Source organism: Amphiura filiformis, chromosome 5, assembly GCF_039555335.1.
Source record: "Amphiura filiformis chromosome 5, Afil_fr2py, whole genome shotgun sequence".
Lineage (NCBI taxonomy): Eukaryota > Metazoa > Echinodermata > Ophiuroidea > Amphilepidida > Amphiuridae > Amphiura > Amphiura filiformis.
The window spans coordinates 59,497,921-59,639,011 of NC_092632.1; the positions used below are offsets into that span (position 1 = coordinate 59,497,921).

General features: G+C 39.4%; 4 protein-coding genes and 1 long non-coding RNA gene across 5 annotated transcripts in view; 3 read left to right on the top strand and 2 right to left on the bottom strand.

Moving 5' to 3' along the window:
- LOC140153453 (uncharacterized) overlaps positions 1-2,346 on the top strand; it is a 6,857-nt gene extending 4,511 nt beyond the window's left edge. The window contains exon 4 of the long non-coding RNA XR_011859110.1: positions 1-2,346. This exon is cut by the window's left edge and continues 487 nt beyond it. This is a non-coding gene — a long non-coding RNA (uncharacterized lncRNA).
- A 17,160-nt stretch (positions 2,347-19,506) lies between these two features.
- LOC140153457 (uncharacterized) lies at positions 19,507-53,161 on the bottom strand. Its single transcript, XM_072176214.1, has 13 exons — positions 52,990-53,161; positions 46,509-46,597; positions 46,232-46,292; positions 45,139-45,213; positions 32,889-32,950; positions 30,304-31,089; positions 26,354-26,641; positions 25,460-25,592; positions 24,930-25,024; positions 22,990-23,059; positions 22,320-22,371; positions 20,036-20,060; positions 19,507-19,591 (listed from the first exon to the last, which is right to left on the bottom strand). Exons 1-13 carry the CDS (start codon positions 53,050-53,052, stop codon positions 19,525-19,527), a joined length of 1,866 nt encoding a protein of 621 aa, XP_072032315.1. The 5' UTR covers positions 53,053-53,161; the 3' UTR covers positions 19,507-19,524.
- LOC140153460 (uncharacterized) lies at positions 37,570-41,297 on the top strand. The gene is made up of 3 exons (XM_072176217.1): positions 37,570-38,367; positions 39,111-39,287; positions 39,901-41,297. The coding sequence occupies exons 1-3, from the start codon at positions 38,172-38,174 to the stop codon at positions 40,137-40,139; spliced, it is 612 nt and encodes a 203-aa protein (XP_072032318.1). The 5' UTR covers positions 37,570-38,171; the 3' UTR covers positions 40,140-41,297.
- Positions 53,162-53,380: 219 nt separating the features above from the next.
- LOC140153454 (coiled-coil domain-containing protein 170-like) lies at positions 53,381-85,376 on the top strand. The gene is made up of 11 exons (XM_072176211.1): positions 53,381-53,669; positions 58,485-58,555; positions 58,915-58,975; positions 60,620-60,736; positions 61,891-62,280; positions 70,825-71,010; positions 79,252-79,569; positions 81,764-81,964; positions 82,690-82,926; positions 83,652-83,831; positions 84,406-85,376. Exons 1-11 carry the CDS (start codon positions 53,478-53,480, stop codon positions 84,925-84,927), a joined length of 2,475 nt encoding a protein of 824 aa, XP_072032312.1. The 5' UTR covers positions 53,381-53,477; the 3' UTR covers positions 84,928-85,376.
- An 8,857-nt stretch (positions 85,377-94,233) lies between these two features.
- Positions 94,234-116,122, bottom strand: LOC140153456 (E3 ubiquitin-protein ligase TRIM9-like). The gene is made up of 11 exons (XM_072176212.1): positions 115,510-116,122; positions 108,857-108,952; positions 106,677-106,910; positions 105,798-105,820; positions 104,524-104,645; positions 103,245-103,429; positions 102,337-102,475; positions 98,367-98,545; positions 97,204-97,384; positions 96,264-96,460; positions 94,234-94,812 (listed from the first exon to the last, which is right to left on the bottom strand). The coding sequence occupies exons 1-11, from the start codon at positions 115,855-115,857 to the stop codon at positions 94,357-94,359; spliced, it is 2,160 nt and encodes a 719-aa protein (XP_072032313.1). The 5' UTR covers positions 115,858-116,122; the 3' UTR covers positions 94,234-94,356.
- Between the last annotated feature and the right edge of the window lie 24,969 nt (positions 116,123-141,091).

Here is a 141,091-nt window from a genome sequence, read left to right on the forward strand (position 1 = left end):
TTCAAATTCAAAGTACATTTGAATGCGGGCTGATTCACATTTATCTTTGTGCACCACTGTAGTGTCCTGATCTGGCAGAGCTTTCAGATTTGGCCTTGCACTGTGGGTGGTAACTACTAGTTTGTGTTTTGGAGATCTGTAAAAGTTTGCAAGTTTCCTTCACAATATTTGACAAGCGGATTGTTTGTTTGAATTGAACCCTTTAGAATGAAATGAACAGGATATTAAGTTATTTTTAATCATCAAGCATTAACATTCTTTGTTATGCACTAGCATACGTTACCATATTGAGAAAAGGAGCAACAGATCAATGTACATGTTTTGAGGCCATTGCAGTTTGGTCGAGTTCACATTGTTTCTCGTTGTTTTTTTGGGTCAAAAGTGGACTTTCATCCCTGCTACAAACATATGTTGCATATCAGTTTTAAGACTGATTTCAATGTTTGAAGTCACAGTTTCTGCATGTTTTAATTTAGGCCTGTTTTTGGTACTTTTTGCACAATTTCATGTGCATTTTCAAAAATTTTAAGGAAGTGCAGTCTCATGCCTGATGTACAGTCATGGTGCAAAGTGATTTTAGGTACTACGATAAAATTACGGTATGATATATGTTAATTGAAATTCAGATAAGTACTACTACTGTGGTATAAATGGTGTGTTTTTGCTGAAAGTACAGCAACATTTTAGATGTTTTTTTTATATAATTTGGTGACATTTCAAATTGACATCCAAATAAGTGATTTGCACGAGAAACAAAATTTTATCTGAGCAGGTTTTGCTTTTATATAGATTACATGTACATGTAGGTTAACATAGCAAGCCATGTCGTTTAATGTTTTATATATTGGAGACAATGTGTATGAAAGGTTTGGGTATTCATCTCAATATTTGTGACGCAACAGGTTCAAAGTTCTTACTCCTAGTGTCTTATAATATAACATGTTGTAAATCACCTTGAGCATACTTTTGACTTTCTTTTATGCAGATTGAGTTCAAAAATACTCTATGGGAAGTTCTTGCAACAGGTGGTGGTTTATACTGGAAGACAGATAAATAGACTATATAGTTTGCGTCTGATGTAATCTGTCAATCAAACTGGAGCACAGTTTGTTTACAGGTGTCGTGATGATAGAGTTGCGCCTTATTGTTAATTTTACACCTTCAAACATACAAACCATCTCAAAAGTTAGATATTTACATGGTAGTTGGAAACTTTATTTCACGAATTTAAGGCACCAAGTCAACAATGCCTAGAAAAGTTGCTTTTTGCCTTATAAAAGTGAACAATTTTTCACCATTTTGTGCTATTCCTTTTCTCTGATCGGCACCAAATAAAATGACTTTCCTTTTACGCGCTATTAACCAATCAAGGATCGGATGGAATTTGATTGACAGTGACGCAAACTAGTCTTCTTATCTCTGTCTTCAATTATAGGATTCATTTTATTCACTGGATGATGTTCATCCTCATATAGATGACAAAGTGAAATGTATTACCGTATTGTATATTTTTTTGCTACAGAACTACAAATTGTCTCCAAAAGTGATACCAATCCATTTGGGGTAATGTTATAACATGGTGTACAAATGAAATACTTGATAATGTAAATGTGCGGTTATGTGCTGGATGAGTTAAATAAGCAGAGCATTCCCTTGCTCAGATTGATGCGAGCGTCCTATTAATAAGCAATATATGCAGAGCTTTGTGTTCCCTTCAAGAACATAGATCTGCATCAACAAACGTAATGAGATAAGCAGTCTGTTGGGATTGTCAAACGATCAAATTGGCCAACCAGAACCAAACTTCTGTGTTTACACTGTACCAACTCTCAAAGTGTAAAAACAAACTGAAGTTGCTTTGAGCGTCTAAAATTCAGTCGTGCCCGGAACTTGTGTGCGTACAATGTATACATGCTTACATCAGTTACATGTTGAATTCGTTATTTTGTAGGAAATGGCTAAACATTTACCAAGTTTTATTTTGACATTATTAACAAAAAAATCAGCAAATCCTGATGTTGAGTGGCATTGACTAACTGACATTTCTTTTATGTAAATTTTAGCTTGATTTTGATTCGGTCATGCTGTATATGCACCACATTTGTTCAACACCGTTTAACAACTTACGTTGGCGCGTAGTGGATGCATCGTCGAATCCCTAAAATTCAAAGAGTGCAATCCCACATACCTAAAAATGTGCTTTACAAATGTATTCTATAATAATTATAAATATATTTTTAGGTAATAATATATTGCATGTATGTGTATACACGTGTGATTGATATGGGTATAGTGTATTATGTAAATATTATTAATGGTGCAATAACAATATTCCATCAGGAAAATATTATTAAACTAGTGTGATTATTTTACCCAAATAAAGTATGAACTATGAAGTATTCAAAACAAAAAATTGCATCAATTTTTCCCAGCTCCATTGATATCTCATTAATTTCCAAATTTTCCATGGACTTTTTTGATGCACTGAAATTATAGGAATTAGCATTTTAGTTCAAAAATCAATATAAGGGCTGCAGTGTTCGTTATCAAAAGTGTGTTTTTCCCGACTTGTACCATTCTTTTCATAGAACTCATACTCTGGAGACATGCATTCAACACGCACATTGTTCACCTTTACAACACTCCTGCTCTCCATCTGTTGCAGCAATGCATACCGGGAGAACTGAATCTTATGCCCCATCCACCACTAAACACCGTGGTGGAACAATTATCAACATCAATAATTGTAATGGTGATCAAGTACCTCTGATTACCAAACCAATGCCTCATAAACATGACAATATATCTGATGATTCAGCAATGCATTCCGGGATAACTGATACCAATAATAGCAAAAAAACTTTTGGATTGAACCTGAAACGCAAGGTACCAGAACTACAGGCTCTTATTGACAGTGAGCAACCAGACATCATAATAGGCACGGAAACGTGGCGTAACCCTGACATCCAAAATTGTGAAATCTTTCCGGCAAACTACCAAGTTTTCCGTAAGATCGACCGCCATGATGGCTATGGTGGTGTTTTAATTGCAATCAAAAACATGCCTGCTCAGCTTTTGGATGATCTCGCTGTTGATGCTGACCTTGTTATGGATAAAACTTGAGTTGGGTAAAAACTGTTGTTTATATGTGCACTTATTATAACTCTGACATGTCTATGTACTTCATTCCAGCTATAGTATGCTCGCCTGCTCATTCTGGCTGAGTGGTGATTTTAACATGAAGGACATAAACTGGAGTAATCACCCTGTCAAGCCTGGTGGCTCTTTTCAAAGTCAATTGTTCTTACTTCCTTCAATTTTGATAATATGTACCAATTACCACCTAACCCAAACTGTGAGGGTTCCAAGTCGTGGTAAGAGCACGCTTGATATATTTCTGACCACAAACCCCACTCTTGTCAATCAGATAGACACCCTTCCTGGCTTGAGTGACCTCGAGGTTGTTAAAGTCATTTGTGATGTTAAACCCCTCAAAAAGAGTCAGCCCAGATGTAAGATCTTCAAGTATTCTAAGGGCGACCTCTCATTGTTGTGTCAAGACCTTGAAACTTTTAGGAAATCCCTTATTCAAAATTTGCATAAAAACTCTGTCCAACTAAATTGGACCCTGTTGACAGAAAAATTACAGATCTGATGGTTAATTATATACCAACCGAACTGTCGTCAAGTAGATACAATTTGCCTTGGTATAATAATAGACGCAAACGTATGAAACGTAAACTTCAAAGACGTTACTACAATAAACAAAATAAATCAAACTTAGAAGAGGATGAAACTGCTTTTAGAACATACAGAACAAACTATAAGAAAGAACTCAGACACGCTCAAGGGGATTACATAAACAATACTATGTCTGATAACATTCACCAAAACTCCAAACAATTCTGGAAAATTGTAAAATCTAAAAGAATTGACAATGGAGGCATCCCACCTCTTATTCATGGCAACACTACAACTGACAACAGTCAGTTGAAGGCAGATCTTACATGATTACTTCAAGTCAGTGTACACACAGGAGGACATTACAAACAACCCAACTGAAGCTGTGGGATGCCATACCCTGAGATGCAGCCCCAGAGGGGGCGAAAAAGCTTCTCACAGACCTGCAACCAAACAAGTCCCCAGGACCTGATAAACTTCCTGCTAGAATACTGAAAGAGTGCACCGAGCAATATTAGCTCCCATTCTGGCAGCCATTTTCAACTAGACTGGCCCCAGTCTCGGTTCAGTTCCATCTCTGGATAATGTAACAATAAATAATTACATAATGCCCTATTCCTGTAACCCCCCCCCCCTTAGTTTTCTCAATGCCAAAAACCCATTCCTCTTCATCCACAAATCGACGCCACTGATTACACACACAGTCAGTGCAGCAATATAGAAACATACTCGTATTATTAGTGAACGCGAAAGTACATTGAGCGCTGAATCCTCGACTGGTCCAATCTGTTTCAGATCTCCTTCCCAATATTCGTTCAACGAAGCCCGGTGATTCTGATGTCAATTACGAAAGCCCTGCCCCAGTTTCAATTCAAATATGGTAGCACAAAGCTATGCCGCGGGATGTGACTTAAGATCGGATGGGACACTTGTCAACAACTGAGAGGTATTGAGCTCAAGTGGCACGCGTCTGATAGACCCATGGTACGCGCAATAATAAAAGGCAACCACTGGACTCGAACTTAGGTCTATCTCCATATTGCGTGTACATGTATTATCGCGTGCTATTTGCAAATGTTTGCACATTATTTAGCTAGGGAAGCCTTTTCAAATATCCCCGCGCTGCCAAGCTGCGTTGATTGGTCGGATACAATATCGTTATTTTAGTCGCTTACACAAACGTTAATGTAGTGAAAACATGGACGTGGTATATAGAAAGATTGCGTGACTCCAAATCCGTAGAAGTGAACTCCCAGCATTTTGTGGGAACTGGAAGGCAAATTGCTTACAGACTGGGAGGGTCCATGTATTGGGTTGATTTTTAATGCTATGTAATCTACATTACCAGTCGTTCTCCATGGACCCGAGGGAGGGTCTATTTTCAATCAGAGCTTGGACATATGCCAACTCCCTACTGACTGGCTCATGTTGCACATCACACCAATTTTTAAAAAAGGTAACACAAATTTACCAAGTAATTACAGACCAATTGCATTGACCTCAATATGCTGTAAGATCTTGGAACACATTCTTACCAGTAATAATATCATGTCTCACTTAGACCATCACAATATTCTTGCTGAAGCCCAACATGGCTTTAGAAAAATAAGGGCCTGTGACACTCAACTTGTCACTACAATCATTGACAATGCAAAATCTTTTGAAAAAATTAAGCAAGTCGATGCTGTTTTACTAGACTTTTCAAAAGCGTTCAACCGCGTTCCACATACTCGTCTGCTTAGGAAAATTCATCACTATGGTATAAGAGGGAAGGAACTTGGTTGAATAAATACTTTCCTAACCAAAAGAAAGCAACATGTAAAACTTTCCTCAACCGCTGATGTCACATCGAGCGTGCCACAAGGCACCGTCATTGGTCCTCTGTGTTTCCTGATTTATATAAATAACTTGCCAGACTGTGTCTCAAATGGCACCAAGATCCGCCTATTTGCGGATGATGCTCTCATATATCGGGAAATTAACTCTGATCAAGATATGCAGTTCTGAGTGACTTGGATGCCTTAACCAAATGGAGCTCTGATTGGTTGATGTCTTTTAACACAGAAAAGTGTTACACAATGCATTTTACATACAAAAAGTTACCTTCAATCACCCCTTAGCTATGTAAAAATGTTCTTCAAGTGAAGTAACATCAATTCATCCTTATCTTGGCATCACCTTTAGTAGCGACCTTAAATGGAATTTTCACATTAGCAAAGTTACAAAAGGATACAAAAAATTTTAAGTGTTATTTGTCGTAACTTCAAATCTTGTACCCGGACGTGAAATAAAGACTGTATTTGTCCCTTGTTCAACCTAAATTGTAATATGGTACCACCGCATGGTACCCTAGCACCAAAGAAGCTAAATAGCAGCTCGACATGGTCCAACGATCAGCTGCAAGGATGTGTCTCGGACTACTCACATGAGTCCAGTGTCAGCGTGTCAGATATAATTTCATCCCTGCATTGAACTTATCTTGAGACCAGACGTATCATCGTTAGACTTGCCATGATGTACAAAATCAATGGTGGATTAGTGGGTGTTGATTGGGAACCCCACCTAGCCCGACCTACGCGACAACTAAACGCACCCATCCTTCTTAATTTCAATGACCGAGAACCAGAACGACCATCTACTCCGACAGCTTCTTTCCTTGGACCGTAAAGCACTGGAACGACCTCACCACATCTTCGACACCGCAAATTCAAAAAATTTTTAAATCAAGGCTCCGCGACCTCTTTGACGACACTGACTCTACCTCAAGCGGGATCCCGTTTAGTTGGAGTAACCAACCAGAACCAGAAACACTTCTTTGCAGGGGGGGTAAACCGTTGAAAATACCGTAGATGGTCAAAAAAGTTTTATCGGTTTAACAGAGATCCAACTGAGGCCATACAAAAGTATATTTCAAAATAAACATTTCCTGAATTACATTTGTGCACATACCACATCCACTTTTTATACATTGCATGCACTGCAGGCAACACTCACATAAAAGCTGAGCTCATTCATATTCCCCTTTCTGCATTCAGCACACAATTTAAAAACATTTAAAAGTCAAAATTGGGCATAAAAGTGCGTCAAGCATATTATAGAAAAGCACATGTTTTGTCAGATTACTGTTCAGCATCTCTTGTTCTGACTCTGTGACGCTGATGCCACCCTTTGATGCTTGCGGGCTCACAGCCAAATTCAGCTGCCCTTGCTTGGTAGGTGGGGCTGTCCCTGTCCAAGCCAGCATCAAAGTCTGATATCAACGCAGTCACCATCCATGGCTTGAAAAAAAACGTTTTTCTTTGCCGATGATGCAGAATCAGTGGGTGCTGCTGCAGAAGAAGCTGCAGGGATAGACAACTCCTTCCTCAAAGACACAGTCTTCCGAGGATTGAGTTGAGCCCCTATCCTCTGCAGAAACTCCTTCTGCCTCATATGAACATAACGTGAAATTATAAGATGAAATAAGAAAAGTTGATCATCATGAGAAGGTAAAGTGGAAATTGATGGTACAGGATTTGGAATCTCAATGTCATCCAAATTAATAGAAACAGAATCAGCAAATAAGACAGAAAGGTCACAAAGATCATCAGAATCACAACAGATGTGAGATGACTGATAATCATGTACAGTCATTACATCCCACATCTGCTGCAAATAATAATTTGAATGTAATGATTCTTGAATAACTTTGGTAACATCCCTACGAAATAAGTGAACATGCTTCTCAATGTAGAGCTTCTGCGCAACGCTTTCAAGACAACAAAAAAATTCAAACAAAGAATCATTTATATACGTAAGCCCACCCCGATCAATTCGTTCCATATGATTCAAGCTAGTTGGATATTTTGTTGCGTGTATCAAGTCTGAATATCGAATTGTAAATGATTTCAATTGATTTTCTGCTTTGGCAAACCTAGAATCAGTAATTGACTTTAAACATTGCTCCCTACATTTATGCACAACCCACCCACCCACATTTCGTATGGTACCACACAAAACATGGTTATTTATAAGACCATCAAAATCGGGTACAAGCTCGTGAAGAATATTTACATCAGATGGAGTTTCGTCATGTGAAGCTGAAATTGAAACAAGAAAATTGAAACACTCTCTAACAGAGAGCCACAGAGCAGAGCGGGAATGACAGCAGGAAAACAAGTTGATGCGCTAAACAGAGACCTTCCTCCAACGATCAACGGTTTCTGGAAGACTCATAAACGCAACCAATGGTAACTCAAATTTTGATTTAATGGATATAGTACGATCCATGTAATCAATACAATATGAAAAAAAATCATAAACGGCAGAGGGCTGTGCAACGCAATCAACCTCCTCAAAGAAAGAATTCATACTCGGTGTATTAAATGTGTTGTTGACTACAGAGTGAATTATTGTGCTGAGATTTATTTCACGACGAAGAGGAGGTGGTTCTGCAAAGTTTGAAGATGAAGCCTGAGAGGTAGGCTGAGAAGAAGACGAAGGACTGATGTTATGAGAATCCAACTGAGATGAACATCGTTTTGATATCAAGGGAACATGTAGATCATCAACCGATGATACATGGGAAGAATAGAATGAACAAACTTCATCAGGCACACGAGGAAATGAGAGGGAAAATCCAGGAAGAACCTGCAAGCCATCCAAGGATGTAGCACGTGACAATGCAACATAGAATTGACCGGGTGCGAAGCAATCCCGTAGATTGACTTGCAAATTCGGAATAGACATCCCCTGTGCTCTGTGGACAGTGAGGGCAAATCCCAACTGAAGGGGTAGCTGCTTCCTAGTGGCTAAAAGTAAACCACTTGCAGCAAACATAGGGAAATCACACTTTCTTACACAATATATAGAACCATCTTCAAATGAAACTACCGGACCAGCCGGGGTAATTTTGGTAACTGTGCCAGACAGACCATTGACAAGAGTATTTGAAATATGAAACATGTTTTTACAAGTACAACTGGAGCACCTGCCTTCAGAATTAAATTGGCAGGTGCACTGCAAGTTTTCAGAACAGACTTATCCCTCCCCGAATCACATGATTTGTAAGTAGTTTCCCTCCCCTCCATTTCCCTAACTTTTAATGTATTATATACTTCTACATCATGTTTGTGGCAATATAAACGTACCCTGGACCAGCCAGGGGACGGGACAAAGAATTTAATAACGATAATGAAGATTGACTGAGGATGCCATATCTGGCATCCTCAAGCATATCAGTAAATCAGGTTCAGATTGTCTATGTACATTCATAAGTTCTACAAAAATATCTACAGATGATAAAAATACAGATGATTTGAATAAATAATCACTACTTACTGGAGGCAACTGAAAAAAATCCCCACATACAACAAGCTGAATCCCCCCAAATGGACTAGAATTATTTCGGACCCGCCGACAAATAAATTCAACCTTTTCAAAAATAGAGATATCCATCATGGATATCTCGTCAATAACAAGTACCTCCAAGTCTTGCAGCTTCTTGCATAACACCTCCTGCGTAACTTACATTTTTAATAACTGATAAGACGACAATCTACCTGAACCAATGCCAAAAAATGAATGAAATGTGGTTCCACCCAATGGTAGTGCTGCCTTTCCTGTTGTAGCTGTAATCCCCACTCCCTGATACCCATGTTTCTGTTGATGCTGTTTAATTATTTGCTGCAAAGAAAAGTCTTGCGGTGCCAGCCCGCCAGAAAAAAAACACTATAATTATTGCACAATTGTAGAATCCTATGCTGCTCCTCATTGAGTTGATTTGCCATTACAATATACTAATTTTACAAGATTTTAATATAAATTAACTCTATTTGATAATTTGATTAAATCAATGAAAATACCCTATGTATTATATTGTTTTTATACAATTTCCACAAAATTATACAATTTTAATTTAGAAGTACTTTCTTGCAATTAATTTGAATATTTATAAATTTATGATTTACATCTATCAAGTTCGCTATTTATAGGTTTACCACTTTTCCACTGGATGGTTTTAAATCTTCTTGGATTATAAAATTACAATTACAATTATGAAATTAGTGACAGCAACTTAATTGTACAATATTTTTAAATTTAAGCAAATATACAAAATGTTTAAATATATACAAATTCCACTTAAATACAATTGCCAATGTGTATTTATTTCTCCAAAACAATACAATTAAGAAATATTGATAAAATATGCACCAAGTCAAATTATTACTTTACACAAAACCAATATAAAAGTTATTACTTATGAAAATTAATGATTTATTACAAAACTGTAGAAACACTAAACAGATTCAATTTTTTTTTCTCAAAATTTTATAGACTGTATAAACACTTATGTCAATAATTTATTGTATTATATACAACGATTAAATTTAATCAATAAAACTGGTGATTTATTGTGGTTAATATATTTGGAATCGATATATAAAAATGTATATACAAACTTCAATAATAAGATAGTTCCCAGTTCAAAATCAAACTTAATTTGGTACACTTTATTTTTATGCACTGTTTTTTATGATAAGTTATTTAAATTTTTGATTACGGTAATTGATTTTGATTGTTATAACTAAGAAAGGTTATTAATCAGATAATATACAGACACTACTTCTAAAGATTTCACTAATAATTTTGTTACAATTTGATGGATCCAATCACGATGCAATCTACTGACTAAGTAAGACTTAGTCTTTTCTTAAATGTTTGGATTACCTTAATTCATACCTAGAATAAGGAAATATTACTTGAAAATATACTTAATAATTCAAATTGAATGAAAATGTATTGTTTCCTTAGTATACACTAATATTTAATGTGCTAATCAAATGTTGACACAAGAGTAGGGAAAGAAAACCCTACAAAGGTGAATAATAAATCCAGCTGTCACAACTATTAGACTATAAAATTTCAGGTGCTGTGGGAAATGAATTGGGAAAATATAGTTATAATAATGAAATGTTTATAAATTGAAGGATACAAACCTGCAGATGAAAAATAAATTAAATACAAAATACAAAATAAAGGTGAAGCTGATAAATGACAAGTATTTTCACTGAATAACAAATTTTTAAGCAAATAGGACAAAGAAGATGAGCCTAATCTAAAGATCTATAAATAGATCAATTTTCATTAAAATTAAAAGTTTAAAATATAATTTGAGGATTTGATTTGTTGTAATTACGAGTGACCAGTTGAGTAAATCAAATTTATTTCTGCTAATTTATGAGTTTGAAATATCTAATTATTGCCTTCTGAGTCCTAAATGCACTAACAGAAGAATTTGAACTTTTAACAAATACTAACCTTTAAAAAGAGGAAACGTCACCATTAACAACATGGTCCGTACTCCGTACACTGAAAATAAATAGAGTATTATTTATGGTTAAGTACAAGTTCTTCAATCACACCTCAATACAATGTTTATTACAACTTAAATATGAATTATCCCAGTCAAATCAATGAAAATAAGGGGTTAACTCACCGCTAATTGCAAATAAAGTCAGCTCTCAAATTGCATGAATCCAAAATGGCGCCGATGGCTGGGGAAGCAGTGGCATAGCTGCTGGGGGAGGGGGGGGCAGGGGGGAAATGCCCCCCTGGCAAAATTTGCCTGTTTGGACCCCCGCCCCCTAGTGCAATTTGGGCCACGCCCCTAGCGCAAGGAAAAAGGAGAGAGAACGGAAAAAAGGGAGGAGACTAGGCGCCTATAATCATTTTTGTTTTGTTTCGTTTTTTTTGCTCTTCACTTTTTCAAACCACAGGGAAAAAAAATTGGGTCAACCTTTTCGGGCTGTTGAGGAAGGGGCGGCAAAACTTTTGTTTGGTGGATTTGGGCCCCCCTGGAAAAAAGCTCAGCTACATCACTATTGGGAAGGGGATGAAATCAGGGATTCAATATCGGGATAAGGAACTAAAATCATGTACTACGATTCAGGATGATGTGTCCTAGGTCTAGGCAATAAATGGCCATTATAATTGATAATACAATGGTTAATCAATAATAGACGGTTTATCCCACTAGTATTATCCTCCACCATCAGTGTGATTCCAGTCTCTCTTAAGTCCACATAGCATGTTACAAAGGTGGGGAGACTAAAGCATGCCGGGGAAACTTTGATTACTAACTGGTAATTGACACTGAAAAAGGTCATCAGGTCAGTGGTGGGACTGGTATATCAATCATCTCTATGACCAAAAGTGAAATAGGTCAGTATATCCCCATGCTTTATGTGGCACTTCTGCAACAGTCTAAAATTTGTGAAGGAAGGTTGTATTCATAGGTACCTCAATTTAATTATCGTAGTGGATACCTACCGCCTGCGCCGGCATCCACTACTCAAAATATTGGACCTGCCTGTCGGCTATCACACGGTAGAGGATAGGCAAAATAAAAATTCCTATCATTTATTCTCTAAATATTCATACGCGATACATGCGATCCAATCATTTTTATTTATTTGACAAACGGAAACGCTGAACGAGGTCACTAATCAGGCCCGTACGCAGGATTTCATTTGGGGGGGGTGCTGATTTTGAAAAAGTGGACTTTTTTCCTAGGGGGAGGGGGGGCAATTTTGTGAAAAGTGGACTTTAGTCCCAAAATTTGGACCTTTTTGTCCAAAAAGGGTAAAAACCTGATTTTTTTTTTTGCTCGCTACGCCGCATAAACTCCCAAACTCCCAATTTTGGGACTTTTTGTACACTTTTCCAAATTTGGGGGGGTGCGTCGCATACCCCGCACCCCCCCTGCGGACTGGCCTGTCACTAATAAACAACAGTGGACACCCACGCTGTCTACATAAATATTAGTAACCTCCGCGCGCCCCCTGTTGCCCCCCAAGTAAAGATCTGAAATTACTCAAATTTCCACTTTTACAGCAATTTTGCGACAAATTTGTTGATTTTGTGCCACCTGAAATTCACTGACACCTCTGAAAACAATTCCTGGTGCCACCACGGATACACTAATTGAACTAATCTACATTTGTATTAAATACCAAAGAATTTTTTTTCTTTCTTTTTTATTAAAGGACATTCGCTACCAGACCAAATTTGACATCTATCTAAACAGAAAATATACATTTCACGAAAATAATTTTGATAAACAATTTTACAAAATTAATTATTATAGCCATATTACTAAGAACATATACATTCTATGGTGTTAAAAAGGGTAAAAGGTGGAAAACTTTTTATCTATAATTAAACATTAGTTTTGCATTGACATTGTTTGCAAGGAAATTTTTTTGAAAGTATATTTTGTATAGGCCTATTTGTATTAGGAATCACATAGCAGCCAACGGCTGAATTGCATGACATTTACATTAAAAATAGCATTTTGAAAAATACAATACATTATAATTAAAACACTCACACATTAAAAACATAAAAAATAAATAAGAACACATTATAATTGCACTTGACTGGATTTGGAACAATATCAAAAAATGATTGGCAAGAAAAAACAAAGTCACACATTCTATTCTACAACTGCAGGGTTGTAGATAGCAGTTTCAGTGCTGGATGGAAATTTAGAGAAAATATTTCAGTGGTTTAGCTTCGACATGCCAATTTTTTTCAAGTGCTTTGCATGCATTTTAACCAAACACTTATTCGGTCGCCAAAAGGTGCTGTATTTATTTTTAACTTTTTTTCCAAAATCCAAACCCTCATGTCAAAAGAAATCTACACAACTGGTCTTGTTGAGCGTAACAGCATGTTGGATTTTCCTGTGGTAGATTTGAATTAGTGGTAAGTGCATTTATGCAGTTGCGTTGGCGGTGTACGGACAAATCACCTGTCTGCGTGTGTGTACATAGTCCTTGTGGGATTATTTTGATGTGTGCCATTTGAATCCGCAACACTGCAAACAGTGCAAAATCCAACATGGTGTTACGAATCTCTATGTATGGATTTTAGGATACTCACATTTTGTTCCACTTTTCAGCCTTTAGTAGTATATTAGTAGTATAGATTATCTGTAATAAAGAAAATATAGGGTTTAATTATTTTTCAGAACCTTATGAATATACGCGATTTATTTTCCAATCACAGATAATAACTTTGAAATATGTGGACCCAAATGTAGGTTATTGAAAAAGTGTAATCACCGCATCTTCTGACATAGCTAAAAGTACACTTTACAATGATCATGGAAATAAGAGAATAATTCTCTTATTTCCATGTTATGATTGACCGCACCTTGTGATGTGTTATGCTGAAACAAAAGATACAATTAAAATTGTGTTCTGTTTTCAAATTTAAAATGAATAAATTGCGACAAAAAATGAATGTGAAATTTGATGGTTTGAATGAGGTTAACGACTTAACTTACGGCATATGTGACAGAGATAAAGGTAAAAAAAAGAAAAAAAAACAATAAAATACATTAGCAAATAGACTTCAAAAAACTTCATAACTTTAAAACAAAGTATGCTAAACCTTTGGTGTTTTCAGTAAATGAAAGCCTATTGTATGTATAATGTAATAATTACAGTAACTCAATTTTCAAAAATGTCTCCTTTGGCCCCCATGGATCAGATCGTGTCACATATAATAATATTGCTCGTATAATGCTCGGACAACATCGTCATCATATCATTGGTAAGCTTATATTATGAGGACAATGAATATGACTCGTAACACAACATCACCACCACCAGCTTCGAAAGATGCCACTAGCTTGTCGAAAAAAATCAGGAATTGCAAAGCGTAGCCACTCCTTCATCGCCAAAAAAAATCCTGAATTTATGTCTAAAATTGGCAAAAATCAGGAATTCCTGATAAATCGGGAAAAGTGGCATCTCTGCCAGCAACCTTCTGAGTTCTGATAATGAGTTTGATGATGAGTTTGAGCGTGTATTTCTGGTCCATCATGTGACCAATAACACAATACAATTATGCACTTCACACTGACCTGTAGGGGTGCCCTGAAGTTGAGCTCTTCTGCATAAAAACATTAGCGCATTCCACGGAGTGTGCAATTTATATAATATGTAATAATCTTCTTCTCGCTCTCAACAATGTCCTGCCCTCTGCATATTATAGAGGAACTTCTTCCTCCAGGCGTCCTGTTGTCTGTCTTCTTCCTTGGATTCGTTTGGTTGACATTTGACCCTTAGCTCTTGGTCTTCTTTCTCTCGGTTTTGGAATTCTTTTTTTCCGACAACCGGCACTTCGTGGACAACAGTGTAATCTGTATGAAAATAGAGAGTAAACATTCACAGGATATCACCAGCATGTATGATGAACTTAGGGATGAAATCAAAACTTGACCGGCGGTTGAGCGCCGGTTCCGTTCGGTCGTTATTGTTCTAAACAATGAAAAACTTGGCCAAATTCTATGTGATTTGGCAATATTTGACGCTTGAGTGCTGCATGCTACAGCTTTTTGTTTAGGCTCCAAGTCTGAGTGCCGGGCTCTGCCGCCCACCACTGCCCGCCGTAGGCTAGACATCCCTGCCTAAGGCTACGCATTACAATCAGTGCAGTGGTTTACAGTGCGCTGTGCACAGGCACAAAATGCCTACACGTTCCACAAGCATCAGCACATTTTACAGGTTTTCGCTGACCACTACAGCACCACATCTTTCCATAAACCATTTAACAACATATCAGGGACTTTGCTGCTATAAGAGCGCACACCTAGACATTACACAAACACCCATCGAATGTATGTCATCGCCAATCGGCCCTTATGCTTCCGTCAATTGCAAGCCCGGCTACCAGGGACCGGCACTGTAGACACAATACCCGGGACTGTCACTCTGAAATTACCAGAAAGTACGTCCCCGGTACCCGGGACTGTACCCGGGACTGTATCCGGGATGTACAATCAGTCGTCCCGGTAGCGGGGCCATGAAAATACTTAAATTTTGGATTTGCTGATTAAAAACATTGAAAATTAATACAGCACTTTGAAACCCGGCTGGCATGGGGGGACAGTACCGGGGTTTCACCCACAATTTGTGCCCCGGTACCTGGGATAATACCGGGGCATAGCGGGATTATTACAATTGCCTTTGGTAATCTCCCCCGCTACGTCCCCGCTGTGCCCGGGTCCCTGGTAGCCGGGCTTGCAATTGACGGAAGCATTAATTAGCAGGAACCCATAGATTCCAGGATTAGAAATTTGGTGAGAATCCGAGAACCCATTCTTGTAAAGATCATGAGATTCTCTTCAACAAGTTATTTTTGTTTTTGCTGTTCAACATTTTGATAATTGTAATCGGCCAATCAGATTTACGAATTACATCTGTTGTTATTATTGTCAGAAGATTGAATCAGCCAACCAGCCTGGGGAAAGACATACATGCATGTAGCCCGAGGTACTCACACCTCCGTCACTACGATTTCCACTGCACTGGCCTTCTCCGCGTCGAGGGGAAGGAGCAACGTAGCAGGGCCATGATGTGTCGGGCTAACATGCATGATGATTAATGATGCCTGCCCATATCACATATGTATCATGCATGTATCATTTTATGATCATGATCGCCGGTACCGTACATCATTTGTACATCACTACGTACATTTACAATTATGTACGGTACTTGACATCTACAGACTACGCTGATACTCAGCAAAGTCCACTTCTGGATGTGAAGCTGAGGTGTGGGGCCATTGACTAAGTTGACTTAAAATTAAAAACTGGTTACTGATACACACCCATTGACCCGTTGACTAAGTTGACTTGTACTGATAAGCTTTATTAGTTCCAGTAACTGTAACTCGTCACACCTAGACTTCAGGTCAGTAGATGTCATGTTTATGATTATGATAAAGACTGAAGTCTTGCTGGCAGGACTACTGATATTGATAAGCTTACATCGGATGTACTGATGTACGTGAAATCAGGTAGCAAAAATCACTGACTTACCGACTGTCTGAACCAGTTACAAGAAAAGAAAAATTGAGGATATAAACTGAATCTACAAAATTACAGATTACAACCACACACGAAATGACAAATGCTCAATCGGACGGGTATCACTTCTGACTGACTGAGTCTGTATTCCATGACATGACTCGTCGATTGCAAGCATTAATATTCTCAGTTGTTTCGACGCAAATAATTTACATTCCGGTCCAATTTACTCAATAAAAGATTATTTGTATTGTTGTGTATCAGTTTTTAATTAAATCAAGAGCTATTTTACTTCTATTACTCACAAATTTATGAAAATATCCTCCGATCCCGGCAGCCGACGCTGTCTCAATCTCAATTTTTCTTCGGCACAAAATTCCACTTCCGGCAAGAAATTGTAAAAACCGCGGGTGAAAGTGCGTTAGAAATTCGAGGTCACGCAAATCACGGAAATTATTGAGAGGTCATTGGTGTGACATTGTTGTCAGAATTGAAAGGTGATAATGCGGGTCTCTGATTGGTCAACCAGCGAGTGTTGCACACCCCTTCTCTAATTAACAATGCGGAAATAAATACTAACTATGAATATTCATCATTCGGGGATGGTAATTATGCATTATCTCGTGACGCTCGATCAGATCATTTCTGACGCCACGAGATAATGCGTGATTAGTACGTGTATACAGGGATATATAAGCATTTCACGATTTGTTCAAACGCCACGGCTAAATCGATAAAGTGGCGGCGCTTTATGACTTATTCTGTCTTGGTTGTTTAAATGTCATTGAGTGAATCGGAAAGTGGTGGCGCTTCGGAAATTAAATGCATTTAGACGATTTGTTCAAACATCACAAATAAATCGGTAAAGTGGCGGCGCTTGATGATTTGTTCTGTTGTTTAATGTCATTGTTGTAATCGGAAAGAGGTGGCGCTTCGTAAATGATAATATACGGTAAAATTAACAATATTTTGTGATATTTTCCAATTCTTAATTTAATAAAACATCACAAAGAGTCAAAAAATCAGGCAAACTCACACATAATATTTGTTAAAGACGTATTTTATTTCACATGTTGTACAAATATCACAAACAATACAAGAATGCCTACTGCTCTTGGTTAGGTCATGTGGCAAACATTTGGAGCTCTGTCACTTTAACCTATTCCCAATGTCATCACTAATATTACTGTATCAACCCTAAGATGCCTACAACTTCTCAACAAGCCCCTTTAAATACACTTAAGTGCATGCTGTGTCAACCACTGCTTCCCATACGCATGTTTTTCTGCATATCACCAGCCTAGCAGAGAAGGAGTGGATTGTCATTTATAAATCTGCTTTGAGGAGTAGTATCTAGTAGGCTGAAAGACTACACATCCATATCCTAAATCACAATTTCTATACTGTATTCATAACCTCATTAATATACGCAGCAAGTGCAATCCAATCAAAAGATATTGATTGTCTGACCGCGTACTACTTGCGCTGTCATTAATAACTCACAATGACTCCTGACGCACTACAATGACTTCTGGGCGCGCGCGCGTGTGTATATGCTAAGCGTTATGGTAACGCACACGCCTATGCAATGCCTTCGCGCCTACCGTGATTGGTAGCTCTTGTTGTCGGCGCGAATGTTAAATTTGCCTGGTCAATTTTTTTGTAGGGTAGGTAATAACAATAATTAAAACTGGTTATATTTAACAGCGTTTTATGACATAAAATAACATAAAATGCCATTTTGATTTGTTCAAAATATCAGATATGATGGTAATGAATGACAATAATAACTTTGCACCATCTATTTTGAGTTCATTGTGTGAAATTGTCGGGTTTTGTTTTCGGCCTCGGTATCACAAAACCCTCCGATTTCACACAATGATCTCAAAATAGATGATGCAAAGTTAGTATTGTCTAATCAGAATTCAAGTCCATGGATTTTAAACAAATTGCCAAATGCTCTAAATTAGGGATCAGGTAAAAGGTATGCCAGATCATGGTACTATCATCGATACATGACAGGTCTTTAAGATGAAAGGTTTTGAAATTCTGCTATAAAACAATCTGAAAATTAAAAACATTAATTTCTTCATAGAACCATAAAACTGAGTGTATTGTGACTTTTTAAAATAAATTTACATTCTTTTCAAAGGAAAATGAAGAGGCATTTAAAAAAAATTATTAGAAATACAAGACTTATATAATTTGATTTCAAGTGCCTAACATGTCGCATGGATGTCAAGTTGCCATATGTCAAGTTCTAACAACCATGAACTGAACTGTCATCAGTACTACATGATCAGCAAAATTGGTGCAATGTAGGAAACTGCTGACCACATAAATGATTCTATACAATGCACCATGTGCAGTTCAGATCATTCTTAGCATAACTTACATATCAGAATAATAGTGTACACTCGCTTCCAAAATATTTGGCACATCTTTGTCTTCAATTGTTGTTAAAGGAGTATTTCGTGATCCTAGCATCCTCTTTTTATGACATTTATCAGTACATATCCACGAAAAAAGCACATTCCCAAAATTTCAGTTGATTCCGATTTTGCGTTTGCGAGTTATGCATGATTATGTGTATTACACTGCTCCATAGAAAATATGTTGTAATTTCGTTCTGGTGCACCAGAACGAAATTCAAATTTCGCGATATCTTTGCTAAACGAATTAATCTGCAAGAAATATTTTGTACATAAACATTATGTAGGCAGAGTATTCCAGTAATATAAAAATCTCAACTTTTTTTGAGAAAAGTGGGGGGATGAGGCTGTGGATCACGAAATGCCCTTTTAAGTATCATATGCATCAACATAATCTTGCTGTCTCTTGATGACACAGCAAGCAGAATCTTGGAAAACTATCAAGTTACTACCACATGGAATAAAGCAATTCTATCTTGGTAACTTTGTAACTCGGCCGAGACGACTATGAAGAATATTAAAACAAGGCACCTTTTCTTATGCTGTAAGTTATAACCAGCTATTTGTACTTACCTCAGTCATAGCTTTGCGTAAACCCTTCCATAAATCTCGACCACTGTGAAACAAAACAAAAAGACAGTATACAGTTATACATTCTTTTTTATTTATTTTTATAGTGTTAATGGTCATTACTCACAACTTTGTGATGAACCCTACACAAACACACATTGCACATCCCCCCCCCCCAAAAAAAACCCACCAAAACACACACACAATTCCTAGGTTGCCAATTACTGGTTTGTCATTAATCATCTCATTCAAATGTATATCTCAGATGTTTAGACTAGAGATGTTTAGTAAATGTGCAATGTGTGATGACCCTACACAAACACACATTGCACATTTACCCCCCAAAAAAAAAAAAAAAAAACACACACCAAATCACATACACAATTCCTAGGTTGCCAATTACTGGTTTGTCATTAATCATCTCATTCAAATGTATATCTCGGATGTTTAGACTAGAGATACAGAATATACGGAATATTACGATAATTACCTCTTGGGTGATTTACTTCCATCCTCTGAAATCAAATAAAAACAATGTAGAACATTTAATTCTATGAAGTCTTTTCAAAGCTAGCTGTAACAAAATGTCTAACAGGATGTTTTAAATGGACTTAAAATAAAAGCATTATAGTTCTATCTTTTTATGACACAAGTTTATATGCAAAAATGCTCATGCCATTTTGTTATGCTTGTTATTGAAGCATTCCTAAAGTGGTGGATATGATATGTTATATCACTCATACATAAATTCTAGGCAGTTCATTGGTTGATAGCCATTTATCATTTTTACCATCAGCCTCTCCGTGTGATAGTTTTTACCATCATAGTGCTGCGCCGTAGTGCATATGTGCCAAGCCGTGCGCTGACTCTTAGACTCGCCGATTTAGTTATGGGGTGGACACCAAAATGTTAAGTATGTCACGGCAAAACATGGTGTTATGTTGATGAAAATATGTATTCCATATCTTAAATAGTATTTTTAAGTAACAGAATTTATGTATGAGTGATATAAAACAAATATTAACTGTCTTAAATTTGTGTAATGGTCGAAATATAATCACTCGGTGAAAGATGTATTGTTCCATTCATCTTTCACCTTGTGATTATATTTCAACCATCACACTCATAGACATTAAATATTTGTATAATATACTGTAAAAACTTGATAGTTTGCATTTGTGCTTACTATCAAGTCCTTTTGAAAACATGAAATTATACCAAAGTCCTGCACTTTACCAACTGAGCTAATGGGGTTGAGACACAAATTTGCAGGTTTACTTGTTCGTATATAACTATGTGTATTGATGATTTGCTCAAAACCCTTTACACTTTTTATTGATGGGGCATTTCATGTTTAAAAGCGCTTGATAGTAAGCACATATGCTAACTATCAAGTTTTTACGGTATGCATTTAACTTTTGATACACAACTGCAAAAATTATACATCTCTGACAAACAGAGAAACTGTTTGAGACAAGTGAACAGCCCTCGAATTAACCCACGGCACCCATGGCATTTTGCCGTGGGTGCCCATCCCCACTGCCGTAATGCCCTCAAAATATGTCCTTTACCCAAGGCAGTCACATGCTGTGCCCTCTAATGGAAGTTGCCGTCGGTGCCCCAGCCCTGCCCCTTCATTAAAAAATCATCTATCTATGTTTGTGTGTGTTTTCTTCACTTTTGAGAAATTGCCTTGGTGCCCTTCTCAAATTTTCAACAGTTGCCATGATGCCCTCTTGAAATATTACAAACTTGAAACTGCCGTGCTGCCTTGCCTTTTCAGTGAAAATCCAAGGCAATTTTCAACTTGCCCTAAAAAAAGTTGCCGTGCCCCTTCAGATCCTTAATTCGAGGGCTGCAAGTGAATCGGTTTTATCACTTCAAATTGGCACTTATTCAATCTGCATATTATGCCTGAATGTGTTAATTACAGAACCAATCAGAACTACTGAAATAAAATATTAAGACTGAATACTATTTAAAAGATTGCATTTGCATTTTAAAGAAAACCTATATCAGCTATTTACAGAAAATTGAAAGTACTTGCTGGTTAAGGGATCTGGAATGAGCGTTTTGAGCGTTTCGACAGTATATTTTGTGGGACATGAGAGCACATCAGACATATCAAATTGCATTCTGAATACGTAGAATGTCTTTCTGATATCAAATAATTTTCATTTTTTGAAATACACGATATAATACAAATTTTATGACAAATTATTAAAATTTGATATTTGTCACATTTTTGATATATAACAGTCCTCAAAGTAAATTTTATAAATCTAATGATATATTATTTAAGTCTATATAGCTGGGAGGAAAAGCCGAGGATCAATTGAAAATTTTGACCTTTCATATTGAAGATATGGATTTTTTCCCCAAAAGACCTAATTTTTCTTGGTGTTTTGGGGAAAAAATCCATATCTACAATGAAAGTTCAAAATTTGCAATTGATCGTCGGCTTTTCATCCCACCTACATACACGTTAAGTATAAATCATCAGATTCATAAAGTTTACTTCGAGTACTGTTAAATATCAAAAATATCAATTTTTAATCATTTGTCATAAAATGTGTATTACATTGCGAATTTCAAAAAATCAAAATTATTTGATGTCAGAAGGACATTCTTCGTATTTATAATGCAATTTGATATGTCTGATGTGCTCTAATGTCCCACAATAAGTACTGTCCAAACGTTCATACCCCATCCCTTAAGCTAGTCAAGCAGTCAATGAGTCTCTCTCTCCCTCTCCTTCCCTCCCTCATACTCACCATCTCCTTCTGGTGACTGCACATCTCTGTAGTCAATCTCATCTTTTTTTAACTGAAATATGACGAGAAGAATCAAAGACTTTGTTATATTTTGAGCCTTAAAGCCATATTATAACATTTGCTGAGGAAGACGCCCTCACTGAATTTTTAAAATAACTTTTTTTACACGATTAAATTGTACTTTATTAAACCAATATACCCTGCAAAAACTCTAGGTGCTGTAGTTTTGTCAAAATCCGAGTTCCGGCGCTTTATTATTACGATGGAATTATTAGTCGAACGCATACACGATGTTCATAACACACAGTAGGTACACGGTCGTGCGGGACGGTGATATACACAACAAAGGGTCGTACCACAACATGACCGAAGGAGTGGTACGTATTGGCGACATGTGCACTGGTAGTAAATTCCGATTTTCTTTGCTTTGCCGTAGTTGTTCGCTCAAAAATAAAAGGGATATATCTGACAGTAAAAGCTAACATTTTATGGCAAAGAAATGCTAATCTATTTTGTTTGAAAATGTTATAATATGGCTTTAATTGATACAAACAGTAGAGTTTACAATGCTAGTAATAAAAAAAAAAATTAAAAAAAGAAATCCCGACCGACCAACCCAATTGCTAAAATTCATTTGAGGGCAAGCAAACAATTTTTTTCTTGGCCTTACCTTCAGGTAAGTACTTGGCACCAGTCCTTTGTTTCCTTCATCATCTTCTGCCATCCACCATCCATCCTCCCTGAAAATAAGTGAATCAGATGATCAAACCTTAATATATTCATATTACTGTATGTTGCAATGCCAATTATGTCTTACTTATTATCAACATACGACAGCGTTCAAGATTTGACTTACGTTTGGCGGACACACGTGTGAAAAAAGTATTTAGGGGTGAAAAGAACCAAAATTCTTGAATGTTTATATGTTTCCAAGGGTAAAATGTCATCTAGTTTCAGCTTTTGGCACTTAAAACTCCCTATCTTTTATAGATTTTGAGAAAAAATCATTTTTTGGTCCGATTTTTTCTGTTAATTGCCATTTTGGGGTGACAAAAATTTTGACTTGCAGATTTCCTGTGAGTATATGAACATGAAAACTATCAAATAGTGCCTAATTTTCTATTCTAATTGTGTAACAAGGGTACAATTGTGATATTAAAAGCATTGAATGGGATCCATATATTTCTTTATTTTTGTAGCAGGGGTAGAAACTTGAGGGTTCGGGTGACAATTGATTTAGAAAAATATACAATATTCGCATCATTTTCAATTTGAAAACGCCATATCTCCACAATGGTATGAGCTATAGGGATGCTTTAAGTGTTTATTTGCTCAGTATTTCATTAGCTAAATGGTGATATAACAAACAAGTAAGCTAGATCTACAGAAAATAAAATAACTTGCAAAATGCTACCCCACCCCTAAGGATTTTGAGGGCGTGAAAAAGTCACAGATTTTGCAAAAAAAATAAGTCCTTCAAAATTGGGAGGTTTGAGGGTAAACAAAAGACATGTTGCCCTTACCAATGCCTCCCTCTAGAGCAACATGTTTTTTGTTTAGCCCTGAGTATCCCCATTTTGAAGGACTTATTTTTTTTGCTCCAATTTTTGCTCCAATTTGGGGAATTCGGGCAGAAATATGCCTGTACAGTGCTATGGGGAAAATTTTCAAGTTGATAATTATGCATTTTTTATGTCAGATTCAGTTTCTACACAAAATTTCACCCTAGAAAATGTTCCTTTAAGTAGGATATCTTTGACTTTAAGTTTCCACCATTCTGTCCGCCAAACGCAAGTCAAAGCTTGAACGCTGTCATACAGGGAACTAATCCACCTGTAATGAGACAAGTCAGACAACTTATAACACTACCTGTGCTGTATCACACATACATGTTTTATATCTTATTAATTTAGAATCAAGTAGTAGTATTAGACAAATCAAGTAAATAAAGGAGTTACACATCCTACACAAGAACATATAAACTCAATGGGGAATGATTGCTCGCCTCTTAGATCAACCACCAATTTTTGACCTCCTGTATCCTTGTACACTACATAATATCCGTTGTGTGTATTGTATACCCCAAATGCCAGAATTAGTACCCAGTTTCAACCATCATTTATCAGTGGAAGCTGATAGTCTAATGGATAAGGCTCGCCTCTTAGATTAAGCACCAATTTCTGATCTCCCGTACTTGTGTACTTATTTAATGTGATTGCTCACCTCTTAGATTACCCACCAATTTTTGACTCCTGTACTTGCAAATCTAATTAATATCAGCCACGTGTATTGTATATTAAAAAAAAGCGCATTGTTTTATAGTGCGCTACACACAGGCACAACGCCTAGACGTTGATCATTCCACAAGCCTCAGCACACTTTACAGTATACCCCAAAGGCCTTTATTAGTGGAAGTTGGTAGTTTAATGGATAAGGTGTCCAACTAGAAAAAGTTGTGGGTTCAAATCCTATGCCTGCATATTTCCTTGCTTTTTCAGTTGGGTTGTGCACCAGCTGGGATTTCATTTTTATGTTGCATTGTTTAATTGTAACACTTTGGGTTGGTTAACTGTTCACTTTTTCCTGGTATAAAACAGTAATTACACATACCTGGTGGAAACAATAGTGAGTACATCTCCAGTCTTGAAACTCAAATCTTCTGGCTGTTCTGCTTCAAAATCACACACAGCTTCAAACTGTCTCATCTAAATCACAAAAGAAAAAAGATTTTGAGTCCGTTGTCATCAGGAGATGTCTTATTAATATAATTTGTCACTGAAATGAACCCCATATGCATGTTTTTACATTTTCTCACTCAAAGACCCCATTTGTTTCATTAAAACCTATCATTATTATGAACATATTTCTAAAGGACAGGTCTTGCTGATCTTTCTTGTTTGCACGATTCATTTTTGTAGAGATTTTATAGTAATTTCAAGTGTTACTAAAACAGGGCTCACTTTGGGAAGTGTCACCAAAAGATCCCACTTTTACAGCTTTATTAGTATCTTTCACTAATCTTTTTAGCGTCTGTCACCGAAAAAGTCATTTTTTTTATATTGTAACCTGTTACAGAAAGATCCCTAGTTTGATAGTATTTGTATTGCATTTGCATATAGGCCTATAAGTGCACCACTTACCCCATCTCCAAGTTGATCCTCATCACTAGCTTCAGATTCACCAGTATCCTCTAACACATCATCACTGTCTTCTTCCTCTTCTTCCTCCTCCTCCTCCTCCTCCTCTTCTTCATCTTCATACTCATCATCCTCCCTGTTGAAAATACAATGAAATACTTAAAGCATTAATTATGACTTCAAAACTGAAAGACACATGAAAATAGCAGGCTTTTCAAACACTACAAGTTTACAAATAATGTATTGCTTCGTGGACTCTGCCTTAATCAACACACCAGGTATTGCTGCCAAAAACATAACAATTGACTAACACTGTATGGAACCAAACTCATAAAATTCCAAATAAGCAGACAAAATTAATAAATGAATAACCAAACAATGGACGAACAAACAAATCAATAAACATTACTTCAAAATTCGCTGTCGTAGTGCACGTTAGTTACCATTGGTTACTGCTCCAAGCCTGCTTCAACACCTGTTCCGAATTTTGATATGCCATAGGCTTTGCGTTGTGATCATTTTGATCAGTGGTTCATAACAAAGAGAGCGTGATCCAGTTGACTTAGGGCTCATATTGAAATACCCTACCACGTTTTCACACAGAAAGATGGCAGGATTCCCTCGCTAAGCGCGCGCCTCAGGAAAGCTTGGTCATAAAACGGATGGATTATTATGCATCAGTGATACACCCTGCCCAGGATTTTAACAAAAGAAGGCTAGCACACGAAAGCTGCAGGATGGCGCACACCTTCCTGTGTAAGGGAATTTCAATATGAGCCCTTAGCAACGGCCATATTCTAACATGCACTATGACAGCGAATACATGGAATAAAGAGGCATGTCTTTGCACATACATTTATTAACATCAATTATTAGTAAAATTATTTGATAACTCACTCTTCTTCTGACTCCTCTTCTTCATCATCTTCCTCCTCTTCCTCTGCAGTTCTTCTTGAAGCAGCACCTTTAATAGGAGGCTTAGCTTTCACTGGGGGTTCGTCTTCTTCTGAATCTTCCTCTGTCTCCTCATCCTCATCATCTTCCTCTTCATCCTCCTCCTCATCATCATCATCTTCATCTTCACTTGGAGGATGCATTTTATCTTTCTGTGTTTGAGGTTTTGCAGCATCTTTGGAGGTAGATCTTGTTGTTGATGATATGGTGTCTTCACCACTCTTTACTCTACTGTAAGATAAATGTATTTTGACAAATTTTATATTTTTATATATCAAGCATATCTATCAAAAAATAATGCTGACAAAACTACAGCCAGGCTAAGTAAAGGGGTGACCATAGATAGTGGGTCAGGGGATTATTACAAGATGGCAAATGCAGCTGAAAATATTAAGTGTTCTCCTGATGAGAACTGAATGTATCAAGGTCTTCATGATGGGGCATCTGCCCTGCCTTCTCCAGAAGAGCCATGGGAGAGCGGTTTATTTTGTTTAGGACTTCAGAGATTTTTTTGGTTCTGCAGAGATTTTGGATGTGGGATCTCTTGCACCAAAGACTTTCACCAGTGTGACACGCTGCTCCCTAAATGAACATCAATCCATACACACACCACCTACACACATGAACATACTCAGTAACTAGACATACAAGTTTGCTGTACAAAACCATACAATAAATGCAATGGGGGAACAAATATTTGGCAATGATGGAAGAAACACTGGAATACATCAGCTATTGAACAATTAATTGTATGAGTCACAGCAACAATAAATAAATTACCACAATAAAATGTATATGCATTGTACAATAAAGTAAAATAAAATACTGCAACATACACACACCCCACACACCCCCCTCACATACACCCACACATCTCCACCCCTACTATATGTACAAAAATTATTACATGATACACTAAAAGATTCCTAATGGGGGCTGCCTGCACAGGAACACTGTCACCAAGGCACCAGGGGAGTACCAGTGCTGGTGGGTCCTGTGCAGTAGCAGTATTGGTACTGTGTAGTTACTCTGTGTGTACCAATGACAAACTAAGTTTCCCAGATTTCACTGGCTTTTTGTTTGTTTGTTTGTTTTATTTGGGGGGGGGAGTAATTGTTAAAAGCATATATTGTTCTGTTCTGTGTACCCTATATTCAGAGTGGGATTTAATGCCAACAATTCTATACAATTCATTTTCATAAATATAAAAATTGTTGCTTAAATTAAGGAGTCATTTAACATGATTATGTTTTTATAACAATACAGACAAAATTTGACATGGATGCAACAAAATATTAATAAAATTCACAAACATACTGTAAATTGTGTGTACAATTGTGCCATTAAAGGGTTAATCATTAGTTATTGCATTAACTGTTATTGAAAGTTAACAACCTTGCTACCATATTATTTTAAGAATATTAAGAACAACTTAGAAACAACATTTGAAATATGTAGACACAAAGTAAGGACTCTTAACCACATAAGATTAACAGCAAATAAAAGATGTCTAGTTAATGAAGGATCACGGGTATTGGGCTAAATCAGTTGAAATCCATACACCCACTATGGAAAACACAGGGGGTGTAGATTTCAAATGGAGCCACCCATTCAGGTAACCCTATTTAAAATTCACACTCCCTTGTGTGGGGCGATTAAGGTCATGTATGCCATAGGCATAGGGGGTGTATGGATTTTAACTGGAATACCCCGTCTCAGTCAGACATCCTTCCATGTCCCCTTAGCAGAGAATTTTGGATTGTGTGCGCAAGCATAGCAACCACTTGACAAAGAGGACACACAACCAAATTACAATCAGGGGCGGATCCAGGAATTTTCAATAGAGGGGGCGCCGAGCCACCACCGCCGCCGCGGCTCGGCGCCCACACAAAGTCAGGCGCCGCTCTACAAAAATACAGAGTCAGGCGCCGATCTGGAAAAAATAGAGGGGGCACGTGCGCCGGGTGCCCCGCTCTAAATCCGCCCCTGACAATGCACACACTGGTTTCTCGACACTTGTATGGTTTCAGCCCAACTCAGAGAATCTTGAAGGACGATAGTAGAAAATTGTTTCTTATTTACATCATTAACTTTACGTACACAAGGAGCAGTTTACAGAGTTTACCGATCAGTACATGCTTTAAGGTGTGTTATCCGGGAACTTATTCCATGTGACGCAGTCAAGCAAAGTGGGTCATTTTCAACTGAAATATATTCTACAATATTCCTATTTCAAGGATCATAACTCCAATACAATGTCAGTCGCATTTTCAGCACACTGTATCCTGTTAAATGCGCAAAAAAAAACCTAAAGAAAATAGAAAAGTTAATATTTTCATTTGTACTAATATTTACGATAAAGATATTCACAATTAATGTCTCAAATTATATGCTTGATTAAGTCACATGTACCAAAAGAAATATTAAAAGGAAAAACACTCAAAGGTGAAAGAAAATCTTGTAGAATACAAAATAAATCATAAAATAAAAGTAAATCAGTATGAAGCAGTGCAGTGCATAATACTCGCAAGTGTGTGATATTTAACATCCAATAGACATATTCTAAGGCACAATTCAGGAACCTGTCACTGTACTTGGCAAAAAGGAGCATGTATTCATTGTTCTTAAGAAAAAGTAATTCTGTACATTCTTTCCCCATCTTATATATTACAGCATGTAGAAACTTGAGTGAAGAGAGTAACACATTTAAGTGCTTACCACTCCAACTGAGATATCAATGTCCCCATTCCCCCTTTTGGAATGACCAAGTTGGTTAAGCACACTGAAGCACTACTGATTGGTCACACATAATGAGGCAGTAGAAATACAGAATTATCTCAATATACGAGAGGGTATCAAAAAGTTTGAGCAATCGTCCAGAAGTGATAGAGCTATATCAATGAAATTTTGTCAGTGCAATCACTGGTCCTTATGTACACTATGGTGCAAAAATGGTCTCATAAGTATGTTTACTTTTTTTTACAGGAGCTAGATGTCACTACCTGCCTATGTAACCGCATAACCAGCAAAATGGAGAAAATTGAGGCATGCAGCATGATTAAGTTCTATTTTAAGGGTTACAATGCCCAAAAAATCTGTGATGAAATAAAAATTCCTTTTCCAAAAAGCGACAGTGATATATCACAATCACCACCCAAGATAACTTTCATTTCATCATCAATTTTCTAGGCACTGCAACCCTTCAAAAGCAGGATCTTAATAATGCTGCTTGCCTCAATTTTCTCAATCTTGCAGTTTATGCGCAGTAACTGGGGCAGCAGGTTATTGGCATCTAGTGCAACCAGTAAAAAAAGTAAACATACCTATGAAACCATTTTTGGACCATAATGTACATAAGGACCACTGACAAAATTTCATTGATATAGCTCTTTCACTTCTGGGCGATTTCTAAAACTTTTTGATACCCCTCGTATTCCAAGAAACACAGCTTCTGATTACAGGTTACTGAAATGCACCTTTTAATACATAATATGCAAGGATCTTAACATGAAAAATATGACCCACTAACCCAAAATGAGCGTGAAGTTGCAAGTTAGTAGTTTTGAGACATCCTGGTTGCTGAGATGAAATGATGTTTTTTGTTTGATGCGCCCCCTGTACAAGCCAGTAATATGTCCTTCATGAGTGGCCAATTGTGCCCCCATTCACAAACAACATTTAGACATACTATTGACTTGTACAGGTGCATGTGAAACAAAGAACACCAATGCAGCAGCCAGGATGTCTCGAAACAACTTGCGCCTTAACACTCATTTTGTGGTAGCAGGTAATTGATTACTACATGCACACTATTAAAACAGGAAACTAGTGAAAGCAGTGCAAACCATTGTGCAGATATTAATCACAGCAGGGCACATCTACAAGTAATTCACCTCTCTGCTTTGCTATGCTGAGCTCCACTTGTACTGCCACCTTTCTTTCTGTTGGTACTGAGGGTCTTTCCTAATGGCTCATCATCATCTTCGTCATCATCTTCATCATCATCATCTTCTTCATCCGGTGGTGTTTTTGAAGTTGGTGGTTTTAATATTGGCTTACTTGGTGGTGAGTCAAACACTTTTGAATCTGCCCAGTCACTATCCTCTTCCTCCTCTTCTTCTTCATCTTCTTCCTCCTCTTCTTCTTCCTCTAATTCTGCTATTGTCATTTCTTCATCTTTACTCATATCTTTCTTTCCTTTCTTAACATGTTTACTCTCCTTATCTTTCTCTTTGACACATTTTGCTTTCAATTTCTCTTCCTTTTCCAACTTTTCTCTGTCCTTCTTCTCTCTCTTCTCTTTCTCCTTCGCTTCCTTTTCTAATCGTGCCTTTTCCTTTTTCTCTTTCTTTTCTTGTTCCTTCCTCTCCTTCTCAGACTGTTTCTTTGAGAGTTCTCCTTCAGGTGTGTCTTTGGGCGATGAATCCTTGCCAAGTTTGGACGACCTCCGAAAAAGTCCAAGCCGACCAAATTTGGATGCGGAAGCATTTTTTTTAGGATCTGGACTTGCATCTTCCTCTTCTTCATTTTTCTCTTTCTCCGGCAAGTCTGTTATATCCTCGTCTTTTTCGTCATCATCATCATCATCATCATCATCATCAAAATCAGAATCAAGTTCCTCAATTTGAGTGGTGTCTTGCTTTGATTTTGGTTCATCTCCAGACTCCTTTGCGACCTCGCTATATTTTCAAATGGATATGGCATTGAAAGTGTGAGCAAGAAAAATATAAGCAAAGATGCAATGAGAAGAGAGCAATTATAAGCCATGCACTTACATATGTGACGTGTCATGTCAAAAGGAGACACTTTTGGGCAGGTTATCAATTTTTTACATATCTTAAATATAGAGATATTTTTATTTTGCTCCACAATGCCGTTTTCACCAATCAAATCGGGCATTCCTAAGCGAAGATATTGAGTTCGTAAGTTATGGTATTATAAAATTGGAAATTGAGATATCAGCCTTTAAAAATACTATTGACAATGTTGAGAGTAGGAATTACCTTGAAAAGTATCTCCAAAAATACAAGATGCCAGTTATATTCTGGTCTGAAACTATCAGACAATATTTTTAACATTAATAACAAACCACCCCCAGGCAGATTTTTGGCTATTTCTCCATTTACGATCCTGCCCAAAAGTGTCTGCTTTTGACATGACACGGCACATATTATTGTGACTTTTATAATGTGAAAGCAGATTATTTAAATATTGTGGGAAAATATTTTGATTAGTTTTTCCTATAATATTTTGAAAAACTAAGTTTTATCTCAGAAATGTGCATCGCATCTAACATAATGTGCAGATTACTCTTCTAAACCAGGATATGAAGATGTTTACATGCTTGCAGTAAAGATATTTATCATTCAAACTACATAATACTTTCTAGCACAAGATATATTCACCAAGAAGAAGTAATGTGCAAATAGACATTATTTGTATTTTTCCATGCACATACCACAACAGATTCTACAATCATTCTAACATTTGTCTTGCAATTTTCATGCAACAAACATTCCATGACAAAGGATATATTTATTTTATACAAGTGTTTTTGAAAATAATATGCATAACTGCATATCACTATTCTTAGTATAAAAAACCTGATCAGAATAAATAATACTTTCTAGCTGCATTGTACATCTTACAGATTTTTACTGCAATAATCTCATCAACAAGAATGTATGCTTCAGAATGTATTACTACAACTACATCACTTACAATTTGGTAAATTTAAGGTTTGTGATACCAACTACAGCTTGCTGTTTAGACATCTAGCTTAAAGTTTTCTACCAAGTGTTTTGCTCTATATTGTTATGGCTTTTCTGTAACCACAGCACTTCAACAAACGTTTAAGTGATTGCATAATTGGAAAAATTATACCAAATATTCCAGCAGATCTCAAGAGATCTCAATAGTTTATGCATGTTCTTGTGGAGTTTCTAACTTAGGGTGTGATGGTCAATCAAGATGTAAGCTGAATAGGCCGCTGTGTCACATACAGCTGCATCATGAATGATGCTAATATGGTTTATGCTTTGCAATTGGTCTTGGTCTTGGTCTACTATGAATATCAAACAACAATGCCTACTAAGATCTTGTAAACTTAGGGCTCATATTGAAATTCCCTTACACAGGAAGGTGTGCGCCATCCTGCAGCTTTCCTGTGCTAGCCTTCTTTGTTAAAATCCTGGGCAGGGTGTATCACTGATGCATATAATCCATCCGTTTTATGACCGAGCTTTCCTGAGGCGCGTGCTTAGCGAGGGGAATCCTGCCTTCTTTCTGTGTGAAAACATGGTAGGGTATTTAAATATGAGCCCTTAGCATTGTGCACCACAAATCACCATCTGTTTTTCAGTAACAGTACCTCATTATACATTTACACTGTTGAGAAATATTACTCATTCCTTTGCACAATCTTTATTGTGCCAGGAATATTATCAATTGATTCAGGAGAACGACAACAGGTACTCACCGAAAATAGTCTTCTTCTACATCATCAGGTTGCATCTTTTCACTGATACGATTTAATTGTTTCTAGAAAACAGAGAAACAAGATTTAATTGTACATATATGCAGAAAAATATTTTGCACCTATTTTCTTTGTCATTAACATGGTGACCACCAGAAGACTTACTACTTTTTAACAGGGCTTTTAACAGGGCTTACAAAATAACACAGACACACCCCACACACACCCCTACACCCAGGTGTCATATGAGGGATTGACAAAAATATATGAAGGGAATATTACATCAACTTCATATTAAGTCTATATGAGTATAATATAAAGACAAGCATTTTTTCATCTCATTTGCATAATTAATTAGCATTGAACGTCAAACTTTCAAAAAAATATAGCTCCACATTGGAAAATCTTAAGTTGTTTGATTGAGGTCCATTGTCTAAATCATAATATAATGCATATTTCTGCCAAATTTGTAGTTTTGGTTCCACATTTTTTTGAAAACACATTTCCGATTAAAATATGAAATAGGAGAAAATCTACTTTAAAGTTATAACATTGAAATATGAATATTAATTAGCTAATTAGCATAATAATTATGATTAGAAATAGTTATTTTTACTGTCATATCACTTGAATTTTATATATGCAGCAATTTGTTCTGTTCCATTGATGTATTTTGACCTGTAATTATTTTTTATTAGTTGATTACTTAATTAACACTGTTTGAAAACAATAGAATACATAAGAAATCTATTGCATGTGTTAATATAGGATAAATGCTCTTTCTGACAGTTCTTCAAGCTTTGCGTCATCGGTTGAAAGTTTTTCACCCATATCTTTTGAATGCGGTGTGTGATTTATATCAAATAAAAGTAAAAGAAAGCTGAATGTTTAAGTAATATCACAAGAAAATTCCAAAAATTGCATTTTAAGCACCCAATCCCTCATATCCTCATATACCACCCGGGGGGGGGGGGGCACTGGTCATTGACAAACGTATTTTAATTCTGCACCATATCCATCTTACCTTTTAATATTCATTTGATGTTTTCACAATTTATTCAAAAGTTTAAAATTTGTTTTTTAAATAAAATCAAGATCACTTATTGTGACAAAATTCTGACAAAAATCTGATGCTTTTGACGATAATAACATGCATGTTTTTATTTATTTATTTTGTGGATAATAGGTCACTGGTCAAGTCAATCAATCCTCTTCCGTAGATATTTGTGGTTAAATAATTGTATACAACATGAAAATTAGCTTGAAAATCTTTATTTTTATCCATAATACAAGATAGAAAATTCAAATAATAGTAAAAATATTTTAAAATGAAATGAGAAACTTTGGACTTTATAAAGGAGAATTGAAACTCTTAAAATCAGAGTATACACATGCTGTACATCACCATTGAATGTTGTAGGGTTGTGTAGCATTGAATGGGCTAATGGAAAAATCATATCAAAACCTTTCTATGTGAAAAGTAACATGTTTTTTACCCAAAATAATATTCACTACACAATGAAAAGCAATAGTGACCTTGATGAACGCGAGCTGTGTGGAGTCATGCTAAAATAGATTGTATAGTCTACATAAAGTCTACGCTGGTCGTATTTCACGTAATGCTAATTATGCTGTGCCATATAGGCTGTGACTAAGACTGGCAGACCCAGCGAGTTATCGAAGGGACTAGAATTGACTTCTGATTAGGGGGTACCCATAGTTTTTTTTTTTGGTGAGACTAAATTCAGGTCTATCATAACCATTTTTAGATGACCATTAGGGAAAATGTCTATACAGTCGATTAACCCGAGAACATTTTTAATAACGTGGCGCTATTTAGTAGAGTGACTGTTGGAACAGGCAGGTTTGACAGGAAAACCCAGAAAAACTTGATCTCACGAGGGAAAGGAACAAAATGAGTGAAAAGATGGAATAAATAAAAATTCAGGCGGGTTTATGGAAGCACCTACAGCTTCAAAAAAAATAATTTTAGGGTTAAAGAATATTTTTCAAGGTAATATAAACGTGGGTATAGAATTCTGAGTTCACTAGTTCGAAATTTGGCGATTTAAAGAAAAATTTGGTCATTTTTAGCCAGTTTTCTGTTGCGTTTTGAATGGCCAAGTCTGCCGTGAATTCACTGATTCTGAAATGTTACTAAAGGTTTTGATATGATTAACAGGACCAGCTGGCTGGTCGGCAATCTTTATGGACTTAAAGAAGAGACTAAACAGAGAACTACACAGTCAAGTCTAGGGAAAACATGAAGGACATGAAACTTATGAAGGACTGGAGTCTGGGCGGACCCTAAATACGTAAATCTGTTGTGAAAAAGATACCCTTTTTCTCTAATTTCCATGTTTTTGACACCCTATTCACGATACGTACGTACGTACAGTAAAATTGTTGTAAAGCCAAAAAGGAGATTGGGTACGCCATTTTTGGAGGTCAAAAAGGTGGGGGGGGGCAATTATTGGTACACAATCCCACATTAAATACAATAAGATGACAAAAGTGTATATAAAAAATCAAATATCAAAATTTCCTACTGGTTTCCTAAGCTTTCCTAACCGCTATCTACACACAATTAAAGTTTACGGTTTGGAATATAATATTACCAACATTTGGTATGTGCAAAAGGGAGGGGGCAAGAATTTTGCCCGGGAATTTTGTATGCCACATTAAAATGGAGAATGGAAAACAGCATCAACTGAAGTCTTATAGTATTATGTGTAAAGTGCTATAAAGCTATTAATAGGCCTATAGCTTATAATGGTTCTAGGGTGTAATACATGAATACAGAATTGAACAACTAGCTGTAATCTAAACATTGTATATAAAAACATTTAACATATATTTGGGCAGAGGGAAATAGAGTGAAGTAAATCGCAGCAATCCTAAATAGTTGAAAAATATTTGACATCCTACCAGAAAAATTCAAAAGTCAGCCCAAAAGCTTCTGATTGGTTCAACCTGCTGTTACAATTACCTGGGACAATTACATCATAAATAAATTATCCTATAACAAATTATATTGGATGATTTTTAAATTGACTTTCTTTCTTTAATCCTGCATAAACATATTGAATAGACAGTTCTTAGAACATAATAATGAAGTGGGCTGCAGAGTGGTGAACCAGACAGTGAATCATCTGCGCTATATAAGCCCCACAGATTATTGTGGCCTCCCACACAATACAGGTTGTTGTGCCCCCCTCACACACAATACAGGTTGTTGTAGGGCCAAAAACTAGTTAAATTATTGGTCTATAAAAGTTGATCTTTCAGGTTGGTATTTCACACTTACGTTTCAGGGAGGGGGGTTCAGCCTCCAACAAAGGCACTTTCGTTTTAATGACGTCACCAAACTTTTGGTTTATTCCCTGACATAGTAACAAATGGAGGTTTCCGACAATTTCCCTGTTTCAATGCGAGTTGTGAGTGGTCACAAATGGTAGATTTATGTTTTGGTACTTAATTAGTACCTGCATGGCTTATTTTTCTACATGTACCGGGTGTCCCAAAAGTCCCTTAACATTGTGAATTTGCCATAACTTGCGTTGGGTTAATAGTGTTGTTACAAAAATTGCACAGTATGTAGATAATTCTTTTAGAAATGTTATGATACCAAACATGCCTATGTGGTCATGACCCTCTGGCATGAAATTAATGGATATCTACCGCATCCGTAAAACCCACTTTTATAAACGCAAAATAAGTCTCTTCATTTGAGACGTGAACACAATATAACGTGTTATCATTTTAAAAATCTGTTTTGTTTAATTTGGCTGTGTTTGTTTGATTGTTTGTTTGTTTATTTTCAATGCGTAATCTTAATTTTCTGTTTTATCTGGGTTTTTTATGGAAACTGCTTAAGATCTTTTCTGAGGATTCGATGAACAGTTGTACGCTGTACGTTGTTCTCCATTGAAAGTCGACTTACTGATCGCCTTGGGCTTTTCGCCACCGCTCTTCGTATGACATCAATGTTTGTAGCCGATCTTCCTGTTCTTCCACGTCCTGCCCTAAGTAAATGAACAGATCCAGTTGATAGATTTCAGCACTAGTTGCTGGATTGTATTTCGGCTGGGTAGTGCATAATTTACATTAAAATGTTCCTTAAACATTGCTTCAGTGAGTTTGTCCGACTTTGCCTCGGCAAAGAACCATACGACCTGAATCCGTTGATCTATAGGAAATTCATCTTCACTTCACCTGTTTTAAAGTAAAGTTTAATATTGTCAATATATCCTAATTATAATCTTAAACAGCAGTCACGCTTTCGCTAAGCCATGTAATCCATGAATGTTCATACCTAAATGTAGCATGTGCAGTGAGTGAACCTACTCTATTGTTCAGGGAAGCACATCATTTCATGTTCTTGAACAAAGAACACATGAGCTTGCTTTTGTGGGTTTGATACACACATATGTACAGTCTAGTCGCACAGTAAGGTCAATGGGTCATCAATAATGCTGTTTTTGGTATCAGAATAATTCTAAAAGATCAATCTATGTGAATATGTTCTCCATTTTGGTATGAAGTAGGAAATATTTGAGATATGGCCAATTCACAATGTTAAGTTACTTTTGGGACACGCTGTATGTATAATATATTTTACTCATGTTATACGAACAGAAATCAATAATCACTCTTCACCCTTCTTTTTATAAATTACACAGAATATGCTTAAGAACACTGAGTTACGATGGAGACCAGTGTTGAATTCTACACAAACCTTGAATTCCACAAGAAGCTTGGTGAAGGAGCTTTTGGCACAGTAAACCGAGTAACATTTAAGAAGCCATACAAAGGATACAAAGAAGCTGCAGCGAAGAACATTCGAGAACTAAGAAGAGAGGAGGTTGATATTATGCGCAAACTTAACCATCAACATATTGTCAAATTTATTACTCTATATACAAACGGTCCAATCAATCTTATTTTTCTTGAATATGCCCACAACGGGTCGCTATATGACTATCTATCAGATAATGCAAAGCCTCTATCAAGTTCATTACAGCGCAAATGGGCAAAACAGGCTGCTCTCGCGATACAATATCTTCACACACGGAAGTGTCTACATAGGGACATCAAACCAAGCAACTGCCTATTGTTTGAGCACAATATCCTGAAATTGTGTGACTTCGGACTTGCACGAGAATTTGACCACCCGTACGTGCTCTCCAGTGGAAAAGGCACATACCAGTACATGGCACCAGAGATAATCAATACTGATGACAACAAGCTACTTTTTCCATATACACAGACATCTATGCTTACGGAATGCTACTCCTTGCTATATGCACCCGCAAAACCCCTTTCCATGGTAAGGTTTATGCCTATGTTGTCTATCACGTCGGAAGTGGAAAGCTCCAGCCAGATATACCAGACCAAGTTCCACAGGACCTGAAAGAAGTGATGAGAAAATGCTGGCAAGTAGAACCAAGGAAACGTCCTACCATTGACAAGATCCTGGAAGGTAAGTCTATTTTAAAAATAGTATATGCATCACAATAAGTTTTGAAATTGTGATGTTCTTGAGGTTAATAATTTGATTACTATATTCTTTCTCTAGAGTTAGACAATTTAAAGTCAACATTGACCCAAGTCAGGTTGCTTCTACAACTCAAGGGAAAGAATCAATTACTGAAACTTTGACTGAAACTGAGTAGTATAATTTAAAATCACAACTTTTCCCCTAATATAGGGTATGCAATAAGACGTCACTCATAACAGAGTCATCCTCATTTAAATAAAATTTTGTCCTCCATAAGGAACAACAGGAAAATTCACATGATAATACAATAAAACGTGTGATAGGTACAATGTATGAATGGTTGTGGAATCGATCTAGAGACCTGTCCCTCTGTCATCTTAAGTTATCTTAGAACTGTCCTCCAGCATGGCTGCCATTTCAATTGTTATACCGTTCCGGTTGGTTTGTTGTATTTTTCAGGAGGACATTTGATTGGGATGCACATATGGCGTGAGACGCGAAGGTTATGAATTTTGGTCAAACTGATTTTGCTTTAGAGCTGACTCTGAAAACTCACCCTTTTTTTTATCAGCACATAATATGAAAATACCAAATATCAAAATATCAAAATATTAAGAAATTCTATGAACAAATTCTATCACACTTGGGCCACCTTAACACTATAGTGCAGGAGATTCCCCACTGGTTATTATTAATATTAATATATTGTTGTTTGTTGTTTTCAGCAATGTACAACTCTGAAGATGTCAAGTTGGTTTGCAAAGAATGCAAAAATTATATTACAAATGCGTCCTACATACGAACAAAGGGCTGTCATTATACTTGCATAGATCCAGAAATAAAACAGCGTATTAAAATTGTTGGGATGCGAGGGCGACAATTCAGAACTACAATCAATACAGGTAAATTAGTTTTCCAACTTAACTTCCAACATTACCTTTGTTCAGCTCTGAAAAGACAAACTTATTACATCTATGACAGAATGGCATACACATAGTTTTGCATATTTTGCGTGATTGATACATGCTTTGTGAATTTACAAGCAGCATATAAGGTTGGGACTTTAGTGATACATGCAGAGATAAAAATTGAAATAAGTTTGCCTATTACGAGTTAAACAAGTGTAACTCCATGTATATAGGGCCTGAATTACTTGCCACGTGACAATTGATAGTTGTAAATTGCGGTGGACCAGCCAGGTGTAACACAGATGTAACTATCAGCATGTTTCTACTGAGCAAACAGTTGACAGGTAATGCAAGGAATGTGAGGCAATGGCCCAAGTAGAAACAGATCGGGTGAAGGGTGGTGCAAATTAACCTCACCGTCAACCACCTTTTGAGGTAGTTAATAGTGGGTATTACACAGTAAAGTGCCCAGTAGAAATGTACAGTACAAGTGATGATTAACTGCGACAAACTACAATACATTACAATGCTCATGAAAGTCTAGTGTACATGTGACTGATATTTGAAAAAGCACAAAAAAGTATATACCTTTTTTCTTAACCCACAGGAGTCTTCGCATGTGTGAAGGAAGATTGTGGACAGCTACTTGGAATTACAATTGACTTCTTAGACCAATATGGAGAAGATGTAACCTACCATGGATATGGATTCAAGATTGGAAGCTTTCGCTTTGAGCTTCCACATGGAGCTTTGACATACAAGAAGTGGAAGGTGGTGCCTGTTGATTTCCAAGAGCACCAGTATAGTGGGACTTTGAGTTTTTGTTTGGAGGAGGGGGAGTGGTAAGTCATGCAGCATGACAGACAGACTCAATACTGACTTCAACATGATCTGTGGCTTTGACCTGTTGTTGATTTGCAAGTCCTTATCAAAATGGACCAGTTTAACATTCAACTTTCAATTGGAGTTTGGGCCTGTGAAAATGGATGAGAGCCTATTATTCAAACCAAGTGCCCAAAGTAATGGCCTTGGATAGAAGCATCCGGACAGTCACAAAAATGATGAAAATTCAGATTTTGGTACCTTTGTCATTGTCATAGATGTGCTAACATATCCTGCTTGTGTTTCAGCTGAAAGCCATGTATTCAAGACAAACTAATATGGCATTTACATGAATCTGTAATTTATATAACAGTATATAAATTAGCTACATGTATTTGAAAGGGGCTTTAACTTCAGAAATTAGCTTTGATTGGGTAAATACATTCTGAAAATAAACTTGTATGATGGTGAGCGAGATATGTAAAAAACAAAAAAAAAAAAAAAACCAGCCAGATGATCCATATTATTGTCAAAAAAAGTAGAGCTTAAATTGTAACTTGCTCTGATTTGACTGAAACTTGGTGGAAACAACAATGAGGTGAGAAGAATATGCAAAAAATCATCTTTTTGTCTCGGATTAGTCTCTGACGGATTTATTTGATATTGGTATGAAATTCTTTATTTTCTGGAACATCAGTGGCATGTGACATTATGGGGTTTGCAAAGTAGCAGGAGGACATCTACAGATGTTGCAGAAAAGTGGGCATTGTAAATTGCACAAGTATGTGGAGTATTGTGGACATTTGAAGTCATTGTAGTTATTGTTACTGTATATACTTGACTTTATAGTCACTGAAATTGTATATAAAATAAAAGCTTATAACGTTAAGGGATCTGGAATGAGCGTTTCGACAGTATTTTTTGTGGGACATGAGAGCACATCAGACATATCGAATTACATTCTGAATACGAAGAATGTCTTTCTGATATCAAATGATTTTCATTTTTTGAAATTCACGATATAATACAAATTTTATGACAAATTATTAAAATATGATATTTTTCACATTTTTGATATATAACAGTCCTTGAAGTAAATTTTATAAATCTAATGATATATTCTTAGAGTGTATGTAGCTGGGAGGAAAAGCCGACAATTAATTGAAAATTTTGACCTTTCATATTGAAGATACAGATTTTTTTCCCAAAAAGACCTATTTTTGTTTGTTTTGGGAAATACGAAAGGTCAAAATTTTCAATTGATCGTCTGCTTTTCATCCCACTTACATACACTTTAAGTATAAATCATCAGATTTATAAAGTTTATTTCGAGTACTGTTAAATATCAAAAATATCAATTTTTAATCATTTGCCATAAAATGTGTATTACATTGCAAATTTCAAAAAATCAAAATTATTTGATATCAGAAGGACATTCTTCGTATTCAGAATGCAATTTGATATGTCTGATGTGCTAGTGCAAAAGATGGACCAGACATAGTCTACTTCAAGGGTTAGATTTTATAGCTCAAAGATTCCCTTAATGGTGCACATGGGCTCTTTTGACATGGGTAAATTTCATGTGCAATAGAGAGCTCCCTCCTCTAAAAATCTCAACAAGAATTGAGAGTCCATGCTCTTATTTGCTGGTGGAAATTTTACAGGAGGGCACTTTTAGTTTGTGCCCAAAATTCTAGTTATGTCAAGGGAGCCCATATGGTATTGGCAGTTGTTTTGCTCTCAATGTACCTGTAAGGAATGGACCAGTGCTATACATGTTCATCTTCCTTTGTGGGTGTTGCTTGTGCATTACCTACTTAATATTTAAAGATTTTACTCTGTAGAACCATGTAAATGTACAATGTAGTGTAAACTTGCCAGGACAGATAACGCTTATGATTTCAAATACTATTGTAAATTAAGTCACCAAGCAAGTATTTTCCTGTTAATGATTCTTGCATATTGCGTTGCAACTAAATTCTCATCAAATTATTTTGCAATGTTTTAATCACTTTATTTTAACAATTTTGGATTACTTGTGAATTTATTTCTAGGTTTTTCTTTTTTTATAGTTTTTGGGCTGTTCAACCATAAAGAACTTGGTTATAAGTCGATAGTCCAAAGGGTCTTTACTCTAAAAACCCAATAACTTAGTTATAAACCCTTATCCTGATCTAACCCTAACACACATCATTATTTACCCATTACCAACTTCAAAATCATTTGCTATATTACCAGAGCTCCAAAACTATAGATGGGGTAGTTCAAATCTCAAATACTTTTGGACGATACGCAATGCACTGTGGGAAGCTTTAGCTAAACCTTCCCACAGTGCATTGCGTAGCGTCCAAAATGGTGACTTCCAAAGGTGCCCTGCACCTAACCTTAGCCCAAATCCTAAACCTAACTCTAAACATAATCCTGACACTAATCCTAACTCTGACTATAACCCTAGCCTAACCTTATCCCTAACACAACCCCTAACCCTAACCTAAAAAATACCTAAACCCTACATTTTCAGATAAATGACCCTTCGGACTATGACATCGGGTCAAATCTGTGCTACATACCCATTCTCTGGGTAAAAACAGTTTAAATGTACAACTTTTTAAATGAAACAAAAATCACAATAAATACACTCTGTATAGTAAAACAAGAAACCAAGATCATCATGATCCTGTCTGACATACAGACCAGGACAAAATTACCCCTTTTCAGCAGTTTCAAGAATCTGACAAAATCAATTGTTTTAATCACATTTTTATTACAACATATTCCACAGCATATCTGATAGTTTAGAGAGTGACAGGACTGGCAAAATTGGCTACTAAGTCATTATACCAATATAATGTGAGGTTGAAGTTCATGCTTGAACAAAACTGTTAAAAACTAGTGGGATGGATATATTCTATTCAAATTTGTTAGAAATAGAACTTCTGTAAATTTATGATTTTACATTTATGTATCTTAAAATTTGCGCAAAGAAGAACCAATATATATTGAAAGTGATTTGGTAAAAGATGTTGGATTTTATTAAATCTTTTTGGCATAACAACTACAGAAAATTTTGCATGATCACTCCATTAATAGACCTTTTCAAACCGATTCATTCCAATTAAACCCAAGCATGAAATAATTTCCCCTGATCGTGTTTGCATAAAATTACCTCTTCAGCATCATGTACAGTGCAAAATTCCAATGTATAACAGGCATCATAACCACTATGAGGTACGGTCAATTATGGATGGGAGAGGTACTTTTGCCATGGATACACAATGTGCAATCAGCATGTGGTAGTACATGTGTATGTCTTGTGTAAGAGACTGACTTGTGGAAGAGGTGATGCATATTTTGACGTTCTGTAAAAAAAATCTAACCAACAAAAAATGACAAATATTTGATCATTTCTTCCCAGTAGTATCATATTGTGAAAATAGCTGAGGTGTTAGCTCAATATGCTAGAAAAATATTTAAACTGATGACCCCATGTTCACATTGGCTAAATAAGCTGTATTTTCGCACAAAAATGCACCATAATTGGATTCATGACATTTCCTGTCCACCAATTTGACCCCCTAGCTTCCGATCTTGATTTGAAATGGTCTATTAATTTACTTTGAGATGTACTGTAGTGTATAATATTAGTGTTTGGGTTTATGATCAGTGATCACTATGACACAGGTTTAGTGTTCATAAGACACAATTTTATATGATACCGTATATATATGTCAATGTTTGAGAATTTATGATTCACATGAATTTTTCAATAAAATGATAAAATGATAATTTTCTTGTGAAACATGTGCAATATTGGGCATATATCTTTTCAACACGAAGGTATTCAAATAATAGTATTAATAACATGGTCAAACCTAGTAAATGTTATTTTGAACTGGGTGCATATTATGAAACATATTTTGTGGTTGTAACATGTAGATTAAGCAACAATTTAATTGGACAAAAAACCTGTTTTTAATATATCTATTTCCATACTTAGAAACTTATTGTTGTTAATATCCCAGTTGCTCCTTCATGTAATTATTTCGTGTAAGCTAATCCTAACCCTAACCCTAAGCCAAAGCTAACCCTAATCCTAACCCTGACCATGCGTCACCTACGAGTCTACTGCAGTGTACCGAGGCACACCATAGTCTGGTAGTTTGATGGTTCTTCAGTGGAAGTAATGTACAGTAGCAACATCCTTGGTGTATAGTATACCCATGTGTCAGCAGTGAAGTAGCAGTGAAGGTACTCTCCTGCAGAGTTACTCCATCACCAAAAGCCTTTGATAATAAAGTTCATTGACTTCAAGGCGCACACTCCCATGGTACGACTACATGGTCTTACCAAGACAGCAGTCTGCAGAATTACCGATTGGCCCATGGTTTAAATGTGAAATGTCATGTGCGTGTCCTTGTTTGTCGGTAAACACATACGCACCCACCCCTGTCTGTGTTTGCCTCCAAACGTGGACATTGTGTTTTGCTATCTAGCCGAGGACGTGTGTATGATGATTTCATCGCCTAACCGTGGACTAAAATGGCGGATTTTTTGTGTGTATAATACGAAACGGAATTTTAGCCATCACCCTGCGGACGGTAGTTTTTACACGTGTGGTCCTCGGTTTCAGGCAAATAGCGTTTAAAGCATCTAGCATACATTTGAGGTCTTTTGCAGCAGTTTGAGACCGAGGACAGTCCTCGGTTGGAAGTAGGTCCACAGTTTAGGGTGACAAATCTTGTGTGTGTCCTCGTTTGTTGGCAAACACGTACGCTTGTATGACCCCCAAGTGTGGAGTTTGTGTGAGATTCCAACCGTGGAGTTTCACACACACACCCCTACAAAATTGACTTACTGTGGAGGTTTGCATCACAAAATTGGAGGTGTTATACACCTCTCTATGGCTCTGACACTGTTTTTCTCCAGCCGTGGAGCACCACCTTTGCAATAAGGCTCCACAGTTGGAATGCACAACTCCACAACTTGAATGTAGATGCAACACACACCACACACACACAATTACCTTGAATGACTCTACTCGGTGGATTTCTTCTTCTTTAGCTTCTTCAAAACGATTCACTGACATGCCTTCTTTGCCCTTGAGAACAAAAAAAATATATAATATGATGATATTGCCACTGTTTATCATAATATCATTAAAAACATAATTTATAATGAATAACACAGCTAATTCCTTTTTATCATTAAAAAATACACTTATTATAACTAACACAGGTAATTCCCAGTTTCCGCTTTTAAATAGGGATCATTTTCAAATTTCAAAGGATCATTTTCAAATTACTTTTGTTTGCTTGTATGTCTTCACAACCAAGAACCAACATATAATTTGTTAAATTGCTTATCACTATATGTTCCAAAGAGACAAATCTGATCTTGCAATGATTATCTTTGTCTTGACTATCCCATGGCTAGATCTTAGCTAGTGATAGAACTTTCACAGTTTTTGCATCAAAAGTATGGAATAAGCTCCCTGTCTATATTAGACAATCTTCACCAACAAATATATTCAAGAAAGCGCTTAAAATTTATTTGTTCCCTTAACATGTTCTTATTGGTATTGTACTTTGTATTTTAAGATGCACCTTCAAATGTAGTTTCAAGTTATTAAGGTATTTTGTAAGCGTTCTGAGCCTTTTGGAAATGGCGCAAATGCTCTTTGTATTGTAATATTTTATATCATGTACATACATTGTACATTATTTTGTGGTTCATGACTACCCCACAAAAATAACCCTTCAGAATTCACATACTGATGATATCACAAAGTCAAAGAAGCTTGTGCTTAGATCTATATTTGGTAATTCAAGAATTGTTCTTGATTTTGTGCATAGTTGTATAAAACACTAATAAGCTTAAATTATTTTCTGTTTATTCCTTTGCATAGCTGTCCTCTCATAAACATGTAAAGCTGATTCATCACATTCTTTCAAGACAACACTTTAGAAGAAATGCTTCAACAACAACAAATAACATCAAGGAGCAAGAGCACATAGCTTTTTAAAAGCAGCAGCTGTTATATACTGGTAACATGTTGTTCTTGTCCAATCCAATAGTGTACTTATTAAATAATGTATTTAATTAGTGTTAAAATTTACCTTTGATAGTTTATTGACTTTCTGCACCAGTTTATTCAGCTTCTTATATAGATCTTGACATCTGAAAGTAAGATTCACGAGAAAAGGAAAAATGGAATCACTGTACTGTTTCTACACAATAATTTAAAACTTTGATTCAAATAACATTTGTTTGACAACATACACAAAGCAACCTCTCGGCATGTCACATTTTGAATCTGACCTCTTCAGTTAGCATTTTCAAATCAATTCATTTACTTTCTACCAGAAGAAGTCATTATCAGGATCTCTGACTCACCTTGTATTCAATTTCTTCATCCGTGGTTCTCTGTCTTTAAGGGTTGCGTCATCCAGTACTCCTTGACATTCCAAGATGAATGCATCAAGCTGGAAAATAGAAATAGAAAAAATTCTTATTGTTCTTGTTTATGTGAGCATGTTGTTGGCCCGGTTTGTTAGGGTGGTTAAAAAAGATGGAGCATTGCCCAGGACTACTGGTTGGCATCCACAGCGATATAGAATAAAAACTAGATAACTAAAGGACCAATCACAGACGAGCTAGCTGGAGGAATGGCGACAATTATGCTAATTAGGAGATTGTTGTTTATGTCTGTGACGTCATTTTTTGCCAAAAATTTTTGTGCCGAAAAATGACGAACAATTTCAGTTTTCTTTCAATTACTGTTTGTGAAAAACCATATAGCTGTGGAGTTAGTCCAATATGTTAGGAAAATATTCAAACCGATGACCCCATGTTGACACTGGCTAAATAAGCTGTATTTTCACTCGTAAGGGTGACCGTGACAGTCACTGTTGCAATTTCGTCATTTTCTCGTACACAATACCAGACTGTTTAATGGGTTCTGTAGGGGCTACTAAAGCACTCCTAAGCGTATTTTGAGGTTTGAAGCTGGTAGACACTCCAGCAAACAGTCTGGTATTGTGTACGAGATCACTTGCGCTGATTGTGATGCTAGTTATATTGGCGAGTCAGCCAGGAAGCTCGAGAAAAGGATCAGTGAACATAAATCCACCGCTGGCAGTTCCAAATCAGCTGTCAGGGAACATGTCGTAAGATCAAAAGGACACCAGATTGACTGGGAAAATGTAAAAGTTCTTGAACGGGAGCAAAAGGAATATTCCCGTAGAGTTCTGGAAGCTATACACATAAGGACTCAGAAACCAAGACTGAATCGTGACAAAGGTCTAGAAATAAACCCCATCTGGGATAACTTGCTGATGCCCAGGGGGGGCGGCGCTACATCGTAACATCCTATGACGTCATCCTGTCAATCATATGACGTCATCAGTGAGAGATATCCCGATTGTAGACAAGATATCATCACAGCATCACCATCTGCTGAAGACGCTAGTCGAACTAGTGAAAAACGTTCCAGGTGAGCGAAAAATAGTGTAGTGTTGAAGTTAAACTCTTTAATCATGGTATATATTGTTACAGTAATTCTTCCAGATTTTTCACAAAATAGGTCAGAACAGCTCTACCCCATGACACTGTTTTTCCACCTTGCCTTAAGGGGGTACTACATCCCTGGCCAATTTTGTGCCTATTTTTGCATTTTTCTCAAAAATTATAGTGCATTGGTGATATGTATATTATAGGGGCAAAGACTACAACTACTGCATTGAAAATTCAGCAACTCACAGCAAGTAGTTATTGATTTATTGATCAAATATTGGTTTTCAACTCCACAACTGTTGTCTGTGTTGAAATAAAAAATTCCAGCGCAGTAGTTGTTTGCACCTGTTTCTGAACATGTAACATGGAAATGAAAAAAAAAATTATCATAGCGGCTGGAGATGGAATATCAGTATATCACAGCAAAAATACACTTTGATTCGGTAAAACGATCTAACTTGAAATTTGGACATTTTGAGATAAATCCATATTTTTGGTAATATGAGGGTGCTCTTTCCATTGGTGACATCCTTAAATCATCACCATGCTTCGTTTTAAAGATAGCAGAACCTATCTGGACACTTTTTTGTCACTTTCCGTGTATTTAATATGGTAAAAAGTTAGATCATTTTACCGCATTAGCCAAGATCCCCTAGAGAGCGCCAGAACACATTAATGATAATACGGCAAAACAACCTATCTCAAGATAGATCATTTTACCAAATAAATGAGTCTCGCTTTGTTTATTTTTGTTACAAGGTTAAACAATGCAAAAGAATCTAACTCCCTAAAAATGGTTGTTATTTCAAAATTACTCAACCAAATTAGCCAAACTTTTGCAAATAATAAGATTTTCTAAGATATTAGATGTGTTTAATAATTTATTTTATACAAAAAGAAAAACGTCAAGTGTTCAAACTTTTTCTCAAAACAGCGATTTTCAAGTTAGATCATTTTACCAAATCAGGGCTGAACAGCTTTCAAGGGATTGCCGTTCTCTGATCATGGCATACCAGTTACCACCATGTTTCCGGGTATGATTAATCATGAATTTCAGATGGACGCACAATCTGTTTTTACAACCTTGTCTGCAAACTTGCGTCAAAGCAGATGCACATTTTTTAGTTAGGTATAACATGCAAACCTTATTAACATTTGCTAGTCAGCCAAATTGATCCTAAAACACAATACAAATATTATCCGAACGAAATTCAAATTTGACGATATCTTTGCCAAACGAATTAAGGGATCTAGAATGAGCGTTTATGGCGTTTCGACAGTATTTTTTGTGGGACATGAGAGCACTCAGACGATCGAATTGCATTCTGAATACTGAAGCATGTCTTTCTGATATCAAATAATTTTCATTTTTGAAATTCACGATATAATACAAATTTTATGACAAATTATTAAAATTTGATATTTTTCAAATTTTTGATATATGGCCGCGTGTCTTAAGTTGGGAACCTTTTGCGTGACACCGACAAAATTCAAGAAATATACGCCTTTTTTGATTCAAACGTTTGCTACGCAAGAACTAAACATCTCACCCTATTAAAAGTATACATATTTTTGAAGCTTTTGCTCCAAGGAATTCAAAAATGACATTATTTTCTTGATAGGGGTAAGGGTTAAGAAGTTACAAGTACAAATATCGGTGATTTTTCCATAAAAAAGTGTATGACTCAAAAAATTTGGTCCACTGATGAGATACATCCTAGAGTAAAATCTATGCCAGAATTGGATTATTCAAGGTAAGAGCATTCTAAATATGTATAGTTTTACAGGTATCCCTATATAATCGTGATACATGAGGAGGAAAATTACCTTCATAAAATTTGCTGTAAAAATCGTCACATTGTTATTTCAGCATAACGTGTCTAGGAAAATCATGTCCAGAGTGCTTTCTAGTTATACACACATGCTCTCTAAACATCAAAAACATGAAAAATACAAGGCATAACTATGAGCCTGTCTAACATGCTTTAATCCTCAGTTTTTATCCATCTTGTTTATCCTAGCTGAATCAAAGCGCAGTCACCATAATGAACACAAAATGTCTTCATGGTCTGCATTTTGAAGAACACAATAATTTGCTTTTTTCTTGCTCTGTGAAAGGTCAATACCAACATAATAATAATATTGTACAATATTTTGCTTTGGTACAATGGCTGGTCTTTCATCTACTTTCAAACACCCTTCTCTTGTAGTCACTTGATAATTATGAGTGAAATTCCATAGCCGAGGAGTTGCTGCTTCCTGGCTTGATCTGCAATCGACATTTTTAATGTATGATTATAGTCAGAATGAACAAAAGCTACTTTGACTGTAATAATGCCTTCTGATGCAACTTTAAAACAAGTGGTAATCATATGAATCACTTGATGGTTCAATGGCAATTACTGATCCTTGGCAATAATGTTTGCCATTTCTTCAGTTTCAATGACACTTTTTTGTTGGTGCTTTAGATGTAGAAGACTTTTGATCTTTGCTGGTGTCTGATTCTGCAAACCTTACAAGCATGAAAATCAGTTTATAAACATGTCATACAATAACATGACAGCTCTCTGACATTCAGTTATCCATCACAGTTAACAAATGCTACAGAGCGGAGTTTCCGAGTGTTTGGAACTGTTATGGGCCATTACTTTTAGTTCTTGACACTGTGTCAACTCTGTTCCTGGACTTATGATAATTAAATTATCAGTTACATTAGGCGAAGTAAAAAATAAAACATGTTTCACGTCCGGGTTTTCGAAAAAAAGGAGGAAGAGGGGGCTTTTTATTTTCTATTTTTTATCACAGAATTGGTGTAAATACCCATACTTAGAGCTGTTTTAGCGTACAATTCGTACATACAATAATGCCTGGAAAAGGAGGAGGCCCTTTTTTATTTGTTGTTCTGAGAGTTACACCCCTCTAATGATCACAAAACCTTCCTAAAATGTTTCTTGTATCTTAACAAGGCTATAGAAAGCATCCCAACTTCCTAGACATATTTTTTGAAAAGTTATAACTGAATTTCAAAAAATAAAAATTTATTTTCGAAAACCTCAAAAAATGAAGCGGGAGGGGACGTGAAACATGTTTTTTTTTTTATTTGGCCTTAAACAATGTTGCATTTTATTTTTAATATTATTAATTGCTTAACAATACAAGCATAAATGAGAGGGAGTGTAATGTTTGACCTGTAGGACAATGTAGTTTTTCAAAGTAGTTCATACAATTTCTAATGATCAAACTTGTTTTTGATGGCAAAATTATTTTAGCCTTTGCTAATTAACAACTCGTTAAGTGTCATTAATCTAATAATTTAGAACATTACAGGCCAACAATTTGTTTAATTCTTTATTAATTACTTGCTTCTAAAATACAGCATTAATGATGGGTGGATATTTGGCTTCTATCACAGTGGTTCAAACTCCCAACACAATTTCTGAATGTCGGAGCTTTTGTCGCATCATCGTTTTACTCTTAATTAGCAGCTCGTTAAGTGTCATTAATCTGTATAATTAAAGTAAAATTCATAAAATATTACAGCAGAACTATTAAGAAGTCCATTCAAATACATCTATTAACCACAAAATATTAAATTACTAACAATTTCGAGTGGATCATAGTTGGTACCTATAAAAATTCATTTTTCCCATAGAGATTACATTGTACCGTGTCCGAAGATCCGTGTCCGTGATCCTCCCACTTTGCACTTCGTTAACTTATTGGTCCGTAAAATTAATTAGCAATGTCGTATTACTTTTCTTTTGGTATCATGTTCAAGCAGAATAAATTAGCTTTCAAATGAATGTAAACTTGAAGGATTATGATGCTGTCTTCATAGTCTAATTAAAGAGAAAAGTTGAAATTTTCAGTCAAAGTGTCACACCTCCCACTTTTCCAGGGTCCCAAGTCAAGACACACGGCCATATAACAGTCCTCGAAATGAATTTTATAAATCTAATGATACATTCTTAAAGTGTATGTAGCTGGGAGGAAAAGCCGACGATCAATTGAAAAATTAGACCTTTTATATTGAAGATATGGATTTTTTTCCCAAAAAGACCCATTTTTTTTGGTGTTTTGGGAAAAAATCCATATCTTCAATACTGTAAAAGGTCAAAATTTTCAATTGATCGTCAGCTTTTCATCCCACCTACATACACTTTAAGTATAAATCATCAGATTTATAAAGTTTACTTCAAGTACTGTTAAATATCAAAAATATCAATTTTTAATGATTTGCCATAAAATGTGTATTACATTGCTAATTTCAAAAATCAAAATTATTTGATATCAGAAGGACATTCTTCAGTATTCAGAATGCAATTGATATGTCTGATGTGCTCTAATGTCCCACAATAAATACTGTCCAAACGTTCATACCCCTTCCCTTAACCTGCAAGAAATTTTTGGTACATAAACATCATGTAACCAGAGGCTTCCAGTGGTATAAAAATCTTAACTTTTTTTGAAAAAAGTGGGGGGGGATGAGGCTGTGGATTAGTCCTAAACCTTAAATATCATTTTCCGAGGCGCGGAAGTACCCCAAATTGGTGTTTATGACTTTGTTTAGGGCTTTAATTTGATAAAGACGTAGAACTAAGGAAGAAGAAGAAGAAAGGACATATCTGTCAGTGTCAGTGAAAACTAACATTTTATACAAAAAAAATACAAATAAATATACAGTGTCAGTGACAGCAGTGTTCGAAATAGCACATATGCATACATGCACAGATGCATGTAACTTTGCCTCTGTGCATGTAGAATTTTGCCTGTGCATGTTAAATTTTGTGAAAATCAGCCAATTTTTTGGAAAAAAATCAGAGTTGTGCATGTAAGTTTTATTTTGTATTTCGACCCCTGAGTGACAGTGTGACGTGTGATGTAGGTATGCTAGGTGAATTCAAATTTGCCATCAAACTGCATCAATTTATATATCAAATTAAAGCCCTTGTCGAGTAAACAAAGCCAAAACTGAAAACCCTTTTTTCATAGCACTTTCCGTAGCAAAGTTACATCTTGTCAAAGATTGATTTTCATCAAACAATGTCAAAAAGATTCAGCTAGCAAAATTCCCCAAAACGGCATTTCAGGGGTGTTTCTAGATCTTTTGTCTCATTATGATAGCAGGTTTTGTTAATATTACTGCTATCAAAATCCTCTAAAATTCCACGAGCGAGTGTCTTATCACCATAAAAAATCATATATTTGGGTCAAGTGAAGTATAGAAAACATATTTATGTAGGTTTCCTTTTTCGGCCAGTTGTTTTAAATTTCTATGTAAAAATGCATTGACATTTTCGGCGAATTTGGCTGACTAGCAAATGTGTTTGCCTGTGTGATGTATGTTAAGGCATAAGCTTACCTCTTTTTTCAAGGCATCACCGTCGCCTTGGACACTCTTCAATGGGCTCTTGGATTTCAGCATCTTGTTGGTCAGGTGCAGATCTCATGCATTCTAAAATAAAATGTAAAATTACTTGAAAAATCACCAAAACATTGCGTTCATATTTCCTTTAAAAAAATTGTTTACATGAACCGCCATGTTTTTGTTATTGCTTTGAATGAAAATTCCTTCCAAAATAGGTGAACCCATAGCGCAAATTCCCGGATTTAGCAGGTGGATATGTGAAGTATTCCCTGTAAGCTTATTTTCCGTGTTGAACGACCGATACATACGTGACTGGAAACCAGCCAGACGTTATTTACTCAATTGGTAAATATTGCAGTTGCCAATGCCAACAAAGTTGAAATACCACGCCGATTTTTGTGTGACTGCTAAGCGAATGCAGCGATCGTTGTTGTTAAATTATATTTATAATACATTGTAGACATTAAACCACATTGTAAATTATGACTTCCTATTTCGATAAAGATAAATTTGAGCGTAGTTTACCGAGGATATCATCAGCAAGTCGAGCTACAGATCGAAGCCTGACATTACTTGACGATGAGATTGAGAGACTGCGGCATAACCATTCAGCACCAGCGTTTGGTTCCTATTCACCAGCACCACCAGGACATTCCAAGAAGGCGGTACAAGATGTAAGTATTACTGTTTACATTGACTGACTTATACTTCTTCTGTATGCTATTATGTTGTTTTAGAAGACTGCGATCAGAGTTGTTTTGAAATTTCAGGGATTGCCTTTTTGCCTAGTACAACAAGTCATAGGCCTACCAGGGGCGTGCCAAGAAAGCGGGACGTACCAGGGCTGGCACTCATTGGGCGTGAGTCTCACACATTCGGTCACTTTCTCACGGTCTCACGCCAATGTAGTATAATCTCACGCCAAGGTAGTAAATCTCATGCAAAAAGCTGGACAATTCATGAGTAAAATCTCACGTAGGGCCTATCATCAAAATAGTTTTTTGTCCCTAAATCCCCCCTCCGTCATTTGCCTATATACGATGATCCACCCAAAAATAAAAATCATCGTACAGATCATTGTACTAGGCCTATCCCATGATCCCAAGGTGCTATCCCGAGGGGGCACAGCCCCAAGAGATATTCCGAAGTCCAAAAGGCAAGCACAATGTTTTTATATATTTCACATGTTTAGACGAATCATTCACAACCGTCACTTTTCACTTTTTTTAATTCCATCCACTGCATCATGTCCCGTTTTCTTCTTTAAAATTTGGAAACAAAATACAATTTTGATGTTAAGGTTACACGAAGAAACGTATAAAAAACGTATAAAAGACGTATAAAGTTGTTCTCTAAAACCGCGTTTTCTCAGCAATCAAATATCCCAGTGAGTCAAATGTTGGTGCATGGATGTATCTTTACATTATTTTTGTGTGTTTATAAAAAATTTTAGAATCCGTTTGAAAATCCTTCGTTTAAATCATTTTTACGCACCATGTTCACAAGATCAAAAACACGTTCCATGCAGTTTTTTTTCAAATGTTCGCTCCGTATAAAACCACGCCGAGTGATTGTTTTCTCCTTTTTTGTATTGTACTACAAATCGATTAAAGAAATAATGTTGCCATGGGGAAGAACCAAATACAGTACCGATCAAATTTAAAAAGCCCGTTTTGGGGAACATTTTCGAGAATCTTGTCTGAGAAAAAACTGTTTTGTGAAATTATCGATATCTTGATAACGGGCGTTAATTTAGACATCTGAATACCTACATTATTTCTCAACATTCTGCCAATTGCTATCCCATTTGATTTTCACTCCAAATTGAAGCTAGTATTGCAAAAACGAGGTTTTTCCTCCATCAGTTCGTTCAAAATTTCAGCGCCGACATGCGTGTTTATTCTAAGAGCCATTGTGCGGACGCGATTGTAATCAAGTAATTACATCAAATTATAGTTACATATCCGCTTCGAGAATAAGAAATTGCGTAAGCTGATGTATGGTCCAGTGGATAGAGCGTTGGACTGGGAATCTGTTATGAACAATTTTTGTGGGTTCGAGTCCCCATGTGGCTGAATTTTCTTTCCTTTTTTCTCTCTTTTCTCATTTTTACTTCCTTTCTTTCCTCTTTTCTTTCTCTTTTTTCATTTTTTTTTTCATTTCTTTCTTCCTTTCTTTTTCTTTCTTACTTTCTTTTTCGTTCTTTTCTTTCTCTCTCTTTCTTTCTTTCTCTTTTTCACTATTTCTTTATTCTTTCTTGCTCCTTTCTTTTTAGTTTTATTTGATTGATTCGCTGACTGCAGTGAATCGTGATTGATTGTTTTTCACTTTATATAATTCAGAAATTTGTAGGCCTGCTTAGTCTGTCTTTTTTAATATTCTTCCCAAATTCGATTTGCAAATAATTGCTTTTTGATATTGTTGTTGATGTTATTGTTGTACCCTATTACATTGTAATCAGGGGAATAGCAGCATTGATTTATTTCATCAAAGATATCAAGGCTATAAATTCAAAATCAACACATTTTCCAGGGCGTAGCTTGACGATTAAGTGCCCCAATCAATTTTAAAATTTATAAAATCCTTATGAAAATTGCGAAAATGGCTTGTACCCTCCCCGCATCCGACCCGCATGTCGCCTCATCATAACCCCCGCCCGCCCCGACTCACGAGCTCCGGGCACGAGCTAAGCCAAGTTTCATGTCTTGACCGTGGATCAATATTCTATTGTAAGTAGGCCTCACGTCCCAGCACGCTTGTTCATTTTCTGCATGGCTGTTTCTGTTATGAACTTACGCCTCTGAAATCAAGCGCATGAAAAACTCTCGGCTAACCTTAAGCTTTCATTTTCCTGTAAACAATTGAGGAGTGATTACCGAATACAATAAAGCTGCCCTACCCCAAACATAAACATTAAATTCTGTAAACAAAGACTGAACTTAAGTCTAGCAAGTTCCCTTGTACCTACTTCAGTATTTGTACCAAAATTGAATAGCTGATTAGGGAAATAACGCTAGCGACCAATCATGTACACAAGCATGCAATCATAATCGATGCATGCATAAATTGATGCATAAGGCAATTTAAAAAAAGCCTGGACCCTTAAAAACAATTTTCCCTGTTTTTATTTAGTGGACGCAAATTGCGCTGCAAATAACGCAATTGCGTATTCTTAGCAGCCCTAGTTGAATAGCTGTAAAATTTTAGTGAATGAATAATAAACTAGGAAATATAGGATAATACATGTATACCATTTCTATTAAAAAAATTTGTGTTAACTTTCCAAATTTTGTGTCCACTTTCCATTATTATGTTTACATGTTTAGGGAATTTTCAAAACATTTAAATGGCTCCGAAGCATTTATCCCTTTAATATTGACAGCCCCAAATTTTACCCTCCCTGGGGCTCGTAATTATCCCTTTAAATACTTAGTTTTTACTTTGGGTTATTCAAGTTTAGTTTTTTTTATTTCACCCTATATTTTGAGCATAAATGGGATTTGTGCGATTTGTGTTCATTCTCTGAAAAGGACTCTTAATTCACGTTCTGGAATTGCATGTGTACACTGTGAAACTTAAGTGCCCCCTCCCGGCATTTAGAGTGGCTTGAACAGTGTGTCAGAAATTTTGAGCTGTTCCTCGTTAGAAAAAACTTCCTCTAGATGTCATTTTTATCAAATAAGCACTTATTAAAAAAATTACAATGTTTTGTATTGTTGGTCGAAGCAGCCAAAAACTTGATTAACATTCTCAAATCATTATGTTAATTATTATTGAAAAATAACACTTTGATACCAATATAAAAAAAAATTACAATTGACCAAAAATAAATTACTCATCACTAAAAAGCTAACAAGACGCAAAGTAAGCAAGGACATAGGAGTGAGGACACGGTACCCTGTAATGTGTGTGGGAGAATTGAGGAGCCTACCCCCTGCATGAGCTTATTTTGATTTTCTTGATCAAGAGAATAGTTAGAGCTGTTAAATATATGATCTGAAGTGAAAGCCTTATCTTGAATGTTTATTTCATTTATTATTATTCATATTCAGCTATTAAAATGGTATTTCGTGATCCACAGCCGCATCACTCCACTTTTCTCAAAAAAAGTTGAGATGATCACTGGAAACATCTAGCTACATAATGTTTATGTACAAAAACTTTTTTTGCAGATTACTTCGTTCAGCAAAATATATCAACAAATTTGAGTTATGTTCTGGAACAATGAAATCACAACACTGGCCTATAATACACATAATCATGCATAACTTGCAAACACAAAATCGGAATCAACTGAAATTTTGGGAATACATTTTTTCGTTGATATCTGCTGAAAAATATCATAAAAAGACGATGCCAGGATCACAAAATACTCCTTTAAATATATCTAATTATGTTTTTAAGTACACTGTAAGTCACAAGAACCACAATTTTTCCCTATACACTACACACATGCCAACATTTTCTACCACAACATGCATTTTGCAAATTGGATACACAACTAAGATGGGGTTAAGTATACATTTTTGGAAACTTTTTACCACATCAATCCAAATATGCAGTTAAAATAAATGTAGGAATACTCTAAAGATGATTTGTTCAAATGTAACACACATATGCCTCATCACTATCATCACCATTATGGTGCATCTATGTATTACTTAAGGTGGTACACTACACCCCCTGATAAATGTTGTGACTAATTTTGCATTTTTCTCAAAAAAATAACTACACACTGGTAACAAAAGTTATATGTATAATATAGGGGCAAGGAATCCAATTATTTCACTGAAATTTCAGTGATTCAAGACAAGTGGTTCATTATATATGAAGAAATGAGGTACATTCTAACGGCCCCTCTTTTCTTATCATAATAATGTACCACTTGTCTTGAGTCACTGAAATTCCAGTGTAGTAACTGAATTCCTTGCCCCTATATACATAACTTTTCTTACCAGTGTGTTATTATTTTTTGAGAAAAATACAAAAATAGTCACAAATTCATCAAGGGGTGTACTGTAGTACCACCTTAACAATGCTATATTTTTCAAATGACAATTTAGCAAATTGAAAATTAATCTCACATATTTTAGTTGTTGTCAAAATATTTATCATCCCCATACATTTAGGCATTACATGGACATGCTAACATGCATGTTCCAATGTTCCATGGTTCCAACACACATAATTGCGTTTAAGATTTATTTTCAATGATACACTTTGCGAGTTAATGTACAATGCGTGTTTACAATATACTTGACAACCATTGGCTGCTAAGTAACAAATATATTATGATCTAGCAAGACTTATCCATGCGTAAATTACATCACCAGATCACTGAATGAAGGTCTGACCGAGCTCGCTCACTTAGCTTATTGATGTTACCATGGTTACCCAATGAGCTACTCGGCTTAATTGCATATTTTTGTTTCTAGATATTTTTGTTCAGCTGTACATATAATTGTTCCTTTTTATCATTTCTGTTACAGCTTCATGATCAAGTCAAATTATACAAATCTGAGTTAGATAAGAAAGACAAGCTTATTCAAGATTTGTCAAGGTAAGGCAGACATATAATGTACAATTATGTTATTTTTTTTCAAGCATGGTATAAAATATTTTTAATCATAAAATAGATTCAGAATGTCATTTCAGAATGAAAATTTCAGTTGTGAATTATGCAAAATGTACATGTTTAGAAAGAAGGAATGTAGAATTACAACAACAGTTTGTTTACATAATATCTAGTCTGATATTGCATTTCTATGTGATTTTCCAGTGCGATCGCATGTTTTGTTCATCGCTGCGATTTGTTTATGTATACAGCCTGTAAACAACAAGTATGTCAATTTTCAACAATACAAAATATGAATATATTATGTATAATCATTTGTCATTGTTCTATCTCTTATAAAACAGAACTGATTTAAGACCAACCAGCCCACTCTTCACCAGAAAGCATGTTTCATTTGAAGATAAGGTATGGGTTATTTTGTTGCTTTTGAATTTGATGTTATTATTTTATTGGATAAATTGTAAATAATTTATAAAAGAAATTTTCCAATATATTAAATTAACAGAAACCTAAATCTTGAGTGTTGTGAAAAATTTGCAAAATGAACATTCCAAGTGTATGATTATGAAAAAACATATGCTAGACATCAGTGTACTGTTGAAATACCTGTAGTTAGGAGCAAAAGTATCAAACTTGTTTTGTCTGTATAAATTGAGTCCTATTGGTTTCTGGAAGTGTGTTGTTCAGATCACTAGCATGAATCTGTCTTGATATGTGGAGGTGGGGACATTCAGCCTGAATTGTCCTCCTAGGCTCAAACTCAAATTGAAAACTTTGATGTCACACTGGTCCACATTAATGTGACACTAAGACTTCAGACACCCCACTCTTTCACCCACTCTTTAATTTGTCAGTTCTTTCATTCTCAGTTCTTACCGGGTTCTTTATAAATGTTTCTTTGTCATAATTTTAATTATGAGGCTTTCTTTTCATTTTATTAGTTTGCATTTTCACTATCTACACTGCAATGTCATGTTTGCAAAATAACTTTCAAAACCAAAAACGAAAGTACACTTCCTTCAGGTTTTCAGTAAGTAAGACTAGAATAATAGTGTTTATGGCATTTATCAGGTAAAATAATAATGAGATCAGAAAACAAAACCAAAACTGAAAAGAAAAAAAGGCTCATAAGGCCAAATAAAAAATAAAACATGTTTCACGTCCCCTCCCGCTTCCTTTTTTGAGGTTTCTTCAATTTTATTTTTATTTTTTGAAATTCAGTTATAACTTTTCAAAAAATATGTCTAGGAAGTCGAGATGCTTTCTATAGCCTTGCTAACATACAAGAAACACTTTTGTAAGGTTTTGTGATAGTAAGAGGGGCCTATCTCTCAGAACAACAAATAAAAAGAGGCCTCCTCCTTTTTCCAGGCATTATTGTTTATGCTAAAACAGCTCGAATTATGGGTATTTACACCAATTTTGCGATAAAAAATAAAAAATAAAAAGCCCCCTCTTCCTCCTTTTTTTCAAAAACCCGGACGTGAAACATGTTTTTATTTTACTTGGCCTAATATAAGTAAATTTTCATTTGTAGCCTTTCTTGTCATTATTTTTGCCCCCATTAGAAGCAAGTAAATCAGTCATTTTTGCCCCCATTAGAAGCAAGTAAATCAGTCATATTTTGACTCTAAAACCCTTCATGATAACTGGGAAAACACAAATTTAAAAGTTCATAACTTTTAATCTTTATTCCATGCAACATTTGTCTCAAATGACCCAAAACACTGATTTGTTGAACAAAGTATACCCTTTTTCTTAAATTTCCTTGTTTTAAATACCCTATTCACGATACGTAAGTACAGTGCCTGATCATGAAAAAGACCCTTTTACTTGAATCTTTGGCCACATGATACCCCCTGGTCAATGACCAGTGGCCCCCCTGGGATTCTTATTTCATTTCAATAACGTTCTCTCTATTTTGTAATATACTTTACTTGATTAAGAAGTTTCATTGTCACGACCACTACTCTTAAAATGCTATTCAACATGAGCTAAACACAATTTTAATTACAATCGGCATTATTTTGAATCTTATTCTATTTCTAGCATGAGTACCGTGATCCTGCACCACCAAGTACTTACTTATCACATTTACGGTTGTCAGACTTTCAACGGACAGAATTGGCTTCTCTTCAACTCAAAAATGAACAACTCGAAGCAGAGGTAAGTGGGTCATTTTTTTGGCATTTCCATAGCAATATTTTGGTTAACAAAAAGTACATAGCATCTGAAAGTGGCGAACTTTTAATGAAAATAAATGTTAATATAATAGTATACTGAAAAGTTTAGAAAACATGTATCTCGTTAGTGGTAGTTCCTTTCATTTTTGCAGAGGCTGACACTATGACAGTAAAATTGTTCACTTGATTTGTTGGGAGGGTTAACCCCTGAGCACTACCTGCCAATCTAACATTGCCTTTGATTGGTCATTTACATGATATTTTCACTTTAATCACCAATCAGAATGGAGCTTGTGTGGTGTTTTTGTGTGGTGAAATTATTCTAACAATGTTGCTGATTGGGCAATTGATAATGAAAACTTCATTTAGGCCAATCAGCAGGTAGTTCTCATGGGGAAGACCACCCCTATTTGTCTGATTTCATATCTTGTAATTTGGGGCATGTGTATACATTATAAATATGCCAAAAAGTCCTGTTTGAAAAAAAAAATGAAAGAATTTCATGTTATAAAATAATGTTCCACATATAACCAGCATGCTTATATAGCTTTTATCACAGGCTTTTTAGCCTGGCTTGAGCATTATGTTTGAGCCTGATGAGTCTGCATCAGAACCCAAATCTAGGCTATTACAAAGTGACCAAACAAGCAAACAAAATGTTATAGTTTTGCAGCCACAGCATATAGATATAAAAGGCTGTATATTTTGCCAATTAAAGGAGTATTTCTTGAACCTAGCATCCTCTTTTTATGACGTTTTTCAGTAGATATCCAAGAAAAAAGCTTATTCCCAAAATTTCAGTTGATTCCGATTTTGCGTTTGCCAGTTATGCATGATTATGTGTATTACACTGCTCCATAGACAATGTGTTGTAATGTCATTCTGGTATACCAGAACGAAATTCAAATTTCACGATATCTTTGCTAAACGAATTAATCTGCAAGAAATTTTTTGTACATAAACATTATGTAGCCAGAGATATAAAAATCTCAAATTTTTTTGAGAAAAGTGGGGGGATGATGCTGTGGATCATGAAATGCCCTTAAATACTTTCAGTGACTTTAAGTCATTGGTGGTGTTTCATGAGTTTTATGTTCTTGATGTGACTAATGAATTGTAACACATTTTGAATTTCAGCTCAAAGACACACAAAACAAAGTTCTTGCAAGGGAACTCCAAATCCAAGAACTACAAGGTCAAATGGAGCAATACCGGAAAGATGGGGCACAACAGATGGACATTATCAAAGATCTTAGGGTTCGTGTGGGTGAACTCCATGAGGCAAGTAGTCACATAGAGACAGTACACAGTCGTGGAGAGCATACCATCAGTGCACTGCAGCATGAAGGGAAAGAACAAGCACAGCGAATCTTCGAACTGGAATCTCGCATACGGGATTTGACTTTAGAGAGAGAGGAATCTGAGCAGAAGACGCGTAGTCTGGAACGGAAGTACAATGATGTATTTGTGCAGCTGGGTGGGGTAGTGACTCTTGATGAGGAATCACCTGAAAAATTGTCTGCAAAGGTAAGATGAATATGTTTCATAGGCTCAGCTAAAGCTGAATTTATACTCTATCACTTTTGCAGAAAAGCGATTTTCACGCATGCTCAGTGTTTACTTACATTTCCAGAGCGTCAAGCCGATCAATCGATTCAAATCGCTGAGGCAAAAACGATGTCGCTTTTGCAAGTTGAAGAAATCTCAACTTCCCAGCGATATCGCTTGACACGTGAACATGGTGAATGCGTCAACCAATCATTTTCAACCAACTGGATCTATTATTTTGCTAATTAATTTACCTTTCTCGATTATTGACTTTTGGTGATGAATTCATTCAAAACAATAATTATTGACTGCACCTGATGTTTTAAAAATGTATTTTGTGGCATTTAGAATATTTTAATTGTCGTCTGCAATCGCTATCGCCGTGATAAGTATAAATGCAAAAGCGACAGGCGATGCATCGCAAAATTGGGCGATTGCCCATCGCTTTCCAAAAGCGTTTAATCGCAATCGCTCGGTGATCGAGTATATATTCAGCTTAACAGCTGGTATGTAATCAATGCTGTCATTGTTTTGGGTGGTAACTACTTCAGTATATTGGGTTGGATCTCCATGGTATGAGCATGTTTTCATCATCTTAAAGCGCTCCACAGACTCCGAATATTGTACGTACAATATTGTATGTAACATATATACGGTATTTAATATATTGCCATTCTATTTCCAGTAATGTTTAAGTTCTAACGAATGTTTGATGACGAAAAATCGATAATATGTTACATATAATATCTAGTAGAAATATATTATCGAGACTCAGTACACCGGTCGATCTTACCGTTTCCGATGTTGATTAAGATACTTCTTGCATCGATCCCGAGATGCGGAAAAAACCAATAGTCATTTTGTCCCACATAAATGAATAAATAACAAAAAACCCGATCCCCCGAGTGGACTCACCCATCCGGTGACGTCACACACGATAATCATCCTTATCCTCCTTGGTTTCTAGATGAGATAGACGTGTGGATTTTTCTTTGCCAACGCTAAGTATCATTACTGAACCAAAGGATCGAGATATACAGTTTGTTTGTTACACCTGAAGTAAAAACCAACCAGTATAGTACGATAGGGAGATAGTTTTGACGACATTTTTCGGCTAGAAAAGTGAAAAAAAAAAAAAAAAAACTTAGCTTGTATGAGTGTTTCCGTTCAGATATCACGGGACACACGTTTTCAAAATGGCGCCCTTAGGACGCCATTTTATTTTTGTTCTCACGTAAAACAACTATAGCAGACTAGTAAGTTACAATAGATGTTTGTACAGTACTGTGTATACATGTATGGTGAGTGATTATCGCTATGTTTATGGTGTGCTCTATCGTTATATCTTTCAGTACGCTGGCCTGATGACGAGTTACTGCTAAGAGTTCGTGGGTTTCAAGGACCAGCCTGACAAATCTATAGCAAAAGGTTTTCAGTTTTTCATCCCTTTGTATATTTTTATATCATACCACTACATCTGCGACAGCCACTGTGCGTGTGGGTCTGCTTATTGGGCTTGAGCTTGTGTTCGGGGGGGTAGTGCTATACGCTCCCCGATTTACTACAACATGTCCAGGCCTTGTCAATCCTGCCCTTCCCTTGTGGCAGAGTGGGACCCGCATCCACTCTGCTACACCCACAGGGATTGTTCTAAATTTAATAAGTGTGCATCTTTTTGCATAGGCTTATCGGACGTACATTTCGAAGATTTAGAAAGTAGCGCTCGTTTGGGACTTCGACACAGACAGAAAACGAAGACCAAGAAACAGAAGGCTACAGGTAAGGTTGATATGGTAGGTACTCGCGCGGCCGGCAAGGGCCACGCTAAGGTAACCTCTGGGGCTCCGGTCCCGGCAAGCAGGCGGACCCTCCGGGACTGCTAGCGAGCCCGAAGGCCTAGCAGCCAGCGAAAGCACTGACAAACCGTCTAAGCTAGTAGCAGGCAGCAGGGCGGTACTTGCCCTAACAGGCGAGTACCAGTCTACCAGTGAGATCTCTAGCGAGTTTCTTGCAGGTGGACGCCCGTCTATTGCTGGCGAACGAGCGGGTCTAGCAGCCGCGGCAGTAGCCGGCGATGGACAGTATGCCAAGGGTACCCCGGGCTTGCCTGGGCTGAATCCTAGCATACAGCGTGCGAACGGACCTCCGGGCTTGCCTCGGCCGGTCTGTAGCACGCAGCGTGCCAGTGGAACCCGGGCTTGCCTGGGTTGATCCACGACACGCAGCACGCTTTCGTTCCCGCAAGGGTCGAATGAAACGTGCATGGGTTTAGCAGAGACGATACCGGGGCTAACGCTCGGGTGTAGTCTTAGCAGAACCAACTGGGGTTGTCACACGGCAGCGTTCCATGGCGGGACCGCCGAGTGACACCTTGGGCCTTGGAATGGCTGCCGGCTGTCCTCCGGGACTGGCTAGCGGCTATACGGGGTTGGGCTCGCAGTCTCTCACGGGACAGCGACCCAAGTAAACGGTGGCAGCTACCGAGACGAAGCTACGGCTCGACTTCAGTGGTAGCCACTATGCCCGCGCCCATAGCTGCCGTGAGTGGTCCGCCACACACAGCGACCTTGGGCGAGGCTCAAGAGGTTAGGGTAGGTAGTTTGAACAGCCTGGCTGATCAACAACCCACTTATGTCCTCGAGAGCCAGCAGAGCGTGGGTGATCCATTACAGTCAATGGGTCAATTACCCTCTTATGATCGATCACTATCTATTCAGCGGAGCATGGCTCCATTGATTGATACTGCCTATTCAGGTAGCGAGGTGTCTGATCGGGGGTATACACGCTCAGCTACCCGTGATACTAGGCAAGCTCCTTCTAGCCAAGGGACAGCCAGTATAGCGGGTACCCATACACACGGCTTGATCCTCTAGCGGGAACGCTGTGAGGCATGGGTACAGTGGTGCGCAGCCGGGAGCCCTACCGGGCACCCTACGCTACAACCACGCAGGTACCGCAGTACTGCGTCCTGGTTGCCACAGTCTCTGTGGCAACAGGGGGAGGCGGTGCTGGTACTGCCGTTCCATGGGGTTTCCCTGGTGGCGGATCCTTTCAGGGTCAGCTACCGACAGGGTATGCCCCGTGGTACCCGCCGCAGGGTGGTTTCTTCCACGGTCTAGCACCGTATCAAGCGCCGCCTAGCGATGGGCAAGCAGTACCACCAGCTGTTACCCAGGCTGGGCGGCGAGTGGCTAACCCTGATACAGCTCAGGGTAGGCCGCACGCTGCTATGGCTAGGGCGACAGCAGCGAGAGCGCGCGGATCCCGGGTGCTATGGCTAGCATCTCGGGGTCTGGCGGAGTACTCCCTCTTCTGCTGGTGTTCAGTTGGCTAGCCACACGGTGGCAACACCTCCTTGTCCACCTTCAGATGCCCGTGCGTCAGATCTCTTCCTCATCAGAGAGTGAGTCAGAGTCTGAAGGCGAGGGAAAGGAGTCGGAAGATGAAACCAGTAGCGACTCACAGTCTGATGAGGCTGTGCAGGTAGCTTCAGGTATCCTTCCCCGCTTCCCGTGAGGAACTCGCTAGCAATGGTCTGCCTGCGGACACCGCTGAGGTGATGAGCCGTGTGGCCCAAGGTTTGGGCCTGGCTTTCTCTCAGGAGGAGTCCATTCAGGAGGACCAGGGCATCTTTTCAGTAGGATGCCCAGCTAGCTGCGTCCTCACAAGGGTCGCCCGCACTTGCATTCCCGGCGGACCTCAAGGGTAGGTTTCAGAGGGCTGTCAGGCTCGCTGGAGCTTCGGACGCCGCGTGCTTGCACACTTCCACTGCGTGTTTCGCAGGAGGACTACTGAAACCTACCTCAGGGTCCCTGACATGGATCCAGACGCGTTGCCAGCGCCTGCCGCTAGCGGCTAAGGCGACGGGTCGTTCTCCCCCAGTGGGAGGAGGAGCTAAAGCTCATCGATAAGCGAGCACGCCGCTTATCAGAGTCTCTAAGCGCCGCTACCACGCTTGCCGAGCACCTCGGTAGGAAGGTAGCGAACCACCACGGGCAACGTCGGAACTCTTCCATGAGGTTAATCTGTTAGCGGTGCTAACAGCTAACCTCAACGAGAGTTCTATGGGCCTAGCCCATAGGATGTCATCTCGCCGCCGGGAGAAGGCCTGCCTGTCCCTCCAGTCAACTTATGGCTCTGACTTTGCTGAAGTCAGACTCGGAGGGACAGGGGCTACTCTTTGGACAGGCCTTTTGCGCTACGGTAGAGGACCGGGCAAAGAAGGCCACCAATGAGAGCACTCTGAAGAAGTCAGAGGCTGCCCTGACCAAGGGGAAGGGCAGTAAGGCGAAGAAGAAGCACAAGAAGAAAAAGTCTTCTAAGCGTTCTTCAGCGCCAGCTCCGGCTTCAGCAGGACGCACACCACAGACTACACCCGAGCCCGAGGCTACTCCAGCACCTCCCAAAAAACTGGGAAGCGCAAGAGTAGTGCTGGATCAGATGGCAAGCCCCTAAGAAGAGCCGTTCTTCTAAGGGTGGCAAACCAGATCGGTCCTGAGGGCACGGCGGTCGACAGTCCATGCCGGCAGGTTTGACTTCCCACAGGATTCCCCTGTGGGCGGCCGCTGTGCATTACGCCCAGAGATGGCATGCCATCTCACCGGGCGCCTGGGTATTGTCAGTGGTCAGTGGGGGTTACAGGCTGGAATTTACCAGCCACCCCTCGTGCGCCTGCACGATTCAGAGGTCCACGGTAGTGCCGCCAGACGGCCCCAGCGTCGGGCACTACTGTCAGAGGTCACTCAGCTTCTCACGAAGCAAGCGATTGTCCCGGTCTACCCCCCTTTCACCAAGGGGTTTTGGAGCACATTTTTCTGGCTCCAAAGAAGACCGGCGACTGAGGCCCATTCTGAACCTCAAGCCGTTGAACGAGTTCATCAGGCCCAAGAGGTTCAGAATGGAGACTCTCGCCGGTGCTAGCCTGCCCCATCAAGGGTATGTGGGCGGCATCGCTAGATCTCTCGGACGCATATCTGCATGTTCCGATTGCACCTCAAGATCAGAGGTTTCTACGCTTCAAGGTACAGGGTCAAACTTACCAGTTTCGATGCCTGCCATTCGGCTTGTCCACCTCCCCCAGAGTGTTCACACTCCTGGTCAAGGCGGTGGCAGCGTACCTGAAGCGCAGGGGAGTCAACATGTGTTGCTACCTGGACGATTGGTTCATTTACGGACGCACCCCGCTGGAGACACAGTGTCTCGTGGAGTTAGTAGTCCGTACGGTGCGGGACCTGGGATTTCTGATCAACATCAAGAAATCCAATTTGGTCCCGACGCAGACACCACTATTCTTAGGGGCCCAGATCAACCTCAAGGAGGGGATCGCGGCGCCCTCACCCGAGAGGGTGACGAACATGGCGAGGTGTGCCCGACTCTTGGCCGAGTCAGAGGGGGCACCCGCTGTGGCATGGATGAAGGTTTTGGGCCTTATGGCCAGTATGGTAGACCTTGTACCGTACTGCCGCTTTCACATGAGGCCTATACAACTACACCTTCTAGCCTTTTACAGGCCCAGTCGTCACCCAATATCCCTCGCGGTTCCGATGTCGGAGACCGCGCGAGAGGAACTCTGGTGGTGGCCCCATCAGCCCAATTTGACTCAAGGTGTCAGGTTTCCTGCACCAGTGGTGCGTCACGTAGTGACGACCGACGCGTCAAAGCTGGGCTGGGGGGGCCACATCCACGGGGACTCAGTCTCGGGCCTATGGTCGGCCACGGAGACGGAGTTCCATATCAACCTTCTCGAACTTTGGGCAGTGGAGAGAACTCTCCAGCATTTCGAGAAGGTGATCGTGGGATCTCATATCGTTGTCCAACCAGACAACACAACCGTGGTGGCCTACCTCAACAGACAAGGGGGCACCAGGTCACCACGGTTGTGCCTGCACGCACCACGCCTGATAGGGTGGTGCAAGGCCAGGCAGATTACGTTGAGAGCGATGCACATAGCGGGAGGCACCAACATCCTCGCGGACGATCTGTCACGAGGAAAGGTGTCGGGACCTACAGAATGGTCCCTTGCTCCGCAGGTCGCCCAGACGATCTTCGAGGTGATGTACCACCCTCAATAGATTTGTTCGCATCTCATCGAAATCATCAGCTGCCGTGTACTGCTCGAGGGTCGCAGACCCACATGCATTCGCCGTGGACGCTCTGTCCGTAGACTGGGGAGGAATGACTGCTTACGCTTTCCCCCCGATCTCACTGCTCGCAAGGGTAGTGACCAAGATCGGGAGGGAGGATTGTAACGTCATTCTGATAGCACCGTTCTGGCCGAAACACCTGTGGTTTCGACCAATGGTGGATCTACTAGCGGCACCGCCGCGAGTACTCCCCGAGTTATTAAATCTACTCCGGATGCCCGGAGGAGAGGTACCAAGCCTACCACTAGAGCACCTGCAGTTAGCTGCATGGCCCTTATCAGGGAACGTGCGGCGGAGGGAGGCTTTTCATCAGAAGCTGCTTCTCTCATCGCCGGGGGAGACGAGAGTCGGCCCGCCGGACGTATAGTCAGCGTTTGGCTCCCTACTACGCATGGTGCGAGGAGAGAAATACATCTCCCACTAGAGCCCCTGTGCCTCTAGTGGCAGATTTTCTGACAGAAAAGTTCAGGTCAGGACTTCAGCAGGCAACGATAGCCAACTACAAGTCAGCCATTCTCTCGATTCATCGGGATTTGAAGACGGGTCGACTATCAATTCAGATGGGTCCCTAAGTCTTCTTCTCGACGGTATGTTCAACGAGCGCCCGCTGAAAGGAAGGTGGTCCCTCCATGGGACCTCAACACAGTCTTGGAGTATATTAAGGGTCCCCCTTGAGCCCCTGTCAAAAGCGACCCTTAAATACCTCACTCTCAAGGCGGCCTTTCGTCTGGCGCTGGCTTCGGGACGGCGATGCTCGGAGTTGCACGCAGTCTCGAAGTCAGCCTCCGTATTTACTAACAACGGAGCGACGCTGTTTCTTCGCCCGGATTTCCTTGCAAAAAATGAGCGAAGTACATTCCGACACTCACCCCTCTTCCTGCCCAGAATTGGGCAAGGTTTGTCAATAGCCGAAGACAGGTTGTGGTGCCTGGTGAGGGCGCTACAGCACTACCTTGGCCGAACACAAACCTTAAGAGGGGCTCATGACCGCTTATTTATCACCCACGCGGAACCGCACGGTCCAGCCGCTAAGCAGACTCTGGCACGGTGGCTGGTCCAGGTGTTAGTGGACTCGGGAGCGGCAAAAGACGCTCGCCCCAAGGCCCACTCAACCAGATCTATCTCATCATCGTGGGCCTACCATAGGGGGGTCCCCATTGAGGAGATTTGTCAGGCTGTGTCCTGGAAGAACCCGTCGTCCTTTTCCACGGTTTACTACAAAACGTAAGCCAACGACCAGGCGATAAGTTCACCAGGGCAGTTCTTGGGAGATAACATAGTGGTTGGGTATCAGGTGTTTTTCCAGACAGTCAGAATTCCAACATGGTAAGAACCAGTGTTTCTATTCTTAACCACTGCACTTTCAGTTCAGGGGTTTTTGTCTGTTCACGTAGTCTTTCTGTTTCCCGGCCGTGAGGGGGGGAAATAGTTTGACCTCGCGATTACCATGCTACCCACTCCCGATCCTTATCAGATGCTGGCCAATCTTGTACCTCCATCCGTCGGTTACTTGCTAGATCGATCTTTCAGATGTTGATGCAAGAAGTATCTTAATCAACATCGGAACGGTAAGATCGACCGTGTACTGAGTCTAGTCCCAAAAAGTAATGTTTGGTGCACTCATAACCGGTGCGATCTTACCTTTCCGATGTTGATTATCTCGGACCCGCCGCCCCTACAAGTTTGGCCGAGTAGGGGCTGCCCAAGTCGGATAAGGGATGATTATCGTGTGACGTCACCGGATGGGTGAGTCCACTCGGGGATCGGGGTTTTGTTATTTATTCATTTATGTGGGACAAAATGACTATTGGTTTTTTCGCATCTTGGGATCGATGCAAGAAGTATCTTAATCAACATCGGAAAGGTAGATATCGCACCGGTTATGAGTCTACCAAACATTTTTGTTTGGGACTATTTTTCGTCATCAAACATTTGTTAGAACTTAACCATTACTAGAAATAGAATGTCAATAGATTAAATAACATATATATGTTACATACAATATTGTACATACAATAAAAAGTCTGAATACTGCTTTAACCTGAAGGGCTAATTCACTAAATCTTGGCACAATGGGTTTTGCTAGTCTATTGATAGATAACCTCAATGAATGTAAAATCCAGATATCAGATTTGCACATATTTTTGTGGTGAATGGTAATAAATTGGCGAATAGTTATCAAATTGTGTGTGTATAATATCAAAAATGGATAATATTTTAGGTCAAAGTTTCTTAGAATATGTTTGAAGCTTCAAATATAAATGTAAACTGGGCTTTCGGCTGCCAAGTTGAAAAAGCAACCTTCCACAACATTGTGAAAAATCAAACTTTAACTTCTTCCATCCACCCATGAAAATCTTAAATCTTAATCCATCTCTAGATCCAAGAATTGATGTCTGAAAATCTGACATTACGTGGTAAGGTATCCAGTATTGAAGACCAAATGGGCAACACAGAGATGGAAGCTAAAGCAGGCAGGGAGACTATTCAACGTCTCGTAGCAGAGATTAACAAGGAACAGAGACTTCAAGTAGACAACATTAATTCAGTTGAAAAGATGAGACTGGTAGGTAACAATACTCAATGATCATTTAAAGCCTTAATGTATGATTTCCGTCAAATTTTAATTTTTTTATTCTTTATTCAAAATATTGAAATAATATTAGTAATAAATGCTGGGAAGGGTTTTTGTCCATTTTAAGTTGAAATAACAAGGTAAAGTTAAACAAACCCCACTGGTTATTTTGGCCATTTAACATGCAGATCTATGGGAGGACATATTATCATAATTGTTAAATTATGATAATATGTTGAACTTTGCTCTGTTGACCTACAAAGACAACAAATTTGTCCGATTCCATTTAGGTGCAAGTTGGGACATGTGTAGACATTACAAATATGAAAAAAAATCAGGTTTGAAAAAAATTAACCAATTTCATATTATAAGATCGTATGTTATGGCTTTAATGCCTTTATTGACATGGATGTATTGATATCACAAGTGTGACAAACAGGGTATTTGCTAAGATTTGACAAGTGCCTGTCATTTTCATCTAGACTACCTGTCCAAAATTTGACCCTGAAAACATAAACCAAACCTCTGCCCCTTGAGTTGGTTCAGTTAGTTCAAATGGATATTGCAATTCGCCAATCGCATGGTCATCTCAAAACGAGGTTCTACCAGCAGAGTACTTTTTTGCGCATGCATTTGTAGGGAGAACCTCGTTTTGGTAGCAAGATGGCCGATCCATGCAAAGGGCTAGTATCCTTGATTTATTAGTCTGGTCTTGTTTTGAGTTCACAAAACTTATTCAAGCATTACTTTTAGAATTTAGCATATGTCATAGGCATTAATTTTGGCTGCCTCCTGAGGAAACTGCCTGTCTAAAATGACAGGTGGACAGGTGGCTAGCTAACACCCTATAATTTGGTTCACCTCAAGTTTGGTAGTGACGTCAATACTATTTCGCGGTTGCGCCGCAAGCGTGCCGACAAATCGCTCCTGTACGTGTGCGTGTACACTCCGGGCGTTTAAATTTACGCGCGCGATTCGATACTGTGGCGAACAAAATACACACGTACGTCACTTCCAAACTTGAGATGAACCAAATTATAGTGACAAAGTCTGTATTTATTCAGTGTTGGTAAAATTATTTCCATTGTTGATATGTTTGTGTAACTTACCTTGACTCAGTACACCGGTCGATCTTACCGCTTCCGATGTTGATTAAGATACTTCTTGCATCGATCCGAGATGCGGAAAAACCAATAGTCATTTTGTCCCACATAAATGAATAAATAACAAAAACCCCGATCCCCGGTGGACTCACCCAAAAGGTGACGCCACACCATATGATCGTCCCTTATCCTCCTTGGTCTCCGACTGACACAGACGCGTGCCTATCGATTGTTCATAGCACTGTGTATCAATTTCTCGACCAAAGGCGAGATATACGGTTGTAGTTTCACACCTTAGGTAAAACCAAACCGGTATTGTTCGGCTGAGGATAGTTTTGACGGCATTTTCTGGCGAAAAAGTGACAAAAAACGATCCAAAACTTAGCTACATATCGTGCCTCCGTTTGTATACGGGACACACGAGCAATTCAAAATGGCCGCTCGTTGTCGCCATTCATTTTGTTTCCCACGTAAACAACCATTGCAGCCTGTAAGTTACAATCAATGTTTGTACATACACATTGTATTTCATGTACGGTAGGTTATTGTTGCTATGTTAGGGTGATTACTCTATCGTTATGTCTTCATTACCGTCCGATAAGACGAGTTAATCAGATATTCATACGGTGGGGATTGGTAGGGACCCGTCTGACATTTTAGTAATAAAGTTAGCCAGTCCTTACTTTACCACTAACGTTAGCGACCAGCCTCCGTGCTCAGGTTTGCTTACTGGGCTTGAGTCGCGTGTTGGGGGGGTATTCCCCCCCTCCCTTTTCTCCTCGCTCGCCTCGGCCCTGTCGGGCTTGCCCTTCCCTGGTGACGGAGCGGGACCCACACCCGCTCTATTTCACCCACAGGGAGTGCTCACGATCTTCTAGATGTCTTTCTTTTGCTTAGGACTCTCCGAGTTCCAGCTTGACGATTGGGATAGGCTCCGTCATCGCCATAAGACGAAGAAGAAATCTACCAAGGGCACTGGTAAGGTCGACACGGTGGATTCTGCTGTGACAGCCCCTATGGGTCATGGCAGGTCTGCTTAAGGGGCTCGGTCCCCGGACAAGCAGGCGGTTCCTTCGGGACTGCTAAGCGCGTCCAAAGGCTCAGCAGCCAGCGAAAAGCACTGACTATACGTCGGAGCAAAGTAGCAGGCAGCAGAGCGGTAACCACCAGCGAAAACCCAGCGGGTTTTGCAGCAGGAGGATACCAGTCGATCACGGTAGATTCTGCTGTGACAGCCCCTATGGGTCATGGCAGGTCTGCTTAAGGGGCTCCGGTCCCGGACAAGCAGGCGGTTCCTTCGGGACTGCTAAGCGCGTCCAAAGGCTCAGCAGCCAGCGAAAGCACTGACTATACGTCGGAGCAAAGTAGCAGGCAGCAGAGCGGTAACCACCAGCGAAAACCCTAGCGGGTTTTGTAGCAGGAGGATACCAGTCCTCTAGCGAAAATCCTCACGGGTTTTTAGCAGGAGGACACCCGCCTGTTGCAGGCATATCTACGGGCTCAAACAGCCACAGTAGTAGCCAGCGACGGGCAGCATGCAAGGGTACCCGGGCTTGCCTGGGTTGAACCCTAGCATGCATGGGTTCAGCAGAGACGATACCGCAGCTAACGCTGTGGGTGTAGTCTTAGCAGAACCAACTGGGGTTGTCACACGGCAGCGTTCCATGGCGGGACCGCCGAGTGATACCCTGGGCCCTAGAATAGCTGCTGGCTGTCCACAGGGACTGGCTGGCGATTATTCAGGGGTTGGGCTCGCAGTCTCTCACGGGACAGCGACCCAGGTGCATTCGGTGGCAGCTACAAAGGCGAGCTACGGCTTGACTTCAGTGGTAGCCGCTATGCACCCGCCCATAGCTGCCGTGAGTGGTCCGCCACACACAGCGACCTTGGGCGAAGCTCTAGAGGGTACAGTAAGTAGCTTGAACAGCCTAGCTGATCAACAACCCACTTATGTCCTCGAGAGCCAGCGGAGCGTGGGTGATCCATTATCGTCAATGGGTCAATTACCCTCTCTTGATCGATCACTGTCAAATCAACGGGGCATAGCTCCATTGATTGACGCTGCCTATTCAGGTGGCGAGGTGATTGATCGGGGTATGCACGCTCAGCTACCCGTGGTACTAGGCAAGCTCCCTCTAGCCAAGGGACAGCCGGTATAGCGGGGTACCCATACACACGGTTGATCCCCTTGCGGGGAACGCAGTGAGGCATGGGTACAGTGGTACACAGCCGGGAGCCCTCACGGGCACCGACGCTGGAACCACGCATACAGCGGTACACAGCCGGGAACCCTCACGCCATGCTAGTACCGCGCCGGTACCACGCCAGCACACAGCGGGATCCCCAAAACAGGGAACGCAGTGTGGCGAGGGTACAGCGGTCCACAGTTGGGAACCCTCACGGGTACCCACGCTGATACCGCACCGGTACCGCAGCACCGCCTTAGTCGCCACAGTCTCTGTGGCAACAAGGGGAGGCGGTGCTGGTACTGCAGTACCATGGGGTTACCCTGGTGGCGGATCCTTTCAGGGTCAGCTGCCGGCTGGGTATGCCCGTGGTACCCGCCGCAGGGTGTTTCTTCCACGGCCTAGCACCGTGGCAAGTGTCGCCAGCGATGGCCACGCAGTACCAACATCAGCTGTTGACCAGGCCAGCCGGCATGGGGCTAACCCAGATCTTGATCAGGGTAGGCCCGTGCTGCTAGCGCTAGGACGACGGCTGCGAGAGCATGCGGACCCAGTGGTGCCATGGCGGATACCTCAGGGTCTTGGGAGTACTCCCTCTTCTGCTGGCAGGTAGTCGGCGAGCCACACAGTGGTTATGCCTTCTTACCCGCTTTCAGATGCCCGTCCTCAGTTACCGTCATCATCGGAGCATGATACGGATACTGTGGACGAGGGAAAGGAGTCGGAAGCTGAGTCCGGTAGTGACATCACTACAACCTCCTTCCCCGCTGCCCAGCGAGGGGAGCAACAACACTGATCTTCCTCCGGACACCCCCCTAAGGGGGAGTCCATGGAGGAGGACCAGGGGATCCTTTCAGTAGGATGCTCAGCTGCTGCTTCCTCACAGGGGACGCCTGCACTCTCATTCCGGCAAACCTCACGGGTAGATATCGTGGGGCTGTCGAGCTCAGTAGAGCTATGGACGCCGCGTGCTTTGCACGCTTCCTCTGCGTGTAAGCGGAGGACCACAGGACCTACCTGAGGGGATCCGAGAGGGACCCAGATGTCGTCAAGCGTATCACGCTCAGACAACATCTGAGCTCTTCCGCGAGGTGAGCCTATTAGCGGTGCTAACAGCTAGCCTCAACGAGAGCTCCATGGGCCTAGCCCATAGGGTGTCCACTCAGCGCCGGGGGAGGGGCCTGCCACTCCAATCGCTCAACGCGATGGAAAGGCAGGGTCCTTTTTCTCTTTGGATGCTTCTGCGCCACGGTGGAGGACCGTGCAAAGAAGCTACCAACGGAGCACTCTGAAGAAGTCGGAAACTGCCCTTACCATGGGTAGGAGCTCCGACTTCAGCAGGCCGTGCACCACCAACAGTACCCGAGCCTACTACCTCTGCAGCACCCATTTCTGGGAGGCGCAAGGGTAGCACAGGAACAGCTGGCAAGCCCCGAAGAAGAGCAAGCGCTCTTCCAAGGGAAGCTAGGCAGAGCATTCCTGGGGGGCTCAGCGGTTTTTCCACAGGGGGATCTCCCAGTGGACGACCGCTATGGCTTTCACCCAGAGGTGGGAAACCATCTCTTTGAGCGCCTGGGTATGGTCAGTGGTGAGTGGGGGTTACAGACTGGCAACCCAGTCTCCCCACATTCGTCTGCACATTTCAGAGGTCCACAGTAGTGCCGTCAGACGGCCCCCAGCGTCGGGCACTACTGACAGGGATCACACAGCTTCTCACGCAAGCGGGCGATTGTCCCGGTCTACCCCGTTCTACGGGTGATCTTGGAGCCATTGGCTCCAAGGAAGACCGGCGACGGGAGCCCCATCCGGAACCGCAGGCTGTTGAACACGTTCTTCAGGCCCAAGAGGTTCAGAATGGGGACTCTCGCCTCGGTGCTAGCCTGCCCCATCAGGGGCATGGGAACAGCATCGCTAGATCTCTCGGACGCCTATCTGCATATGCCAATCGCCTCTCAAGATCGGAGGCATCTGCGCTTCTAGGTACAGGATCAAAATTACCAGTTTTGATACCGCCATCCGCCTGTCCATCTCTCCCAGGGTGTTTAACACTCTTGGTCAGAGCGGTGGCAGCGCATCTGAAGCACAGGGGTGTCAACATCAGTTGCTACCTGGACGTTTGGCTCATATACGGACGCACTCCACTGAAGACTACGGGTCTCATGGAGTTGATAGTCCGTAGGGTGCAGGACCCTGGATTTTTGATCAGCTCAAAAAAGTCCAGCGTGGTCCCGACGCAGACACCACTATTTGTAGGGGCCCAGATCACCCTCACGGAGGGGTTCACGGTGCTCTCACCCGAGCGGGTGACGAACATGGTGCGGTGTGCCTGACTCTTGGCCGAGTCTCGGGCAAAACCCGCTGTGGCATGGATGAAGGTGGTAGGCCTAATGGCCAGTATGGTAGACCTCGTACTGTACTGCCGTTTCTACGTTAGGCTTACCCAACTACACCTTCTAGCCTGCTTGCAGGCCCAGTCGTCACCAATGTCACTCGCGGTTCCGTTGTCGGAGATCGCGCGAGAGAACTCTGGTGGTGGACCCATCAGCCCAATTTGACCCAGGGTGTCAGGTTTCCTGCACCCCGGTATGTCACGTAGTAGCGACCATAGGCCAAACGGGGCTGGGGGTCCACATCCACGGAGACTCGGTCTCGGGCCTATGGGGGCCATAGAGACAGAGTTTCACATCAACCTCCCTCGCTTACGAGGAGGTGATCGTGGAATCACATACCGTTGTCCTGACGGATAACACAACCGTGGTAGCCTACCCCAACAGACAAGGGGACTCCGGGCCACCACGATTGAGCCTGCATGCACGACACCTGATAGGGTGGTGCAAGTTCAGGCAGATTACGATGAGAGCGATACACATCGCTGGCGTCACCAGCATCCTCGCGCACAATCTGTCACGAGGAAGGGTGTCGGGACCAGCAGAATGGTCCCTTGCTCCGCAGGTCGCTCAGACGATCTTCAAGGGGATGTACCACCCTTCGAAAGATCTGTTCGCATCTCATCGCAATCATCCACTGCCGGTGTACTGCTCAAGGGTCGCGGACCCCCAAGCATTTCACCGTGGGACGCTCTGTCCATAGACTGGGGAGGATGACAGCTTATGCAGTCCCTCCGATCTCACTACTCATGAGGGTGGTGGCCAAGATCGGGTGGGAAGACTGCATTGTCATTCTGCTAGCGGCAAGGCCGCTGGCACTCCCAGGTACCAGATCTACTCCGGATGCCCGGAGCGGAGGTACCAGTCTATCACTAGAGCACCTGCAGTTAGCTGCATGGCCCTTACCAGGAACGCAAGAGCGGAGGGATACTTTTCATCAGAAGCTGTTTTCTCATCGCCGGGGCTAGACGGAAGTCTACCCTCCGTGCACGTATAGCCAGAGTCTGGCTCCATACTACGCTTGGTGCAATGAGACAAATAGCTCTCCCGCTAGAGCCTCTGTGCTGCTAGTTCGGAGTTTCTGACAGAAAAGTTCCAAGCAAGACTTCAGCGGGCCACTGGGGCCAGCTATAAGTCAGCTGTCCTCTCCATTCACCGAGGTTTCGAGGACGGGTCGACTATCATAGCCGATGGTTACCTTATTAGTCACGCCTCGACGGTATGTTCAACGAAAGTGTCTACTAAAAAGGAAAGTGATCCTCCTAAGGGATCCCAACACAGTCTTAGATTACTTTAAGGGTCACCCTTTTGACCTTCCGTCAAAAGCGACGCTTAAATACGTAACTCTCAAGATGGCTTTCCGGTTTGGCGTTGGCTTCGGGACGGCGGTGCTGAGTTGCACACGGTCTCGAGGTTAGCTTCCGTGTTCACAAACACTGGAGCGACACTGTTTCGGGCGCTCTGTTCTCGTGACTACTGAACGGCGCGGTGCATACCGACATTCGTCCCTCTCCAATCCCCAGGGTTGGGCAAGGTTCGGCTGAAGCCAAAGATAGGCTGGGGTGTCCGATAAGGCGCTGCAGCACTATTTCTTCCGAACACAAGCCTTCCGAGGGACTCACGACCGCATTCATCACCCTTACAGAGTTTTTCGGTCCAGCCGCTGTCGCAATGGCTGGTCCAGGTGTTGGTGGGGTCCGGGGATCGCGAAGGTTTCGCGTCCACGACCCACTCGACACGAGCTATCTCATCATCTTGGGTATACCGTTCGGTTGTCCCTTGAGGAGATCTAGTAGGCGGTGTCCCGGAAGCCACCTTCGCCCTTCTCTACGATACTTCCGCTTACGTTAGTAATCAGAGACGGGCGGGAGGTTTACCGGGACATTGTTCGGGCGATCATAATACGGTGGTGTACGGGTACCAGGTTTTCAGACTATACAGAATACTCAGCATGGTAAGAACCAGTGTCGCTATTCTTAACCACCAAACTTATTAGTAAGGAGGTTTATGTCTGTGATCGCGTGGTCTTTTTGTTTTCCGACCGTTGGGGAAAATATTTTCTGACCTCGCGAAAACCATCGTTACCGCTCCCGATCCCTGATCAGATGCTGACCAATCTTGTACCTCCATCCGTCGGTTACTTGCTAGATCGATCTTTCAGATGTTGATGCAAGAAGTATCTTAATCAACATCGGAAACGGTAAGATCGACCGGTGTACTGAGTCTAGTCCCAAACAGAAATGTTTGGTAGACTCATAACCGTGCGATCTTACCTTTCCGATGTTGATTATCCCGACCCCGCCACCCCTACAAGTTTGGTCCGGTAGGGATCCCAAGTCGGATAAGGGGCGATCATATGGTGTGACGTCACCTTTTGGGTGAGTCCACCGGGGATCGGGGGTTTTGTTATTTATTCATTTATGTGGGACAAAATGACTATTGGTTTTTCCGCATCTCGGGATCGATGCAAGAAGTATCTTAATCAACATCGGAAAGGTAAGATCGCACCGGTTATGAGTCTACCAAACATTTCTGTTTGGGACTATTTTCATACAGGAAAGGGACGCAGCTCTTCATGACCGAAATGAATTTGAACGTGAAAATGAGCTGCTGAAAGAACGACACGATACCAACAAACGTGCCTGGGAGAACACAAGGTATGAACTGAATGAGCACTCCTCCAAGATGTCCAGTATTACTCAGGAGAACAAGAGTCTACAGTTTGAAACACAAGTGGCCCGGTCTGGATTCAAAGCATTTAAAGAGGCTCTTGCCGAGTTACTATCAGAGCATGATACTACATGTGAGCCAAGAGAAGATGACATTAAAGAGAGGGTGAAGCATTATAGGATGGCAAGCCGGGAGAACAATGTGGTGAGTAGAGATTGGGATGTATATGTGACCTGCTTCCATTAAATAAGCGTAAGGTCGCAAGTTTGTGGTTTTGAGACCTCCAAATTGTTACATTGCTATTCTTTGTGTGAAGACACCTGTATAGTCAGTGGCGTGTCCTTTGTGAATGGTGACATAATGGGCTATTCCAGAAATTAATGGCACCCTCCCCCCAAAGAAGACATGTGAATTTGTACCATAAAGTTTTGGGAATTCCCATTTCGATAAAAAAAATGCTTTAAAATATTGGGAATTCCCAGTGACCCTAAAGAAGACATGCAAATTTTTGCCAAAATTTTGGGAATTCCCATACCAAAATTTTATCCAAAAAAATTGGGAATTCCTATTTTGATAAAAAAAATGCTTTAAAATATTGGGAATTTCCAGAGTACCTAAAGAAGACAGGCAAATTTTTATCAAAATTTATGGGAATTCCCAAGCCTAAAAAGGGGTACTTTTCTTGGGAATTCCCATGTCTTCTTTGGGTTGCCTCAATATACTGCCCTTTTTATTTGGGAATTCCCACTGCCAGAAAAAATGCTTAAAAATATTGGGAATTCCCATAGTACCAGGCAAATTTTTGCCAATATTTTTCCAGAGCAAAAAATGGTTAAAATTTTTAGGAATCCCATGTCTTCTTTAGGGGGTGTGCCTTTAATTTGTGGAATAGCCCAATATGCTGTATTCTGTATTCAATTATGTCCCCATGCTCAAAGGACATACCACTGCCAATACAGGTGTCTTCACATAAAGAATATCAACTCAACAGTTGGATCGTCTCAAAACTCCCAACTTGAGACTCTACGGTCATTTCAAATATGGAAAAGTGGTTTAATCCTTCTTGTCTTCCATGAGTAACCGCATCAGAGCGGGTATAATCTTCCTTTCATGAGCAACCACTACGTACATGAAAATAAATGTTGACACTGCAATTTAAATGAGATAAAGAAACATAGCAAACAGTGTTGTCATTTTTTTTTTGGAATTGAAATATACCTCAGGTGTGAGTGACAGGTTTATAAAGTGTACCTGATCCAATCAGACCAAAGTTGGCAATTTTGAAAATTGAGTTGTTACTATTTTTGATTTGGCCAGCAGGCATAATTAAATGCCCACGTAAGTATTACTTGTTAGCAAATTTACAAACTTTCGCAATTTGCTTGTTTTTCATTGTTTTTTGCTCCCTATGTATGCCTATATCTCAATAGAGGTTAATATCCACTTCACTCATGTGTGACTTCTAACAAAAGGCGCTGGTATTCCCGTAGTATTCCTCATTCACACCAATTCAATGCACGACCTCGGAGTTACTTGCATGACTTTGGCGCGCTATTTTGAAACAGTCATGGCTGCACATGCAGGTACTTCTTTTTAAAATCCTAAACAAGGTATAGCAGTCGTTGATAGGATATGCAACTTATAGAACACGGATAACCTCTATTACATTATTGCCAACCAGGCGGCGAGTGGCATGATAGAGCCGGCAACTTGTGAAACCGCCTGGCCGTATGGCATTTTCCATATACTCGGTTAGTTTTGCAGGGTTCATTATCGAACCCCAACGGTTTTAGCATGTATTTATATTATTTATTAACATAGGCCTATTTGTTTGTGATATTTCAAGCGTTTTAAAATTTCAAAATAATCCCATTCAATTACACGGTTGACGATGGAAATTTACTGAATTTAGAGAATGCACGGTGCATACCACCTGTTTGCCAACTTTGGTCTGATTGGATCAGATAGTATTACACTTATGTGACCTCTCCCACAAAATAAGCTTTAAAGTTGGGAGTTTTGACTCAAAGACATTCCAACTGTTGAGTTGATGTTCTTTATTTTAAGACATCTTAATTGGTAGTGATATGGTTGATCCTTTGTGAATGGGGACAGAATTGAATACAGAGTACAGCATATTATTATGTCTTCATTCACAAAGTACATGCTGCTGACTCGTACAGGTGTCTTCAAACAAAGAACAGCAACTTAACAATTGGAAGGTCTCGAAACCACCAACTTGCAACTTTACGCTCATTTCGTGTGAGCAGGTCACAGATTGTCAAATCTTGTCTTTAACCAGTATTTGAACCATAAATTTATAATTCTTCATTTTAATATTGCAGTTACATTTTAAAATGTATTTTAATACATTTTTTCATATTTTCAATTTGTACAGCATGTTGAAGCCCTTGAAGCCAAGATCAAGCATGTGATGAGCCAGTTAGAGGGCCAGTCCAATCTTCATCAAGCTGCATTACGCAGATCAAAAGAATCTGAGCAACTATTGGATGAGTTGAGGGCAAAGATCAAACAGTTAGAGGGTGATGTTGCTACAGGGGATGTGATTAAAACTCGACTGAAATCAGACAAGGAAAGAGTAAGTTTGAAAAACAATACTAATTTAGGAATAAGAATAATTAGATTCATACTAAGTTAGGAAGTATGTTTAGTTGTGTGGGGGGTGTTTGTAAATACAGTTAAACGAGGATACACACATTTTTATGGCTTACTGTGATTTATTGTGTCGCCTGAACATATGTTCAGGAGCAGTCGTGTATTGGCTTAGTTGGGGGGGGCAAAGATAAGAAATAGTCCTGATGGGCATCATATTCACCGGCGTGTCCAGGATCTGTTCCTGCGGAGGGCTCAGAGGGGCTTTCAGAGTTATGCGGGGGGCTAGTGGCTAAAATCGCATAAAAATGGCTGATTTTACATGATTTTTAACCAAGTGCTGGGTTTTTCAGCCCCAAAAGCCCCCTGGACATGTTACTGATATTGTCACATATTGGAAGTCTTTCTTAAGAACATCACAGAAATAGACATCAAGAACCACAAAATTCTTGTGTGGTTTTTTTTTTGTGTTTTTTTCAATATGTTGTTCAGGAGGGAATTTAGAGATACTTGCAACAAAAAATATTTTTGTTGCAAATTTGTCCAGATATAGGCTACACTTTATATTTGCTAGATTGATTATTGCAGCTCTTATAGGCATGGGTCTACTCAATTACATGGACCTTTTCACTTCTCTTTTTCTCCCTAATTTTATATTTGGTGATCTTATTTTATTCTAATATATTGAACATCTTATTTTTTCATTTTCAGTACATGGAATTCCTTCAAAAAATGGCAAATGTTATGAATGTAGAATCCATGGCTCTTGACATGGGATATGATATGAACGGTGATGTGCTGATTGCCAGAGTTGAACAGCTCATGCGAGGTGAGGTTGACACGCTGGCAGACAAGAGCACACATATGTATACTCTACAGCGCAAGGTGAAGACATTGAAACAACAACTGGAAAGCAAAGATCTTCATCTTGATTTAATGAGGAAAAAGGTGAGTCTGTCATATTATCACACTGTTTTCATCAAGTTGAGAATGGTTGTAGTGGTGGTGATTATTTCTTTATCAGATTGGGCAACATTTCAATTAAACTTGTCACTTCCATTCCATTCATATATAAGAAGCTTTAATTGAGAGGTATATCTCTTTTATTTGGGTCTCTTTTCACCACAGAAGTAGTTATGTGACAGGATTAATTACCGTAGCAATGGGTTTACACTATTTTTTAATGTATTGCCCTGCACTATAATCAGGCCACATTCATCACTTGTGTATATGTACAATCATTGATTGAATACAATACTGCACTTTTCAAAGACACTAGTCTTACAGGTGTGAGTGAAACCTACAGTGGATTCAGCATAATTTCACAATTTCTATAGAATTACGATCCCGGTCTTTATCCCTGTTCTTTGACAGGGTAACAACTAGTGCAGGGCAATACATTCAAAAATGGTCATTAATCCTGTTACATCACTACTTCTACTGTTGTAATAAGTTCAGGTGGCTGTGGTGTGGGAGTGGGTAAGAATACAAGTGCAACAGCTATTCTTGCAACATCATTTTCAGATTGATCTTCTCTGCATCTACAGTGAATATGTGACTTTTAGATGCAAAATTTAAAAGGTGTGTCCTTTATGCATATTAACCGATTTACATACTAAATGTACATACAATTATTTGAATGACATAATTTTTGTTGATACCATCTAATATAGGTAAACCAATTGGAAGATGGAATGGCAGGAAAGTCAAACATCTTGAAGGAGAAGGATGATTACGAGTGGAATTATAGTAAAAAACAGAAGGAGAATGAGAGACTTCGTAATGAGCTTTCGGATGCTAAGAGACTCATCATCAGCATGAGATCTGAGCTGCTGAGTGTTAGTGACCTCAAGGTATGGTTGGACACAAATTGAAGTAATGAATTGTTGTTATTGCAAACAAGACTGTGATAGTTTATAATTTTGTTTTTATTTATTTATAAGCTAGGACATTAAGGTTTTATCTCTGATTAACACTATACAAAATGAATTGGATTCATGATTATCAAGTGAACAGAAATGGGTTACTTCCCAGCAAACACCAATCATTTTCATAACATTTTCAAAAGGTTACTTTGTAAATTAAATCTAATACTGGAACTAAAATTTGCAACTCACTTTGCTACGTTGTGTCCGAAAGCATCGGACTTCGTCAGGCATCTGATTGATGATGTTGTAACATCAGATGTGGTGATGTCAGATGGCGAGGAATGTCTCATAACGTAAATTTAAATGTAGGAACAAGACCAAAGCTTATAATCCTCTTCTACTGTTACAAGGTTTTACAACATTTTTGGTTGGCCCTTATGGATGACAAGTGTATGTCAGTGTCCACACACAAGCACTCCCTTCAGAAATGACCTGTAACAAACTGTTCTCTCATTTATCATTGCATTACAACTTATTTTGTATATATTCTTTCCAATAGTTGAATACACTATCAGCAACCAGTACAATCGAGGAGATGCAGAAAGAAATCATGAAACTTGAAAAGATGAAGGAAAAACAAGCACGCAAGATTGCAGGTATGAAGCAAGAATTACAATACTCGGAACACGAGGCCACAGAAGGACGCCAACGTGCGGAGGAATCGGTCAAATCTATGGTGGATGAGTTGCAGGCAACGAAAGCCCTATTGAACGAGGTACAACGGCGGGAGCGACAGCTTCAGGATTTCAGACAAGTGATCGCACGTATGCTCGGTATGGACATTGTCACACTGGCTGTACCCGATTATGAAATCATCTCACGTTTAGAAAAGCTTATCCAGGCTCATCACTCGCACGCCGTGGCATCGTTCCACGTGGAGAGTAGTTTACAAGATATGGATGCCAATTTCAAGCAGGGTTATCAACAGGGTACAATGACCAGTAGTTACCCAAGAGGAAGGTCGCGACCTAGGTCAGTGTCCCCTTCACGTCGTAGGAAAGGACACACTGAAGTTTACTAGCAGCTTTCAATTCATGTTAATGATTTTATTTTTGAGGCCAAATACTGTAAATAGCCAAAGAAATGTAGAACTTATCTGAAATACCTCATATTTTTAACTTTACATTGTGCATTATTCAAGTACTTCCCCCAGCCATATCCCGAGGAATGTGGGGAATGATGGGGCTTGTAATTATGGGAGTAATTATTACATTTAATTACATTTCCTGACCCCTGGGGGTCCCTCCTGTAGGCATTGCATGCCCTGATTATCCTATTGTTTCCACCATAGACAATCCCTCAGGTTTGCAGGGTTGGGAGATTACACATTACAAAATGATGCAGGCCTGTACCCTGGAGCGCACTACTCCGTCCTACAGACCATGCAACTATATTACCCATAGGGAGAGAAACTACTGAGAACCACACACTTTTGGAAACCCCTCCCTCACTTATATGCTCGCTGCACGCATCGCTCACTATTTGCTCAGTTTGCAAAAGGGGCTCGTTCTCCCTCAATCACGAGTAGTCTTTGAAAAAGACTAGGAGCGCACCTGATCCGTTATGTAATCCCAGCTTACAATCCCACCAGTGCCAGGGAAGTACTTCAATACAGTGCATTACTTTCAGAATACACAAGTTAAACTGTACAAATGTACATCTTTAAGACTATACTGTGGTTCACATCAAGTTCGGTAGTGACGTCAATGCTTTTTGCAGTTGCTCGACTGCAGTGTTCAGACAAGATATCCTTGTACTTGTGCGTGTATGCTATGCGTGATTAACTTTACACACACGGTTCGATACTGTGCACAAGGAAATTCGCACCTACGTCAATACCGAACTTGAGGCGAATCACAGAATAGCATACCAGTATTTGTTTTGTAGTATTGCCCCTGTAACCTTAGATTTAATGTACATGTTGAACACCTACTTTTCATCAAAATGATATTCAAAATCTATCCACCAAAATTTATTTCCAACAAAGTGAAAACTAGGGGTTATTTTGAGGCATGGCAACATTACTCAGGTATTTGACAAGTAATACCACACTGTAACGAAGCACATCCTCTAAACAACTTAATGGTAAACATATATGTAAAGGCACATTCACATATTTCGGGGAAATGATCGAATTACATTTTTAGAATGTCCATATATTGAACAGAAAACATTTCTAGTCAATTACCAACAAAATGCTGCTTTATATACTGTGCCCAAAGTGATATGGTTATCAGAATCAGCAATTTGTACATTTTATATCAAAGGACCAATTAATTTTCTTACACTTCGAATACATTACCCACCTGTTATTTCGCAGCAATAATTCATACAATTTATATTAATATTTGATCCTGACCTATTTTGTTATGATTTTTATGAAACAATGAAAACTTTTATAAAATCTGTTAAAGGAGGATTTCGTGATCCTAGTATCCTCTTTTTATGACATTTTTCAGTAGATATTCACGAAAAAAGCTTATTCCCAAAATTTCAGTTGATTCCGATTTTGCGTTTGCAAGTTATGGATGATTATGTGTATTACACTGCTCCATAGGCCACTGTGTGTAATTTCGTTCTGGTATACCAGAACGAAATTCAAATTTGACGATATTTTTGCTAAACAAATTAATCTGCAAGAAATTTTTAGTTTTTAGTACATAAACATTATGTACCCAAAGGTTTGCAGTGGTATAACAATCTCAACTTTTTTTGAAAAAGTGGGGGATGAGGCTGTGGATCACGAAATGCCCCTTTAAGCAACCATTTAAAAAAGAGTTGCCAGTGGCTTGGTTCAAATTATATATTTATATTGGGCTATTCCAATTGAAATCTTTACACCCCCTATGGAAGACATCACCTTAATCTCCCACACAGGGGGTGTAGATGTCAAATGGAGTCACCCATTCAGGTAACCCCATTTGAAATTCACACTCCATGTGTGGAAGATTAAACAACAGCAACACTATTTATATAGTGCCAATGTATAAAAGTCAATTGTTGAAAGGCAATGATAGGCAGACACAAGAAATCAAATCAGGTAGGCTTGTTGGAACTTGTGGCATTTTATCAGCTTCTTGAAAAAGCCAACAAAAAAAGTTTGTTCCATTCCTTTGGTCCAAAGCATTTGAAAAATCTTCCTGCCAATGACATACTATGGGTCCTGAGGTCATGTATTCCATGGGTGTGTAAGGATTTCAACTGTAATAGCCCAATGTTTATAATAATAATAAATATAAAAATAAATAGTTTTTGCATCAGATTTATAAATCATATTGTTAGGTCCTAGATTTGCCTGACAGGACCTCTCTGAAGTGCATTCACCCCTTGCATGGTTCTGCCATATTGGGTAGAGCCTCAAACTGGTAACAGATATAACAGAAAGAATTACGTCACATTACGCAATGTTATATGACTGGTTTAATTCCCATTCATGTTGTCAGATCGAGGCTCTACCTTCAAACTTGATAACCATGCAAGTAGTAAATAGATGTGCCAAACATCTCAGTTGTGAAAACCTGAATACAGGCCATGCCGTTTGAAGCGAGCGAGCGAAAGCGCCACTGCTCGCCCAAACTCAATTTCTAGCGAGCAATTTTAAACTCGCCAAAGACACTAAATATTGCTCGCTGCGAATCGCCCAAAATTGAATCCAATATCAATTTACATGCAAGTTTCAGCACTTCAGTGTATCCTGTATCCGATCTACCGTAATAAGTTAGCCTTAAACCCTGGACACAAAAGAAAGGTTGTGAAGCTTTGTGAACAGTGTGTAATATTGTTTCATATTAGTATATGAATAATTTTTCAGACCTAGCGAGTGATTCGATTAAAATGTAGAGAGTGATTTGACCACTCGCCTAGCATCATACTAGCGAGTGTTTGACCACTCGCCTTTAAAATCTAGATGGCAAGGCCTGTGAATATATTAAGCTTAGGCTTATCATATAATTCATAACTTATTTTGTTACATTTGATTGACAGCTCTCTATTGTGGACACAGATTTGCTTGATAGCTTTTTTGTGGAAAACAGAATAAATTATGATTTTACGAAAGCTTTGTGATTTAAGGTGGCAAATTACCAGAGATATGAATCAAGCTAATGTTTAAGCATGTAATAAATAGGCTTATACAATAGTAATATATAGGCTTATACAGTAGTAGTTCATAAAGTCTTGTGTTAGCTAAAACATTGTGAGACCCACTTACTGTAATTTGTATTAGTTTAGAAATGGTAAAGGATTTGAACCTGCATTTTTTATAGAACGAAGTGCCCATCTCTCTTTTGTTAGCAATTAGGCCAGACTCCACTGTGAAATTTTGCTGTGGGGGGATCGCCACACCTCCACAGATTTAGGAAATTTAAATGTAAATATGATCAAAGTACTTGTAAAACATTTGTAAAAAGGCTAATATTGAAATAGAGTGCCAGTTTATTTTTGACTCTAGTATATAAATGTAACTTATATCAGTACCTAATGTAATTTGTACTCATAGCCTAGGCATATTATCAGTAACCTTTTGTAAATTGTACCTAAAGAAAATGATTGACACTCTATAGAAACTTGTGTTCTTGTGTCTTTTTGACATGAAAATTATGGGTCCACCCCATAGAAAAGCATATAAACTCAATTTTCCCAGGAAGATTTGTAGTCATTTTTTCAGTCCCCCCCCCCTTAGGAGGGTCCAAATTTGTCAAGGCCCCCCCCCCTTTTTGCATCAGCCCCCCCAAGTGTTTGTGAACGATCCCTTAGTGCTGCCTTAATAGTATCCTCATATCAATCTGATCCAGTCCATATAAAAGCAACAATTACGAAAACATTTGATTTGAAATCTCCCTCTTCAACATTAATTTACAACAGCGTAAACTAATGTGCTTTTAAGTGTTTGTGTGTGTGAAATCCATTATTTGTATCTAAAGGTTCATATGTGATGCGATCAAGCAAAATCAGTCGGAACTCGGAAATGTTGATTTTGAGATATAGCCAAACAAAGGATCTATTTCTTTTTGTTTCCTCTTGTTTGTGAAACTCTTTCATTGCTCATATCTTTGGAACTGGTTGTTCTATTTCAATGGGGTTTTCTGCAAAATCCAGCTTTGTAAATGCTTTTTACTTTTCTATAAGAAACTGAAAATTAAATATTTCCGAGTTCCGACTCATTTTGCTTGATCGCATCACATATTTGATACAACAAATTGGGTCACTCATGTAGCTTAAAATGCCATCTACATGTAATGTTGAGTATTAATTCAAGTGCAATTTGTTTGTATATAGATGGTTAATATCCATATGTGCTTTAAATGTTTGATTCCACCCATAATTGTGTACATATATTCAGTAATACATTTGTTGCAAGCTAGGAGACGCATGTGCCAATCTTCACTTTGAGAACTATGTTTGCTGCAATGGAAATGTGCATGCTATTCTTACATAGACAGTGTATGGAAAGTCCCATAAACAAGCTAAACATTGATTTAGGGTCTGGAAAGGCCATTTTGCCCCATAAAGTACTACCCCATAAAGCAGTGATTCTGTCGTAATTTGTAACTGAAAACCATTTGTATTGAAGAACATACTATATTCTTGTCATCACATTTCAGAATTAATTGCGACATCAGTTGCGCACCAAGAAAATTCAATGGGCACAAAGAAGTTGTACTGTGCTGTTCCAATCTCAATTTTGATCGAAAAACTGAGGTACAAATGAAGGCGCACAGCACTATTTTGTTTATTGGCTACATTGGAACATCTGACACATTGAGCATGATCAATAATCATATGAAAGGGTTAGTGGCGACTCTAAAATCTCGGGGTCCGGAAAGTCCATTTTGCCCCATAGAGCAGTAAAAACGGCGCATTACGAACTCCAAAACTGCACAAAATTCAATTTTGGGATCCTTGCTGCAAAAAAAATGGTAACCTGGAATCTGTTGCATTTTGTATTTTGGTTTTGTCAATATATTTAGCCAGTATTTAGCAACTCAAGAACTTCAGTTGTACATAATTTTTTTCACTCTGTAAATAAATGTGTATAATGTAAAAAAAAATCTTTAGAAAAGTGATGTCTATTCTGTTGTAATGTTACGGTTTCCCCCATTAACTTGTTCATGTTTTTAATATTGCTAATTGTGTATGCTAGTTGAGGTCGCTAAATTATTATCATGTTTTGAATTTGAATATTTTGTAACTGTGAAATGTTAGAAATTTTTCTCTTCTCTGTTAGTGTTTTTTTCAATCACTCTGAATGAGCACCTTGAATTTAGCTTGTTTATATTTGATGGAAAAATATGAGAACATAGTCACATGCTCATTGCTACATTGCAGGAGGTAAGGCCTTGTTTCAGACAATTTGCCTTGATTTTGATACATTTTTGGTGTGCCTGGTGCCTTCTAAAGTTGCCTTTGATAAAAAGCTCTGACACTAAGTCAACTTAGTATTTAACACCAGAAACTTTTATTGTTGACTGCACAGTTTACAACAGCTTTTAGCATAATATGTTTGACAAAATAATGTTTAATAACTGTGTACTACATAAAAGTAATGGCATGATAGTAAGGATTAAAACCAAAAAGGTATACTAATACCTCATTAACTACTATGTGGGTTTAACCCAGGGGGGGTTAATTGGTGAATCCAGGCCACTTCATGTCTTACTACCAATGACAGTAATCTACATGTATGTGAACATGCTCACTGACTCTTTAATACAGCATAGCATAGGGTGTAAGACACGGTGAGGTATGCAGTCAGCAATTAAACCTATTATCAAATCATGTATTCGCTACAAATAAGTATTCAACTATATGTGTGCTTAATATCACCTTGATCTTAAAATAGTTATAGTATTAATTATTCAAACCTACTTAATATTAAAATAATGTATGATTATTATCTGTGTATAAGCCACTAAGGAACAATTGATATCCATATACATAAAATTATGTATGAAAATTCTATCGGATGTTATCATTAATAATTTTTATCAGTGCAAGACCAAATCAATTACTGCTGGATAATTTTCATTCCAGTTGGGAGTACATTGTCAAAGAACTTCCCAAAACTATTCCTTGTTAACACTGCCTTTTTTTGCATTTTATATGTTGGTTAAGGGGTACACCCCTGGCCAATTTTGTGCATATTTTTGCATTTTTCTCAAAAATTATAACGCATTGGTGACAAGTAAGATATGTATATTATAGGGGCAAGGGCTACAACTACTGCACTGAAAATGTAGCAACTCAAGGCAAGTAGTTATTGATTTATTGATCAAATACTGGTGTTCCCTCATTTTGACTGTAACTCCACAACTGTTGTCTGTGCTGAAATAAAATTTCCAGTGCAGTAGTTGTAATCCTTGCCACTATAATATACATATCTTACTTATCACTAATGTGCTATGATTTTTGAGAAAAATGCACAAAATTGGACAGGAGTGTAGTACCCCCTTAAGCCATAAAGCAAACACTATTGAACCTTGCAAAGCAATATTTCTCAAAACAAAAAGAAGTAAAATTATACTTTTTACTCAAGCTTTTCACCACTTTGAATGGGTACATTGAAAATTACATGATTATTTAGTTTAGTTGAAATAAAATGTCCTTTGTTACAGAAATCTTGCATACTGCCTAAAAAGTGTTTTATTTACATATAGCTACAAATCATGCTTATAATAAATCTTGTCTTATTACATAAAAATCATGTGAAGATAATCATAACATTTGAATTTAATAATTAGCTATTATTATTATGTCTGTAATATTGATAATAGAAAAGAGAAGTGTCCATTTAGAGAAAGAATAAAGATATTTGTATTGAAAACTATGTACATTTCATTCTTGTGGTTCTTATAATGATTCTGTGTAAAGGTATTTTACATTTAGATTTGGAGTGACTTTGAAATAGTTTCTCGGAATATATTGGTAGAATGGTGGGTATGAAGCAGTGACTATAACATAATCTTGTCAGCTGTAAGAACTTAGGTCACTGTTGACATCTAGCAATGGCTATTCAATTTAAAATCCACACTACCCCTGTGGAAGATTTAGCTTAAGTCTTCCACAGAGGGAGTATGATTTTTGAATACAATAGACAATTGGGGAACTTGCAATACTCACACCAGCTGTAGAAGATATAGGTAGAGCCTTAATTACAGAGGGAGTATGGGTTTCAAAATGATTAAACTTGTCCATTACAATTGGAAAACATTATCCCTCTGTGGAAGGTATTTACAAAATCTTCCACAGGGGTAGTGTGGGTTTTAAATGGAATAGCCCATTTTATGTGACTGGAGGAGATATGAGCATCTAGCAAGTTTTAGTTGTCCAGATTGGTTGATTAACGTTTGGTTCAATTAGTTGGGGAGGTTTTAATTTAAATGGGGCAAAAACATCCACCACCCCGAATTATTGCGATGTCTGTTGCAGAGTTGTATTTTGAAATTGGGAAGTATGGTATTTCCCTATTATTGGCAAAGGGTTTGTGAATTCATACCTAGAAATAGACTTATTACATCATTGGTATACTGGCCTGAATTCTTCAAGCCTTGTATAATTTGCTTCGGTATTTGATTATGTTATGACTTTAACTCTCTGTAATTTGGTTCATCTCAAGTTCGGTAGTGACGTAGGTGCTTATTTCGCTCGCCGCAGTATCGAATCGCGCGCGTAAAGTTAAACGCCCTGAGTGTACACGCAGGCGCTTACAGGGCGGTTTATCAGCATGCTCGGGCGCAACCGCGAAAAGAGCATTGACGTCACTACCAAACTTGAGGTGAACCAAATTGTATCGAGGAATGACTTTGCAAACCCTAATGTCTGCCAGTATGTGTTTAACTTGACAGTTTTTCTTCTTTGAAATGAAACTTGGCATTGTACCAATATTTCAAAGCTATAAAGCTTTGTAGTAGTGTTTCAGTCAACCTTGAAAGTAAATACAATTGGATAGTTGTATTGCTTCCTGTCGTAATAACAATGTATTTACATACACTGGGTACCTATAAAGCAGTGATTTTATAGTGTGCTACGTACAGACATAAATCCACAAGCCTCATCACATATTTTGATAAATTACACGTTTTTTTTTTTTACCCACATCTGAAGTTGTCAGTTACTTGCCATTTTCAATATTACAAAGAGATCACAGTCATTGAATTGATTGAAATACTATGATTTGATCAGCTCATAATCAGCGGGATATGTTAGGCCTTATCACTACACCAAAAAATAGACCCACATTTAGAGTGATAGTTGACCTGTCTAGTCTATATTGAGTGTGTGGAATACAGTAGGCAAAGTATAGGACTTGAATTAATAATTTGTGATACTTCTGATGAGTTGTCACAAGATAATTATCAAAAGAAAATATCAGAGATGCCAACCCTCCCTATTTATTAGGGAGGCTCCCTATTTTTGTGAACATTTTTGTCCATTTTCGCACCCAAATTTGGCAACCTTCTTATATCTGACAAGTTTTGTGCCATTGAAGTTGCATGTAATTTTGAAAACCTCCCTATTTTTTGTTTGAAAAAAACCTCCCTATTTTCTGGATGCTGATGTTGGCATCTCTGAAATATATATACAGGGTGATTTAAAATGAACTGTACCCAAATTCAAAAATTAATATAAAATACTCACTGACATTTAAATAATTTGTGTTTCTCAGCTGTAACAGGATAGTATGGTTCCTATTATTGGTGAAAAAATCATGTTTTTACCTCAAATGGTTTTGAAGAAAAGTACATTTTTATAAAACACACCAATTTTGTTACTGCGGTAGAGAACACGGATAAACTTAGTTCCATGTGTTAGTCTAAAAATGGGATGATAAATTGAAAATGCGATATCTTCTGACTAAAACCACTTATTATCAAAATTCAAAATTTTCTACTACAGAACTCTTATCACCACTTTCTATGATATTTTTTTGATACGTACAATCTCCGCGAATACATATGAAAATGGGTAAAGTTGGGTACAGTTCATTTTAAATCACCCTGTATATTAATCCGCAATGTTATAAGGCCCGCTGATTACAAGCTGATCAAATTGTAGGCTCGTGACACTTCATACGTGGTATTTTCCCATGTACACTATATAAAATCTACTACCACAGCTCTGAATAATATAGTTGTGTGAATCAAGTTAAAATTTCTTACACTACTATACTTTGTTTAAAATGTGGTAGTGATGTAGATGCGTATTTGCTGGTCACAGTATCAAATCCTGTACATCGAATGACGAATCGTGTGAATCAAATCATACATAAACATGCAAGGTCAATTTGTCAGCACGCTTGCAGTGTAACCACGAAAAAGCACCGACATTACTGCCAAACTCTAGGTAAAATGAAGTGTGGTTATAATATCCCAGCAATAATATATGGTCCTGACAAACTCCAATATATAGCTGTTGCCTTTTCTAACAACCATTAGTTTGTATTTGAGACAGCTTACTGCTGAGCACATTGCTGAAGCATTTCCCTATTCAAGTCCTCAAGCTCCTTATTTCTGTCCTGTCCACACCCACCTCTTACTGTTGGAGGGGGTAATCCAGTCTTCACTTCCAAGGAGAGGTTGTTATCCTTTTCATCTATAGCAAACACTGGTCTCAAGCAAGGTGGTGTCAAGAACTCAAAGATGTGATTGGTACGTTTGGTGATCGGTGATGGTGGGCCATCGAAGATGGAGAATGACATGCGATCTTGTACGTAATCAAGGGTTATACCAATGTACTTACTAAATGGAATCCACTCCCCTCCTGATTTATGCTTGGAGTTGCCATGGAGAACATGGCTACCTTCCCGAAGGAGTGGTGTTCTAGCATCCATGACAAGGACCCATGAGTCTGTGCCAGAACCGAGTACTGTATCTTTTGCAACATCTGGCTTGGCAATACCTAGCCTCACCTGGATATAAGATACACAAATTATACAACATTGGTAATTAGTTTTTCAAAGTTTTGTTTCTATCATTTTGTTTTCAATAATATAAAATTAGACTGGATATTAATGGTTCAAAATTTGATTTTTGTTTGTAATTTTAGAAAAATTTAGAAAAAATAAACACCACATGATCTTTGTATTTGGAGTCTAAAAACACATGTGGACCTAAGAAAAGATTGAAAATAAAGTCTGTGCACATATAAGTGCTTTCAAATCATTTTCTTAATGAAAGAGCAAATTGATATAATATTGTACAATGTCTCCATCATCAGGCACTTTGTCAAGGAGCATGTGACCAAGAACCCACACAGACAAAAGTGATGACAAACAAGCTCATTGTTTAAAGTGCCTTTTTGCAGGACCTTTTGATGTATTTTGTATGCGTTGTACAGCCAGGACTTTTTGGGGCGTAAGGTGGGGGAAACAACTTTCAAGTTAGCAAACTTTGACAAAAATGGGCTAAAATGTACAAATGTACTGCCTTTTTGCAGGACCTTTTTGATGTATTTTGTATGCGTTGTACAGCCAGGACTTTTCGGGGGTGTAAGGGGGGGGGGAACAACTTTCAAGGGAGCAAACTTTGACAAAAATGCGCTTAAAATGCACAAATGTACTGCCTTTTGCAGGACCTTTTGATGTATTTTGTATGCGTTGTACAGCCCGGACTTTTCGGGGGTGTACAGTGGGGGAAACAACTTTCAAGTTAGCAAACTTTGACAAAAATGCGCTAAAATGCACAAATGTACTGCCTTTTTGCAGGACCTTTTTGATGTATTTTGCATGCGTTGTACAGCCAGGACTTTTCGGGGGTGTACGGTCGGGGAAACAACTTTCAAGTTAGCAAACGTTGACAAAAATGCACTAAAATGTACAAATGTACTGCCTTTTGCAGGACCTTTTGATGTATTTTGTATGTGTTGTACAGCCAGAACTTTTTTGGGGTGTAAGCTAGGTGGGGGAAACAACTTTCAAGTTAGCAAACTTTGACAAAAATGCGCTAAAATGCACAAATGTGCTGCCTTTTTGCAGGACCTTTTTGATGTATTTTGTATGCGTTGTACAGCCAGGACTTTTCGGGGGTGTACGGTGGGGGAAACAACTTTCAAGTTAGCAAACTTTGACAAAAATGCACTAAAATGCACAAATGTACTGCCTTTTTGCAGGACCTTTTTGATGTATTTTGTATGTGTTGTACAGCCAGGACTTTTCGGGGGTGTAAGGTGGGGGAAACAACTTTCAAGGGAGCAAACTTTGACAAAAATGTACAAAAAAAAGCCTAAAAACTTAAATATCAGGGTACCAGCAGGCTTCTCATAGGGAGAACCTTCCCCTTGCCATACCACTGTACACATTTCTTATAAACAGGCCCTATCTCTGATATGTTGCTTTCATCTACCATTTTGGGTCCATCATACCTTGCTTCCGTATCCATTGATAGTAACTTGCCAGTAGTGAACACCAGAGGTGAAGATTGTATTACCAAACACACTGAAGCTGTTCCCTGTGAACCCATCTGAGATAGATGGACATGCATTAGCTGGGTGTGTAATAGTCATCCCTGATATCAACAGACAGGGGTTGGCTGTACTTTGGTCCAATGCAAAATTAGAATCTGTGGATACAAACATCCCAAAAATGCAAAATTTACTATTTACTCTATACATTGTCTTCACCTGTAGAGAGAAGGAACACACGATGAAAAATGCCAACAAACTCTTCCCAATATTTATCAATTTTTTTGGTACATATAAAGCTCACAAAATTGTGGCACAACCAGTCACTCCAAAATGACTCATGGATATTACTTATACATCCCTGCCAATAGGCATACTCAAAGCTAAGGGGTATAGCCAGGTGGGAGGGGGGGTAAAATGGGGATGGCACAAAGAGTAAAGTGTCCTTAAAATGACTAAAAATGGGACAACAAATTGACACATGAGGACAAAAATTTGCACACTAAAATCCTGGCTATAAGCTATATTTTAAAGTAAACCCCTTTGAAATTGGACACTTTGTTCCAAAGATATATGAACAGTTGAAGGGTTTCCAAAACATTAGAAACAGTGGCGGTGCCAGGAAATTTGGGGGGGGGGCATTAGGGGGCAAGGTGAATTTTGCGCAAAATTACCGTAAAAAGTGGAAATTTTTGTAATTTTGGGTTTTTGGGGGGGGCAAGAGTTCTGACTGGGGGAATTTGCCCCCCATGCCTCCTCCCCCGTGGCACCGCCACTGATTAGAAAATAGAAGAAGTTATTTCCTTTGTTTCAAAATCAATATTTCCAACTTCTGACACATTTTGCTTAATCACATCGATGCCAATAGTCATATTTAAAGCAACAAGATGCATCGTCTCACCATTAAGTTGTAGGGAGTCACTTTGTATTCGTTCTTGAGGATGTGATGTCACTCTTTGTGGGAGTCCTATCTTGACTTTCTTGCTCCAGGTAGTGAAACCAGTTCTTCCACAAGCACTAACTTTAAACAGGTAGGAGGCACCTGCCGTTAAGTTTTCGATAGTGAAGGAATTGCCACAATTCTGTTGTAACAAAAAATAATATTGTTAATGTTATCTACATAAATGATTATTCCCTTGCATTGATCGCATTATCATTTGTTCTTCTGCAAAGATTGGTGAATAAATATGTTTAAATGCATGCTTGAACCACATTTTGTACTTTAGTGCACATGAATGTCAATGTATGTGAGAATTATACATATTTTAAAGGAGGATTTTGTGATCCTAGCATCCTCTTTTTATGACTTTTTTCAGTAGATATCCAGGAAAAAAGCTTATTCCCAAAATTTCATTTTATGCATGATTATGTGCATTACACTGCTCCATAGGCCACTGTTGTAATATTCGTTCTGGTATACCAGAACGAAATTCAAATTTAGCGATATTTTTGCTAAACGAAGTGATCTGCAAGAAATATTTGGTACGGTACATAAACATTATGTAGCCAGAGGTATCCAGGGGTATAAAAATCTCAACTTTTTTTGAGAAAAGTGGGGGGATGAGGCTGTGGATCACGAAATGCCCTTTTAATCAAAATGTTTGCAAATATTTGTTTCATTTTCTGGGGTTCAAAATTGCATGATGTTGAAAACCTTGCAAAAACCACACCAGCATAAAAGCCATCTTTTGGTGATGGACGAAACTGTCATAAGACTTTGCAGTTGATGAATATGGACAGTTTTAAACATAAGCAATTTCAATTGTTATTATTTCTTTAATTTATATACATTTTCATTTAGAAAATTTGCAAATATGTTGGTTCAAAGATCACAAATTGTTAACATCTGTAAGTTATTTAAGTTTACTTAATGATGTACATACATCTTGATTCCTTTGCCATTCCTTGATGGTCTATTAATTATTCAAATAAATTCATATTTAATCCACACAAAAATAGTCTGTAGGTGTACTTCTAAAATTATCCCTTGAAATTGCTTTTCACCTAATTTTCTTAATCTAATTTCAAGCTAACAAATTGAATTTATTTCCCCTTCTCACTTACTTGTGCAACTTGGTATTTCCATCTTTCTGATCCTGTGGCTGGGCTGTATGCAACAACATATGCCTCTGTGTTTTCACTGTGCTCATTGATCCATTTGAGTGTGACACTCTCACTGTTAGCCGTTATGCCGGATGTGTTGATTCTTGGTGCTTTGGGTTCTTCTTTTGGGACTTCACAGCCTGGATGTAAAGAAAGCTTACACTACAGTGGGCGTGCGAAGGGGGGCAGGGGGCCATGCCCGGTCATTTGGGGGATTCAGGGGAAAAACTTTAAAACGTCAACATTTTCTCCTAATCAGACTCCATTCGGGGAACTGAACAACCTGCCCCCCCCCACTTTCAATGTAAAGGCATGACGCCACTGTTACACTATGTTTCTGGCGCTAAGAGTTTCATATCAAAATATTTGGCTTACATTTCAAAAATAATCAAAAGTCTAAAAATGGAACTTTATAACAATGATACATTTTACATTTTGATTAAAAGTTTGAAATTAGGTTAGAGGACCATATGACAATGATTGCAAGGAAATAGGTCTATTTTTTCATCACTATTAGCAACAATTAGTGGATTTTTAGCAGGTTCGCTGTCGGACAAGTTTAGAACTGTCAAGCTTTCGTCAGGAGTAGCTCTGACTTCTTCAGGACAAAGTACCTAAGAATGAGACATGTAGACCGCCCCTTGTCTACTGATGACTCTGAAAAGAGTCGTTCACTGAAGACTGCCCCTTGTCAACAGAGAACAAGCAGACCTCGCCTATCTGCTAATATAAAGGTTTTTGGTGGCTCTGAAAAAGAGCCGTTCAATGAAGACTGCCCCTTGTCTACAGAGAACTAGCAGATCTCGCCTATCTGCTAATATAAAGGTTTTGGTGGCTCTGAAAAGAGCCGTTTGCTGAAGACTGCCCCTTGGCTACAGAAACAAGCAGATCTCGCCTATCTGCTGATTTTGTAAGTTTTGGTGGCTCTGAAAAGAGCCGTTCACTGAAGACTGCCCCTTGTCAACAGAAAACAAGCAGACCTCGCCTATCTGCTAAATTAAAGGTTTGTTCGCTCTGAGGAAGAGCTGTTCAATGAAGACTGTCCCTTGTCAACAGAGAACATGTAGACTGCATATACTGTAATAGAAGTATACTGACTTACCAGGAACCGTTTGGCCACTGGACCGATTGATTGATTGTATGCACGATGAGCGTTTATATCACTTAATTGCGGACGTGGTACAGATTAGCAGCTCTGTCATTGGTTGTTTGAAAATAGAGAGCGCCACATACGATGTGATAAGATTAGCGGCTCTGTGATTGGTTGTTTGAAAATAGAGAGCGCCACATACGACTGATGTCTTTGCCGTCATTTCTATTGATAGTAGAAGTTTCATTAACTCTGATTTCCAACGCTTCACGGGTCAACCTCATCCCCAAGTGAGAAACTTGTGCCAGTTTTGTTGTTTCGTCCCACAGAGGTTCATGGCCAAAGCACTAGATACCTATCCTTTGAAACCCGTTGCTTGGTTCAGATTTGTTGATGACACATTCGTCGTCTGGCGACATGGCAAAGACGAACTGGTCAAATTCCTAAGTCATCTCAACAATCAACACAAGTGTATCCAGTTCACAATGGAGATTGAGGAGGCGGTGGCATACCTTTCCTTGATGTCAAAGTGCAGAGATCAGACACTAGCTTGAGTTTCGCCATATACCGAAAACCCACTCATACTGATCAATATCTTCATTTTAACTCTAGTCACCATATGTCTGCCAAGAACAGTGTTGTCAATACACTGGTTCACAGAGCACTGACTCTGTGTGATGAAGAACATCGAAAAGACAGACTCAAACACATTGAAAAAGTGTTGAACAAGAATGGCTATCCCTCAAACCTCATTCACAAGGCAATCAAGAAACAGACAGGAGAACGATCAGAAGAATTGGTGGACGATGAACACAAAGGCGTTACCTTCATGTATCAAAGGTGTATCAGACAAAATCTGTCGGTTTCTAAACCGATCAGGGGTCAAAACATTCTACTCTAGGTCGGCCAAATTAAGAGACATCCTAAGCCACCCAAAAGATCCTCTGCCCAAGGATCGTGCACCATGTGTGTACTCTATACCTTGCAGTTGTGGTGAGCAATACATAGGCCAAACCAAACGACCACTAAAGGTCAGAATATCTGAACACCAAAGAGCCACAAGACAAAAGAAAGAAGGCATTAGCTGAACATGCTTGCAAAGAAGGCCATGAACCTCTGTGGGACGAAACAACAAAACTGGCACAAGTTTCTCACTTGGGGATGAGGTTGACCCGTGAAGCGTTGGAAATCAGAGTTAATGAAACTTCTACTATCAATAGAAATGACGGCAAAGACATCAGTCGTATGTATGCGCTCTCTATTTTCAAACAACCAATCACAGAGCCGCTAATCTTATCACATCGTATGTGGCGCTCTCTATTTTCAAACAACCAATCACAGAGCTGCTAATCTGTACCACGTCCGCAATTAAGTGATATAAACGCTCATCGTGCATACAATCAATCAATCGGTCCATGAGTGGCCAAACGGTTCCTGGTAAGCCGTATACTTCTATTACAGTATATGCAGTCTACATGTTCTCTGTTGACAAGGGGCAGTCTTCATTGAACAGCTCTTCCTCAGAGCGAACAAACCTTTAATTTAGCAGATAGGCGAGGTCTGCTTGTTTTCTGTTGACAAGGGCAGTCTTCAGTGAACGGCTCTTTTCAGAGCCACCAAAACTTACAAAATCAGCAGATAGGCGAGATCTGCTTGTTTCTGTTGACAAGGGGCAGTCTTCAGCAAACGGCTCTTTTCAGAGCCACCAAAACTTACAAATTCAGCAGATAGGCGAGATCTGCTTGTTTCTGTAGACAAGGGCAGTCTTCAGCAAACGGCTCTTTTCAGAGCCACCAAAACCTTTATATTAGCAGATAGGCGAGATCTGCTAGTTCTCTGTAGACAAGGGGCAGTCTTCATTGAACGGCTCTTTTCAGAGCCACCAAAAAACCTTTATATTAGCAGATAGGCGAGATCTGCTTGTTCTCGGTTGACAAGGGGCAGTCTTCAGTGAATGACTCTTTTCAGAGTCATCAGTAGACAAGGGGCGGTCTTCATGTCTCATTCTTAGGTACTTTGTCCTGAAGAAGTCAGAGCTACTCCTGACGAAAGCTTGACAGTTCTAAACTTGTCCGACGGCGAACCCGCTTAAAAACCCACTAATTGTTATGAATTCCCGTCGTAAAAGCCTATCCCACAACTATTAGCAACATCTATTTTGTACACATAAGACTTGTGGTGTTCATCTTAAAGCTGTCATAAAGTAATTCAACAAAGTAATTCTACACATTCTACAGCCCAGATAATTATTTCACTTTCAGTTAGCATGGTTAGGGATGACATCAAAACACACACACCGTGAGACCGCTGGCACCTTGTCAGAACTGGCAATTGGACTCTGTGTTCTATTGTTCTGAACAAAAGAACATGCAGGGCTAACAGCTGGTGGTAGCCCGCACCGTAGCTATCCCTTAATCATGTTCAATGCAAATATTATGTCTCAAAGCGTGTGTGTGCATTTGCTTTGCAGCACGCTTTGTCTCAAAGAAATTGGCCAATTTAAAGTTTTTCCTATTTAAAAAAAAAATGTTTAAAAGCATTGGTTGGAAGAATTGTGTGATCAACACTTAAAGTAGTGAACATTTCCATAATGCTTATAAAAATCTTATTTTTAAAAGTTCCCAGCATCAAGCTTATTTTGAGTTTTGAGTCAAAAAATAAAAAGAATGGGGTACATGCTTTCCACATTGAATTTTGAAGTCTTCGCAAGCTTTGAGCCATACTATTTTTGGACTAATTTGAATGTAGCTTTAATTATGTTTACATTTTAAATTCTATACACTTTGCATATCAATTTTCAAGTTTTTTTAAAACTTTTATTAAAATACTATAAAACCTTACTTTTTATTGGTCCAGATGTATGTGCAAGTACAATACTACTCCAAGCTGACCATCCATATGGGTTGTGTGCTCTGATCTGGATGCTATATGGTGTGCCTTGGTTAAGGCCCTCAACTTTTATGCATCCTCCTTGTTCAATCTGTAATACATATCCAGGACAACAATAATTTATTTTATCATCATTATATTACAGTAAGATTTCAAAGTTATCAATACTGTCACCAACATGAAAATTCTTGAGAATTTCCCAGTATGTCATTGGTGGTAATGATATTTCCCATCCGGTTAGTTGTGCATGTGCCAAACACAAAATATTATTAGCATTCCAAGTACTTGTGAATGTAAAATTATGAAACATGAACTTTATCCATGGCATTGTCTTTTTTAAAGACATTTCTTGTTTGTACACAAATCAATGTACTCTGTATTTTGTGGTATGATCCTCTCAGGCTTGATTTTTTGCTTCCCCTCCCTCTATGTACTTCCCAGTCAAAAGCTTGAAGCTTCAGTGGTGTGGACAGGACTTTTTAGAGGGGGAGGGGGGGCAAAATAACTTCCAAAGGAGTGGGAGGGGCAAAATTTGATGACAATGGTCAAAAACGGACTGAAAAGTACAAAAAAGGCATGACTATCTTCTATATCAGGGTGGCTAGCATTCCACAGGGGAGGGGGGAACAAGACGTCTCACATGGCCCCTTTTCCCCTCTAGCTGTACCACTGGGGTTAATCCCACCAGAGGACCTAAGGTAGACCACAATATTATTATGGTGAACATGTTTTGTGATTGCAAACCCCCCCCCCCCTGAAAAGGTAATTAAATAAAGAAATTGTTTGCCTCACACTTGCCCCCATCCTATATCCTGGTGCTGTTTCATTATATATGACTCTGATAATCAATGTGCGCCTACCTGATCAGCATGTGCTCTGCCTTGCGTCCAATCAGTATCTGCCGGCTTCTTGTATTTGTAACCAAAGGTATCAATCTTGGTAGCTTCTGACACATTGACATTGAGAGATGGTATACATATGGCTATGGTGGTATCATGACCAATGCATAACTCACTGCTGAGTGCTGGGGTAGATGGGGCTGTATCTATTTGATATGCAAGGAATAAGAGGTGTATGTATGAACAGTTGTATATTTTTCTCATATCTTGAAAAACAAAATGGGTCTCTTTCACAACTTGGGGCTTTCAGTAGGAAATGGGTTGGTGGTGGTGGGTGACACAAAATGTCAAAAAGTGGTGTTTTAGGGTGAGAATGGTTTTGAAATTGAGTGCATGTCTTCAAGATAGAACTCAATGTGTGTCACAGGAGTGCACTTACATACTGCCTTACCCTTCTGATTAAAAAAATTCAAAAACTCTTTTTATGGTATGAAAATCCTTTCAGATAATATTGCCAAAATTACAAAGATCCTGTGCTAGGAGTGCATGAGGGGCAATTAATTTTGCCCTTGCTTAACCTTAACACTGACCCAGGTTTTTTGCTATCGGAAGTCACAGAAGATCCGAAAAAGTGAAGAAGAAGAAGAATTTTTGACTTGGCACCCCTGGGATTCGAACCTTTGACTCCCTGCATGCCAACCACACGATCGCGGACCGGGAGCTACACAGGTTATTGCTGCCCGGCCAGCAATTCCGTGAGCATTTGACACTTAGGGCTCATATTGAAATTGCCTTACCGTACAGGAAGGTGTGTGCCATCCTGCAGCTTTCCTGTGCTAGCCTTCTTTTGTTAAAATCCTGGGCAGGGTGTATCACTGATGCATATAATCCATCCGTTTTATGACCGAGCTTTCCTGAGGCGCGCGCTTTATAGCGAGGGGAATCCTGCCTTCTTTCTGTGTGAAAACGTGGTAGGGTATTTCAATATGAGCCCTTAGGGTGATTGCATCATCGCAGACCCTGGGATGCATGCATGCGCAGAATTTTTCATCATGGTATTCTGTGGTATTTATGGGTGTAAGGGTTAATCCAAGAATACTGCAGTTAAGTATAATCACAACTTAACAACAATAAAATTTGAGTGATGTAAATTTAGTCCTAAAATGTCACTATTTATTATTCTAATTTAGATGTTATGCCATTTTTACTGGCCCTCAATTTTCAGACCATTGTCTCCTTAATTACTGTCACATTACTTGCAACTTATGGAACCAAGTCAATGTCTGCATCAAGTACTTACGTTTTTCTTCTTGCATCAGGCTTTTGCATCGTTTTTTGAAAGTTTGAAAAACCTCCGCACTTTGACTGAGATCAGCATCACTTTGATAGGATCTTGGTTTGCTTTGCTTGCTATTCAGAATCCTGTCAAGTACAAATTATAATTAAAACTGATCATTAGGAACAAAATGCAAGTGTCATGGTGTGAAACTAAATTTAATAACGATGCTTTCTTCTTGAGTAAGCCACTATTTACTCTCCACATGGGTGTTGACTGTAGATGTAAAGTTCCAAATTTTCTTTAAAATTTCAAAAATAATTTCAGATTTGTTAATTTTCATGACCATAGTTGGAATCAGTATAAAAAATGCATTAAAATGAGTACAAACATGCCCACTGTTGGTTGAGCGGTTCTTGAAATAGCTCTTAATATATGAAAATAACTCAAAACTTTTTATGTTGACAACTATGGCTAGCACGTGAAACATTAAGCATTAATTGTTATGTAATGAAGAGAGCAGCTTATAGACATTTGCTATGAAATCTTCTAAAATAGCATTATTTTGAACCTTAAAGCAGTGTTTTGTAGTATGTAGATACAAAAACATCAAGTCATTAACCAGTAGCGTAACTTTGGTTTTGGGTGCCCGCGGGCATTAATAGCTGGGTGCCTTACGACGTGGGGTCCAGGGGCCCGCTTGTGTTTTTCAATACAGAAACAGCAAATTAATACGTAAGTTTGGTAGATTTTGATGTTATTGCAAACGAAAATAAGACAATTTAATGATTTTTTTAATCAATGATAATACATAACTAAGGGTACTGATGTAGACCCCTTCATCGCTGGATTCAGATGTTTTACTGACCGAGGATGGTCAAATTGACGGGTGCCCCCTCAGCTCGGGTGCCCGCGGGTTTGCACACCCTGAGCCCATAGGAGTTACGCCACTGTCAATAACCCTGCAACGCTACCTAAAAGATCAGATATATAGCTATCTACTGAAGACAGCAAAATGTTATCTATTAATGAACACAGGTTAGCAGCATTACTATTTACTGAAGAAAGTATTAATCAAATAAACATTATAACAATCATCTGATGATAACAATAAATTCCAGTTAATAACAGAAGTTATCAATGGGTTATACATGAGTACCCCCCCCCCTCCCTCCATAGCTCACCGCTAACAACAATTATGATGATGCTAAAATCATACTATATAGGCTTAGCTGATAAGTTATAACTTGAAATTAGTAAAATATGCCCAGAAAATATGAAACCATGTGTAAACTTACTTTGTTTTCATTGTTGATGCAGTCTGAAATAGGTAAGTCAAAACAAAATGATCAGAAACAGGAAAGCAAATGAATTAAAGCAAAATATTTTAAGTGTAAATCAGACAACAAAATTATTAGTATTACAAAATAGATAAAGAAATTCCAAGTTAACCATAATTTACATAAAAACCTGAAAGCTGCAAATTTATACCCTGGGTGCCGCCACTCCCTTGGAGTCGGGAGGAGCAGAGGGCACAGCTGACCCCGCCCGAGCCGCTGACCTACAACAAAACCAATGGGGTTAGAATTGAAGGCATTTATTCTACTCTACTATGTGTTTCCAAACATGCTAGACTGTGAAACTTACCCAGTGGCTCCGGAACCGGGGGGGGCCTCAATAATTTTGGTGAGGGGGCCCAAGTACCCTAGAGCCCCCCAATAATCTGAGGTAAAATTCATAATTTTCGGGTAAAATTCATAAATTTTCGGGTAAAATTCATAATTTTAGGGTAAAATTCATAAATTTTAGGGTAAAATTCATAATTTTAGGGTCACATTCATAATTTTAAGGTAAAATTCAAAATGTAAGGTACAATTCATGTAAAAATGTATGCATTTCAAAAGCTTCCACGCTTCACGCGGGAGGGGGAGACCCCTCCCGCACCCACGGCCTTCAGCGTTTCGCGCCTCGGAGGAGGCCAAAAATTTTGGGCCCCCCCTATATTCAAAATCTTCCGGAGCCTCTGTTACCAACTGTGCTGAAGATTTTTCTCTTTATTATTTTGAATAATTTGTCAAAATATAGTCAAAGTCTGCAAGAGAATGTGTCAAAACCACTCAAACAAACGCACAAACAAACAAACAAACAAACAAAGTGGCAGCCCTGTATCAGCTCACCTTAAGGAATGCATTTTCATCAGGTTCCTTGAGCAAAGCTTTAACTGATGCTATCAAATCCTCTTGTTTCCTCACATACTCCTGGTATTCCTTGAGATGTACATCTAGCTCTCTTATCTTCTGCCTGGACTCATCTGTGATAGCTTCACCCTGATCTTTCTCCATCTTGGTGACAAAATCCCTCAACTTGCTACCTTCGATCATCATGCCATCTTTGAGCTCTTTTGTTTTGTTCTAAAAATGGAGAAGAATGCGTCAGGATAATATATCCAATATAAAACTGTTGAAAGATTATAGCTGAATCATTAATTTCTTTGTGACAGCATTATAGTATTCTAGAATACTTGTTCTCTCTCCCGGGGGTACTCAGTACAAGTGACCATACGGGGACGTGCCGCAAACATGGGTAGCATTTTCAGCCTTCTGGTATATCAATGACCCCTTTTTCTTCAAAGCCTATTTTGGTATATGAATGGGTCCTTTTTCAAAATTTTATCAATTTTTTTCGGAAAACAGCCCAATTTTTCCTTAATCTAGCCAAAATTTTCAAAATTTTTCCAAAATTTTGGGAAAATGTGTAAAAACTAAGACAATTTTGGGTCAATTTGGCGAAAATTTTGACTTTTGGTATATCAATGGGTCCAAATTTCTTGAAAAATTGGTATATTTATGGGTCTACTTCCAAAATCTCAATGCACGTCCCTACCAAAACCAAACTTGAGTACCCCGGGAGCTCTATGGTGGCATGAAGAAACACATTAAGTATGGCCGAACCCACAGCTTAAAGGCTTAATGTACGATTTCCTTCAAATTTTAAATTTGTCATTATATACTCAAAATGCTGAAATAATACTAGTAATAATGATCGGGAATGGTTTCTGTCCATTTTGAGCTGAAATAACGAGGTAACGTGAAAGAAACACTGCTTGTTATTTTAGCCGTTTAACACGCAGTTCTATGGGCGGACATAAAGACTTTATGTCGAACTTTGCCTGTTTACCTACAAACACAACAAATTTGGCTGATTCCATTTAGGTGCGAGTTGTGACATGTGTAAACATTACAAATATGCCAAAAAATCAGGTTTGAAAAAAATTAACCAAATTCATATTATAAGATCGTACATTATGACTTTAATGTTGCTTACCAAAACTAATCAATAGCGTACCGGGCAAGATTTCCAATAGGAGTAAAATTGAAAAGCTGATCGGCTCCAAGAATGACTTCACTGCATGCAAAGCGTGCAAAAGTGTCTAATCTTTAATGTTAAAATGCATCAAATACCTTGACTATGAAGTACCTGACCAGTACGATGGTATCCTGCACTTTAATGCACGGTAATGTGAGATTAAAAGTTGTAAGGAACCTACGTAAATTCCACTTTATAGAAATGAATCTCTTCTTTTTTTAATTACAATTTATTTTCAAAAAAATTTCAGTCAAGGTCCACAACCCCATGATGAAGTACCCGTGATCCACATGTGGACGCCAAGCAATAGCTCTTAAAGGCCCATTCAGTGATTTGATCATCCGGTCGACTGTAAAAATCATCAAAATTCAGATTTTGGTACCTTCATCATTGTCATAAATGCTAGTAGTTCAGCCGAAAGCCGTGTATTTAAGACAAAAATAAGGAATTTACATCAATCTGTAATTTAGATATTGACAGTATCTAAATTAACTACATGTATTCAAATGGGGCTTCAACTTTGTTTAGCTGCTGTTTTTCTTTGTTTTTTGCCAAATTTTTCATTTCAAAAATACCAAATGACAATTTGAATAACTTTCTGTTTTTCTTTGTTTATTGCCAAATTTTTCATTTCAAAAATACCAAATGACAATTTGAATAACTTATCCTTCACTTTTAAGCAATAAACAATTAAATTTTTTTACACTTTCACTGAATGTTCACAAAATATAATTTTTAGTCATGGGTTACCCCAGAGTCCAAGGAGCAAATGACACATGCTCACCATCCCAATCAAAGTGAACATTTTGAAAAATCTCAATGCAAAATACTGAAAATATATGGGGCCACTCTGTACCCCAAATCGATGAGTCATGCTACGCTTCTGGGTTACACCCCGTATCTCAATCATGCTCATTTTGTATGTCTTCCAATCAATATACAGCATTGGTTTCTCAATATCCCTCTCAAAATGTGTAGGGTTATAACATACCTGCACTTTTAGTTTGGATCCTCTGAGCTCTGCTATGGATTTATTGGCTCTTTGTATTCCATTTGTCATGTCATCCACATCTTGACGAAATTGAGCCTGTAGAAAAGAGAGAGGGGGGCAGATAATATTAGTTGTTTTGGTACACATTATGATCTTAATTACAATCAAAATCTTATGAATTACTCAAAATCTTTTGAAGTTTGTTATCTTTTGTAGTATAAGCCTCTGTTTTTCCTTAGCAATAGAAATATAATCACCTGCAGTTGTGTAGCCAGGTTTTCAGAATCGAGGGGGCACAAACTTGTTAATGTACCAATGGAAATATTTTTGTTGACCTCTTTGTGACTTCTTTGTTCATCTTCTCTCCTTTTTTGTTTCTTCTTTAATTTCCAATAGCAAAAAGTAGGGTTGGGTGTTAGGGTTAATATATACTAATCTAGGGACGTAAACAGCCAGATTATAGTGGGGAACATGCATTTTGTTTCTTTGCAGTACATGCACATGCAGTTCACAAATTTTTTTGTCTATTGTGGACCCAAGTTTTTGTTGTCAAGGCCCACCATTTATCGACGGCCTAAGATTAACTGACGGCCATGAGGAGGGGCCCCCTGGCTGGGGTGCACCGCTCAGTCCGACACGCTGCTAGTCCAACACAGCACTATAGTCCAACACGCCCGCTAGTCCGGGGGGGGGGGGGCACCCTTGTCCCCCTGTTGCCCCCAGTAAAAACTAAATATTTCAAAAATTACCACTTTTTGCGGTAATTTTGAGCAAAATTTGTTGATTTTGCCCCGAAATTCACTTTGCCCCGAAAAAAAAAGTCTCAGTCTCAGTAATCTCAGACTACAGTCAGTGGTGTATCGTGGCCGTTCCTTCCCCGGGGGCTAAAGAAAATGTAAATTTTGCTACCCCTTGCAGCAACAGCCAGAAAAGGTTTTTCCAGCCAGGATGGCTCTCGAAAATGTAAAAAGGGGGGGGGGGGGGGGGTGAGGAGCAAAAAAATTTTTCAACCAATTTTTGTATTATAGACTTAAGAGGTGTTACCCCCCCCATTACCCCACCGCCTCAAGCTGTGGCCCTGTTGGCAACCAAAAAGGTATATTTAGATTATTTTTTCATAATTTTTCGCCCTTTTAATCATTAGGCCAAGAAAAAAAGAATGTATGTCTCAGACACCCATGCGCATTGCTATGTGAAATCCAATTTAGCGCTTAGCGCTACGCGTTGGCTGTATTTTTTTGCCCCTATGTTAATTTTTTCAGATTGTATAGCGATCCAATTTTGTCTTTTTTGCAGTTTAGTTGTTCTTTTTTGTACACATTTCACCATGATAAAAAAAAAAGAGACAAACAAATCTATTCATTGTGTATATAATATATATTACTATGTTTCTGTATTTGAATATCAAAAAGTACATAAATATTGTGTCTTAAAGGAGTATTTTGTGATCCTAGCATCCTCTTTTTATGACATTTTTCAATAGATATCCACAAAAAAATCTTATTCCCAAACAATTGATTCCGATTATGCGTTTGCGAGTTATGCATGATTAGGCGCGTGAAAGTCGATTCCGAGTTTACCGTCCCCCGCCCGCATCACTTTTTGGAAACCAAAAATACCCGCGTCAAATTTTCAAAAATGCCAAAATAATTCATTATATTCAAAGTATCAGTGTTTTCACCAGTTTTAGCAATTGGAAACATATATTTTTGTTTGGAAAACATAAATTCATAACTTCGAACCATAACCATGCTCTTTTCTAACTTTTCTAGTCCCTACCTTACGTTAATATTTCTTTGTCACATTTATTTCCATTTTGCTTTAAATCAACACGCATTTTAGGTCAATAATGAAATCTGATTAAATAATGAAAAATGAAAAAGTCAACTCACCAACCTGGAAAAAAAAAGTGATGATAAACTCAGAATTGACTTTCATGGGACTTATATGTATTACACAGCTCCATAGACAATTGTAATTTAGTTCTGGTATACCAGAAATTCAAATTTCACGATATTTTTGCTAAACAAATTAATCTGCAAGAAATTTTTTGTACATAAACATTATGTAGCAAGAGGTTTCCAGTCAAAGTATAAAAATCTCAACTTTCTTTGAGAAAAGTGGGGGGATGAGGCTGTGGATCACGAAGTGCCCTTTTAAATGTACATGTACATCAGCTCAGTTGGTAAAGTCCAGGTTATAGATGCTTCAAGTTGGAGACCCCATTATTTGCTCTCATGAAAAACAAAAAGTGTTTGTATCCAGAAATTCTCATGAACAATAATTTACTGCTGATCCCCCAAGTTTAAATAAAAATATCGCATATCGCATAGCTCATATTCTTAAAAAAATAATAAAACGCATAGCATTTAGCTTTTTACCAAAAGTGTCTGAGACATACTTTCTTTTTTATTTGGCCTTAATAATTCTTCTTGCCGCCCCTTCTGTCCCGCCATTTTTCTGCCGAAAGCAGTATGTATTCGAATTGGAACATGAAACACGACTATTGGGCGTAAATAATGGCGGATTGCCATGACAAATCATTCTGTCAAGTACATTTGGGCTACGTTTTCCATGTTGCCACGAAGTTCTTACAGTACAAAATGCTCAATGAGTCTGCATTTGGGCTAATGAATTATGCATTAGAAAAAAAAATGACAGGGACGGTCATAAATTCTTTATACGGGGTTGTAGTAAAATGTTTGCCTTGAAGAGTGATTATAAAAATGTTTGACTTGATTCTGGACTTTGAAAAGAATATAAAGCTTTGAATGTGTCAAGTTTTTATTGTTTTAAAGAAGTTAATCTGAAATAAGGTATCTGTGAAGGATTTTAGGGATATTTAAAGGGCCTGCACCCCCCCGTCTTACAAAAATGTCGAATTTTTTGTGAACGGTAGCTAAATAGTTCAGCCTGTCACGAATATTTAGGAGAGATTGAGGAAAAGTTGAACACAGGGCAAAGCGGAATCATCAGTCGGCTGCGGAGCAGGTGACTACAAGCTCCTATCTTTGGCTGCATCCTTTTTTGTACTTTGTGTACTTAACCCTCTATCTTTTTAACCAAATATCCCACAGAGTCGTGAGATATGTCAAACTTTTCCTCTGGTAAAAAAAAAAAAAAAAGTCAGTGGTCACATCTCTGTAGGATCATTGGTTGATGAGATATAGTCACTTTTTTCTACTTTGTGCATTTAACCCTCTATCTTGTTAACCAAATATACCACAGAGTCGTGCGATATGTCATACTTTTCCTCTTGTCATAAGGAACAAAAAAGTCAGTGGTCGCATATCTGTAGGATCATTAGTTAACAAGATATAGTCACTTTTTCTACTTTGTGCATTTAACCCTTTATCTTTTTAACCAAATATACCACAGAGTCGTGCGATATGTCAAACATTTCCTCTGGTCATAAGGAACAAAAAAGTCAGTGGTCGCATTTCTGTAGGATCATTGGTTTATGAGATATAGTCACTTTTTTCTACTTTCTGTACTTAACTCTCTATCTTTTTAACCAAATATCCCACAGAGTCGTGCGATATGTCAAACTTTTCCTCTGGTCATAAGGAACAAAAAAGTCAGTGGTCACATCTCTGTAGGATCATTGGTTAATGAGATATAGTCACTTTTTTCTACTTTCTGTACTTAACCCTCTATCTTTTTAACCAAATATTCCACAGAGTCGTGCGATATGTCAAACTTTTCCTCTGGTCATAAGGAACAAAAAAGTCAGTGGTCACATCTCTGTAGGATCATTGGTTAATGAGATATAGTCACTTTTTTCTACTTTCTGTACTTAACTCTCTATCTTTTTAACCAAATATCCCACAGAGTCGTGCGATATGTCAAACTTTTCCTCTGGTCATAAGGAACAAAAAAGTCAGTGGTCACGTCTCTGTAGGATCATTGGTTAATGAGATATAGTCACTTTTTTTGTACTTTGTGTACTTAACCCTCTATCTTTTTAACCAAATATCCCACAGAGTCGTGCGATATGTCAAACTTTTCCTCTGGTCATAAGGAACAAAAAGTCAGTGGTCACATCTCTGTAGGATCATTGGTTAATGAGATATAGTCACTTTTTCTACTTTGTGTACTTAACCCTCTATCTTTTTAACCAAATATCCCACAGAGTCGTGCGATATGTCAAACTTTTCCTCTGGCCATAAGGAACAAAGAAGTCAGCGGTGGCATATCTGTAGGATCATTGGTTAATGAGATAGAGTTACTTTTCCAATTGTGTGCATTTAACCCTCTATCTTTTAACCAAATATTCTAGAGAGAGTGCGATATGTCAAACTTTTCGTCTGGTCATAAGGAACAAACAATTCAGTGGTCGCGTATCTGTACGATCATTGGTTAATGAGATATAGTCACTTATTGTACTTTGTGCACTTAACTCTGTATCTTTTTAATCAAATATCCTACAGAGTCGCATGCGATATGTCGAACTTTTCCTCCGGTCGCAAGGAACAAAAAGGTTGCTTGGCGCGAGGTTCATATTGGTGCGTATGCACCAAATATGTATCTTGTAAACCTTACGTTGTGCCTTGCTTGCTTCGTAATCCTGTTTGGGCTGGACAAAAATATGTTCCACTTTCCCCGATCTCCCTAGGTACGGTAATATTCGTCTTAAGCTTACTGATTTTCTTTATTTTATTACTAGTATATTGTGAAAACCATGTAGCTGTGGTGTTAGCTCAATATGCTAGGAAAATATTATAACCGATGACCCCATGTTGAATTTGGCTAAATCAGCTGTATTTTTGCTGATAAAATAGCACGTACTCGATCGACATCCGCCATCTTGTATTTAAAATGCCTAGCAACTGTCACTCAAACTTACGATGTGTCAACTGCCGTTCACTTTTATACAGGGATTGAATACGAGTGTCACGCCCGGGTTTAGTGTGCATTCAAATCCTTACTAGTCGTCGGAAATGATTGCAAATTACACATTTGTAATCATTTTGACCACAAAATATGATGTGAAACACAGGTAAGCAATGAGAACAAGTCCTACATTTGAAATTTGTAGCTTACTACAACCTGAGACTAGCATTGACTAGTCTCAGCTGCATGTACTCATCTGAATTCCTACTGACTGAAGACAGCCTGAAGACATAATCATAATTCATATACATGTCAGATGTATAATTGTATTGGCAAATATCCACAAAAGCGTTCATTATCAATTTATTTTGATAAATTGTCACATTTTATGCCATGTATTATATTCTTAAAACTAACGGTGGATTTGCGAACAATTTGTCGCAATAAATGACGTTCAAGGGTGAAACGGTGGGCCAAAATGGGTTATATTTGGTAATATGCACACGAATGGTCAAATTAATAGAAAAATACCTGTGATAAATTTATCTGTACACATTGTCGCACTCGAGTGACGTATGGTATATTTGCAACCCTGTGGTGGATTTGCGAACAATTTGTCGACATAAATAACGGTCGTGGAGAAACGGTCGCCCAAAATGCATTATTTATGGTAATATGCAGACGAATGGCCAAATTAAGAGAAAAATACCTGTGATAAATTTATCTGTACAAATTGTCGCACTCGAAAGTGACATATGGTATATTTGCAACCCTGCTGTGGATTTGCGAACAATTTGTTGACATAAATGACGCTATGGAGAAATTATTAGAAAAAAGCTTTTATTTTGCCTAGGCCTGTCCTCCATGCTAGGCAGGGTCTTAGGCAGGATCAGAAGGTTTGGGTGTGTAAATTTAAAAACTGGGTGTGTAAATTTAAAATTTATGTACAAAGTGGGCAAAAACTGGGTGTGTATATTCCTGCATTAAATACATCAGAATTATTACCATTGCAAGATGGCTTAAATAAAGCTAGTTCACCACGTAAACTTGTATGGCTCAAAATTCGGTCCGCTCGCCATTAAGTTTACTGTCATTGCGTATTTTGAAATTGTTGACGTTTTAATGATCCCCGATTTCCGGTTGATTATTTTAGCTGTGTCACGTCACGCGCATGACGCTGGTGGTAACCAGCCTAGCCTAACTTAAGAAAAAAAAAATACGATCGCCGATATCGATGTGATGGATGTGATGTGGGACTTGCATAGGATTACACAGAGATATTTCGTGCCAAAATTTGACCATTTGTAGGCAAGTTGGCCTTACTTTGTCTGCGTTGTGTGAAAAGGACAGTCTTAAGTAAGTATACGGCAACGCTTTTGATGTTTTGGGAGACAGTGAGGGATCCGAAACAGCGGGTGGCGGAGCTTATTCTTGACTGTTTAATATTCATTCAATACGCTGCCTTACGGTAATAGTCTTATACTGCTGGCGATGGACAGATAGTATCAGTTTGTGAATGAGGACATCGTATAAGTTCCTTGTACTAGGCTTAAAGCTAGCATTTCAAGTATCTCTTATGGCAAATAACAGATGGTGCCCGCTGGAATCTCTTGAGGCATTGTCTTTTTTAAAGACATTTCTTGTTTCTTTAATAATTCTTCTTGCCACCACTTCATCTTCCGCCGCCCTTCTTTTTGCCGCCTCCTGCTTTTACCCGGCGGCTCGCGCCCCAAAAATATGCACATGACAGTACCCCCCTCCTCCCCCCCACACACACCCCCCCCCCCCCCACACACACACACACACAACTGGCTGCCTACCTTCATTGCTTCTGCATTTCCATTGGCTTTGCTGCTGGTACTGGTGGCTGTAGCTGCAGCTCCCCCAATACTAACAAGACTATGGGTAGAAAATGGGGGTCTGGTAGGGGGATGGTACACTTTGAGGCATCCAAGACAATAGGACACCTCACACTTGTTGCATCTTGATTCTACTGGCTTCTCTTTACACATATCACAGACTGGCCCTGTCAATCCTTGCTGCTTCTTGTAGCTTTCCACAATACTCTGCAACTGAAAATTTCTCTGCATGCTGCGGATGATCTTTCTGCTGAGGGGATGAAAGCTTCTTGCAATTTGGACATGATGTTTGTACCTTATCATCATCATTGGTAAATCTCGGGCATTTGCTGTTCAAATGTTCCAGAAGACAGTCTCTACAAAAGCTATGCATACATTGTAGAGCTACAGGGTCATCATAGAGCTCCAAACAGATTGAGCATTTCAGGTTGGATTCCATTTCCACTATGACGATTCTCTTGCTCAAAATATCTCAGAAGCTACCCAGAATTTCACTGATGTATGGAGGATTTTATAGAAATATCACTAGGAGGTGATTATTTATTTAACTCAAAATAAAATTTCCTTATATTGATAGCCACCTAGCCAGTTGCCATGTTGAACCACCACTGATTGAACTAGAAATACTTATCATTGTGTACATGTACCAAGTCTGTACGTGTCAGGTCAATGCAATTATTTCATTGATACGGGAATTCCCCGTCGCAGTTAGACTTGTTCTTAGACTTGTTCCAGTCTTAGATTCTGTTCCAACAGTAAGCGTGGATAGTGTAGTAGGCCTACTTAGGGAGTGTTCATTAATACTTTGGTAGGGGGCTGGTCTTCCTCCAATTTTTCGCTCGAAAACTTTTTGCCCCCCCCCCCCCTCGATGGACTGCTAAACTTTTTGACCCCCCTCTTTTGACAGACAAAACTTTTTTGGCCCCCCCCCCAATTATCGTACATAAAATTATACTTCATAGTGTTGTTTACAGTGGTATGGTATCTGGGTCACATGTCATTGAGGGAGGTAAATGTTTGAAACATTCCCGATGGGGCAATTGCGCAAGAAAGGCAAGCACAAGGAAATTTTCATTTTATACTTAATTTAGATTTGTCCCAAATCAGGGTGTTTATCTGATTTTACAGGTATTAATGAAATAGAGGATTTATTTTGAGGTTCATAGGCACATCAGCATATAATTTGGATCCGTGGCTATTATTATAGTACAAATGCAAAAATTTGGCCATATTGAAGCTCAAATATTGTTAAAATTGGAACTAATGCAAAAAGCTAAAATGGTCAGATATGAGATTAATTTGGTCACACAAATGTACACAGGTGCCAGTTTTGGCCCCCAAAGACCGTGGCACCTGGGTATGTGCCCGCTCTGCCCTATGGTAAATCTACCCATGGGCCTATGTGTACAAAATAATTTTGCAATAAGAAATAGTAAAATGAAGTGTGCAGTTTACGTGCAAAGAAATCCAATGTATTTGCAATATTTTCTTGATTTAGTTGTATTTTGATCAGATTGGTACGTCATGTTTGAAGAGATATACAATTCTATGATAAAAAGTGCCAGTATTTGTTAGACCAACCCAGATGTTGCATGTTGCTGATCATCTTTAATGTTATATTAATTAATAGATTATGTGTACACTAAGTGCCATAATTTTTTCAAACAAAAGCACTGAAAACCCAAACTTGCCCATGTTAAAAGTGATAGAGGGTCTCAATGCGCGCGAAGCGCGCGAAATTTTTGGGTTTTAAAGCGGAAAACTTGTTTGGCCCCCCTTTCCTTCCACCTAAAACTTTTTGGTCCCCCCTCTTTTAAGGTCCAAAACTTTTTTGGCCCCCCCCCCTCCCTTTTACCCCCACCAAAGTATTTCTGAACACTCCCTTATGGTGGCATCTGCTGCATCCCTGGTTCTCACAATTTAAAATAGCTTTGAAATAGTTCAAAAAAAAAAAAAAAAACATCAATAGGCCTAAACACATAAATACAGATAAGTACATGTATAATTTTGAAGTTTGTTTCCATTTCTGTATTAAAAATATTCTGTAGGCCCTACTCAGAATAAATATAGCTTATTAAATTGTATGTGTTGTTTCCTAAAATAATAGCTCTCTGTATAATTTGAGAAATCCTAGCCTGATGCTCAAAACAATATTCAGGTGCATATGCATGTAATTATATTTAAATGCCTAAAAACAAATGCACGTTGCTGTCATTTGAAATCAATATATAAACAAAGCAGATGCCAGATATTATCTAATAGGGGCCTACATAAAATAAGCTATAATTGGCATGAGAATTGGCTAGGCCTATTACTACATTTCAATATGATAGCATTTTCAAAAAAATTTGTCTACAGACAGTGAACATGGTGAAGTGGTGGCACCAGGAGTTTTCCGATGGGGCGGGGGGCTACTGGGGCTGGGCTGGGGTAGGGTACTAAAATGGCTAATATTTTTGCACATTTTAGCTACAGGATTTGCAGTGATATATATACCTGACATGAAGAAATAACCAGACATGGTAGGCCTACATAACCTTAATTCTAACCCTAACCCTAATTCCGTGTAAAAGTACATAAATGAATAACCAGACTTGGCATTACTTTGCCAAATTAAAGTTTATTTGCTGAGATGTATTAATAATTATTATCTAATCATTGTTAATTATTAATCAATGCTTGTTATTTATCAGAAGTGACATTATACTAGTACGTTGGCATCACAAACAAAATGGACCAAAGTCTACTATGAACGTGACACTGAGTGATAACTGAATTTATGGACCACAGGGTATTGTCATAATAATGTTGACAATCAATTATGTCATGAACTTTGTGTTTATTGTTGTCATCAAGCAATAACCATTCAAACGAATCGAAATGAAAATCATAGAATTAATTATATAGGCCTACAGCCCATTCAAATTCCACTCAATTATGTGAGTCCTAAAATTCAATTTTAATAGAATTAGAATATGATGTTTGTTTACCCTGGTGACCATGTGAATGACTAAGGCTGTCAATACTATCAAGGATTCTCGAGTAATAATATTCAGATATCAAGTATACATTATGCTGCCTCCGGGTGCTGCCTATTGAAGATAACACGTATCAAACAATGTTATCTTTTGAATATAGCAGACAGGGGCCTATCAAATATTACACTATCAACAGCTGAAGATAGCAGATATCAACTAGAAGGCTATATATTTGTACACAAATACGGCTATACCCGCATGTTATCGGTGTACCCAAACTTACAGTCCTTATTTGCTGCACTCTCGTGCAAATAAAGAACTTGTAAAAAGTCCCCTCCCAGGGGAGTTGTCTCTCCATAGATTGCCATTGTCAGTCTCTCTTATTCACAGTGAGGCTATACAATATGATTAGGGAAAACTATTCCAGAGGGAGTATGTAAATTAAATGGAACAGCCATTTCAGAGGGAGTATGTAAATTAAACGGAACAGCCTATTTTGGGACCATTTCAGAGGGAGTATGTAAATTAAATGGAACAGCCAATGGGTATGTAATTTAACTGGAACAGCCTTAAGGCTTCACGCTGGTATTTCCAATTATTATATTAATAATTATAATACGGATATGTCTGTTTAGTCCTACGTGTGTGAGGAGGGTATTGGGGTGTTAGTAACAATATAATTCTCAGGTGCTACTGTGTACAAATTCTCAGCCCGGAAGCTGCTTTATTTGATGAGAAACGGCCGGCCCTTTGTTTTAACATTTGGGGCCCTGGGGCCCATAATATTTGACTTATGAGGTCCATGGACATATGTTGAAGTTTAATTCTCTAGTGCTATCAGTAGACTCAAGCTGGGCACTGTAGCTGCTTTATTTACTGAGTAACGGCCGGCCCTATGTTTTAGCGTTTGGGGCCCTGGGGCCCATATAATGTAATATATGGGGCTCACATGTACATATAACAATGTGATTTTACGATGCAATATGTGTACTAACTCTGAGCCCTAAAGCTGCTTTATTTACAGAGTAACGGCCGGCCCTATGTTTTAGCGTTTGGGGCCCAGGGGCCCATATTATGTAACATATGGGGTTCATATATATACATATGACAATATAATACTGAAGACCTATCTGTGTACCAAATCTGAGCCCTGTAGCTACTTTATTTGCTGAGAAACGGCCGGCCCTTTGTTTTAACCTTTGGGCCCCTGGGGCCTCTAGCCTTGTACATCTGGGGCCAAAATGGGCAAAAGGCACATCTACAATTTAGGGCTTATACATGTGCAACATATGAGCCCTAGTGCCCTTGTAGCTTTAGTGCTAGGCTTGTCAATCTGCTGCCCCTTATTTTTAACATTTGGGCCCCTGGGGCCCATAATATATAACATATGGGGCTCATGTATACTTGTATTTATAGAGTACCCCTGGGGCTATCAGTGTACCAACTCACGGCCCTGAGGTTGCTCCATCTGATGAGAAACGGCATGGTTTGTGTTTTTACATTTGGGCCCCTGGGGCCCGTGACCTTTGACCTCTGGGGCCGGGATGGGCAAAAGGCACTTCTACGGGGTAGGGCCCATAAGTGTACCACATATGGGTCCTGGGGCCCTTGTAGTTTTAGCGCTAGCCTTGACAGAATGATGTGTTTGATAGGAGAAGGAGAAGGAGAACTAGAAGGCTATATATTTGTACACAAATACGGCTATACCCGCATGTTATCGGTGTACCCAAACTTATAGTCCTTATTTGCAGAGGACTTAAAATAAAGAAATTGCATGTGTAAAAAGTGCAAGTCCAAGTCACAAGCTTTAATTGAATGTAGGTTGCACTGACGTAGCACTTAAAATAAAGAAATTGTAAAAAGTCCCCTCCCAGGGGAGTCGTCTCTCTTACTCTCCATAGGTTGCTGTTGTCAGTCTCTCTTACTCACAGTGAGGCTATGCAATATGATTCAGGGAAACTATTCCAGAGGAGTATGTAAATTAAATAGAACAGCCATTTCAGAGGGAGTATGTAAATTAAATGGAACAGCCTTTTGGGGGCATTTCAGAGGGAGTATGTAAATTAAATGGAACAGCCAATGGGTATGTAATTTAACTGAACAGCCTTAACGCTTCACGCTGGTATTTTCAATTATGATATAATACGATCTGTTTGTTTAGTCCTACTATCTGTGTACAAATTCTGAGCCCGGAAGCTGCTTTCTTTGATGAGAAACGGCCCGCCCTTTGTTTTAACAATTGGGGCCCTGGGGCCCATAATATTTGACTTATGAGACCTATGCACATAATTATGTTGATGTATAATTTTCTAGTGCTATCAGTAGGCTCAAGCTGGCCACTGTAGCTACTTTATTTACTGAGTAACGGCCGGCCCTATGTATTAGCGTTTGGGGCCCTGGGGCCCATATTATGTGACATATGGGGATTATATATACCTTTGACAATATAATACTAAAGACCTATCTGTGTACCAAATCTGAACCCTGTAGCTACTTTATTTGCTGAGAAACGACCGGCCCTTTGTTTTAACATTTGGGGCCCAATATATATGACTTATGGGGCTCATGTACATATGCTGAAGTATGATTCTCAAGTGCTATCATTAGACTCAAGCTGGCCACTGTAGCTACTTTATTTACTGAGTAACGGCCGGCCCTATGTTTTAGCGTTTGGGGCCCTGGGGCCCATATTATGTGACATACGGGGATTATATATACCTATGACAATATAATACTAAAGACCTATCTGTGTACCAAATCTGAACCCTGTAGCTACTTTATTTGCTGAGAAACGACCGGCCCTTTGTTTTAACATTTGGGGCCCTGGGGCCCAATATATATGACTTATGGGGCTCATGTACATATGTTGAAGTATGATTCTCAAGTGCTATCAGTAGACTCAAGCTGGCCACTGTAGCTACTTTATTTACTGAGTAACGGCCGGCCCTATGTTTTAGCGTTTGGGGCCCTGGGGCCCATATTATGTGACATTTGGGGATTATATATACCTATGACAATATAATACTAAAGACCTATCTGTGTACTAAATCTGAACCCTGTAGCTACTTTATTTGCTGAGAAACGGCCGGCCCTTTGTTTTAACATTTGGGCCCCTGGGGCCCCCAGCCTTGTACATCTGGGGCCAAAATGGGCAAAAGGCACATCTACAACTTAGGGCCCATACATATGCCACATATGAGCCCTAGTGATCTTGTACATTTAGAGCTAGGCTTGTCAATCTGTTGCACCATAATTTAACATTTGGGCCCCTGGGGCCCATAATATATAACACATGGGGCTCTTTTATATTTGTAAATATAGAGTACCCCTAGGGCTATCAGTGTACCAACTCAGGGCCCTGAGGCTGCTTCATTTGATGAGAAATGACGTGCTTTGTATTTTCACATTTGGGCCCCTGGGGCCCGTGACCTTTGACCTCTGGGGCCAAGATGGGCAAAAGGCACTTCTACGGGGTAAGGCACATAAGTGTACCACATATGGGCCCCAGGGCCTTTGTAGTTTTAGCGCTAGCCTTGACAGAATGATGTGTTTGATGGAGAAGGAGGAAAAGAACTAGAAGGCTATATATTTGTACACAAATACGGCTATACCCGCATGTTATCGGTGTACCCAAACTTACAGTCCTTATTTGCTGAGGACTTAAAATAAAGAAATTGTAAAAAGTCGCCCAATTGGGCAGAAAATGTGTAAAAAGTGAAAGTCCAAGTCACAAGCTTTAATTGAATGTAGGTTGCACTGTCGTAGCACTTAAAATAAAGAAATAGTAAAAAGTCCCTCCCAGGGGAGTCGTCTCTCTTACTCTCCATAGGTTGCTGTTGTCAGTCTCTCTTACTCACAGCGAGGCTATACAATACGATTAGGGGAAACTATTCCAGAGGGAGTATGTAAATTAAACGGAACAGTCATTTCAGAGGGAGTATGTAAATTAAACGGAACAGCCTTTTTTGGGGCCATTTCAGAGGGAGTATGTAAATTAAATGGAACAGCCAATGGGTATGTAATTTAACTGGAACAGCCTTAACGCTTCACGCTGGTATTTCCAATTATGATATAATACGGTCTGTCTGTTTAGTCCTACGTGTGTGGGGTGGATGGGTGCGTGCGTGGGTGTTAGTAACAATATAATTCTCAGGTGCTATCTGTGTACAAATTGCTGAGGACTTAAAATATAGAAATTGTAAAAAGTCGTAAAAAAGTGTAAAATTGAAAGTCCAAGTCACAAGCTTTAATTTAATGCAGGTTGCACTCTCGTAGTACTTAAAATAAAGAACTTGTAAAAAGTCCCCTGCCAGGGGAGCTGTCTCTCCATAGATTGCTGTTGTCAGTCTCTCTTATTCACAATGAGGCTATGCAATGTGATTAGGGGAAAACTATTCCAGAGAGAGTATGTAAATTAAATGGAACAGCCATTTTAGAGGGAGTATGTAAATTAAACGGAACAGCCTATTTTGGGACCATTTCAGAGGGAGTACGAAAATTAAATAGAACAGCCAATGGGTATGTAATTTAACTGGAACAGCCTTAACGCTTCACGCTGGTATTTCCAATTATTATATTAATAATTATAACACGGATATGTCTGTTTAGTCCCACATGTGTAGGGTGGGGGATATGTGGGTGTTAATAACAATATAATTCTCAGGTGCTACTGTGTACAAATTCTGAGCCCGGAAGCTGCTTTATTTGATGAGAAACGGCCGGCCCTTTGTTTTAACATTTGGGGCCATGGGGCCCATAATATTTGACTTATGAGGCCCAGGACATATGTTGAAGTTTAATTCTCTAGTGCTATCAGTAGACTCAAGCTGGGCACTGTAGCTGCTTTATTTACTGAGTAACGGCCGGCCCTATGTTTTAGCGTTTTGGGGCCCTGGGGCCCATATAATGTAATATATGGGGCTCACATGTACATATAACAATGTGATTTTCAGGTGCAATCTGTGTACTAACTCTGAGCCCTAAAGCTGCTTTATTTACAGAGTAACTGCCGGCCCTATGTTTTAGAGTTTGGGGCCCTGGGGCCCATAAAATGTAATATATGGGGCTCACATGTACATATAACAATGTGATTTTCAGGTGCAATCTGTGTACTAACTCTGAGCCCTAAAGCTGCTTTATTTACAGAGTAACGACCGGCCCTATGTTTTAGCGTTTGGGGCCCAGGAGCCCATATTATGTGACATATGGGGTACATATATACATATGACAATATAATACTGAAAACCTATCTGTGTACCAAATCTGAGCCCTGTAGCTACTTTATTTGCTGAGAAACGGCCGGCCCTTTGTTTTAACATTTGGGCCCCTGGGGCCTCTAGCCTTGTACATCTGGGGCCAAAATGGGCAAAAGGCACATTTACAATTTAGGGCTTATACATGTGCAACATATGAGCCCTAGTGCCCTTGTAGCTTTAGAGCTAGGCTTGTCAATCTGTTGCCCCATATTTTTAACATTTGGGGCCCTGGGGCCCATAATATATAACATATGGGGCTCATGTATACTTGTATTTATAGAGTACCCTTGGGACTATCAGTGTACCAACTTATGGCCCTGAGGCTGCTTCATTTGATGAGAAACGACGTGATTTGTATTTTCACATTTGGGCCCCTGGGGCCCGTGACCTTTGACCTCTGGGGCCAAGATGGGCAAAAGGCACTTCTACGGGGTAGGGTCTATAAGTGTACCACATATGGGCCCCAGGGCCTTTGTAGTTTTAGCGCTAGCCTTGACAGAATGATGTGTTTGATGGAGAAGGAGGAGAAGGAGGAGAACTAGAAGGCTATATATTTGTACACAAATACGGCTATACCCGCATGTTATCGGTCTACCCAAACTTACAGTCCTTATTTGCTGAGGACTTAAAATAAAGAAATTGTAAAAAGTCGCCCAATTGGGTAGAAAATGTGTAAAAAGTGAAAGTCCAAGTCACAAGCTTTAATTGAATGTAGGTTGCACTGTCGTAGCACTTAAAATAAAGAAATTGTAAAAAGTCCCTCCCAGGGGAGTCGTCTCTCTGACTCTCCATAGGTTGCTGTTGTCAGTCACAGTGAGGCTATGCAATAGGATTCAGGGGAAACTATTCCAGAGGGAGTATGTAAATTAAATGGAACAGCCATTTCAGAGGGTGTATGTAAATTAAACGGAACAGCCTTTTGGGACCATTTCAGAGGGAGTATGTAAATTAAATGGAACAGCCAATGGGTATGTAATTTAACTGGAACAGCCTTAACGCTTCACGCTGGTATATCCAATTATGATATAATACGATCTGTCTGTTTAGTCCTACGTGTGTGGGGTGGATGGGTGTGTGGGTGTTAGTAACAATATAATTCTCAGGTGCTATCTGTGTACAAATTCTGAGCCCGGAAGCTGCTTTCTTTAATGAGAAACGGCCTACCCTTTGTTTTAACATTTGGGGCCCTGGGGCCAATAGTATTTGACTTATGAGGCCAATGTACATAATTATGTTAAAGTATAATTCTCTAGTGCTATCAGTAGACTCAAGCTGGCCACTGTAGCTACTTTATTTACTGAGTAACGGCCGGCCCTATGTTTTAGCGTTTGGGGCCCTGGGGCCAATATTATGTGATATATGGGGCTCATATGTACATATAACAATGTAATTCTCAGGTGCAATCTGTGTACAAACTCTGAGCCATGAAGCTACTTTATATGATGAGAAACTGCCGGCCCTTTGTTTTTAACATTTGGGGCCCTGGGGCCCAATATATATGACTTATGGGGCTCATGTACATATGTTGAAGTATGATTCTCAAGTGCTATCAGTAGACTCAAGCTGGGCATTGTAGCTGCTTTATTTACTGAGTAACGGCCGGCCCTATGTTTTAGCGTTTGGGGCCCTGGGCCCATATTATGTGACATATGGGGGTTATATATACATATGACAATAAAATACTGAAGACCTCTCTGTGTACCAAATGTGAACCCTGTAGCTTCTTTATTTGCTGAGAAACGACCGGCCCTTTGTTTTAACATTTGGGCCCCTGGGGCCCCCAGCCTTGTACATCTGGGGCCAAAATGGGCAAAAGGCACATCTACAACTTAGGGCCCATACATATGCCACATATGAGCCCTAGTGCTCTTGTACTTTTAGAGCTAGCCTTGTCAATCTGTTGCACCATATTTTAACATTTGGGCCCCTGGGGCCCCATAATATATAACATATGGGGCTCTTGTGTATTTGTAAATATAGAGTACCAATAGGGCTATCAGTGTACCAACTCAGGGCCCTGCGGCTACTTCAATTGATGAGAAACGATGTGCTTTGTATTTTTACATTTGGGCCCCTGGGGCCCGTGACCTTGACCTCTGGGGCCAAGATGGGCAAAAGGCACTTCTATGGGGTAGGGCCCATAAGTGTACCACATATGGGCCCCAGGGCCTTTGTAGTTTTAGCGCTAGCCTTGACAGAATGATGTGTTTGATGGAGAAGGAGGAGGAGGAGGAGGAGAAGAACTAGAAGGCTATATATTTGTACACAAATACGGCTATACCCGCATGTTATCGGTCTACCCAAACTTACAGTCCTGATTTGCCGAGGACTTAAAATAAAGAAATTGTAAAAAGTCGCCCAATTGGGCAGAAAATGTGTAAAAAGTGAAAGTCCAAGTCACAAGCTTTAATTGAATGTAGGTTGCACTATCGTAGCACTTAAAATAAAGAAATTGTAAAAAGTCCCCTTTTCCCGAGGGAGTATGTAAATTAGATGGAACAGCCATTTCAGAGGGAGTATGTAAATTAAACGGAACAGCCTTTTTTGGGGACATTTCAGAAGGAGTATGTAAATTAAATGGAACAGCCAATTGGTAATAGTCTCTCTTACTCACAGTGAGGCTATGCAATATGATTCAGGGAAACTATTCCAGAGGGAGTAGGAAAATTAAATGGAACAGCCATATAAGAGGGAGTATGTAAATTATACGGAACAGCCTTTTGGGGGCCATTTCAGAGGGAGTATGTAAATTAAATGGAACAGCCAATGGGTATGTAATTTAACTGGAACAGCCTTAACGCTTCACGCTGGTATTTCCAATTATGATAATACGATCTGTCTGTTTAGTCCTACGTGTGTGGGGTGGATGGGCGTGTGGGTGTTAGTAACAATATACTTCTCAGGTGCTATCTGTGTACATATTCTGAGCCCGGAAGCTGCTTTCTTTGATGAGAAACGGCCGGCCCATTGTTTTAACATTTGGGGCCCTGGGGCCCAATATATATGACTTATGGGGCTCATGTACATATGTTAAAGTATGATTCTCAAGTGCTATCAGTAGACTCAAGCTGGGCATTGTAGCTGCTTTATATACTGAGTAACGGCCGGCCCTATGTTTTAGCGTTTGGGGCCCTGGGGCCCATATTATGTGACATATGGGGATTATATATACATATGACAATATAATACTAAAGACCTATCTGTGTACCAAATCTGAACCCGGTAGCTGCTTTATTTACTGAGTAATGGCTGGCCCTATGTTTTAGCATTTGGGGCCCTGGGGCCCATATTATGTGGTATATGGGGCTTATATGTACATATAACAATGAAATTCTCAGGTGCAATCTGTGTACAAACTCTGAGCCCTAAAGCTGCTTTAACTGATGAGAAACGGCCGGCCCTTTGTTTTAACATGTGGGGCCCTGGGGCCCATATTTTTTAACTTATGAGGCTCATGTACATATGTTGAAGTATAATTCTCAAGTGCTATCAGTAAACTCAAGCTGGGCATTGTAGCTGCTTTATTTACTGAGTAACGGCCGGCCCTATGTTTTAGCGTTTGGGGCCTTGGGGCCCATATTATGTGACATCTGGGGGTTATACATACATTTGACAATACAATACTAAAGACCTACCTGTGTACCAAATCTGAACCCTGTAGCTACTTTATTTGCTGAGAAACGGCCGGCCCTTTGTTTTAACATTTTGGCCCCTGGGGCCCCTAGCCTTGTAAATCTGGGGCCAAAACGGGCAAAAGGCACATCTACAACTTAGGGCCCATACATATGCCATGTATGAGCCCTAGTGATCTTGTACTTTTAGAGCTAGGCTTGTCAATCTGTTGCACCATATTGTAACATTTGGGCCCCTGGGGCCCATAATATATAACATATGGGGCTCTTGTATATTTGTAAATATAGAGTGCCCTAGGGCTATCAGTGTACCAACTGAGGGCCCCAAGGCTGCTTCAATTGATGAGAAACGGCGTGCTTTGTATTTTCACATTTGGGCCCCTGGGGCCCGTGACCTTGACCTCTGGGGCCAAGATGGGCAAAAGGCACTTCTACATGGGGTAGGGCCCATAAGTGTACCACATATGGGCCCCAGGGCCTTTGTAGTTTTAGCGCTAGCCTTGACAGAATGATGTGTTTGATGGAGAAGGAGAAGAAGAAGGAGAAGAAACCACAGGATAACAATATACCCGTCCATGCTTCGCATGCGGGTATAAGAAACCACAGGATAACAATATACCCGTCCATGCTTCGCATGCGGGTATAACTAGAAGGCTATATATTTGTACACAAATACGGCTATACCCGCATGTTATCGGTTTACACAAACTTACAGTCCTTATTTGCTGAGGACTTAGGTTGCTGTTGTCAGTCTCTCTAATTCACAGTGAAGCTATGCAATTTGATAGATTGAAATTCACAATGTGCAATTTGATTAGGGAAAGCTATTCCAGAGGGAGTATGTAAATTAAATGGAACAGCCATTTCAGAGGGAGTATGTAAATTAAATAGAACAGCCAATGGGTATGTAATTTAACTGGAACAGCCTTAACGTTTCTGTCATCTATATTATTATAATTACGAAATTGCCTGTAAATGGGATGGGGTGGGTGTTATTAACAATATAATTCGCAGGTGCAATCTGTGTACAAACTCCGAGCCCCGAAGTTGCTTTATTTGATGATAAACGGGGGCCCTGGCCCATAATATTTGACTTATGAGGCTCATGTACACATGTTGAAGTATAATTCTCAAGTGCTATCAGTAGACTTAAGCTGGGCACTGTAGCTGCTTTATTTACTGAGTAACGGCTGGCCCTATGTTTTAGCGTTTGGGGCCCTGGGCCCATATTATGTGACATATGGGGCTCATATGTACATATAACAATATAATTCTCAGGTGCAGTCTGTGTACAAACTTTGAGCTTTGGTGAAAAATGGCCGGCCCTTTGATTTAACATTTGGGGCCTGGGGCCCATAATATTTGACTTATGGGGCTCTGTGCATATGTTGAAATATACTTTTCAAGTGCTATCAGCAGACTGAAGCTGGACATTGTAGCTGCTTTATTTACTGAGTAACGACCGGCCCTATGTTTTAGCGTTTGGGGCCCTGGGGCCCATATTATGTGACACATAGGGTTCATTTATACAAAAAACAATATAATGCTGAAGACCTATTAGTGTACCAAATCTAAACCCTGTCGCTACTTTATTTGTTGAGAAACGACCGGCCCTTTGTTTTAACATTTGGGCCTCTGGGGCCCCTAGCCTTAAACATCTGGGGCCAAAATGGGCAGAAGACACATTACAACTTAGGGCCCATACATGTGCCACATATGAGCCCTAGTGCCCTTGTAGTTTTATAGCTAGCCTTGTTAACCTGTTGCCCCTTATTTTAACATTTGGGGCCCTGGGGCCCATAATATATGACATATATACTCATGTATACTTGTATATATAGAGTACCCCTGGCTCTATCAGTGTACCAACTCAGGGCCCGAGGCTGCTTCATTTAATGAGAAACCGCATGCTTTGTATTTTTACATTTGGGCCCCTGGGGCCCGTGACCTTGACCTCTGGGGCCCAGATGTGCAAAGGATAAATCTACAGGGTAGGGCCCATAAGTGTACTACATATGGGCCCTGGGGCCCTTGTAGTTTTAGCGCTAGCTTTGTCAATCTGTTACCCCTTGTTTTAACATTTGGGGCCCTGGGGCCCATAATATATGACATATGGGGTTCATGTATACTTGTATATATAGAGTACCCTGGGGCTATCAGTGTACCAACTCAGGCCCCTGAGGCTGCTTCATTTGATGAGAAACGGCATGCTTTGTATTTTTACATTTGGGCCCCTGGGGCCTGTGACCTTTGACCTCTGGGGCCAAGATGGGCAAAGGATAAATCTACAGGGTAGGGCCCATAAGTGTACCACATATGGGCCCTGTGGCCCTTGTAGTTTTAGCGCTAGCCTTGACAGAATGTTGTGTTTGATGGAGGAAAAGGAGAAGGAGAAGGAGAACTAGAAGGCTATATATTTGTACACAAATACGGCTATACCCGCATGTTATCGGTTTACACAAACTTACAGTCCTTATTTGCTGAGGACTTAAGTTGCTGTTGTCAGTCTCTCTAATTCACAGTGAAGCTATGCAATGTGATAGATTGAAATTCACAATGTGCAATTTGATTAGGGGAAAGCTATTCCAGAGAGAGTATGTAAATTAAATGGAACAGCCATTTCAGAGGGAGTATGTAAATTAAATGGAACAGCTTTTTTGGGATCATTTCAGAGGAGTGTGTAAATTAAATGGAACAGCCAAAGGTATGTAATTTGAATGGAACAGCCTTAACGCTTCACACATGGTATTTCCAATTATCATCATCTATAATTATTATAGGCCTAATACGCTATTGAAATTCACAATATGCAATTTGATTAGGGGAAAGCTATTCTATTCTAGAGGGAGTATGTAAATTAAATGGAACAGCCATTTCAGAGGGAGTATGTAAATTAAATGGAACAGCCTATTTTGTGGCCATTTCAGAGGGAGTATGTAAATTAAATAGAACAGCCAATGGGTATGTAATTTAACTGGAACAGCCTTAAAGTTTCTGTCATCTATATTATTATAATTACGCAATTGTCTGTGAATGGGATGGGGTGGGTGTTATTAACAATATAATTCGCAGGTGCAATCTGTGTACAAACTCCGAGCCCTGAAGTTGCTTTATTTGATGATAAACGGACAGCCCTTTTTAACATTTGGGGCCCTGGCCCATAATATTTGATTTATGAGGCTCATGTACACATGTTGAAGTATAATTCTCAAGTGCTATCAGTAGACTTAAGCTGGGCACTGTAGCTGCTTTATTTACTGAGTAACGGCTGGCCCTATGTTTTAGCGTTTGGGGCCCTGGGCCCATATTATATGACATATGGGGCTCATATGTACATATAACAATATAATTCTCAGGTGCAGTCTGTGTACAAACTTTGAGCTTTGGTGAAAAATGGCCGGCCCTTTGCTTTAACATTTGGGGCCTGGGGCCCATAATATTTGACTTATGGGGCTCATGTGCATATGTTGAAATATAATTCTCAAGTGCTATCAGCAGACTCAAGCTGGACATTGTAGCTGCTTTATTTACTGAGTAACGACCGGCCCTATGTTTTAGCGTTTGGGGCCCTGGGGCCCATATTATGTGACACATGGGGTTCATATATATATATAACAATATAATGCTGAAGACCTATTAGTGTACCAAAGCAAAACCCTGTAGCTACTTTATTTGCTGAGAAACGACCGGCCCTTTGTTTTAAGATTTGGGCCTCTGGGGCCCCTAGCCTTAAACATCTGGGGCCAACATGGGCAGAAGACACATTACAACTTAGGACCCATACATGTGCCACATATGAGCCCTAGTGCCCTTGTAGTTTTATAGCTAGCCTTGTTAATCTGTTGCCCCTTATTTTAACATTTGGGGCCCTGGGACCCATAATATATGACATATGGGACTCATGTATACTTGTATATATAGAGTACCCCTGGCTCTATCAGTGTACCAACTCAGGGCCTCGAGGCTGCTTCATTTAATGAGAAACAACATGCTTTGTATTTTCACATTTGGGCCCCTGGGGCCCGTGACCTTTGACCTCTGGGGCCAAGATGTGTAAAGGATAAATCTACTGGGTAGGGCCCATAAGTGTACCACATATGGGCCCTGGGGCCCTTGTAGTTTTAGCGCTAGCTCTGTCAATCTATTACCCCTATTTTAACATTTGGGGCCCTGGGGCCCATAATATATGACATATGGGGCTCATGTATACTTGTATATATAGAGTACCCCTGGGGCTATCAGTGTACCAACTCAGGGCCCTGAGGCTGCTTAATTTGATGAGAAACGGCATGCTTTGTATTTTTACATTTGGGCCCCTGGGGCCCGTGACCTTTGACCTCTGGGACCAAGATGGGCAAAGGATAAATCTACGGGGTAGGGTCCATAAGTGTACCACATATGGGCCCTGTGGCCCTTGTAGTTTTAGCGCTAGCCTTGACAGAATGTTGTGTTTGATGGAGGAAGAGAAGAAGGAGAAGAAACCATAGAATGGCAATATACCCGTTCATGCTTCGCATGCGGGTATAACTAGAAGGCTATATATTTGTACACAAATACGGCTATACCCGCATGTTATCGGTTTACACAAACTTACAGTCCTTATTTGCTGAGGACTTAGGTTGCTGTTGTCAGTCTCTCTAATTCACAGTGAAGCTATGCAATTTGATAGATTGAAATTCACAATGTGCAATTTGATTAGGGGAAAGCTATTCCAGAGAGAGTATGTAAATTAAATGGAACAGCCATTTCAGAGGGAGTGTGTAAATTAAATGGAACAGCTTTTTGGGATCATTTCAGAGGGAGTGTGTAAATTAAATGGAACAGCCAAAGGTATGTAATTTGAATGGAACAGCCTTAACGCTTCACACATGGTATTTCCAATTATCATCATCTATAATTAGTTTTAGCGTTTGGGGCCCTGGGCCCAAATTATGTGACATATGGGGCTCATATGTACATATAACAATATAATTCTCAGGTGCAGTCTGTGTACAAACTTTGAGCTTTGGTGAAAAATGGCCGGCCCTTTGCTTTAACATTTGGGGCCTGGGGCCCATAATATTTGACTTATGGGGCTCATGTGCATATGTTGAAATATAATTCTCAAGTGTTATCAGCAGATTCAAGCTGGACATTGTAGCTGCTTTATTTACTGAGTAACGACCGGCCCTATGTTTTAGCGTTTGGGGCCCTGGGGCCCATATTATGTGACACATGGGGTTCATATATACATAAAACAATATAATGCTAAAGACATATTAGTGTACCAAATCTAAACACTGTAGCTACTTTATTTGCTGAGAAACGACCGGCCCTTTGTTTTAACATTTGGGCCTCTGGGGCCCCTAGCCTTAAACATCTGGGGCCAAAATGGGCAGAAGAAACATTACAACTTAGGGCCCATACATGTGCCACATATGAGCCCTAGTGCCCTTGTAGTTTTATAGCTAGCCTTGTTAATCTGTTGCCCCTTATTTTAACGTTTGGGGCCCTGGGGCCCATAATATATGACATATGGGACTCATGTATACTTGTATATATAGAGTACCCTGGCTCTATCAGTGTACCAACTCAGGGCCCGAGGCTGCTTCATTTAATGAGAAACAACATGCTTTGTATTTTTACATTTGGGGCCCGTGACCTTTGACCTCTGGGGCCAAGATGTGCAAATGATAAATCTACTGGGTAGGGCCCATAAGTGTACCACATATGGGCCCTGGGGCCCTTGTAGTTTTAGCGCTAGCTCCGTCAATCTATTACCCCTGTTTTAACATTTGGGGCCCTGGGGCCCATAATATATGACATATGGGGCTCATGTATACTTGTATATATAGAGTACCCCTGGGGCTATCAGTGTACCAACTCAGGGCCCGGAGCTGCTTCATTTGATGAGAAACGGCATGCTTTGTTTTTTACATTTGGGCCCCTGGGGCCCGTGACCTTTGACCTCTGGGGCCAAGATGTGCAAAGGATAAATCTACGGGGTAGGGCCCATAAGTGTACTACATATGGGCCCTGGGGACTTTGTAGTTTTAGCGCTAGCTTTGTCAATCTGTTACCCCTTGTTTTAACATTTGGGGCCCTGGGGCCCATAATATATGACATATGGGACTCATGTATACTTGTATATATAGAGTACCCCTGGGGCTATCAGTGTACCAACTCAGGGCCCTGAGGCTGCTTAATTTGATGAGAAACGGCATGCTTTGTATTTACATTTGGGCCCATGGGGCCGTGACCTTTGACCTCTGGGGCCAAGATGGGCAAAGGATAAATCTATGGGGTAGGGCCCATAAGTGTACCACATATGGGCCCTGTGGCCCTTGTAGTTTTAGCGCTAGCCTTGACAGAATGTTGTGTTTGATGGAGGAAGAGAAGAAGGAGAAGAAACCATAGAATGGCAATATACCCGTTCATGCTTCGCATGCGGGTATAACTAGAAGGCTATATATTTGTACACAAATACGGCTATACCCGCATGTTATCGGTATACCCAAACTTACAGTCCTTATTTGCTGAGGACTGATAATAAAGAAATTGTAAAAAGTCGCCTAATTGGGTGGAAAATGTGTAAAAAGTGAAAATCCAAGTCACAAGCTTTAATTTAATGCAGGTTGCACTCTCGTAGCACTTAAAATAATTGTAAAAAGTCCCCTCCCAGGGGAGTCATCTCTCCATAGATTGCTGTTGTCAGTTTCTCTGATTTACAGTGAGGCTATGCAATATGATTTAGGGAAAACTATTCCAGAGGGAGTATGTAAATTAAATGGAACAGCCATTTCAGAGGGAGTATGTAAATTAAATGGAACAGCCTATTTTGAGGCCATTTCAGAGGGAGTATGTAAATTAAATGGAACAGCCAATGGGTATGTAATTTAAATGGAACAGCCTTAACGCTTCACGCTGGTATTTCCAATTATTATATTATAATACGGATCTGTCTGTTTCAGAGGGAGTATGTAAATTATACGGAACATCCTTTTTTGGGGACATTTCGGAGGGAGTATGTAAATTAAATGGAACAGCCAATGGGTATGAAATTTAACTTCACGCTGGTATTTCCAATTATGATAGAATACGATCTGCCTGTTTAGTCCTACGTGTGTGGGGTGGATGGGTGTGTGGGTGTTAGTAACAATATAATTCTCAGGTGCTATCTGTGTACATATTCTGAGCCCGGAAGCTGCTTTCTTTGATGAGAAACGGCCCGCCCTTTGTTTTATCATTTGGGGCCCTGGGGCCCATAATATTTGACTTATGAGGCTGATGTACATAATTATGTTGAAGTATAATTCTCTAGTGCTATCAGTAGACTCAAGCTGGCCACTGTAGCTACTTTATTTACTGAGTAACGGCCGGCCCTATGTTTTAGCGTTTGGGGCCCTGGGACCAATATTATGTGATATATGGGGCTCATATGTACATATAACAATGTAATTCTCAGGTGAAATCTGTGTACAAACTCTGAGCCATAAAGCTGCTTTATATGATGAGAAACGGCCGGCCCTTTGTTTTAACATTTGGGGCCCTGGGGCCCAATATATATGACTTATGGGGCTCACGTACATATGTTAAAGTATGATTCTCAAGTGCTATCAGTAGACTCAAGCTGGGCATTGTAGCTGCTTTATTTACTGATTAACGGCCGGCCCTATGTTTTAGCGTTTGGGGCCCTGTGGCCCATATTATGTGACACATGGGGTTCATATATACATATAACAATATAATGCTGAAGACCTATTAGTGTACCAAATCTAAACCCTGTAGCTCCTTTATTTGCTGAGAAACGACCGGCCCTTGTTTTAACATTTGGGCCTCTGGGGCCCCTACCCTAAACCATTTGGGGCCAAAATGGGCAAAAGGTAATTTACAACTTAGGGCCCATATATGTGCCACATATGAGCTCTAGTGGCCTTGCAGTTTTATAGCTAGCCTTGTCAATCTGTTGTCCCTTATTTTAACATTAGGGGCCCTGGGGCCCATAATATATGACATGTGGGGCTCATGTATACTTTTTTATATAGAGTACTCCTGGATCTATCAGTGTACCAACTCAGGGACCTGAGGCTGCTTCATTTAATGAGAAACAACATGCTTTGTATTTTTACATTTGGGCCCCTGAGGCCTGTGACCTTTGACCTCTGGGGCCAAGATGTGCAAAGGATAAATCTACGGGGTAGGGCCCATAAGTGTACCACATATGGGCTCTGGGGCCCTTGTAGTTTTAGCGCTAGCTCTGTCAATCTGTTGCCCCTTATTTTAACATTTGGGGCCCTGGGGCCCATAATATATGACATATGGGGCTCATGTATACTTGTATATATAGAGTACTCCTGGGGCTATCAGTGTACCAACTCAGGGCCCTGAGGCTGCTTCATTTGATGAGAAACAGCATGCTTTGTATTTTTACATTTGGGCCCCTGGGGCCCGTGACCTTTGACCTCTGGGGCCAAGATGGGCAAAGGATAAATCTACGGGGTAGGGCCCATAAGTGTACCACATATGGGCCCTGGGGCCCTTGTAGTTTTAGCGCTAGCCCTGTCAATCTGTTGCCCCTTATTTTAACATTTGGGGCCCTGGGGCCCATAATATATGACATGTGGGGCTCATGTATACTTGTGTATATAGAGTACCCCTGGGGCTATCATTGTACCAACTCAGGGCCCTGAGGCTGCTTCATTTGATGAGAAACGGCATGCTTTGTATTTTTACATTTGGGCCCCTGGGGCCCGTGACCTTTGACCTCTGGGGCCAAGATGGACAAAGGATAAATCTACGGGGTAGGGCCCATAAGTGTGCCACATATGGGCCCTGTGGCCCTAGTAGTTTTAGCGCTAGCCTTGACAGAATGATGTGTTTGATGGAGGAGGAAAAGGAGAAGGAGAAGGAGAAGAAACTAGAAGGCTATATATTTGTACACAAATACGGCTATACCCGCATGTTATCGGTTTACACAAACTTATAGTCCTTATTTGCTGAGGACTTATTGTCAGTCTCTCTAATTCACAGTGAAGCTATGCAATTTGATAGATTGAAATTCACAATATGCAATTTGATTAGGAGAAAGCTATTCCAGAGGGAGTATGTAAATTAAATCGAACAGCCATTTCAGAGGGAGTATGTAAATTAAATAGAACAGCTATTTTGGGATAATTTAGAGGGAGTATGTAAATTAAATGGAACAGCCAAAGGTATGTAAATTGAATGGAACAGCCTTAACGCTTCACACATGGTATTTCCAATTATCATCATCTATAATTATTATAGGCCTAATACGCTATTGAAATTCACAATATGCAATTTGATTAGGGGAAAGCTATTCCAGAGGGAGTATGTAAATTAAATGGAACAGTCATTTCAGAGGGAGTATGTAAATTAAATAGAAGAGCCTATTTTGTGGCCATTTCAGAGGGAGTATGTAAATTAAATAGAACAGCCAATGGGTATGTAATTTAACTGGTACAGCCTTAACGTTTCTGTCATCTATATTATTATTACGCTATTGTCTGTGAATGGGGTGGGGTGGGTGTTATTAACAATATGATTCGCAGGTGCAATCTGTGTACAAACTCCGAGCACTGAAGCTGCTTTATTTGATGATAAACGGACGGCCCTTTTTAACATTTGGGGCCCTGGCCCATAATATTTGACTTATGAGGCTGTACACATGTTGAAGTATAATTCTCAAGTGCTATCAGTAGACTCAAGCTGGGCACTGTAGCTGCTTTATTTACTGAGTAACGGCTGGCCCTATGTTTTAGCGTTTGGGGCCCTGGGCCCATACTATGTGACATATGGGGCTCATATGTACATAAAACAATATAATTCTCAGGTGCAGTCTGTGTACAAACTATGAGCTCTGAAGCAGCTTTATTTGATGAAAAACGGCCGGGCCTTTGCTTTAACATTTGGGGCCCCAGGCCCATAATATTTGACTTATGGGGCTCATGTGCATATGTTGAAATATAATTCTCAAGTGCTATCAGCAGACTCAAGCTGGACATTGTAGCTGCTTTCTTTACGGAGTAACGGCCCGCCCTATGTTTTAGAGTTTGGGGCCCTGGGGCCCATATTATGTGACACATGGGGTTCATATATACGTATAACAATATAATGCTGAAGACCTATTAGTGTACCAAATCTAAACCCTGTAGCTACTTTATTTGCTGAGAAACGACCGGCCCTTTGTTTTAACATTTGGGCCTCTGGGGCCCCTAGTCTTAAACATCTGGGGCCAAAATGGGCAGAAGACACATTACAACTTAGGGCCCATACATGTGCCACATATGAGCCCTAGTGCCCTTGTAGTTTTATAGCTGGCCTTGTTAATCTGTTGCCCAACACCATCCGTTTGGGGCCCTGGGGCCCATAATATATGACATATGGGACTCATGTATACTTGTATATATAGAGTACCCTTGGAGCTATCAGTGTACCAACTCAGGGCCCTGAGGCTGCTTCATTTGATGAGAAACAGCATGCTTTGTATTTTTACATTTGGGCCCCTGGGGCCCGTGACCTTTGACCTCTGGGGCCAAGATGTGTAAAGGATAAATCTACTGGGTAGGGCCCATAAGTGTACCACATATGGGCCCTGGGGCCCTTGTAGTTTTAGCGCTAGCTCTGTCAATCTATTACCCCTATTTTAATATTTGGGGCCCTGGGGCCCATATTATATGACATATGGGGCTCATGTATACTTGTATATATAGAGTACCCCTGGGGCTATCAGTGTACCAACTCAGGGCCATGAGGCTGCTTCATTTGATGAGAAACGGCATGCTTTGTATTTTTACATTTGGGCCTCTGGGGCCCGTGACCTTTGACCTCTGGGGCCAAGATGGGCAAAGGATAAATCTACGGGGTAGGGCCCATAAGTGTACCACATATGGGCCCTGTGGCCCTTGTAGTTTTAGCGCTAGCCTTGACAGAATGTTGTGTTTGATGGAGGAGAAGGAGAAGGAGAAGGAGAACTAGAAGGCTATATATTTGTACACAAATACGGCTGTACCCGCATGTTATCGGTTTACACAAACTTACAGTCCTTATTTGCTGAGGACTTAGGTTGCTGTTGTCAGTCTCTCTAATTCACAGTGAAGCTATGCAATTTGATAGATTGAAATTCACAATGTGCAATTTGATTAGGGGAAAGCTATTCCAGAGAGAGTATGTAAATTAAATGGAACAGCCATTTCAGAGGGAGTGTGTAAATTAAATGGAACAGCTTTTTTGGGATCATTTCAGAGGGAGTGTGTAAATTAAATGGAACAGCCAAAGGTATGTAATTTGAATGGAACAGCCTTAACGCTTTACACATGGTATTTCCAATTATCATCATCTATAATTAGTTTTAGCGTTTGGGGCCCTGGGCCCAAATTATGTGACATATGGGGCTCATATGTACATATAACAATATAATTCTCAGGTGCAGTCTGTGTACAAACTTTGAGCTTTGGTGAAAAATGGCCGGCCCTTTGCTTTAACATTCGGGGCCTGGGGCCCATAATATTTGACTTATGGGGCTCATGTGCATATAATGTTGAAATATAATTCTCAAGTGCTATCAGCAGACTCAAGCTGGACATTGTAGCTGCTTTATTTACTGAGTAACGACCGGCCCTATGTTTTAGCGTTTGGGGCCCTGGGGCCCATATTATGTGACACATGGGGTTCATATATACATAAAACAATATAATGCTAAAGATTAGTGTACCAAATCTAAACACTGTAGCTACTTTATTTGCTGAGAAACGACCGGCCCTTTGTTTTAACATTTGGGCCTCTGGGGCCCCTAGCCTTAAACATCTGGGGCCAAAATGGGCAGAAGAAACATTACAACTTAGGGCCCATACATGTGCCACATATGAGCCCTAGTGCCCTTGTAGTTTTATAGCTAGCCTTGTTAATCTGTTGCCCCTTATTTTAACGTTTGGGGCCCTGGGGCCCATAATATATGACATATGGGACTCATGTATACTTGTATATATAGAGTACCCCTGGCTCTATCAGTGTACCAACTCAGGGCCCGAGGCTGCTTCATTTAATGAGAAACAACATGCTTTGTATTTTTACATTTGGGGCCCGTGACCTTTGACCTCTGGGGCCAAGATGTGCAAATGATAAATCTACTGGGTAGGGCCCATAAGTGTACCACATATGGGCCCTGGGGCCCTTGTAGTTTTAGCGCTAGCTCCGTCAATCTATTACCCCCTATTTTAACATTTGGGGCCATATTATATGACATATGGGGCTCATGTATACTTGTATATATAGAGTACCCCTGAGGCTACCAGTGTACCAACTCAGGGCTCTGAAGCTGCTTCATTTGATGAGAAACGGCATGCTTTGTATTTTTACATTTGGGCCCCTGGGGTGTGACCTTTGACCTCTGGGGCCAAGATGTGCAAAGGATAAATCTACGGGGTAGGGCCCATAAGTGTACTACATATGGGCCCTGGGGACTTTGTAGTTTTAGCGCTAGCTTTGTCAATCTGTTACCCCTTGTTTTAACATTTGGGGCCCTGGGGCCCATAATATATGAGACATGGGACTCATGTATACTTGTATATATAGAGTACCCCTGGGGCTATCAGTGTACCAACTCAGGGCCCTGAGGCTGCTTAATTTGATGAGAAACGGCATGCTTTGTATTTTTACATTTGGGCCCATGGGGCCCGTGACCTTTGACCTCTGGGGCCAAGATGGGCAAAGGATAAATCTACGGGGTAGGGCCCATAAGTGTACCACATATGGGCCCTGTGGCCCTTGTAGTTTTAGCGCTAGCCTTGACAGAATGTTGTGTTTGATGGAGGAAGAGAAGAAGGAGAAGAAACCATAGAATGGCAATATACCCGTTCATGCTTCGCATGCGGGTATAAGAAACTAGAAGGCTATATATTTGTACACAAATACGGCTATACCCGCATGTTATCGGTTTACACAAACTTACAGTCCTTATTTGCTGAGGACTAATTGTCAGTCTCTCTAATTCACAGTGAAGCTATGCAATTTGATAGATTGAAATTCACAATATGCAATTTGATTAGGAGAAAGCTATTCCAGAGGGAGTATGTAAATTAAATCGAACAGCCATTTCAGAGGGAGTATGTAAATTAAATAGAACAGCTATTTTGGGATCATTTCAGAGGGAGTATGTAAATTAAATGGAACAGCCAAAGGTATGTAAATTGAATGGAACAGCCTTAACGCTTCACACATGGTATTTCCAATTATCATCATCTATAATTATTATAGGCCTAATACGCTATTGAAATTCACAATATGCAATTTGATTAGGGGAAAGCTATTCCAGAGGGAGTATGTAAGTTAAATGGAACAGTCATTTCAGAGGGAGTATGTAATTAAATAGAACAGCCTATTTTGTGGCCATTTCAGAGGGAGTATGTAAATTAAATAGAACAGCCAATGGGTATGTAATTTAACTGGTACAGCCTTAACGTTTCTGTCATCTATATTATTATAATTACGCTATTGTCTGTGAATGGGGTGGGGTGGGTGTTATTAACAATATAATTCGCAGGTGCAATCTGTGTACAAACTCCGAGCACTGAAGCTGCTTTATTTGATGATAAACGGACGGCCCTTTTTAACATTTGGGGCCCTGGCCCATAATATTTGACTTATGAGGCTGTACACATGTTGAAGTATAATTCTCAAG

Coding starts and splice junctions, on each gene's coding strand:
- LOC140153460 (XM_072176217.1), top strand. CDS start 38,172: ATGCTACTCCTTGCTATATGCACCCGCAAAACCCCTTTCCATGGTAAG. Junction 38,368..39,110: donor CATTGACAAGATCCTGGAAG/GTAAGTCTATTT, acceptor TGTTGTTTTCAG/CAATGTACAACTCTGAAGAT. Junction 39,288..39,900: donor CAGAACTACAATCAATACAG/GTAAATTAGTTT, acceptor CTTAACCCACAG/GAGTCTTCGCATGTGTGAAG.
- LOC140153457 (XM_072176214.1), bottom strand. CDS start 53,052: ATGCTGAAATCCAAGAGCCCATTGAAGAGTGTCCAAGGCGACGGTGAT. Junction 25,593..26,353: donor GAAGAGGAGTCAGAAGAAGA/GTGAGTTATCAA, acceptor TATTTTCAACAG/GGAGGATGATGAGTATGAAG. Junction 25,025..25,459: donor AGGATCAACTTGGAGATGGG/GTAAGTGGTGCA, acceptor TTTGTGATTTAG/ATGAGACAGTTTGAAGCTGT.
- LOC140153454 (XM_072176211.1), top strand. CDS start 53,478: ATGACTTCCTATTTCGATAAAGATAAATTTGAGCGTAGTTTACCGAGG. Junction 53,670..58,484: donor CCAAGAAGGCGGTACAAGAT/GTAAGTATTACT, acceptor TTTCTGTTACAG/CTTCATGATCAAGTCAAATT. Junction 79,570..81,763: donor CAAGCCGGGAGAACAATGTG/GTGAGTAGAGAT, acceptor CAATTTGTACAG/CATGTTGAAGCCCTTGAAGC.
- LOC140153456 (XM_072176212.1), bottom strand. CDS start 115,857: ATGATGATGATAAGGTACAAACATCATGTCCAAATTGCAAGAAGCTTT. Junction 106,911..108,856: donor GATCCAAACTAAAAGTGCAG/GTATGTTATAAC, acceptor CTCCATTTTTAG/AACAAAACAAAAGAGCTCAA. Junction 103,430..104,523: donor CCTGATGCAAGAAGAAAAAC/GTAAGTACTTGA, acceptor CATATCAAATAG/ATACAGCCCCATCTACCCCA.